This window comes from Pinus tabuliformis, chromosome 4_1 (assembly GCF_031772625.1).
Source record: "Pinus tabuliformis cultivar Carrire ecotype Pingquan chromosome 4_1, CPIR1, whole genome shotgun sequence".
Classification (NCBI taxonomy): domain Eukaryota; kingdom Viridiplantae; phylum Streptophyta; class Pinopsida; order Pinales; family Pinaceae; genus Pinus; species Pinus tabuliformis.
In genome coordinates this window covers 565,151,610-565,295,788 of record NC_142303.1, presented here as the reverse complement: position 1 = coordinate 565,295,788, position 144,179 = coordinate 565,151,610, and the positions used below count along the sequence as shown (strand labels likewise).

The window sequence follows — 144,179 nt, the reverse complement described above, 5'->3', positions numbered from 1 at the left end:
ATTGGGATGTGCACATATCAATTGTTATTTGGGCCTATAGAACTACATGTAAGAAGTTGACTGGACATACACCATTTCCACTGGTTTATGGACAAGAAGTGGTGATGCCAATGGAGTACATCGTGCATTAATGACGGAGATTTGGAGGGAATCAATGGATTTGAAATTGTTCTGGGAGAGAATTGATAAAATGACTACAACACCACCAGTCCCTACCACAACTCAGGTCATCGAGGCCAAAACCTACTACCTTAGCTATAGGTGAGAAAAAACAGAAGAAGCCACAACAAGCCCCAATTCAGAAATCGCATCACAAAAAACCAACTGAGATTCGACAAAAGGGGCGTATAGATATGAGCAAGTCGCCGACGGAACCCCTGGATCTGGATGAAGAAGCGCTGACTAGGGGGGTTGAAGATATCAACACAGAGGAAGTAGTGCCAATTACTCGGGTAGCTCCTTATGTACCCCCTAGGAAATCCACTACCAAGGTCACTAAGGACCCTGACTCATTGAAGTACAAAGTAATCATGCCATTTTTGTCTAAGGAAGTACTTGTTGAGGGTGACTTGTTGGCCCAGGTACTATTTCTAAAGATGGAGGACTGGGATTTGGGAAATCATGTGAAGTTTCCGCAGTTAGAACCCAACAAATTCTTGAAATCAGTCTACTATGAGGAAGCCAGAGTCACAAGGCTTGAGCCAATGAAGTGGGTGACCGGAATTGAGTGCGCAAGGTTTCTCAACATGCTATATGTTCTACATTTCAACTGAAAGATAATTAATAGCAATTGTGTGTGTCAAATGTTGGCGTTGGTTCATGATGGGTGCCTCTAGCTGGGAGAGCGCATTCCAATTGACAAGATGTTGGTCCACAAAATCACCGTGCTCCATTATCAAGGAGCGAACCCCACAGATCCTTTTGTGGGGAAGTCATAGGAAAAGAAGCTCACAGATCAGATGAAGAGTGACTTCGGGTTGGTGAAGAAGTCACGAGGCTATGCCATTAGCTCTATGTCAGATGGATCTGTGCCATTTTCTCCATACATTTTGGCAAGAAAAAGATGTGGCAGTGTCATGCCAATGAAGTGTCAGCACCAGTGGTATCTTTAGTTGCGTAGTGCAGCCAAGGGGTCCAATTCAATTGGGCTAGGTACCTTTTTCACGAGTTCCTAGAGGATTCTCATGAAGCCCAGGAGGATGAAAAGGCATTCCATTATGCATGGTTACTGCTATTGATTGTGTTGGTAGCCTAGAGGATACCTGAGGATAGCTAGTTACCAACAATGGGTCCAGACTTGTGCGAGGCTGCGAAATTCACCTCGCTATGGGCTACAAAGGACCTCGAACACATCATTGAAATCAAGATGTTTTGGGTCCTGTTCGAGTCAGAGTTACGGATGATGATCAACTAATGGCCATGGTCGTCACCTAGTCTACATGCGGAGTACACAAATATCACAGATTTCAAAGCAGATTTTCACAATCTGTCCATATGCGTGAAGAAGGATGTCACAGGAACATGGCACAAGTTGCCATATTTAGTCACATAGGATTACATTATGGGGGTCATCAGCATATGGTCAAACAATTGGCTCACCCCATTTGGAAAAGCTGTAGGAACAAGTAAGGTCGCAGAAGGAGATACTGGAAAAGCATCAACGGGCAAGAAAGACAAAGAGAAAGAAGCACATAAGGCTTCTAAGAAAGGAAAAAAGCACAGAAGCCTTCTAAGAAATACAAAGAACCAAAAAAGGCTTCTACGATAGAGAAGGCAGCATAGAAGGAAAAGGCTTCTATGAGAAAGAATGCGGTGCAGAAGGAAAAGGATACGCATACATCAATATCGCAGGACACCATTGACCTCGAGGAACCTGAGACAAAGTGAATTGATGGAGAGGTCAAAACCGTAGATGAAGAAGAAGAGGGCATAAATTCCTATCTCGGATCGGAGGACTTAGAGTCTACCTTTAGGATCAAGAAGAGGCAGAAGCGAAGTTCCACGGGATCTCACAAGAAGCATAAGTCTGATAAGTTTGTGAGTACAACACCATTTGTCCTCACGGAGGGGGATCTTGATGACATAGGTGATGTTGTCCACTCTGCCAATAAAACTATATGGGGACACATTGAGGACTAGTACCACTAGGTATTGGACAAAGTGCAACATGACCTAAAATATTTGTAGGTCCAAATAGGAGTGATCCAGACGAGCGTGGTGCAAGCGAGTGCAGATCAAGTGAGCATGCCGAAATTTAGTTCCACTGCAGAAATCACATATGAGCTCCAAGAAGTACAACTACCAGTGGGATCTCTCCATTTTGAGCTAGCTAAAGACCAGGAGCATGCACAGTACTGGAAAAATATAAGTATCAACCTTGCAACACTGCTTATCCAGACCTTGCACGAGCTGCACCAAGGAGTTTTAGATGTGTTCCACGTCTAGGGGAAACGAGCGTTGTTGACTATCAATGAGTTAAAAACTAACAATCAACAAATTTTTGTAGAGAAAGCATAGGCCTTTTAGTCTCGTGACGAGGTGATGTAGTGCAATCAACAGCTAGGGGCATCCCTTACCCAAGTATGTAGTGAGCTCCCTGAGCTCCAAATTCTAGTAGAGGCTGCCTCAGTAGAGAAAATTCACAAGTTAGCTACTGACGTGAAGAAATCCAAGGAAGAAATTAGAAAGGTATGGTTTGAGTTGCAATTTTAGATTTCAGAGCTTCAACTTAAGCTGTAGCCAACCACTCCTCCGGAAGTCGGAGAGGAGTGTAAGGCTACTATTAAATCATATATGACCACAATGGCGACTGCAGTCAAGGACTGCAACCAATTGTTTGAGAAGACCATGGAGATGTAGACCTCACTGTAGGAGGATCACCACTTGTAGACGATCGAAGAAAACACCTGCAAAAGGCAGTTGCGGTTTGATGAGATCAGGGTGACCACGTAGACCTTAGCACCTATGCATAGGTTCACCAGACTTCAAGAAGGGAAATTCATACATACCTATATTAATGAGCTGCGTTGGAAGGCCTCTATATTTCCTCAAGTACACAGCCATGGGCCAATGAAGCAAGCCAACTGCTGCAGCTCGCCCATAGCAAGTTAAACGATATGCAACAAAGACAGAGAACCATGGGCCTTGTAGTCGAAGGTCCCACAACGAAGTAGTTGGTTGAAGAAGTTCACCAGACCACCATGAGGGGAACAACAAATCTTTAAGTGTTGAGGATAGAATTCAACTGCCTACAAGCAAAGGTTGAGGCAACACCAGCAGAGTGACTCGGGACGAGTCACGACTTTGTGTTGGGGAACTGTTGGGATGGGGTCCCTTGGGTCAAATTTTTTTAAGTTTTGTTAAATATTGTAAAGTCTCTACATTTTGAGGAGCGAAGCACAAGTAGCACAGGTTGATATTTAGACCTGCCCATGGCTCATAGACCATGGTATTGTGATGAGAAATAATATAAAAGGAATTCATAGAAGAGTCTTAAGAAAGAGAAGGAAGAATACTACATGATTTGGGCCTGATTCTACCTATTCTGTACTTGGGCAAAGGGGAAGGCTCCTGCAATTATGTGCGCGGAGACCTTGGTAAGTCCGTAGCTAAGTGTGCAGGCTCCTGTAGCTGTGTGCGAAGGGTTAGGAAGAGCTATAATTGAATATATGAAGCATAATAAAGTCTTGTTTTGAAGAACTATCTGTGTATCTATATATCACTATTTTATCTCTGAATTTACTGTATTTTTGATCAGTGGAATGCATTTAATCAGGAAAAGTACTTAGTAGATTCACGAAGATATAGATATGTTTATTTATATGGTGATATGCATGTTTAGCACAATTTATGAAGGACATAAGTCTATTTACTGTCATTTACTGTAAGTTCCATATTTCAAGGGTTAGGGTTCACGAAGGTCAAGAAAAGCCATAAGTTTGGCAGAAACACATAATCCTCTATATGCATAAACCTGGTTCTATCATCCCCCAATATTGCCTTGGGTGAGACTATAACCTGCATTATGCGAGTTGTTGCCAGAAGGGCCGGTAGTGTAGGGTTTTGTTGGTTAGTGCAACTAACTCTGAACCTAGGTCCAAGCCCCTCAAGCCAACAGGTTCCATTCAACTCAACAGGGATAAAGGTTTACCCATTTCTATTTAATTGAATGTATGATCTCTGTTTGCCACTGTGTGGTTTTTGGCTATGGAAGGTATTTAGATTCCTATAACCCATTACTTTTCTCTATTTTGCTAGTTTGGCCCAAGGCCTACGTAATATTATGATTCTGTTTTATATTGATGTGCAACTAAGGGTTTTACCTCTGGGTTCTCGTCTCGAACTAAATGTGTATAAGACATAGCACACTATGTTATTTGTGGCTATCGTTAAAATTTTCCTTGGCCTTTACGAAATCTGTTAGGGTTTTCACAAAACTACTTATTCTTTAAGATTGTGTTGGTTCTTTGTTTCTACTGCATCCTTCAGAGTTCTTTTTAAGAGAAAGAGGTTTATTATTACGCCAGGGTTTCTTGTTGGTTTACTCCCACCTTCAGCCGAAGATTTTAATTTTTAAAGTCTGCTAAAGTTGGTATTTTTTTAGTTATTGCATGCTCTCATTACAGAATTAACTGTCTAGCATTTACACATTATATTTAACCATAAATACATATATTATTGTCCTGAACAATCACATTAATGCACCGCTTCTAGACTTTTAACCCTCAAGAAACAATGTATCGGTTCCATGTTATGAGAATATTATCTCCCAGATAATTTATAGCCCAAGAATTTTATTTCCATGCCATATTCATTGACAGAGAATTTCTGCAATTATATTTTTTATTAACCTAAATTGTCCTATTTTCTAGGAATTTACTAATTGTTCTTCTAAAATTACACTGTATGATTTACATAAGCAAAGGAATTATGTTTTGTTTGATAGTTTCATCATATACTATAGTGCTTGTCTCCATCCTGGCACTGTCGGTGAGGCTTCTGTAACCAGCTCGGCCTCAGGGCTAACCCAGGTAACAGACAGGCTCAATGATTTTGTTATACACAGAAAGAGAATCTAGAATAAATTATCAGTTCCATGCCCTTCATTAGATTTTCACAATTCGACTATGTCCCAAGCTATCTAAGGCCTTGATTTCTTCAACACTAACGTTAAATATTGAAACATCAAACTTCTAAAGATTAAGATTTATGCCTTTCATTAAGGGTTACATTACATGTGTCAGTTCCTTCTGGTTTCTAGTTAATCATTATGAACCATATCTCATTATTTGAAGGTTTTACTCCTCTCTTTTTTCAACAGTGGAAGTATACTAAGGGCTTAAACAATACTGATAGAATGACCCGCTCTAATGAGACCCACAGAAGTGTTGACTTTATGCTAGAATATGTTTCTCTAGCACAACTCTATCTTTTTAAGAAGTTACTCTTATTAATATCCTTCCTAATCTGGAAGAAAGTTTCCAACCATTGTTCTACTTCGCTATGAATTGTACATATCACTAAAACAGTTGCATCTCAACCACAACAATACTCTCAGGCTTTTTCTGCAATATCGCCCATTATTTATCATAAACCTTCAACTAACAGAATACACATTAAGCAACAAAAAATATTTTCAACAATAGGAATCTTTAAGAAATTAAGCAACAGAGACAGTTACCACTGCAAAATTTAATTCCTGTAAACGTTATACATTAAATAACATAAGTATATAGTCAAAATACTTTGGACACTAGAATACTCTACTTATCTGTGAATTATTTAGCTAGTTAGGAAAGTGTAATCAGGATGATACCATGCCTCCCTTCCAATGGAACTGGAAGTTATATCCAGGTTCCCTCCCTAGAACTCACTTTCCAGCACAATTGGATATTAACCTCTACAGGTTAAGTTCTTAGACCTCAATACCCCCTAAGTCCATCCTGTAACACTCAGATTTTCGTCCGACTGGAGAGTTTCCACTCCCTTAGAACCAACTTAGGACAATACTCCGACAACATTCACATTCCCTATCCCTCTTTACTCAGGCAGTTTTGCCTCCTTCTGGTGGCTAACCCCTTCTTGTCCCATAGGAGATCTTTTATCTCCAAGCCCATAATGAAAGGAATAATTTCCTTGAACTATCTTTTGTAATTTTTAATTAGTTAATGATTCTTCATCCTTATTCCACTTCTTAACAACTTTTTATAATTAACACATAATAAAATTCATTATTGTTTTTCATACCCTGTTTCCCTCCATTTACTCGCAACTAACCATATTAACAGTAAAAAAAAAGGGATAAAAATCTGTTTATAGATACAAAATACAATATAAGTATTGTATTATAAATTTATAAAACAATAAAAAAAAATTGTTTAGTTTTATATCTCGATGGTAAGTGATATATAAATTTTTATATAATTTTTTTATGAAAGGTAATGCTTTATGTCATAAAAAAATATAAATTATTTAAAATAAAATTTAAATTTTCCCGAGGGTTTATATGTGTGTGGGGGCGTGGGGGCGTGTGTGCATGTGGTGTCCCCCATAGATGTGAATATTTATTTACTGTATTTTAAACAAACTGAAATTAATTTAAGTTTATATAAATAGAAATTTTGTTTTAATTGTTAAAAGAAAGTGGAATGCCAGAACTTTGGCAAGTAATGATTTGATTTAATTAAATGAGAATGTATTTGTCAAAAGTGTGACAGTTGTATTTCTCAAGAAACAGTTAGGTTGGGTAGTTATCCAACCCTAACTACTCCTATGGAAGATTTATCCCAGAAGATCAAGAGGATGAGGGCATCTGCGATCTAGGGAGAAGGAGGAGTGAGTTGAGGAACACTTAAGAAAGAAAGAATTAATTGTGTTGGAAGGACAAACAGGGATGAGGTAGTTAAGTTTGGTCATGACCAGATATCTACTGTTGTTCAAGATTGAAGTTCTTGAAGAGAAACCTAGAAAAGGGTACCTCGATGGGAGACTAAGGGCGCTGTAGCGCGAGTCTCATGGTTGGGAGGCAAGATAAGATTAAAAGGTTATATTCAGTGCAGCTAGCCAGATAAGTACAATATGGAAACCCTGAATTAACTGTTAGCAGAGTATTCTGTTATTAATGTTAGACTGGGCATGTTTTTCTTTTAATCTAGAAAGTAAACGTTATTATCTACAGATTTTCAGTAATTCTGTGCATGATTACTTTAGTTAGAAATAGGTGAAGACTTCAACTGATAATAAATAGTAAAGAGTAATTATGTTATAAATAGAATAAAGCTCAGAACTAAGTAAATAATCCACCACTATTAAACAAGTAAAAGAGAAAGTTACAACTAGTAACATCACAAACCTTAATAGCAATTCCAGCAATAAGAAAACTTATAAAAGAGGACATGTGAATAAACTCAAGTAGTATAACTTTTTTTACATTATCCACAAAAGAAGTAGGTAATTATGGTCTCGGCCTATCCGATTCCAGAAAACCCAATAACGAAATTTGGAGAAAAAGCTCAGCCCATAATTAGATCAAGAAAAGCCCAATTTGGGAAATTGATAACCGGTTCATGAATTTTATCATTGTTGTAGGAAAAGTACACGGTAATAGCCATAACCTACAACTATGCGACTACATAGCTACAACTACCAAAAAAAACTTAAATCTCAATCTATCATATCAAGAGAACAAGTAAAAAGACAGAGACCAAATACCACCAACACAGTAAGGAAATGTATATATTTACAACTTAAAATACCTGAGAAAACTCTGTGGAACCACCGTGAGGTTCTATCAATAACCTAGTAGATACAGTAACAAAAATATGGTAGTCTTTTCCCAAGAAAGGGATGAAGTTAAACATTTTATACAGTAAAATTTAGAGAAGCTAGAGACCCTTAGGTCTTTTAAACAAAATTTACAATATTCAGAGAAACAGAGACCCATAGGTCAAATTTTAACAAGAAATACAGTCTTAGAGAAGTTAGAGACCTTGAGGTCTTCTTAAACAAAATACACAATATTCAGAGAAGCTAGAGACCCTTAGGTCAAACCTAAACGAGTAATATAGTACTCAGAGATGATAGAGACCCTTGGGTGGAAACTAAAAAAAATATATAGGACCAAAATATTGGCAGAAACACATTCAAATATTTTAGGTTAAGAATATTTTTTACATACCCGATGAAATATGTAAGAAGAATTTGGAAAGCTGACAACCAGAGCCAAGGCACTGAGTGTTGAACCTGCAATTCCTGTCAACGCATTTGATTAGAAAAGATATCACCAAAAAGGAGAAGAAAATTTACAAAGGAAATAAAATCATTATTATGAAGAGAATCTACCCGGACTAGTGAAGAGATCCTCAAAAATCCCTTCGGTAGCACACATAGCCATAGTAGAGAGCTGTAGGGCAAGCAAAGACACTCAGTTAATGGAGAAGCCACACCAAAACCTTTCTACATACAAATTCACAGTAGACAAGGGTAAGAGTTTACTCATAGGTGAAACCCCCAACCGAGGGCTGGAGCCAAACCAGCAACTGAAAAATGCAACAGGTAAAACCAATTACGCATCCAGCTAGTGCATAGAGTCACGGACAACAACCACCACTGTCCGATGAGTAGAATCGAGGAGATCCATTGATGTGGCACATTCAACCATGCAGTAAGGAGTCAGCGATCCACCACAGAGAAGACTCCAGAGGGAGCAACTTCGTATCCCTAGGTAGGCGGCCATCCCCCATTTAAGTCCACCATAAATGGATGGTACCAGCTCGTAGCCGACCTTAACTCAGTCAGATGGAATATAAATGCAGTTGACATTAAACTTAGGAAACCTTATAAAGGGTATAGGGTGAAGAGAAAACATCTTCGTCAGACTTATACTCAACACAGAGCTCTTATAAATTTCCTTGTACCTTTACCATGGTTGTATGTACAATGATTGACTCGTTATAAAATTCCAAATGCGTAAAGTTTTTCTGAGTTAGAACTATATTCAAATAATTTATTAATTATGAATTTTATCATGATCTACTAATTATATTGTATGTTAAATCTTCTTTTACATGGGTTCATCACATATGGTATCAAAGCGCTCAAGTTGCCAAGCTGAGACCTCTGGAACAAAGAAATAACAAATTTTGTAATATGCACGTAGGAAGCAGGGAGCAGTCAATATGAGGAGAATAGGGAATCTACCACCAAGATCCGTAATGGGGACAGGACCCACGTCATTTCAGGAAGGCAATCCTGAAGTGTGGGTACATTTGGGCGATGAGCCGTGGAATACCGACATAGATATCATGGTGACAGTACAAGAATTAAAGGATGAAATGGCCCAATTACAGGCAGATAACGAAAGACTAATGCAGGAACAAGAAAAAATTATGAAGATTCTATTTGATAGATAGAATAATCGACCACTAGCCCCCAACCCTGAACACAGAAATATAACATGGGAACAAGAGTTCCGGATAGAAGATGTGGAAACTGAGAGTGGTGAGGAAAATCGTGAAGAAGAATTAGATAATGTGTCCAATCATAGGACACAGAAGAGGCAAAAAGTGGAACTTCAGGGGGAGTTTCGAAAAATAAAGCCTCCTTTCTTTGATGGCGAGCAGGAAGAAGCGGTAGAAGCATGGATCATAAATATGAATAAATATTTCTAGCTGTATGAATATGACCATAATCTGAAGGCTCGCTTGGCTATTTTCCAGCTACAAGGAAAGGCCACACTATGGTGGGAGGAAGTAAAGATAGTTTGAGGAGTGAATGAACAAAGTATAACCTGGGAAAAATTCTAGAGATATTTTAAAGAAAAATATCTAACAAAGAGATTTTATGATGAAAAATCAAAAGAATTTCATGATCTCCAGCTAGGCCAAATGTCTATGGATGAATTCATAAAAAAGTTCACATTGTTACTTCAGTATGTTCCTTACATATGCAAAGAAAAATAAAAGGTGAAATGATTCATCAACAGCCTACCCCTGTTCATGAAAGAATGATTGGAATTTGACAACCCAAAAACCATGGACGAAGTTATTCATAAGGCACGGATCTGCTATCAGTAAAACAAACCAAAAGGAGACATGAGAAAGAAATGGATTGATAAAAAGGGAAGTAAATTTGTCCCCAGTCATAAAGGGAATAAGGGCCCAGGCAATAAGTATTGTACAAGGGACAAACTAACTAGAATTTTAATAAAAATCAGCCCAGATTTAAAGTACCAGGCGAAGCTAGAACTAATGAGCAAACTGGTAGAATTGAAGTAGAGTTAACTACAAGGCCCGCTATACAGTGTTGGGGATATGGAGGCCCATATTATGTCAAAAACTGCCCATACCATAAGGGCACTGACCAGATTTCACAAATACAAGAAGCTTCTACAATAGCAGAAATAACAAGAGCTTCCCTAAAATTAATGTCGCTCTGGAAGATCATCAGGCGGAATTTCAGCCAACGATGGTTGAATTTGAAGGTAAACTTTTTGACCAAACTGTATCTATTTTGATTGATCCTGAGGCTACTTTGAGTTATATTAGCCCCAAGATTTTGGAACAATGTAAACTGCAAGCAGTAAAGTTTAAAAATCCATGGTTAGTGCAACTAGCCACAGGAGCCAAAAGGAGAGTTTTGGCCAAAGTCAGTAATTTCCCTCTAGAACTAGCTAACCATTCCATCATGGCAGATTTGAATGTGTTACCCTTAGGATCATATGACATCCTTATAGGCATGGATTGGCTAGAAAAACATTGGTCCCTTATTAACTGCAAAACGAAAACCATTAATTCTCGGGATGAGAAGGGAGAAAGACAAGAAATGCAAGGTATTCAGAAGCCTCTGCAAATAAGACCTATAAAAACTTCCCAATTAGCAAAATGCATTAGAAAAGGCTACTAGATTTATGCCATACAAGTAGGTTATGCTGACTCTAAGGAGAAATCTACTGCTTTAGAAAATATACTAGTGATACAAAGTTTTCCAGATGTTTTCCCTAAAGAAATTCCAGGTCTACCCCTAAAAAGAGACATAGATTTTACCATTGAGCTAATTCTGGGAGCTGCTCCAGTCTCCTGAGCCCCTTTATTGTATGAGTATACCTGAACTATCGGAATTGAAAATGCAACTACAGAGCTTCTAGATCATAATTATATACGACCCAATGTATCCCCTTGGGGAGCTCCAGTATTATTCGTTAAGAAAAAATATGGAACATTGTGAATGTGCATGGATTACCGTCAATTAAACAAACTGACTATTAAGAATAAATACCCCTTACCCCGTATAGATGAGTTATTTGATCAGGTAAAGGGGGCAACTGTTTTCTCCAAGATTGACCTCCGATCAGGCTATCATCAGATCTAGATAAAGGAGGAGGATATAGCAAAAAAAACATTCAGAACTTGTTATGGACATTATGAGTTCATAGTGCTGCCCTTTGGGCTAACTAATGCCCCAGCGACCTTCATGTGTCTCATGAACAACATATTTCATCAATACTTAGACAAATTTGTGCTAATATTCATTGATGACATACTGATCTACTCATGGAGCATGGAAGAACATAAGGAGCATCTCTGTATTGTTCTTCAAGTCCTAAGAGAACACCAGTTGTATGCCAAATACAACAAATGTGATTTCTTTAAGGAACAAATCTAGTACTTGGGACATATTATCACCAAGGATGGAATCGTAGTAGATCCAGAGAAAATAAAAACTATCATGGAGTGGTCGGTATCGAAATATGTAGTGACATAAGATCATTCATGGGCCTAGCTGGATATTATAGGCGATTTGTGGAAGGTTTTTCTAGGGTGGCATACCCTATTACCTCTCTACAAAAGAAAGGAAAAGCCTTTAGATGGACCCCTAACTGTCAAAAGAGCTTTGACTAGCTTAAACATCTACTCACCACTGCCCCTATCTTGAGTATTGTTGATCCTAACAAAGAATATGTAGTTTGTACAGATGCTAGCAAGGAAGGTGTAGGTGTCGTATTAATGCAAGAAGGTAGGTCATAACCTATGAGTCAAGAAAGCTTAAGGAATACGAGCAAAAATATTCTTCATATGACTTAGAATTAATAGTAGTAATTCACGCCTTGAAGATGTGGTGACACTATTTATTGGGCAAGAAATTTTTGTTATTGACAGATCATCATAGTCTGACAAGCTATTTCAAACAACCCACTTTAAATGCTAGGCAAGCCCGTTGGGCTGACTTCCTAAGTGAATTTGATTTTGAGATTAAAAACTTGAAGGGAAAGGACCAAAGGGTTGGGGATGCTCTAAGTCGGAAGGTAAATTGCTTATATGAAATTTCTTTTAGTGAATCACGCAGAACCTTCTATGAGAAGATTCGTGAAACAACAATGCAAGATCTAGTATATAAACATTTATGGCAACAAGCAAAATTTGTAAGCAACCATGAAAAACAATTGGGATATGAGGTTAATCCTAATGAATTACTAATTTATAGAAAAAGGCTATATGTGCCTAACCAAAAACTGCTTAAAAATTTAATCTTAGATGAATATCATAAAATTCCTTATGCAGGGCACCCAGGATACCAGAAAATGATTTTTGCCCTTAGAAAGGAATTTTTCTGGCTTGGTATGAAGAAAGAAGTAGCAGAATATTTAGGACATTGTCTGGAATGCCAGCAGGTAAAGGTGGAGCACCAGCACCCAACAGGGTTGCTCCACCCACTGCCTATCCCTGAATGGAAGTGGGAGACCATATCTATTGATTTCATTACCGGACTGCCTAAATCAAAAAAGTTAAATGACTCTATCATGGTGATAGTAGATAAATTGAGCAAATTTGCTCATTTCATACTAGTTCAATCAACTTATAAAGTAGTACAAATTGCTAACATTTTTATGCAAAACATTTTTAAATTACATGGTCTACCCAAAATGATCATCTCTGACCGGGATGTGAAACTTACGTTAGCCTTTTGGAAGGCCCTTTTTGATGGATTGGGCACACAACTACACTTCGGTACTGCATATCATCCTCAAACAAATGGACAAACAAAAAGAGTAAATCAAGTAGTCGAAGACATGTTGTGAACTTATGTAATGCAACAACCATCTAAGTGGGAGGATTACTTGCACTTAGTAGAATTTACCTACAACAATGGGTACCATACATCCTTACAGATGAGTCATTTTGAAGTGTTATACTGACGTAAGTGTTGGACACCTTTGAGTTGGAGTGGTCCATAAGAAAAACTAATGCTGGGACCAGATATGCTAGAGGAGATGGAGAAGATGGTAAAATGTGTACGAAGAAACTAGCATCTTGATTCTGCGAGCCTTTCCAGATTTTAGCTCGAATCAGATCAGTGGCATACCATCTTGCTTTACCCAGCCATATTCGTGTGCACAATGAATTTCACGTTTCTTCACTTAAGAAATACATTTATGATGCTAATCACATAATAAAATGTTAGGACATTCAGGTGAGTTAGAAAGGTTGAAACTTTCAAATTAACCTTTTATATATATATATCTATGCTTTTACAGCCGAATGTGTTTTTATTTCATTCTGTGATTGAAGTTTCTTCTTATAATTGACATTCAGGTCGAACTGGAAGGAGAGTTCCTGGTAAAACCAATGGGTATACACGATCGAAGAGAAGTAATGCTACAGAGACGAGTTATCACCCAAGTTAAAATTCAGTGGCAGCACTTTGGGCCTGAAGAGGCCACCTGGGAAGATGAAAGGACCATGAGGGAGGTTTATCCATAGTTATTTCCAATAGAGGAACATCGGGACGATGTTCAATCTTGGGGGGGGGGGGGAGATGTGATGTCCCCCATAGATGTGAATATTTATTTACTTCATTTTAAACAAACTAAAACTAGTTTAAGTTTATATAAATATATATTTTGTTTTAATTGTTAAAAGAAAGTGGAATGCCAGAACTTTAGCAAGTAATGATTCGATTTATTTAAATGAGAATGTATTTTTCAAAAGTGTGATAGTTGTATTTCTTAAGAAACAATTAGGTTGGGCGGTTATCCAACCCTAACTACTCCTATGGAAGATTTATCCTAGAAGATCAAGAGGATGAGGGCATCTGTGATCTGGGGAGAAGAAGGAGTGATCTCAGGAACACTTACAAAAGAAAGAATTTATTGTGCTGGAAGGACAAACAAGGATGAGGTAGTTAATTCTGGTCATGACTAGATATCTACTGTTGTTCAAGACTAAAGTTCTTGATGAGAAACACAGGAAAGGGTATCTCGGGGGGAGAATAAGGGCGTTGTAGCGCGAGTATCATGGTTGGTAGGAAATATAAGATTAAAAGGTTATATTCAGTTCAACTAGCCAGATAATTACAATCTGGAAACCCTGAATTAACTGTTAGCAGAGTATTCTGTTATTAATGTTAGACTGGGCATGTTATTCTTTTAATCTAGAAGTAAACGTTATTATCTATAGATTTTCAATAATTATGTCATGATTACTTTTGTTAGAAATAGGTGAAGACTTCAACTGATAATAAATAGTAAAGAGTAATTCTATTATAAATAGAATAAAGCTCAGAACTAAGTAAATAATCCACGACTATTAAACAAGTAAAAGAGCAAGTTACAACTAGTAACATCACAAACCTCAACAACGATTCGAGCAATAAGAAAACTTATAAAATAGGTTCTGTGCATAAACTCAAGTAGTATAACTTCTTTTACATTATCCACATAAGAAGTAGGTAAGTATGGTCTCGGCCTATCCGATTCCAAAAAACCCAATAATGAAATTTGGAGAAAAAAACTCAGCCCATAATTGGATCAAGAAAAGCCCAATTTGGGAAATTGATAACCGGTTCATGAATTTTATCATTGTTGTAGGAAAAGTACATGGTAACAGCCAGAACCCACAACTATGCAACTACACAGCTATGGCTACCAAAAAACTTAAATCTTAGTCTATCATATCAAGAGAACAAGTAAAAATACAGATACCAAATACCACCAATACAGTAAGGAAATATATATATTTACAGCTTAAAATACCTGAGAAAACTCTGTGGAACCACTGTGAGGTTCTATCAAAAACCCAGTAGATACAGTAACAAAAAGTTGGAAGTCTTTTCCCAAGAAAGGGATGAAGTTAAACATTTTATATAGTAAAATTCAGAAAAGCTAGAGATCCTTAGGTCTTTTAAACAAAATTTACAATATTTAGAGAAACAGAGACCCATAGGTCAAATTTTAACAATAAATACAGTCTCGGAGAAGTTAAGACCCTGAGGTCTTCTTAAAAAAAATACACAATATTCCAAGAATCTAAAGACCCTTAGGTCAAACCTAAATGAGTAATATAGTACTCAGAGACACCAGAGACCCTTGGGTTGAAACTAAAAAAATTATATAGGACCAAAAGATTGGCAGAAACACATTCATCTCTTTCAGGTTAAGAATCCCGTTTGCATACCCGATGAAATATGTAAGAAAGATTTGGAAAGTTGACAGTCGGAGCCAAGCCACCGAGTGTTGAACCTGCAATTCTTGTCAACGCATTCAATTAGAAAAGCTATCACCAAAAAGGAGAAGAAAATCTACAAAAGAAATAAAATCATTATTACGAAGAGAATCTACCTGGACTGGCAAAGAGCTCCTCAGGAATCTGTTCTACAACATGCATATCGATAGCAGAGAGCTGTAGGGCAAGCGAAGACACTCAGTTAATGGAGAAGCCACACCAGAACCTTTCCACATACAAATCAACAATAGACAAGGGCAAGCGTTTACTCACAGGCGAAACCCCCAACATAGGGCTCGAGCCGAACGAGCAAGCAGAAAATGCAACAGGTAAAACCAATTACGCATCCAGCTAGTGCATAGAGTCACAGACAGCAACCACCACCGTCCGATGAGTAGAATTGAGGAGAGCCATTGATTTGGCACATTTAACCATGCAACAAGGATCCAATTGTCCACTGCAAAGAGGACTCCAGAGGGAGCAACTTCTATCCCTAGGCATGCGACCATAACCCCTTTAAGTCCACCATAAATGGATGGTACCAGCTCGTAGCAGACCTTAACTTAGTTAGATGGAATATAAATGCAATTGACAGTAAACTTAGGAAACCTTATAAAGGGTATAGGGTGAAGAGCAAATATCTCCGTCAGACTTATAATCAACACAAAACTTTTATAAATTCCCTTGTACCATGACCATGGTTGTATGTACAATGATTGACTTGTTATAAAATTCTGCATGAAAGTTTTTCTGAGTTATAACTATATTCAAATAATTTATTAATTATGAATTTTATAATGATCTGCTATGTTAAATCTTTTTTTACATGGATTCATGACTATATATATATATATATATATATATATATATATATATATATATATATAACCAATATAATTCACTTTAGGAGATTTGATCCCTCCTATCCATTAATAGATCCAGTGTTAAGATGAATCTATGCTAATTAGTTTTTTGTTTACAGTTTATTAGATTTAATCAATCAATGTCAATAAATAAAATTATGTGAAATTTCAAAACAACAAAAATAATTTAAATTTGCCGTGTGTAAATGAAATTGTTTTTTTTTTTTTGAACCTTTTTATATAAAATAAAATAAAATTTAATTTTTGTAGTGTAGTGTAGATATTTTTAAGAATAATAAGTTTAAGTCATTTAATCTGCAAAGTTCAAGTCACTCTAGGATTTTTACGATGATGAATTAATTTATGCATTCAATAGTGCATTTTAAATAATAGGAAATCACAACCTTGCATGAAATTATATTCCCAAATTCTCCCGAAAAAATTGTTTCATCTCTTAATTAGATTGTTCTTTTTAAGTCATCAACTATAAAAAAGAGAATCATTTACTTGTATTGCCCTTTATTATATGTAATCAATGTTAGTAAATAAAATTGTATGAAAATTTCAAGAAAACAAAAATAAAAATAAAATATTTTTATTATATTGATAGATGTGCTTATTTTGGAACAATGCTTTTAGAATTTTAATTAATTATCAACAATTATTAGGTAGATAGTAGGGATTTATTTTTGATAAAATATTATAGAATTTTCATATTAGTATACACAAATCAATGGTTAAAATTTATCTTCAAAGTAGTTATGGCCTTTTTACCTTTCTAATTAAATTTGTTAATTAAAAAATGTCATATGAATAAGTGTTGTATGGAGTGACTTAAGATTTTTTGGCTACGTAGTATTTGATAACTATGTTGTTGTAACAAAGCTTCTTGACAAATTTTAAAATATGTTTATTATATTGATAGATGTGTTTATTTTGAAACACTGTTTTTAGAATTTTCATAAAATATTCTAGAATTTTCGTAGTAGTATACACAAATCAATGGTTAAAATTTATCTTCAAAGTAGTTATGATTTTTTAACCTTTTTAATTAAATTGGTTAATTAAAAAATGCCATATGAATAAATGTCATATGGAGTGAATTATGCTTTTTTGGCTATGTAGTATTGATAACCTATGTTGTAACAAAGCTTCTTGACAGACTTTAAAATATTTTTATTATATTGGTAGATGTGTTTATTTTGGAACACTGCTTTTAGAATTTTAATTAGCTATCAACAATTATTAGGTAGATGGTAGGGATTTAATTTTCATAAAATATTCTAGAATTTTCATAGTAGTATACACAAATGGATGGTTAAAATTTATCTTCAAAGTAGTTATGGCCTTTTTGCCTGTTTAGTTAAATTAGTTAATTAAAAAAATGTCACATGAATAAGAGTCATATGGAGTGAATTATGATTTTTGGGTTGTGTAGTATTGATAACCTCTGTTGTTGTAACAAAGCTTCTTGATAGATTTTAAAATATTTTTATTATATAGATAGATGTGTTTATTTTGGAACAAAGAATTTAGAATTTTAATTAACTATCAACAATTATTAGGTAGATGGTAGGAATTTAATTTTTATAAAATATTCTAGAATTTTCATAGTAGTATATAGGAATCAACAGTTAAAATTTATCTTCAAAGTAGTTATGGTATTTTTACCTTTTTAATTAAATTGGTTAATTAAAAAAATGTCATATGTATAAATGTCAAATGGAGTGAATTATGATTTTTTGGCTATTTAGTATTGATAACCTATGTTGTTGTAACAAAGCTTCTTGACAAAATTTAAAATATTTTTATTATATTGATAGATGCGTTTATTTTCGAAATGCTTTTAGAATTATAATTAACTATCAACAATTATTAGGTAGATGGTAGGGATTTAATTTTCATAAAATATTCTAGAATTTTCATACTAGTATACACAAATCAATGGGTTAAAATTTATCTTCAAAGTAGTTATGGTATTTTTACTTTTTTAATTAAATTGGTTAATTAAATAAATGCCATATGAATAAGTGTCATATGGAGTGAATTATGATTTTTTGGCTATGTAGTATTGATAACCTATGTTGTTGTAACAAAGCTTCTTAAAACATTTTAAAATATTTTTATTATATTGATAGATGTGTTTATTTTGGAACACTGCTTTTAGAATTTTAATTAACTATCAACAATTGTTAGGTAGATGGTAGGGATTTAATTTTCATAAGATATCCTAGAATTTTCATAGTAGTATACACAAATCAATGGTTAAAATTTATCTTCAAAGTAGTTATGGTCTTTTTACCTTTTAAATTAAATTGGTTAATTAAAGAAATGGCATATGAATAAGTGTCATATGGAGTGAATTATGATTTTTTGGCTATGTAGTATCGATGACCTATGTTGTTGTAACAATGCTTCTTGACATATTTTAAAATATTTTTATTATATTGATAGATGTGTTTATTTTGGAACACTACTTTTAGAATTTTAATTAACTATCAACAATTATTAGATAGATGGTAGGCATTTAATTTTCATAAAATATGCTAGAATTTCCATAGTAGTATACACAAATCAATGGTTAAAATTTATCTTCAAAGTAGTTATGGTCTTTTTACCTTTTTAATTAAATTGGCTAATTAAAAAAATGTCATATAAATAAGTGTCATATGGAGTGAATTATGATTTTTTTGGCTATGTAGTATTGATAACCCACGTTGTTGTAACAAAGCTTCTTGACAAATTTTAAAATATTTTTATTATATTGATAGATGTGTTTATTTTGGAACACTGCTTTTAGAATTTTAATTAACTATCAACAATTATTAGGGAGATGGTAGGGATTTAATTTTCATAAAATATTCTAGAATTTTCATAGTAGTATAAACAAATCAATGGTTAAAACTTATCTTCAAAGTAGTTATGGTCTTTTTATCTTTTTAATTAAATTGGTTAATTAAAAAAATGCCATATGAATAAGTGTCATAACAAAGGTTTTTGACAAATTTCAAAATATTTTTATTATATTGATAGGTGTGTTTATTTTGGAATACTTCTTTTAGAATTTTAATTAAATATCAAAAATTATTAGATAGATGTAAGGGATTTAATTTTCATAAAATATTCTAAAATTTTCATAGTAATATACACAAATCAATGGTTAAAATTTATCTTCAAAGTAGTTATGGTCTTTTGACCTTTTAACTTAAATTGGTTAATTAAAAAAATGGCATATGAATAAGTGTCATATGGAGTGAATTATGATTTTTTGGCCATGTAGTATTGATAACCTATGTTGGTGTAACAAAGCTTCTTGACATATTAAGACACTTCATTATACTAAATAATGAAAAAATTAGTTTTTAAATTTTTAGTTAATAAATCTAATTATTGGTCCATAGTATTAAGAATCTTGTAACATGTCTTTTTTAAATGTGTATATGTTTAATTTATATATTATTTTATAATTAATAATAATAATATTTAAAATAGAGTTAGTTTCTAGTTAGTTTTTATAAAAAATTATTTGTATCAACGTGAAGGAAGTTTTTTGATACTTATTATCATGAAGTTAGTGCTTTTGATGCTTATTATGTATTAATACCTATTGGCTTTTAAGAGCGATTTAGATTATATGGCTATAATGGTTTAAATTCTAAGGAGAATAACAATAGTTATAGGTTAAATGGTTATGGAGTAAGATTTAAAGTTATTTTTTATTGTCTTTCTCTCTATGGACTATTAATAAGTAATTTGACAAGGTGTGGTTTTTTTTGAATAATAGTGATGAGTTAACTTACATTTCTATAGCAACCATTGATAGTTATCCCCACTCCCAGTTTGACAACTGAATTAGGATGGGTTTTCCCACCATTTTAAAAACCAATATAGATCCATCTTAACCAGGCCATCTACCAAGATCCTACAGGGATCAATTATGATGGGTTTTCCAACCATTTAAAAAACCAATATAGATCCATCTTAACCAAACCATCTACCAAGATCCTACAGGGATCAATTATGATGGGTTTTCCCACCATTTAAAAAACCAATATAGATCCATCTTAACCACACCATTTGAAAAACCAATATAGATTCATCTTAACCACACCATCTACCAAGATCCTAGTGGGATCAATTATGATGGGTTTTCCCACCATTTAAAAAACCAATATAGATCCATCTTAACCAAGTCATCTACCAAGATCCTACAGGGATCAAATCTTATTATATGCAAACCTCTTTTCAGAGTGAAAAACAAGGAAAAAGATTTACACGCCAAGAGATTTAATCATTTTTAGGGCTTGATAAATATGTGATTAAGATACACTTATAATGGTTTTCTGTTTTTCTCTATAGACCATGTATAATTTTTCATTGTTTAAATTGTATTTATGAATAATTTATTATTATTATTATTATTTTATATTAAAATTTGAATGAATTATACATTTTCCTCTTACTAAGATTTACTTACTTTTTCTTTTTGAACATTTAAATAATTATTAAAGTAAACATTAACACACATATTCAAACAATTTATTTTAAGATCTATATTGAAATATTTATAAAAATAAATAAATTTGAATATTTATATTGAAATATTTATAAAAAAAATAGATTTATATTTATGTTAATAGTTTGGTATTAAAAATGAAATATCAATAAACTAAGAGAATACAATTATTAGTGAATATAATTATTAATGTTTTATAATTTTCTAATTAAAACTAACTAAATATATACCATCATTTATGTTTTTATTCTATATAATAATGTTTTCTCATACTTCAAAATAATTTTTTAAGATATAGGTCTCTAACTCCAAATTGAACGCAAATAAAAATATACATCCCTCCTTCTGAACTATAAAATAAACTTCTCTGCTCAAAGATGCAATTTAAATCTTATGCATTTCAAACTATTTTTTCTCATCAATTTTAAATCACTTAAACTATTAATAATATAAATATTTTTAAAAACACGTTTTAAACCATTACAAAAACAATAATCCTATTAAAACTTATATCACAGAATTTATATCACGGCATTTATAAACATAAAATAGTTAACATGTACTTTTAAAAATTAAAATAAAATAGAAAAACCTTAAAAAAGGATTCCAAGGATACCAGGTCATGCTGAACTGTTGTTGGTACATACTCTTTATCTTACAGCTGGTAGATGAAAGAATCTCTAGGTTGTATGCTTTTATTGCCCATCGAGATTTTTCGACTGCAAAACCCATTCTCTGGCAGGCAGAGATGGAAACGCCTTACCTTTTTTCTCTGTCCTGAAGAACATGAGAATGCTCTCTTCTTCTTTTATTCCACTCACCTGTCTATCCGACGTCATCCTCATGGTTCATGTGTGCAATCTCAATCATTACCTACTACTTGGAAACCAAGTGTTTCATTCTGTGAGTGGACGGTATTAGATGCCATGGCACATAATAGTTTTTCTCATTGTTTTAGGAATGGGATTGGAGGATACAATCTCTTTTTGTCTTGGCGATCTCTCGCTTCTGTACACAACTTTCATACTTACATTTCCTATTAGTTGGGAATTATGTTTCACTTAAATTCACATTTTTTTTATCATAGTAATCTCAACACTGTATACAGATACTTCCCAGGGGTTGTATATGTCTACTTTTGGATAATGTACTTAAATCTAATAGTGGGATATAGAACCCCTTTGCATTTACTACCTAATGGCATGCCACTGATTTTCTACTCTAACTCTTAGTTACCGGCAATTTAACCTAATATGTTTGCGAATAATATGTGAGGAAACATTAGATAAAAACTATGTTCTCTCCCAATTACATGTTCTGGAATTCCAAGAAAAAAATGTGCACTAGACATTTTTATGTTTCAGTTGGGTCCACTAGAAGTTTTTATGTTGCAATTGGATGCAATCAAGTAGACCTTTACTTAGGTCTATTTCTTTCTCAGTTCTTTCGAGGTTCATCATTAAAATTTGGGAACCAAGGGGTAATGAAAACCCTGCATTTCCCCAAAACTATGGATATTCTTTCAATTCTCTCTCAACATCTTCCTAAGTATCGAAAATAAGCCTTCTAAGAAAGGTATATGTCGCAATTTTTTGTCCATGCTGTGAAAACCCACTCATGCAAAGCGTCAGATTAGGGCAAAACCCCATTGAATTTGCAAATCAATGTCCTGGATCTAATGGCAAAAAAAAATTGATTTACCTTTGTTATATTTACCTCCATGAATGACACTTGCTATTTTGGTTTAACAATGTAAGGTCCAGGATTGTATTGTGGCAAATCTGATGGATTAGATCCTTTTCCCCCCGCTGCATCCTTGTAGGAAACATAGCATCTTAGGTTTCTGGCTCCCAGAGCAGCCACTTGTAGCATTATAGTCAAGCCAATGGTGCAATTTCTTAAGATGTTGTAACCCTGCAACTCAAATTGATCCTATAGTTACTTCCCTTCATGAAGGAGATGTTGTGTATCTACATTATATCCTAATTATTTCTCTATATGTTGCTTGAGATTCGTGGGCATAATCCAAACCTGAAACCCAAAAAAGGAAGGATTTCCCATTATATCCTTAATAAAGCTTTAAAAATCCCCCCACCTCACCAAACCCTCTCGATTCAAACCTTCAAACCCTTCACCAAATCTAGATTGATTAGGGTATAAGTTTTATCTTACACATCTGCTACATTCTACGAGTTTCCCATATTGTGTGAGCTAAGATCTGGGCTTGCAACCCAATAAATCCTTAATAGTGTGCCAAAACCAGCCTAATTTGTAGTAACAATAGAAAGTGGGCCAAGAAAACTAGATCTAAAAAAAACGAGCCCTCGTTCTCATGAGTGGCATTGACCCTAGAAAGTAATGGAATGACATCGTTGGAGCATAATTGTGTGCCATTGCATATGAAATATTTGACTTGCTAAGTCAAGGAATTAGGGATAGCCTTCGTGGTGGCGACAACAACAAGAGGCCTTTGTTGATCACTTCCTACACCAGAAACCCTTACTCTCCAACAAAGTCATCCCTATTTGCAATATCCTTGTCCATTATTTTTAAGGTGAGATATGTAATCCCCTCAGCTACCCTGAAAACAAATTGCTCATTCCACTTGGGATTGCTTTACCGAAAATAACTCCACTTTTTTGTTTCTGAGTTTGGCATTGGATAATGACATAGGGATCCATGTTACTAAGGAAGTCAATATTCTTTAGCCCCTCGACATTGATGAGCGACACCAGTGAAGTGGTTTATTATACAATGATTATGACAAAATATTTTTCTATAGTCAAGCTTTCATATCATGTAAAAAGTGTAAAAACATGGACAAATTAGACTGCAAGATATAAAAACCTTGTACAGAAGAGATCAAGAAAATTGAAGAAAGAAGAAAATACTTCATTGCTTGAGGAAAAATGTTGTACATCAACCTAATTTATATTAGCGAAGATTCTAAGTATAACTAATAGATAATATTTACAAAGCAACAAATAAAGATGCTAGGTAAAATTAAAATTTCCAAGGGGCTTCTTTATTGGAACTCTAACACACAAGACTCTGGTCATGAATCCTATGGCAATTTCGGCCCATCAACAATATAAAGCTGTGGAGATCGGGCTAATGTAACCAAATTCTAGAACATGAAGAATCTACAGCATAATATACCCCATATCCAAACAAATAAGCAAAGACCCCTCCTAATTCAAAAAAATACTGAAATAAGGTAGGAAAGAAGAAATATGACCCAAAAATATCTTAGCTAATGGTAATATAAAGTCGCACTCGAAATCTAGTTTAATCATGTACTATTTTTGTTTATTGTTATGTAATCACTTAATAAGAATATATTCATGTTAGATCTTAGACTTTTGATAAGAATATATTTATGTTAGATCTTAGACTTTTGTGATCCATATTGTAAATAATCATTTCTTTAGGATTAATTCGAAAGATATTATTATTTACAGTGTATTCATGTCAAAAATATTAAAACCTAAATATTTAACAATCTAAGTTAGTCATATTTTTTTAACACATTAAAAATACATGAATATGAGTTAGACCTTCATTCCTTTGAATTTTGGTAATAGAGATTAATGATATACACAATTTCATTTGGAAATTTGTACTCAATATAAATTTTAAGTTATTATTAAATAAAATTGAACACCCATAAATAAAACTATACAGGAAATAAAAGTATAAAAAAATTACCAAAAATATAAAAAATAAAAGAAATTCCTCTTCTTTCTTTTTAAATGAGATGAATATATTTATATTTCCCAAACTATTAAATTATATACTTTAATTATATTTTTCTAATTATATAAAAACTGGAAAAACTCCAGCTAAATTATATAAATAAAAAAATAAAAATAGTTGACTACCCATTTAAAAAGGCTATACAAATATTATCATTTACCCTTTTTTTTTATAATTTACCTTTTTTTTAATTATATAAAAACAAGAGAAACTTTGCCTTAAATTATATAAATTAAAAAATAAAAATAATTGACTACCCATTTAAAAAGGCTATACAAATATTATCATTTACCATAGAAAATAGGTCTTTTCTTAAGCCAAAAGAGATTGGAAAAAATTATAAATATAAACAAGGCAAGCTGCGAGGCAGCAAGTCCCTGCATTGAGTGGGCTAGTTGCTCAAGGACCTTAGACAATTGATCCAGATTCTATTTTTTTTTTTACTGCAAGATAGAGGTTAGAATAAATTTATTGCAAATAGACCTGTATTTGATACACTAAAGGCAATCTTGAAGATGAATTGGAGCTAATTTCTCCAAACCAGACCTTAGAAAATTGATCCAGATTCTGATTTTTTTTACTGCAAGATAGAGTTTAGATTCAGATTCAGATTCTGATCTGGATACTCTATTAACCTAAATTGTAAGGTCTAATCCAACTTACATTCAACAAGAATGACAATTCTACTTCCAAAGGGGAAAGGAGGGATATCATGTTCTCCTTTTAAAGGAGGTAGGAATAGGCTTAGATGTTCAAAGTTCAAAGCCTGAAGAAGATACCTAGGATGACAGGTATGTTTTAAATCACCAAGGGAGGGTTTTTAAGCATGTATGCTATCCCAAAGTCTTGCATCACCATCCGAGGAAGGAAGCCCAAAATCTGTTAGCAAGAAACAAAAGCAAAATGAAGCAAAAGAAGGGACAAGGTATAACAAGAAACAACATAATCCACCTATCGTTTTTTCAAACTACATTTCCATGTGACTGTGAAACACTTCTCAGCAGGAAATCCATGACTAATGAGGCAGAGCATGTGTTTTGGGAACTTCACATTGATGGTTGACAAAGGTATCGAATCATAGCTCAAAATTGAGAAAAGTAATTCAAAAACATGACATTGTGCTTTCAAAGAGAAAGATGCAACACATGTGGCTTGTTGAGCCATGATGCAACAACTGTGAGAAAAATCAGAAATAGAGAGCGATTTGCAAATGAATATATGGTAAACTGCAAAAGGAACAATAGGTAAAAACCATTCAAATTTGAAAAACAATGTAAGATGATCATATTACAATATAAATGGATCTCAAATTACAGGAAGTAGATTAAAATAGGAAATTCAATATAATTGATTGCTTAATATTAAATAGAATATCATATTTCTTACAAAATGATGATTGAAAGGGATCTTAAAATACAAGCAGATTATATTTGAAGTAGCTAAACATCTTGTGTCTGTAGACTATGGGGCAAGAACTGATCGCATAGAGAGAGATAACTGAATATTAGCCCTTAGGAATTTCTTACTACAATGAATCCAATATTGCAGCTCAATACAGTAAGACTATAAATGAATAGATAAATTGAAATAAGTCTACAAGATAAATTCCTTACTAAAATTGAGTACTACAAATATGAAGTTGCTGCAGATATTTGTCGGTTCTCTCAAATTCATCTTCCATTGAGATTTCTTGTTCCTAATGAAAATAAATTAAGGCTTATAAGTTAGAACAGACATTAATTATTTTTATTTCTTGGCTTGTAGAGGGCTTTCTACCATTAAGACTGGAGTGTGATTAAATCTGCTCTAAATACTGCTTATAGATTTGATCAATATCAAGCAGCAAATTCTCAAAATGAGGTTGGATTTAGGAACACTGTTATCCATTTGCAATTTTGCATAGTTCATGATTGTTAAGATTAGAACTGTTAATGTCAAGCCCATTGATACAAAGGACTGGAAAGTGACAGAATAATAGAAATTACACCTTTTTTTATTGCCAGTGCTTCATTGAACAGACTTTCAAGTGTCGCCCATTGACCTAAAATTGAAATAGTTTTTGTTCTCTTTTCATTGCTTAGTCAAGCTACGCAGAATAGATAGACTCTAGAGTACAATTTTGGGCCCTGAAAATAGGTTGAAAACAAATTAACTCCCAACTACCAGCATGAAACACCAATAGGGAAATATTGAATGAAATCAAACTACTCCCAACTACCAGCATAAATTTTCAGTGTTTTAGCCTAACATGATAACAATGGTTAATTACGCCATGAAAATGGGTTTATCCTTCACACTGCCATGTTTAGGACAACCCACACTACCCAGTCACCAGAGTAGAGGCAACGACGAACCTGTTCCAGATTGTTAGGCTTTCAGTCGGATCGTCTATAGACTTTTCTAGATGGTACAACACAGAAACTGGGAGTGATGCCAGGAGAAACTAGTAGTCTAGAATGGGATAATCATTCTACTTTAGACAACTCAGTTGTATTAGGTTTGTATTACAAGATGAAGCTTTAAGCACAATATGTTAAATATATTGTCTCAATGTCTCTGCATATTATTCAGAGGAGGGGTAATATTGTTTTGTTCCTCGACAACAACTATTTCAAAATACCCACACGTTATCTATGTTTACTAGTTGGGTTGCCTTAACATCTTAGACTAGAACTTGATTTGGGCTATTGAACTCATCCATTATCATGGAAAATATTTCACATATGAAGTCATATCGATAAGATCATGACACTCTATATGGAGCTGTCCATGTCATACCAAGAAGCTTCTTAACGTATTAGAACCATACAAGTTACTAGGATGAGTTGCAGTGTAAAATCACTAGAAATCAGATACATGTGAAAGATCTTCCAAGCAACCTATATGAATTGATAACTTCAACTCTGCTGAATATTCTATTTGTCAAGAAGAAGGTGCAATATTCTACCCTATCAACAGTTTTTTGGGAATCATATTTTTTCCATGATGTTGCTAGCTTGGTTTGGACCACCACTGCACAACAAGTTTCAAGCAGTGTTGTGAGACCTCGTTAAGACCCCTGAGACTTTCTATGTGTCTCCAGCTCAATCCTGAAATGGGTAATCAGTATAAGCTTGGCCTGAAACTTGACTGAAAGTGGAAATTGCCAAAACCCATTGAATGGCTAAGCAAATTGAAGTTTCGATACTGTCACTTGTACGGATACTCTGTTAACCTGAATTGTAAGGTCTTAGTGACAACAGAAATCCAACTTACATTCAACAGGAATGACAATTCTGCTTCCAAAGGGGAAAGGAGGGATAGCATGTTCTCCTTCCAAAGGAGGCAGGAATAGGCTTAGATGCTCAAATTTTAAAAGCCTAAAGAAGATACCTAGGATGAGAGGTATGTCTTAAATCACCAAGGGAAGGTTTTTAAGCATGTATGCTATCCCAAAGTCTTGCATCATTGTCCAAGGAAGGAAGCCCAAATCTGTTACATCGTCATCCGAGGAAGGAAGCCTAGAATCTGTTAGCAAGAAACAGAAGCAAAATGAAGCAAAAGAAGGGACAAGCTATAACAAGAAACAACATAATCCACCTGTCTTTTTTTCAAACTACATTTCCATGTGACTGTGAAACACTTCTCGGCAGGAAATCCATGACTAAGGAGGCAGAGCATGTGTTTTGGGAACTTCACATTGATGGTTGACAAAGGTATCGAATCACAACTCAAAATTGAGAAAACTAATTCAACAACACGACATTGTGCTTTCAAAGAGAAAGATGCAACACATGTGGCTTGTTGAGCCATGATGCAGCAGCTGTGAGAAAAATCAGAAATAGAGAGCAATTTGCAAATGAATATATGGTAAACTGCAAAAAGAACAATAGGTAAAAACCATTCAACTTTGAAAAACAATGTAAGATGATCATATTACAATCTAAATGGATCTCAAATTACAAGAAGTAGATTAAAATAGGAAATTCAATATAACTGATTGCTCAATATTAAATAGAACATCATATTTCTTACAAAATGATGATTGAAAGGGATCTTAAAATGCAAGCAGATTATCTTTGAAGTAGCTAAATGTCCCGTGTCTGTAGCCTATGGGGCAAGAACTGATCGCATAGAGAGAGATAACTGAATATTAGCCCTTAGGAATTTCTTACTGCAATGAATCCAATATTGCAGCTGAATACAGTAAGACTGTAAATGAATAGATAAGTTGAAATAAGTCTACAAGATAAATTCCTTACTAAAATTGAGTACTACAAATATGAAGTTGCTGCAGATATCTGTCGGTTCTCTCAAATTCATCTTCCAGTGAGATTTCTTGTTCCTAATGAAAATAACTTAAGGCTTAGAAGTTAGAACAGACATTAATTATTTTTATTTCTTGGCTTGTAGAGGGCTTTCCGCCATTAAGACTGGAGCGTGATTAAATCTGCTCTAAATACTGCATATAGATTTGAGCAATATTAAGTAGCATATTCTCAAAATGAGGCACTCCACGTTGGATTCAGGAATGTTGTTATCCATTTGCAGTTTTGCACAGTTCATAATTGTTAAGAATAGAACTGTCAATTGATACAAAGGACTGGAAAGTGATAGAATAATAACAATTACACCTTTTTTTATTGCCAATGCTTCATTGAACAAACTTTCAAGTGTCTCTCGTTGACCTAAAATTGACACAGTTTTTGTTCTCTTGTCACTGCTTAGTCAAGCTACTCAGAATAGATAGACTCTAGAGTACACTTTTGGGCCATGAAAATAGGTTGAAAACAAATTAACTCCCAACAACGAGCATGAAACACCAACAGGGAAATATTGAATGAAATCAAACTACTCCCAACTACCAGCATAAATTTTCAGTCTTTTAGCCTAAAATGATAACAATGGTTACTGTTACAACTGTCAACTAATTCAACAACATGATATTGTGCTTTCAAAGAGAGATGTAACTTATGAAGCCAAAAATTTGAAATTTCAATGAATGATATCTCTGGAAAACAGATGCTAGACCTGGAAAAACATTTTAAATATAGAAACAAACATAAATTTTGACACTATTCATCGGGCAATAGAAGAACAAGAGGGATGGATGTATAAAAAATAGGTGAGAGATATGGCTTCAAGTTGGTTGGGTTTTGTTTGGTGAATTCATACTTAAAATCACAGATTAAGAAGCCATCTAGGGGATGAGCCACTCTATACATCGACTGGGTTTAAGAATCCATCTAGGAGATGAACCACTCCTTTTACATCCTCTATGACAGGAAAAACCTTTAAAATATAGAAACAAACATAAATTTTGACGCTATTCATCAGACAATAGAAAAACTGGATGGATGGATGTATTTTTGATGTTTTTTCATACTAATAAATTATTTTAACAAGCTTAAAGCATTCAAGCATTCATTGAAAAAAACAGGGGAGAGATATGGCTTCAACTTGGCTGGGTTTTATTTGGTGAATGCATACTTAAAAACATAGATTATTTCTTTAGTTGTAACCCTTAACTATGCATATGAAAGTCACTCTATACATCGATTGGGTTTAAGAAGCCATCTAGGAGATGAGCCACTGCTTTATGTACTTAAAATTAGAGAGGAATTACACCATGAAAACTAAAAAACTCAAACACTATAGAGGGTAAAATATGTCAATCTGTGTGCACAATGACATCTGAACTATCCAACAGAAAACTGCTTTGTACGTGGAAGTCTCATAAGTTGTATGTGACATCAACAATGTCATCTAGATATTTTTCATATGTCAGATATGTTAAATATGGACAAAGTTCTAGTAGCAAACTGTTTTTCAAAATGTAGTTGTACTGAATGTTTGCCTCTGTTTGGATAATGCAGTGCAATTGTAAACAGCATCGATTAACTCTTTACATGTGGAACAATTAAGTTGATCTGCGGAAACTGTTCCGAATGTATCTGCTGGAAGAGAGCAATTGTTGCAAATTGTTACAAAAGGTTCTACATGAATGTTTGATATCGTCAACATTCCTTTAACCTGGTTCATGTTCCAGTATAGTTTTAGCGTTAGATATTGTAATAGAAAATGCTAGGAGGACAATAAATAAAGGAGCATAATTTAGGAGAACAATAAATAAAGGACCAGAATTTATATTTTGTGAACTATGAAACAACCTTTGTTGTTGACACAATTAGTTTGCTCAGGTCTGCAAGTACTCTGTTCGAATTGACAGCTGTTATGAAGGTGGACTTGCACGTGCGTAGTGATCTGTGTTCTTTTCCTCTAACAACATTTCGAAACAACACCATTGGTGCTTCTTATTTCGAAATTTGTTTTTGCATGGATTTGGAAATTGGTTCAAATGTACTGAAGAGATAAACCTGAATTGCAAATTGTACTAGTGTTAAAAGTAATTTCTTTTAATTAAATGTAAAAAAGTATATATGATTGAATTTGTATATATCGTAGCTTTGTCTTTTTGAGAATGGCCATCCTTGATATTTAGCACATATTGACCGCCTATTTCTTTTGCAGATGTTACAAGACCAGCGATTGTGCCGATCGTGAATGCAGTTGTTGTGTTTGTGAGCTGGTTAATAGTTGTTGTTGGTACAAATTTGTACTAGTTACAGATGGCTGGGATTGTTTCTACGGTGCTTTTATCATGTAGAACTAATATGCAAGTGCAGTCTCCATGGTCATAAATTTTTTTTGGAGAGATCTTAAAATCTCTGATACAAATTCCCTGGCCGACTACAAGTTTGGCTTCAACAGTAGCAATGAGATTATGTGGCACATTCAGTGTAATTTCCATATTCCCTTTGCTATCAACTAGGTCAGCACGTAACAATTCAATTCCATGTATTTGATCGAGTATTGTTTTATATATTACAAGAATGTCACCGTGAAAGATTGTTCCAAGTTTCAGGCTCTTCAGTTCTTGTATTGTGATCAGATTGCATAGTTGATGGTTAGCCTTTATTTCAGATTCTTCTTCATGTTTCTGTCTGTAGAACAATATTAAAAGAATCTGAATTAACATAATGTTTGCATTATAAAACTTGTAAGAATAGATATAAAGCTTTTTTAGTTACTTTTTATCAGTTTTTGAGACGCTGCAAGTCTCTGGAGTAGTAATTTCTTCATGTTGTCTTTTCATGTTATTTACTTGTACAACACATGAGTACAAGCTATTAGGTTTACAAGAAAAATGTGTTCTATGTAATAGTAAATATGTGCATAATGTTATTCTATGTGTTGTTACATACCTAGATTAGTTTGCGCAAAGTAGTTGCAAGGAAGCTGCAAGACATTGACTCTTAGTATGTCGATTGGAGATTGATGTTGCTTGGATAGCATAGAATTTGTTCAAATATGATGTTTAGAAAATTTTACAGAAACTTGTATTTCAATGCTACATTGATTTTGCTGTGAGAAAACAAAATGTGCAAAAAAGTGGGAAACATAGATTTTGTGTTATGGCATGTTTAGCAGATTGCAAAGAAAAGTGTCGTTAGAGCTGTAGTAGTGCATAGAATATGCTATGATTGGACCAATATGCCCATGTTACATTTATTTCACACTGTTTTATAGGAAAAGTTGTTAAGATATGGTCTATTATTGTTTTTCATTGCGGAGATAGTTTGCTTGTTATTTCTTGTAAGTTTTCCATTTCCATAAACTGTACAAATATTTTTCTACGAGCTGTTTGTAGTTGGATGTCAATGTTGAGATCACCAATGACTAAGAAAACACAATTAGTATACGTAGTTTGCAATTTTTCTTCTTTAATTATTTGTATAATCGTGGATACTTGTTCAAATGGTGCTACATAAATGTTCATTAAGTAAATCGGCTGTTGAAAGTACATGTCAATTAGTGTAAGCTTTGTTTTGTTTTTGCAAAATGCCTTTGTTGCTTTAATAGATTTTTTTTTTTGTTTATGCAAGTAAGAATTCCATGTGTAGAATGTGCAATTGCAAAATTGAATGATAATAATTCATTGTCTATTGGCGGATTGTACGAATGAGTTTCTTGAAAACAGAGAATCATATTGTCCATTAAGGCATTATGATGAATCACGTCAGTAAGATGTGCACGTAGACTACGTGTGTTTAGACTTGAAATTGATAAAACATTCTTGTTATCAGATTTCTTCTTTGCGAATTCTAGTTTCCATGCACCAATTGTTTCTAGCCGTGCCATTTCATTGATTATCTTGTTTTTGACATCGAAGTTTTGTTGTGTCAATTTGCTAATCAAGTATAGTGAGTTGATAGTCCTAACATGTGATAGTGCAGTGTAGACTAGAGCATGTTTTGTGACACCAGTTGTGTCAAATGCAAGTTGACCTAATGTCAACCCTTGTGTTCGGTGTATTGTTTGTGCACAAGCCAATTGGATTGGAAATTGTTTTCAAATTGTAATTTGTAATTTGTTATGAGACATTGCTAGTGATTTTTCAATTTGAAAGATTGGTGCCTAATTTGGCAATATATTTATATCGTATAGTTGTTTGAATTTGTTTCTTTGTTGTTTCCTAATTCCTGTGTCTGAAAATTCTATCTAGACAATGTCAGGTCTGCTGTTATTAGATGAATATGATTTGAAAATACCTTCAGCACCATTAACCAATCCATCATTTGTATTGTAGTTTCTTGCATATAGTTCAACTAACATGTTTTGTTTAACTGTAATTGTTGATGGCAATGAGATTGCTTTATCAAAGGCAAAATAGCTCGATCTAGGAATCTCGTAGTTGTCAATTGCAGCGAGCATTATTTGTTCCCCCTTTGTTAGTGAAAGCATTTTTGCATTGTGATTATGGACATCTTTGTTTCGATAGAAAATGTATGGGAAAACTGGGCTTAAAGGTGCGAGCCTATAGCAATTATTGTTTATGTAAGCAATATCTTGATCTGTTTGCATGTTTAATCTCATCCTATTTAGTACATCGATGAACAATGGGTCTTTTTGACGCATTGGTGTGTGTAATTGATAACATTTTATTTTCTCTGCCCAGAAGTCATATGGAATTGTGTTTTTGTTGATTTTTGGGTTTTCAAAGATCAGAGAGTCTCTTACTGGGTTTTCCTGGTAAAGATCACCAGAGAATATCATGTCAACATTACCAAAGTATGAAGTTGGTGTGTGTAAGATTTGTCAGAGTCGCTTATCAATTTGATATAGTGTTGTTGCACCAACAAGTGATGCCTCATCTATGAGGAGTACACACAATTGTTGGAAGTGCTTTGATAATGTGTCTTGTTTTTCATTGTTTAGTGAGGGGCAATCTGCTTTGTTAAAGGGCAAACAAAATGCGGAATGCAATGTCACGCCACCGGCATTAAAGGTAGCTTTCCTTGTGTATGCAATGATTATTCCTATTAGTTGTGATGGGTTATAAGGCAATTCAACATTGTGTATGCGTACTAAGTATTGGAAGTTTTCCTTAGTTGTGTGTTCCTTTCCTATTCTTGCACCTCCTGTTAATAACAAATAGATTAGTTCATCTGGTCTGTATAATTTTCTTGTTATAACATCAGTGACTATGCTTGCTTGTTCTGTGTTTAATTGTTGCATAAACTCATAGTACTCTATGTCTTCAAGTATATGTGGTTGTTTGACGATTTCATATGGCCTTGTAGATCATAGAGCAAACTTCTTTGTATCTTGGAAATGTTCCAAGTCATTTTGGAAGTCATAGTTTTCGTATTTGTCATCTATCGATTTGTTAAATGTTATAGTTTATGTTTCATTTGATTTTAAACTATCTATGTTGAATATTTGTTCAGTTTTTGTTTCTACTGTGTGCATTGCATCATCTATGTCACCCCATGTAGTTGTTGTAACAAATTTGAACTTTTGTTCATTTTGCTTGACTATTTCTTCGAATGCAAGATATGTAGATTGCCAACTTGTGTGATGTTGCTTAATTGCAGTTTCACTTACTCGATAGGGATAGTATAACATTAATTGTTCTCTACAGTGATTTTCAATGTCCTTGTATTTTTTATATCTAGAAAATCAAATGACGTATGGTCTACTTGATTTTCTGTGTTTTTGTCCTTTCTTTGCATAACTAGATGAAAATTCTGCTAAGCATACAAGTTCAATAGCTATAGGTTGTAGAACATAGTAGTCAATAATTGATGCGCACATTATGTCTTCTAAGTCATCTGCTTCCTTTTGCAAGTCCTTTTTTATTTTAGGAACAAATGCACGATCATCGACAGGAGATGTGTTAATGAAAACACACTTTTGTGAACTATAGTTTAGTGGAAGTGATAACACAATATGCATTGCTTGTTGTGCAGACATTTGTTGCAAGTTGACCAAAGATTTCCCTAAAGAACTAATGGTATTTAGGATATCAGATTTTGTTTTGACATGATCTTCATGTATGTTTTTAAATGTTCTTGTGAGTGTTTTATCTTCTTTTGTCATATAGGAACTGCAATACATTGCAGTTGCATATGAGTCAAGTACAAATTGGGAATCAGTGTTTGCAATCCAAATTCCCGGAATGTGTTGTGCAAAGTTATTTGTCCAGGTGTCAACTGGTTTTCTTTGCAATAATAAAGTTGTTTGATTTAGTGTACATTGGATGGCATGTATGTATTCATTATATACTAGTCCAAGGTTAGCCAAGAAGCTATCAAATGTATCATTTTCATTGTATCTTGTACTGTTTATTGTTTCAAAGATTAGCTTTGCATGTGCTTTTGTTTTATCGCTATCGAATTCAAGAGGCTTAAGTATTTTTGTTACTTTCATCAGTGGTATTGGTAAATTAAATCTGCAATTAGAATTTCCATGCTTCCTACAAATTTTTGTGTGACAATGGTGTTGTAGAGCTCTAAGTTCCTTTGCAATTAGGAATGAATTAGTTGACAAGTATTTGTCAGCAAAATTTTGGACTTCAATGTTTGTATTTTGACCATAGGTTGGTGCAGATTTTATCCAAAGTAAACCATGTTCATGTTCACTGCCCCAGTTGATCTCTCCATAATACTTGTGATCATGAGATATCAATTGATGTAGTGCGTCCCTCCTAGATCTATAGTAATGTACACAAGTAACAGGGTCGTTTCTTATTAATGAGCTAGGCTCATTTTCATCGAGTTCATTTGTGTTTGGTTTTCTAGTGTTTTGTTTTATGTGTCTCAATGCATGCATTAAAGGATCCCAAAGATGCTCTGCACTGCTAAAGGACACAAAGAAAGTGGGTGGCCCTAGTTTTCGAATCATTGCATAAAGTTGTTCAGTATTTGCTGGTGGTAGTCAAGTGAGGTACGAATTGTTTTTAGGTCCATGTACCCAATTTCAGACTTTAAAATACGATCTAGGTTTGGTTTTGACTTAACGTCTTTTGCGACTAGTTTTCTACCTTTTAACTGCCCTTTTCTAATTCTAATCCACATTGTATTCAAGACTTGATTTATGATAATGTGAACTGCTTTATAAAACACGTTAGTAGTATGATAAGCAAAATTGTGGTTTTTATGAAGCACTTCCCAGTGACAAATCTTTTGATATGTAAAGTTTTTGGAGATGTCAGTTGGGCATTTGTTGCCATAGAAAAGCGATGGGAAACTCATTTCTTCTGAGTACTTATCTTTGAAGATTCCTAATGGCATGTATCCTGCAGCAGGTGCAATGTTAATTTATTTATTTACAAGGTCATCGATAGTATGAGCATTAATGAATCCATGGACCAATGTTTTTGTCGTTGGTTCATCATTTTCTTGGTTATCGTGTTCACTATCTTCAGTTTCACTTGAACTTTGATATGCCTCTTGGTTTTGTAGGAATGCCTCTTTCCAATTGTCATTTATGGTAGCATTCTCGAGCTTGTAAAGCATTTTTTTTCATAATTGTTTTAATGGTTTCATCACTTTGTGAACTCGAACTCAGTCAAATGGATAAACACTTTTGAATCTTAAACTCTTCTTGACAACAACGACAACTGTTTCAGTGTCTTTTACAGTTCGAGGCAATGCAGATTGAATTCTAGAAATGTTAGTGGGGACATTGATGACTCCTCCAGTGAAGCCTAATTGTGGCTTCTTATGTCGATGGCCCATTTCTTTTATTTGCAAGAAGGGCAACCTTAATGAAACTAGTCTCTCTTCTATTTCAGTGAGTTGTGTGAGTGTTCTAGTGGCATTGTTTCTTCTTATCTGTTCAGGAACTACATATTTATCGATTCTTTCATGTTCAATTGATTTTTTGCAATGTTTACAAATAGAGCCATTTTCAACACTAGATTTGACATTCTCGAAACTAGTTGATAGTTTCCTAATCTTATTTTGTCTTATTTGATTTGCTTGTTTCACGAAGCAAATGTATCCTTTTAAGAAATTTCTTTCACATGATGAACAATTGAAAATAGGTGTGTCAGTTATTTTTGTTTGATATATTTGTTCAAACTTTGATAATTCTGTTAATTTGTTCATTGATCTTGATTGAATCAATAGGCCAGATTTTCCTGATTTCTTTGATTGTGTTGAAAGATCCTTTGATCTTGTTGCAAATGGATTGCAGTCCAAGTTTTCTATGACTATTTCTTGTTTCATTGTTGTTGTGTTGAATGCAAGTTTTATTTTCTGTGTTTTCAATTTTTTCTGAATAATGCCTTTAAGCAAATGCAGAGATAACCTTTTCGTCTGTTTTCTTAATGGACAACAAGTTACAATTTTTGTTTGTAAGGTGTTTCTAATGTGTTTTTTCAAGTTTCTAAGTGACTGAATTATCAGTGTCTCACTAACATCTTCTATGTTTTCTAGAACTACTTCTTGTTTCATTGTAATTTTGTTATACTCAATGCCTATTTTTTGCCTTTTCAAATTTTTCTGAGCAATGTCCTTAAGCAGATGCAAAGATAAACTTCTCTTGTGCTTGTTTAAGTGACAAGATGGTTTTAATTTAGTTTGAACGTTTTGAAATTTTGTTTCAGGTTGTGTTTCAGTATTGTTCTTTGAGGAATGTGCTAAATGAAACATTACAACTTCCTCAGTATTTGTCGCAGTTGCTACATCAGATGTTCTAGCATTAGCACGAGATATCTTTATTTCACTTGTATCTTCTTTAATTGGAAGAAGACATGTTTCTATGTTATCTTGTTTACTACATAAGTTCATTTGTTCATATGAAGTGTTGGTTTTACGAACCAAAGGTTCGAAGTGCCCATTTAGAGGATCCTCGTCATGGAATAATATGTTGAATATTTGTTCTAACACTTGAATTGAAGTGCAAATAAATTCTCATATTTGTTTTGGACCAAAACCTAATTGGAATTTTCAGCCAATTTGAGAGCTAATGGATACAGAAAATATCTCCCCATAGACCTCTAAATCCTAGTGGTATATTGTTTGAGGCAGATCTAGCCATTTTGCCTAAATAGATTTCACGGTTGCTAATGTTATGCATTTCTTTAAGTGACTCTTCATGTAGTTCATGTTCATAAGACAAAATTGCCTCTTTATCCTATTTTTCAAGACAGTCTCTAAAATACTCTATTGTTCCTTTCCTTAGCTCTGCTGATGTGTATTGAAAATCTAGCAAAAGTTCTAAACTATCGAATAAACAGTCTCAAATTAGATATGAGAAATTGTTCACACAAAATAGCTGATGCTTTTGCAAGAATAATTGAAAATTGTGTTTCTCAAACATAGAAGACATGTTTCTAAGTGACCGAAATCTTAGTGTCTCACTAACATCTTCTATGTTTTCTAGAACTACTTGTTATTTCATTGTAATTTTGTTATACTCAATGCCTATTTTTTGCCTTTTCAAAATTTTTTGAGCAATTTCCTTATGCACATGCAGAGATAAACTTCTCTTGTGCTTGTTTAAGTGACAAGATGGTTTTAATTTAGTTTCAATAGATTGACATTTTGTTTCAAGTTGTGCTTCAATATTGTTCTTTGAGGAATGTGTTGAATGAAACATTACGACTTCCTCAGTATTTTTCACAGTTTCTACATCAGCTGTTCTAGTGTTAGCATGAGATATCTTTATTTGACTTGTATCTTCTTTACTTCGAAGAAGACATGTTTCTATGTTACGAGATATCTTTATTTCACTTGTATCTTCTTTAGTTGGAAGAAGACATGTTTCTATGTTATCTTGTTTACTGCATAAGTTCATTTGTTCATATGAGGTGTTGGTTTGTTGTTGGAAGGTACAATCAATTGTAGATTGCCTACGAACCAAAGGTTCAAAGTGTCCATTTAGAGGATCCTCGTCATGGAACAATATGTCATGAATATTTGTTCTAACACTTGAATTGAAGTGCAAATAAATTCTCATCTTTGTTTTGGACCAAACCCTAATTGGAATTTTCAACCAATTTGAGAGCAAATGGATATAGAAAATATCTCCCCATAGACCTCTAGATCCTAGGGGTATATTGTTTGAGGCAAATCTAGCCATTTTGTCTAAATAGATTTCATGGTTGCTAATGTTATGCATTTCTTTAAGTGATTCTTCATGCAGTTCATGTTCATAAGACAAAATTGCCTCTTTATCTTGTTTTTTGAGACAGTCTCTAAAGTACTCTATTGTTCCTTTCCTTAGCTCTACTGAAGTGTATTGAAAATCTAGCAAAAGTTCTAAACTATCAAATAAACAGTCTCCAATTAGATATGAGAAATTGTTCACATGAAATAAGTGATGCTTTTGCAAGACTAATTGAAAATTGTGTTTCTCAGACATAGCAGACACAATGACGACTAAGTGTTGGATGCAATATTATGTTTAATAGTACAATGCAATTACGAGTCATAGAATCATAATAGCAAGTTGAACAAAGAAACTGAATGTAGAACAGGAAGTGATTGTGTGTACCTTTGGGGCTACAAATGTCTACTGAGCTGCTGAGACTGCTTATGTTAGTTAACATCCAATGCATAGTTTTGATACTAGACTTCAAAATACCACTGCCAAGATAAAAAAGAACCTGCTGTACGTTAGGATCAGTCATTGTAAATGTATATCAATCCACAAATCAGTCACAGATAGCTTAAAATTAATCACTAAAATCAAGAGATTAGATACTTGTATGAGTTTTCTCATTATTATGTGTGACAAATTTTGTGCACTCAGGCTTGTTCTTATGATCTTAAGTATGGCTAGGTCATTGGTATATGATATGTAGTATTCCCATTATATCCATAATACAAGTAAAGTATAATGATTGATGAAATATGATATGTAGTTGGTATCTTATATGCCCTATTTGACCACTTGCGGGCCATGATTCATGTATGACCTATAACATAGGGAATAGAAGGAAGCAATGGTATAACATGTACTCAATAGGCATTAATAACCTATCCTTACCTTACCCAGGTAACCAGTAAGTTGTATGAACTCCAGCTTGGTTTAAATTACAACACATACCCTGTTATAGAGCTTAGTTTCACTAGTGTTCTCATTATTGGGTCTTGTATTTGATGGACGACCAAAGCGAGTATAAGAAAATCAATAGGACACATATAAGAGATAACACTACTAAGAGAATAGCCGATATTATCCATAGATATACTTCGAGTAGTGGGGAGAACTGTGGACTTAGACCATACAGGTGATAACAAGAGACCCCAATCATTTCAAGAACAAGAACAGTAAAAAGATGCTACCATATTTCCCTAATCGGTTGGTTTCTTACTTAGCAATCTCATATATGTAGCCTTAATTCATCTATATTGTATATACACTAATCTACGATGTCCATACAGGGTTGAGCCACTTTCAAAATCGAGAAAATGGTGACAAATGCACTATCGCTCATTCATATAATTTTGTGTGTTGTCACATCACATCTACACTTATGTTAGGTTCTGTCAATTGAAGAAATTGACTAGAATAATTCTGTTATAAAAAGAACCCTCAAAAACCATGGCAGACAATGGAGATTCATCTAATATGAAACAACAGTCATTGGGGAGAATTAACTGCATGAACACACTACTAGAGCAATTTAAGAGGATATCTAAATGAATTATTGGCATTGACTCTATCTATGCATTCCATTGTTAAATCAATGTCAAAGAGAATCAGTATAGATTCTATCAATAGGTGATAAAAGAAGTTGCCAGCTTGGTTTATATTACAACACATACCCTGTTATAGAGCTTAGTTTCACTAGTTTTCTCATTATTGGGTCATGTATTTAATGGACGGCCAAGGTGAGTATAAGCAAATCAATAGTAGATGGCACTACTAAGAGAATAACCCATATTATCCATATATATACTTCGAGTAGTGGGGAGAACTGTGGACTCAGACCATACAGGTGATAACAAGAGACCCTAATCATTATAAGAACAAGAACAATAAAAAGATGCTACCGTATTTCACTAATCAATTAGCTTCTATTCTTAGCAATATGATATACGTAGCCTTAATTCATCTATATTGTCTATACACTGATCTACGATGTCCATACAAGGTCGAGCCGCTCTCAAAATCAGGCAAATGGTGACAAATCCACTGACGCTCAGCCATACAATTTTGTGTGTTGTCACATCACATCTACACTTATGTCACGTTCTGTCAATTGAAGAAATTGACAGAAACCATGGCAGACAATGGAGATTCATCTAATATGCAACAACAGTCATTGGGGATAATTAACTACATCAACACACTACCAAAGAAATTCAAGAGGATATTTAAACGAATTATTGGCATTGACTCTATCTATGCATTCCATTGTTAAATTAATGTCAAAGAGAATCAGTGTAGATTCTGTCATTAGGTGATAAAACAGGTTGCTAGCTTGGTTTATATTACAACACATACCCTGTTATAGAGCTTAGTTTCACTAGTGTTCTCATTATTGGGTCCTGTATTTGATGGATGCCTAAGGTGAGTATACGAAAATCAATAGGACACATATTAGAGATGGCATTACTAAGAGAATAACCCATATTATCCATAGATATACTTAGATTAGTGGGGAGAACCGTGGACTCAGACCATACAGGTGATAACAAGAGACCCTAATCATTACAAGAACAAGAACAGTGAAAAGATGCTACCATATTTCCCTAATCAGTTGGTTTCTATACTTAGCAATCTGATATACGTAGCCTTAATTCATCTATATTGTCTATACACTAATCTACGATGTCCATACAGGGTCGAGCCACTTTCAAAATTGGGCAAATGGTGACAAATCCACTGTCTCTTAGTCATACAATTTTGTGTGTTGTCACATCACATCTACACTTATGTCAGTTCTGTCAATTGAAGAAATTGACTAAAACAATTCCGTTATAAAAAAACCCTCAGAAACCATCGCAGACAATGGAGATTCATCTAATATGCAACAACAGTATGTTCCACATGACATTAAAAAAATTCATAGGAATTGAGTCATTTTTAAATTGTTTTTTTTTTAAGTGCTTATTTGATGTGGTCATTATCAACTAATGAATAGGACGCAGCAAAATTCCAACCTCTGTTAAAGCGCATTATTGATTACAATGTTCAATTTTCATTTCTATGAATGTATCTAAATCTGTGAAATGGAACTTTGATTTCACTCTTCAGAATGCTTGTTCAAGAAAATGTTTAGCAGTAGCTATACTTTTTAGAAACATAAGGCACCGTATCTGAAACAAATGCCTCAAAGCTCAAACTGTCCCGGTCAATTCATTAAGGGTATGAGGGACCTGGTTTTACACATCATGCATTTCGAGACGTGAATTGTATTGAGAGTTAGTAGTTTGTGTACACAGTCTCGACTCAAGGTCATAGAGAATACCTTGGTGGCAGAAATATAATATTGAGGAAATAAACTGTTGAAAGGGAGTGTTATGAACTGAGGGTGAAGGGTTAGGAGGAATCCACAAACATGGGGCATGCATGGAGGAGGCCATGCTTTATTTTTAAATGAGGAATTTGCACGATGTAGCAATTTCGCACACACATAATTGCCAGTCTTGAACCAAATATAAGAATAGCATTTTATTTTCTATTGCATGTAAACTCATGATTACTTCTAAAGGTATGCTATTTTAAGAATGTGTGTTGAAGAACTAAGGATTAGCTTGATATCAGTGGATTTAAATGTGATAGAGCATTGTTTGTCGGCTTTATCAGATTGATTTCTCCAACATCTAGGGTGCTTCTGTGCAGTCCTAGAAGGCATTCATACCAGCAGTAGAACAACTTTGTTTTCATGATGATTTCTCAGTTGTGTCTCACCCAACATATTATGTGTATTGTTATAGCCTGGGAAGGGCTATCCTTGAAGGATATTTTAATTGTTAAGGCTGTCAAACATCCATGCCTAAACATTCCAACACACGTTAAGAGGTTGAGGATTTTGTGTTTTTCATGATAAATTGAAAGCTAAGTAGAGGGTTCTTTCACAAGCCATGAAATTCTACAATTACTGCAGATGAAGTCACATCCTAAGAACCACACAAGCCACAAACGCTTCAACAGATAAGGGGCCTTGTTAGCCCTCAAAATGTGCCTTCATTTTGAGGCATTCTTTCAATGCGGTGGTGTCATCTTAGAAAATTACAGAGCATTGAATTCATTTACATTTCCAAATAAAACAAGCTGCCAACCTCTCTTTCGTACATCCTCTATGACAAGAAAAACCTTTTAAATACAGAAACAAACATAAAATGATTTCAACAACACGACATTGTGATTTCAAAGAGAATTTTATAGGAGTAGTGACATGTGAATAGCGTATGACCTATAACATAGTGAATAGAAGGAAGCAATGGTAAGCTCTATGAACTCCAACTTGGTTTATATTACAACACATACCCTGTTATAGAGCTTAGTTTCACTAGTGTTCTCATTATTGGGTCCTATATTTGATGGACAACCAAGGTGAGTATAAGCTAATCAATAGGACACGTATTAGAGATGGCACTAAGAGAATAACCCATATTATCCATAGATATACTTCGAGTAGTGGGGAAAACTATGGACTTAGACCATACAGGTGATAACAAGAGACCCTAATCATTACAAGAACAAGAATAGTGAAAAGATGCTACCATATTTCCCTAATCAGTTGGTTTCTATACTTAGCAATCTGATATACGCAGCCTTAATTCATCTATATTGTCTATACACTGATCTACGATGTCCATACAGGGTCGAGCCACTTTCAAAATCAGGAAAATGGTGACAAATCCACTGTCGCTTAGTCATACAATTTTGTGTGTTGTCACATCACATCTACACTTATGTCAAGTTCTGTCAATTGAAGAAATTGACTAAAACAATTCTGTTATAAAAAGAACCCTCAGAAACCATGGCAAACAATGGAGATTCATCTAATATGCAGTAACAGTCATTGGGGAGAATTAACTGCATCAACAAACTATTAGAGCAATTCAAGAGGATATCTAAATGAATTATTAGCATTGACTCTATGTATGCATTCCATTGTTAAATCAATGTTAAAGAGAATTAGTATAGATTCTGTCATTAGGTGATAATCATTACAAGAACAAGAACAGTGAAAATATGCTACCATATTTCCCTAATCAGTTGGTTTCTATACTTAGCAATCTAATATGGGTAGCCTTAATTCATCTATATTGTTTATACACTGATCTATGATGTCCATATAGGGTCAAGCCACTTTCAAAATCAAGCAAATGGTGACAAATCCACTATCCCTTAGTCATACAATTTTGTATGTTGTCACATCACATCTACACTTATGTCAGGTTCTGTCAATTGAAGAAATTGACTAAAACAATTATGTTATAAAAAACCCTCAGAAACCATGGCACACAATGGAGATTCATCTAATATGCAACAAGCTACCATCCTCTCATCCATACATCCTCTATGACAGGGAAAACCTTTTAAATACAGAAACAAACATAAATTGATTGTTATTTATAAGTATTGTTGTGTGAGCTAATGGAGAATCACCTTGCCATCCATGACTAAGGAGGCAAAGCATGTGTTTTGGGTGCACATTGTGCTCATGGATAGGCTTCGATGGACAAGGAGATATCAGGCCACAATCAACAAGAAAGTCGTCAAAAGGCAAAAGTGAATGCACAGTTTTGATACCAGACTTCAAAATACCACCTCCAAGATAAAAAAGAATCTGCTGTGAAAACTAATTCAACAACACAAGTTTCCCGTAGCTCAAAAACTGAAATCGTACATAACGTAAAATATAAAAACCACCCAATATAAACACTCTAATAAAAACACAAGTTTCAACCATAACCATAACAACCTAGGTCAAAAACTCAAACCCTACAGAGGGTAAAATATGTCAATCCAATTTAATAACATAAATAGTACCTGATATAAACCAATGCAGTGGAGCTGAAGCAAAAATAAAAGTCGAAGTGAGGTCACCACGAAATCATTTTGAACTTTATTATATAACAACAAAAGTAACTTACACGTAGAGGATGCTACATGGATAATGTTGAATAGAATGAAATGTGTTTGTAATGAATGATTAGCAGCTAAAACGTACAAATGCCCTGATTTACGTTAACCTCCATTAAATCAACCTCACAGGTTAACCATCATAGATGTCATAGCTTCCCAAACAGATGTCATATTCTCTATTTAGAACCATTGCTCTTCTTGCTACCTTAGTTGCTAGCTCATATGTTTAAGCTGTTGGCTGTTTAACTATCTAAGATCCATGCCTGTTTAGCACTACTCGTTCAGATGGTAGTATGGACTACTGTTAATCTCCATCTCATCTCAGCCCAACAATCTCTAAGCTCTGTCCCATACATGAAAATCCCACTTTTGCGGGGACTGCCCTCTCCCGGGGGTCGAGCGATTTCATCCCTGATTTTCTCTCTCTGACAGCCTGAGCTCCGGTGCAGCGGCTTCAGCTCCCCTCTCAAGATCTAGCTTCCTGGATTTTCCCCTCCTCCGGGTGCTCCGGTGTCCTGCTTATAGGGGTTTGAAGGGGAGTTATTACCTCCCTGACTGTCAGCCCTTCCCTGCACTATTAAGGAGATCGGTTCTTCCAGCTCAAGATACCAGTAGACACATGGGACGGAGCTCTCTGCCAGAAGAGAAGCAGAAGAGGATATTTTGCGAAAAAGACTAGTATGGTACCTCCCTTTCCGTCTCGGTAAGCCTGCCATCGCTTAGGTTTCATTTTTTCTGCCCTTGCCAACGCCATGGCTTCTAGTCCCCACCACCTTCACCCTGCTTCACAATCATTTAGATCTTAGCAGAGAGTAGCTTCTTCCAGTGCCGATTCATTTCTTCTTCCAACCCACCTCCTCAAGCAGCCCATGGTGCCAAGGATGCCCCGCTAGCCCACGAGCATTATGGACTTCCTTCCAGTTGTGTCCGTAGACCTGCAAAATGTCTTAGCTGCCCTCAATCTATGTGTTATAAGTAAGCTCTAACCTCTAAGGTCCATAGATTAGGGATAGACTGTTTATGGCTGTCCATGTACCTTTATCTCTCTGACTAAGGGCGTAACGAAGGTACATAAACTTCTGTAAGTAAGCGTATCAGAAGACTGTGCATTTGTGCACCCCTTTCTCGTAAGAAGGTTGTGCACCCCTCTCGAAAGACGGCTGGCCACCACCTGAACTCCATCCAGTGTAGGGTGGGAGGAACAACATCCCTTTGAGTTACAGTCCCAAATAAAGAGCAAATATGAGTTCTGATTCCATTTGAGCAAGCATTCCTACCAATTCCATTTAGAAGGGTAGTAGCAGTTTCTACGCCCTTCCTGAAGCAAAGCATTCATCCGAGCCATCAGGGGCAAAGGTAGCAACAATAGCTATAGGTGGTCAATAAACCCTAAGAGCCCAAGCAGCCACTGGAACCCGTTGATTCCCTAGGTAGGATGGCCGATGGGCTCGTCCCTATTTCTTCTGTGTCGAAAGCATCCAGCCAGCCCATCTTCTGTGTACTGCTTGGGAACCTACTTGCTGATAGCCGCTAGTAGCCTGGACCTAACCGTAGTTGAATTGGAACTGAGCCCTTGGAATCCAGGAAGGGAGGGCAACAGAAAGAGGAAAGGAGGGCAGCAGAAACATCCACCTGCACCTGCATGCACACCTACACCTACACCTGCATGCACACATTGAATAACCCAACCTGCAAATACCAACCCAACTTGCAAATAAACCAATATGCTCAAACTAATGCTAGGCAAAGTAAACCAATATGCTCAAACTAATGCTAGGCAAAGTAGGCAAATTAATGCTAGCATTAACATCAATGGTTTGACAGGCACTAATTATGAACAGGGTAAAAGGAGAACAAACCTATGGTCTAGCCTCTTCTGCCTCGGGAAGAGGCCAAATAAGACCATCAATTGAATGAGATGGCTAAAAAAATAAAGAACCTCAAATAAAAATAAAAACATTCCAAAACTGACGACCAATTAATGTCAAGCCACTAAAAACTGATTACTATAGTCCCATGCCATTGCCAGATGGTAGGGACTAATAAGAATTCACTATGTAAATTTATGATATGATATGATGGTTGATTGATTTTTTACTTTTTTTTTTGTAAGTTTTGTTGGATTACATTTTTATTATGTTTAATATGTTACTTCTATTAAGTGGGGAATTGAGATTGATTGATTTATTTATTATTAAGCTTAAAAAAACCTTATATTGAGATTTATTGATTGATTTATTATTAAACTTAAAAGAATCGTATTGAGATTGATTGATTTATTTATTATTAAGCTTAAGTAAATTTTTCTCTTTTACTTAAACATTTTTTCTCCTTTACTTAAACTTGAACTAAAAAGATTTAAACTTTATATCTTTTAATATTTTCAAGACTTACATTACTTTGATCATCAATTAAATTGCTCCAAAAATATCGTATAATAAAATATTATTTTTAAAAATTTCCTTAATTCTAAATTAATGTAAATTATAAATACAATGAAAATTTAGAATTAATAATATTTCTAACTTTATCTATCTTCTTTTTTATATATATATATATATATATATATATATATATATATATATATATATATATATACCTTATTAAAATTGTTTAATTATTTTTGCTTTCTTTAAGAATTTAATGAAACTTATATTTTTATATATATAGATATATACCTTATTAAAATTGTTTAATTATTTTTGCTTTCTTTAAAAATTTAATGAAACTTATATTTTTCTTTTGATGAGCATAATTCTTTTAAATAAATAATTTATTAATAGCTTATGATTTTGAGCTACTTTGAAGATCAAAGATTATTACTCATACTTCATCTTATATCTTGCAAAATAGATATAACAAAGGCGGAGGAGATAAAAAATAATTTATAAAAATATAATTTTAATATTTAAAATTTTTTTTAAATTAATTTTATTTTTTCAAAGTATAAATTAATAGTAGAAGTAAAATAAAGTGTAATATGGAACTGTTATGTTTATGATATTTTAGATTATAGTAAATTAATAGAGATATTATGTTTATTATGTTGAGAGGTGTTTCAAGATTTAGTATAGGAAAAGTTAAAGTATAATCATTTGAATGGTAGTTGATGAGTTTAATTTTATTTTTATTCTATTAGGACTTTTGTCCCAACAAATTGAATAAGTTTAAAATTTTGACAAGTAATTTCTATAAGTTAATTTTTATAGGTCAGACGGAAATTTTAATATTGAGATATTGAAATAAATAGTGGGAGCCATTGTGATTCAATTCTAAGTCTGATTCGGACTACTCCGAAGTTATGGATTACATTGGAAAAAAAACTCTAAACACTTGAACCCACATATAAATAAATTGTTCATCAAATATTTAAGTTTAATTAATAAACTTATAAAAATTTAATATCTATAATAATCATGCTCGCCAAGCTTTGGATTGACGGTGAATAAATAAGTACTTACCTACCGAAAAAAATATCTATAATAATCTTTTCCTTTACCTTAATAAATTAAATTTAACATTTTTTAATGAAACATGTGAATATAAAATACTAAAAACATATATATAATTATATGTGTTATTGATGCACCCTTACGCAACCTGCAATTCTCCCATTTCTACACAAGACAAAGGAATGAGTCTATAATCGCCGGGAAATTATATTAATTAGTCATACACACTCTATGTTACCTTTTCATACACATGGCTGAGTTAAATAGAATGAAGAGACCATATCAATTGCACCACAAATGGAAAATTAGTTCCATTATTCTCTCAACCAATTCCCTCATTATTTCCGGTTTACAATATTCATCATTTATATATATTTTCTCATAAGAAAATACGATTTAAATGAATAATTAAATTTAATTCAGGGAACTAATTTGTGGTAAATAAAATTTCTTGTTCAAATGATTTGGAAGCGAGATGTTCTTGTATCAAGTATTAGAGTTTTAATAAAAATAAAAATAAGAATATTTTATATATAGATATTTGAAATTTATATAAATATAAATAATATTATTCAAAATTAATATAATTTTATTTTTATAAATTTACCATGTCTTAAGAAAAAATAAATCTTTAAGGTATAAATATTTTATCAAATTTTACATTTAAAAATAAATTTACATAGTGATAATCCAATCAAAATAAATAGTTATAATTTTAGAAATTAGTATAACCTGAATATTTCAATAATCTAAAAAACATAAATATTTCATTGAATAAATATAACATAATGTGTTTTCTGGCCTATCTTATTGTCAAATCTATTGTACTTTTCAAAATATCTGCCAAATTACCCATCTTCTTGATCTGTTAAACCTGCAAAATTATAGTTTGGTTTCCCAATAAAAAATCAATTTATAATTAATTCGTCAAGGAAGCAGAGCCTGACGAGTCAGACTGCTCGACCGGAGTCCCTATCCATCCATTGTTCATGCATAGCATTTCACCTACCATTGTTTGCACATTCAGTAGGTACCAACCTCTCCGAATTTAAAACAAGTGATCTGCACGTGAAAGATACGTTTGAGTTTACTATACCATCCCTTACCCATTGGTTTAACGAGGAGACTTTTCGATATTGTTTGGCATGAAGGCAAAAAGATCTCCTCGTTCCTCACCTACTCCTACGATGAAAACATCGGAAATATCATAATCTCAAAAAGCCCAAGAAAGCGCCTCGTTTCCTCACGTACTCCATGACAAGAATGAAATCCATTAATACTATCACTATCAATGTGAACATTATAGTGTGAGGTTAGATTTTCGTATGGTTAATTAATGCATTAATTTGACCCCACACTATAATGTTCACAGCTATGCATTAATTAACAATATGCAAATCTGATCCCACACTATAATGTTCACATTGATAGTATTAATGGATTTCATTGTTGTCAAGGAGTACGTGAGGAAACGAGGCACTTTCTTGGGCTTTTTGAGATTAAGATATTTGCTATTTTTTCAAACATTTACTTTAATTTTGCCCGAGCTCCTCACTAAATACTTTCAAGTTTTACCCATTATTGTTATTAAATTTTATTGATAACTGATGTGAAATTTTGTGAAATTAGATAATGTAATTTCTTAAATCTAATAATAAACATATACAACCAGACTCATTTACTCCCCCAATAACATACCAATTACTTTCTGGCTGGAAAGAAGGCTCTGCTCAGAAGAGAGGACCCTTGAATTTACTACTCACCCACTCGGGTCAGCAAACTCGAATCAGGAAAATTGTACCCCAAACGTTAATGTTATACGAATTTGAAGACCGCAGCGTTGTAATTCATGGCATCCATGTGCATTAAAAGTCACAATGAATGTTGCTACAGAACAATGCTGCTCACTACGAACATCCACTACCAATACGAACAATGACGCTGCTCACAATCAATGTTGAATAGCATTGCAATGTGGTCATCGATATCCACATAGCATTGAATGCTGCGTGAGCGTGTATATGCGTCGTAATTCTGGTAGTAGTGTCGATAATGTTGTCTTACAATGTGCAAGATTCTGTGGTCAGATTTTAATTAATGTATAGTTAAAGGATTACTTAAAATATTAATTGTTTTTTTTTTCTAAAAATTAGTGCTTTAATTTGAGTAAGACTATAAATTTTAATTATTTAAAAAACCTTAAATTTAATAATCAAATTAGGCCATAGTTAAATTTTTATGTAAACTTATTATTATGTTAAAAAGCTTTGTCATTTTCATATATTATCATACACTAAAAATTTTATATTTAAATATATATTTTTATTACTTTTAACAAATAGTATTTGCTGAATTTAGGCTTTTGTCATCTATATCAAGTTTATAGTGAAGAGTTTTCAATGAAAATTGCATCGTAATTCATTTGTCGACGCGTTTCAAACCAACAAGTGTGGTTCATTTCCCCCCTCAAAAATTGGGTGTTCTCAACACGCTAGCGACTCGTGCGTTGAGAATTTTGATGAAAAGAACCTTGAGAAAGAGAAAGCCCATCTCCTTAACGTTTTTATTAATAATGGTTATAGTAGGCACCAAGGTTTGGTAGCTTTCCTCAAAGCCAGCAAAGGTCCTAAGGAAAGATCGAGTCTCAGGGGTCCATTTTCCTTTAGAATCCTCAAGTGGCATAATGTTCCCTCAACCTTTAGACCCCTTAACACCATCCATAGCTCCCTTAGATCAATAAAAGACCCCATTGACCCTAAGGACATGAAAGGTGTTTATGTGATCCCTTGTTCCTGTGGGACCCCCTATGTAATGTCCTGTGGTTCTACCCGGGGTGCGACCGCATTTGGAAACGAGCGACCATGGGCGCACGTGCGGTTGGAGGGCGGGTTGCGATGTGTGATGGTCATGCGACGATTGTGCGACAGACTTGCGACGATATATGGAGAGCGATGAGTTTATACACACCTTGGAGCGTTGAATGATATGTGGGGAGGCCGACTTACAATGGGAAGCAAGCCGACACATGTTTGGGCATTTAAGGGGTGTGCACAAGGCGTTGGGCAAGTCGGCTGGGCGCCAGACTTAGCCCCAAGCCTTGATATATATTGTAATGGTGTGGAGTCATTTGCAACATCACATTCGATCAACACATCTTCGCACAAGGAGTAGTGCGCAGGTTCTAGTGCGCAGAAACAAGTGGTGAAGGCGCAAGTCTCATGCGCCGATTCTTGGTTTAGCCGCACGGTGGAGAGTCGCACTTGATGTTGGGTGAAGGTGCGGGCAAGGTGCGCCCAGTGGTTGGTTGAGGTGTGCACGGTGAACGTGTAGCGCCTGTTTGTGCTAAGTCTTGGCATGGGTGTCTTGGTGGCTCGGGTGAGCGTCCGCCCATCGTGCAAGTGCGCACGAAGGTAAAATTGGCTAAGTATGAAACTTGGTACTTCCAAGTATACTTGTAAAAGCTTGTAATATTGAAGATTGTATAATACATATATTTCGGGCAGACTCATTGTTCAGGGAGTTTCCCCTCCCTTTATACTGTGCAATTGTGTTATCGTTTATAATTGCTGTTGATAATGAATGTGTATGGGTGTTCATTGGTATAAAGGATAACATAATAATACTTGGTTCCGAAACACAAACTAAGTAGGAGTAAGTGGTTAGGCGTAGTCCACGAACATAAGTATTGGTGAAAAGAAAGTGTTCGGTGGTGCCGCACCTCGCTAAGAGTGGTTGAAAGACTACCGCCGACTTGGGGGCATGACAAGTGGTATCAGAGCAGCTGATTCTGGCATTGAAGGTTGAAGCTGCTACACACCTCCACTGAAGTGAAGGTGGTATCAGAGCTAGTCTGAAGATTTGGAGGAGTCTTGCAGGACGTTGAGTGAAGCAGGTGTGGAAACACTTGGAAGTTGAAGATAGTGGAACAGGTACTTGCAGGTGAAGGAAGCTGTTTTACACAAGTGGAACAAGGGCTGGTTCAAGTTGCAGACATCTTGGTGAGACTGTTGGATGGTCGAAACTAGATTGCAAAGAAGAAGAAAGCTGTTAGCAATGGCAGCTGAATCTCAGGCTGGGTCTAATTACGGTGTACAGGATGCTACTATAACACTTATGGAAAAGGTGTTGGTGAGGATGGAGGTTATGGAGACTTCATGGGAAAAGAAGATGGACTTGTTTGCTAAGGAGCAAGAGGCCAATTCGAAGATGAAGGAAGAGCTCGATGAACTTCGAACACAACACGAGTACACTGATCTTATGTGTACACAACTTGAAGTAAGGGTTAAGGAGGTTGAAGAAGCAAGGGACCAGGGTCTTGCAGAAATCATGGACTTAAAGAAATCTCTTGACGAAGCCAGAGATGAGATCGCGGTGTTGAAGAAGGCCGTGAGGCATAACTCAGGTGGAGGAGTGCCTCATGTGAAAGTCAAGGAACCGGAATCTTACGATGGTACAAGGAGTGCAAAGACTCTTGGCAACTTTCTATGGGACATGGAGCAATACTTGGAACGCTTGGGTCTATCCGATGATGAGACGAAGGTCAAGGTAGCTGCTCAGTTCTTAACAAAGGATGCTAAGATGTGGTGGCGAAGGAGGATGGATCAGATTGCCAATGGCAGTGCTGGTGACATTACTTCGTGGGATGACATGAAGAAAGCTTTGCAGACCCATTTCAATCCGCAGGATGAAACGTGGGAAGAGAGGATGAAGATTAAGTTCATAAAGCAAACCAGAAACCTACAAACATATCAGTAGGAGTTTGCAAGTGCGGTTCTGGAACTTCTTGACATGGCGGAGAGAGACAAGGTGTTCAATTTCATTATTGGGTTGAAGCCTTGGGCACGCAATGAAGTGAAGAGGCAGAGGATTAGAACACTTGAGGAAGCTTTTGCTATTGTTGACAAGTTGGTGGAGCATTATGATGAGACTTCTGATGATAGGAAGAAGAAGTCCGATACGCTGAAAGAGAAGAATAAGGATGATGCTTCGAAATCGGATGATAGTTCGAAGACGAAGAAAGCCTTGAAGTGTTGGATATGTGCTGGACCACATACGATGAAGAACTGTCCTTCTAGACCGAAAGTGGCTGCGATTGCACAATCTGATGTGAAGAATGAAGGAGCTTCTGTGGGGATGATGCAGATACTTGGTGCTGCTGCTACTACAGAGGTGATCCCTCGGAGGGATCCTGAGAGGAACAGGTTGGAGTATGTTCGGATGAAGGTTGGAGGTGCTGATATACTCACTATGGTGGATAATGGGGCTTCTCATAACTTCATGGGTGAAGATACTGCGAGAAGAATTGGGCTGAAATTTGTACCAGCGAGGGCACAAATGAAGACAGTCAATTCTCCTCTTATTGAAGTTTTTGGTATAGCTGAAAGGGTGGACACAACACTTGGTGAATGGACAGGGAAGGTCGACTTCACTATAGTGTGGATTGATGACTATGAGGCTGTGCTAGGGATGGAATTCATGAAACAATTTGATGCTATGATTGTTCCACATTTGAAGAAGTTGTACATTTACGATGGAAGGGAAGATGTACCCATTGGTGTGCCAACCATTGGAGTAACAAGGCCTGATTGTAAGTTGGCAGTGATGCAAACAGGGGATGAGAAGCGAATGGAGGACATGAGTAAGCGGTTGTCTACTGTTGAGGCAAAGCTTACCGAGCAGTCATTGGTCATCATGACACTTTCAGATAGCATCTTGGATTTGTCAAGAAGGCTAGAGGTGGTTGAAGATGATGATGATGATGATGATGATGAGGCATATGTGAGGTCGAATGTCCGAGAGGAGGATCAGATCACTTATCTACAGAGGATGGAGATAGAAGATCCTAACAGGTGGATTGAGTTGATTAGTGAGGGTGAGCCTTCAGGCTCCACTCCCTCCACATCTTCTTAGATGGAAAAGAAGATGGGGCTCATTGTTAGCTGCTCATGGCAGTGAGTCCTTAAAACATGTTGAGCAGGTATGACTAATGGTGCAGGGATGGATTGGCATCAAGCATCATGACATGTTGCAGATGAGATGAGGACTACTTCATGGACCTGAACATGGTTTACACTTGTATGGAGACAGATTCTTGATGAAAGTGTGACAAGATGTTTTGAGAAACGACTGATGGTGATATGAGGATGTGCATTCTCATGGTTTGAGCGTGATAGTTGGACTGATCACCCGACTAGTTCAAGACATGAGGGCTAGCAATGTACAGATATGTGTTAGCATTTGTTGGAGTATCATGGCAGCAGTTCACATGATGACACATGATGAGGTCGACATGAGATGTTGCTGTGAGCATGTAACTTAAATGGAGGGGCCAGCCTTCCATGATGGAGAGCAGCATGTGGAGATTGTGACATGGTAGTCGATGATCATGGATTGAGATGATCTCTGATGTATGACATACCGATGAGGTATATACCTTGGTATGGTTATCTTGGTGACAGATGGTTGCCGAGGCGAGACATGATGGAGACGGTGGCTCTACATATGTTGCAGGGATGTTTGCAGTGTGTGGAGGAGTTGACATCATGGATATTGTTGATCTTGGTGGATGGCTACCAGGATGATATGTTGTCGAGGACGACAATGACTTCAGGTGGAGGAGGATGTAACGTCCTGCGGTTCTACCTGGGGTGCGACCGCGTTTGGCAACGGGCGACCGTGGGCGCGCACGCGGTTGGAGGGCGAGTTGCGATGTGCGACAGTCATGCGACGGTTGTGCGACAGACTTGCGATGAAGGATGCGACGAACATATGTGACGATATATGGAGAGCGATGAGTTTATATACACCTTGGAGCGTTGAACGATATGTGCGGAGGCCAACTAACAATGGGAAGCAAGTCGACACATGTTTGGGCATTTAAGGGGTGTGCACAAGGCGTTGGGCAAGTCAGCTGAGCGCCAGACTTAGCCCCAAGCCTTGATATATATTGTAATGGTGTGGAGTCATTTGCAACATCACATTCAATCAACACATCTTTGCACAAGGAGTAGTGTGCAGGTTCTAATGCGCAAAAACAAGTGGTGAAGGCACAAGTCTCATCCGCCGATTCTTGGTTTAGCCGCACGGTGGAGAGTCACACTTGATGTTGGGTGAAGGTGCAGGCAAGGTGCACCCGATGGTCGGTTGAGGTGTGCACGGTGAACGTGTAGCGCTCGTTTGTGCTAAGTCTTGGCGTGGGTGTCTTGGTGGCTCGGGTGAGCGCCCGCCCATCGTGCAAGTGCGCACGAAGGTGAACGAAGGAAGGCAACCGAGTTTGCCTTGATTGTAAAATTGGCTAAGTATGAAACTTGGTACTTCCAAGTATACTTGTAAAAGCTTTAAATATTGAAGATTGTATATACATGTATTTCGGGCAGACTCATTGTTCAGGGAGTTGCCCCTCCCTTTATACTGTGCAATTGTGTTCTCGTTTATAATTGCTGTTGATAATGAATGTGTATGGGTGTTCATTGGAATAAAGGATAACATAATAATACTTGGTTGCGAAACACAAACTAAGTAGGAGTAAATGGTTAGGCATAGTCCACGAACATAAGTATTGGTGAAAAGAAAGTGTTCGGTGGTGTCGCACCTCGCTAAGAGCGGTTGAAAGACTACCGCTGGCTTGGGGGCGTGACACGCTATGTTGGTGAGACTGGGTGCTCTATTAATCAAAGGATTCATGAGCACTCAACAGACATAAAAAATGGGAGGACCCAGTCTTTCGCCCTGGCAGAACACGCAGAAAAGACTAAGCATCACATATGCATTGAGGAAAAAGACTAAGCATCACATATGCATTTAGGAGGCTCGTGTTATTGCCAAAATTGCACCGTTCCATCACCGAAAGTTTAGGGAGGCCATAGAAATTGAAAAAAGGCCAAGCAATCTCAATAGAGATGACATCTAGAAAATTAGCAGTTGTTGGATCCCTGCCCTTTCATCATAGCTGCCCCCCACTGCCCCCGCCCCTTGTGTTGTTCTCTTACTTTTCTTCTAGATTATAATAAATAATTTGATGTTTCTACATAAATAAGTACTATATTTATTCATTAATTAATTTTTTTTACGCCTTAATTAATTGACATAATGTATAGATAAATAAAGTTTTTATTTTTCCTAAACAATGATGAAGGTAGTAGAAAGATGAGAACTAATTGTCCTGTTTTATATATAAATAAATATAATTAATAAGGGAATTAACAAACTAAGTTGTAACAACTTTATTTTCTCCTTATTCTTCTATAACTTGAATTTTAAATTTCAAATACATAATTAATATAGTTGGACTCCTAAAAAAATAGTCATATATTTATCTTACTAATTAGGTGATCTCTTTAATAAACTTTTATGATTTTTTTTATTATTTCATATAATACTAATAATATTTCTTATTATTTCATATTATATTAATAATTACGTGGATAGATGTGACTCTCTATAATAATCCGCAAGTTAATCACTTTCTTAATTAATCTTTTTGATTGGATGGCTTAATTTTAAAGATGCCGATATATTCTTGTAGTCGTCAGTAAATTATGAAATTTAAGTAACTTTTTTGCATTTCTCAAACAAATAGACCATACTTAAATTAATTCTTTACAAAGCATGATTAAAACTTTATTGTGCTTATTATTTATGAACACATAAAAGATAAAGATTACGACCTATAAAATTTAAGAAAATAAATAATGCAAAATTTAAAAAAATAAATAATGAACACATGCATCATCATTTCATTTGGTTACATTAACCTAACGACGCGTGCATGGAAGATGAACTACGGAGCGACAGTTTTCCTCAGGTTTGTGCAATGTGCATCTTATACCTCTTCGTATTCTGAAACATAAGGCTATTCAACTGTTTGCCAAGTGTTTTCTCCATTAATTTAACAATTACACGACCCGTCACACTACTCAGAACGTCATGGCTTCAATCTGCGGGACCTGCTCAAGAATCAAACGTTTGAGAAAATAGTGCCATTGCTCTCTGCTCCAGCATTCTTTTCATTTGGTTACATTAACCTAACGACACCTGGATCAAAGATGAACAACCTAGCGATGGAGTCGGTGCGATGGGAGTTAAGGTTAAGCCAGGGATTTAAATTTTAAATTTATGTTGGGAGGTCGAAAAAGAATGGGTGGGAAATATGCTGCCACCGATGATTTTACAAGTTCATACGTTTGCGAATAGCTGGTTATCTGAGCAGGCCTTCCTGGTTAAAACGGTCATCATGAATGCATCTGTTATATATGGAACATAACAAAGAAACTACATCTTCATGTTCCTTCATTCTGCTCCTACTGTTATCGATCTCAGCTTATCTATTATTTTTTTGAGTGACCAGCTCCAGACCGCGATCTCAAGGTTTATAGGTAATTTGTCTTAGCTTATTTGATTTACATATAGTGCCATTGCGTTTATGGTATATACATTTCTATATCTTCATCAGTGCGTCTGATAACATAATAGGTTTTGTCTGATAACAGGGCATCAAACCCTGTTCAATAAGTAGCAGCAGCATAATCTTTACACGGAGAGAGATTGATAGATGTATTTAATCGTCTCCTCATGCCCTCTTCTCCTCAGGGATGAATTAATTTAGGTATATTTCTCCTAACCGGATAGATTTGCTGGTTTGGACAGATTTATTTGTTTACTTAAATTCTATGCATGAGATCTACCTTTGTAAATTTATATTTCATCGGCTCAACTTCATGTTCGACTCGCTATTCTTGAATGAATTAAGTCCGAAGCGATTATCGCTAATCGCTATAGCCGATCGCAATATGCCACTTTATAATATGCTGCCTCCACTCCAAAATCCTGATGCGATATGTCGCAATCGGCAATCGTAAAAAGTTGGGTCTGGGCCTTTTGTCATTCACCGCTAATCGCTATAGCCGACCGCAATATGCCACTTTATAATATGCTGCCTCCACTCCAAAACCCTGATGCGATATGTCGCAATCGGCAATCGCAAAAGGTTGGGTCTAGGCCTTTTGTCATACACCGCTCCGATGGTGCGATGCGATTATGAGTCCGGACCCGATATAACCCAAAACTTTCGTGCATAAATTTTCAAGTCTGTTATATCGATCAGCTTAATGGTTTTGCGTAGTTTCTCTGTGTAAGAGGCTTTCGGCGATACAACAGATAATATACATAGGGCTCAGGACTCATGCTGTGGTGGAGCCATTTATCATTTCTGCCCATAGACATTTGAGCAAACTGCACCCACTTCACAAGTTGCTCATCCCTCACTTTCGCAATACTTTTTCGCATTTGATTTCAGTTGTGGTATGCCAAATTTGTTGAATTGCCTTTCCTGCAGGAATGCAAGAAGCTTTTCCTTGTTCATCTACCGGAGAAAGAATATTTTGCAGTCCCCAGAAATCTGAATCTGGTCGCTGTTCACTGTTTGGGCTCGATGATAATGTGCAGGTACATCGCTTGGTCATAATAGGTGCCCAAATATGAATGCTTACAAGGTCTACAATTCTTACAGTGTGTTCATTGTTCTGGAATTAAACAAAATTGGGTTACTTGCAAGTTGCCTATTTAAAGTTACATTTTCTGTCTTTTAGTCCATAATACATATACTAATGCTACAGTACTTTCTTGCAGAATTACGGTCCGCTTATCTCAGCTATTTCGCTGCAGCTGTCAAGGTTCACGTTTAACATGGTTAAGGATGAACTCCAATGAGTGTTGGTTCTGTCAATAAATTTTTGAGGACTGCTTTGTTCAGGGATAACACACTTTGTAATATGGTTGAATGCAGTCGCCGACTAAAATAATTGATTCATTAATTTTTTTCAAGTCTTCTTGCATCTTGAATATCTGGCTTTAATTATTGAAGCTTTTATCACAGGTCGGGATTTTCGTAACCCTATCTGAGTTCGTTCCATGGATCTTGGAATGGACGTTTATATTTCAGAAGACTATGTACAAAGTCGCTACAAGAGAAAAATATCGATGCAGAATCGAGATGGGCGGAACGATATTAATGTCATGGACGAGAAAAAAGTGTTGCCACCGGCCGATAAGAATATCGCTGGTAGTAGCCGTAACAGCATTGGAGATTGCAGCAAATTCAAGGAGGACATACTTTTCAATCTTTTCATTCCATAAACTCTTGCCCCAAAAATAGCAATCTCAGTTATACCTGCTGCTATGAGAAGTCAAGAAAACTTCCTACGTTTCAATGACTCTCAACGAGTGATGGCATCTCTTTTATTGCTTTCGTTTAGATTCTGTTATATTGCATTAGTTTCAATCGTTTTTTAGTTTACAGTGTATAAGCAGCACTGTTGCATTGCAGCAGTTTCAATTGTTTCTTAGTTTACACTGTAAAGCAGTATTGATTCGTTTAGATTAGATAGACTAGGAAACCTTAACTATTATATTGTTTATGCTATTAGGTAAGCTGACTTGTGTAATAAATTAATTGGCATGATCCTGTAAAGCTACAATCGCCTGCAAATTCTACAACATTTATTAATACGAAGTTTCCAGAATATTTCTTTATGATTTTTGCTGATGCTAGAGATGGTTTTTGAATTTGGGCAATTTGGTTCTCAAGGCTCATAAGGGGTGTTTTTGTTGGTTTGTTTTTTTTTTCCCCTTGGGATGAATTTTTTTTACTAAATTAAAACTTATTTTAAGTTTATTTATTAATTTGAAAACAACTCTTTAATACAAGGTTAAATTATAAGAACTATTTAAAATTGAAGTTTCATATGTTTGATGAAAGATAAAATGGTTTTATATATCATACTATTTTAGATCCATTTTAATTCTTGTTGGGATCAAGTTTTTTGATGTGTAAACTTTTTTTGAATGAAAAGTTTGAGTACAAGTTTGCATCTAAAGAGATTTGATCCCTGTGAGTGCTTGATAATAGGTCCCTCTCAAGAGCTTGATAGGTAAGGAGTTAAGATGGATCTAAGATGGTTTAATTATTAATTATTAATAACTATAATTAATAATTTTATTTTAATTTTTATATAACTTGACCTAGTCCACTTCAAACCGTCATAAAATTAAATTAAAAAATATATTTATAACATATTTTGATTGTGAAATGAGAGATGGTTTTTGGGCATGTGATATTGATGAGCCATGTTATTGGCCCATGGTATTGTAAAAAAGTTAATAATATCCATGCTAATGTGGTGGTGAATATCCATGGTAAAAATTATTTTTATATTGTAAGTATTAAGATTTTATGTGTTTATTAATGGAATTTAAATATAGTTATTTTTATATTGTAAGTATTAAGTTTTTATGTGTCTATTAGTGGAATTTAAATATGGTTACAATATTATTATTTTATTTTATATGGTAAAACTGATTTATAACAACTATTTATATTTTATATATCTTAATGTGACATAGGGTTTAGATATATCTCAAATTTAATTATAATCTTTTTTCTTTTAGATTTAATTAAAAATATATTATAAATCAAATTCAAATAAAATATTTTAATTGTAAAATGATAGATGGTTTTTGGGCATGTGGTATTGATGAGCCATGGTATTGTAACAAAGCCTATTTACAAGTAATAATATCTATGGTCAAGTTGGGGTGAATATCCATGGTTAAAAATATTGTTATATGGTAATTTTATCTAAAAAATAAATATAAAAAGGTTGATCCTTTCTAACTATTTTAAAATTAATCTTTAGTTATCCATGTTCATTGTGAAACAACAAATTTTGAAATGTAATTGTAAAACTTATTTTTATTAAACATAGAAATTTTAAAATGTCAAGTGGAAAATAAAAATAAAACATCAATTTAGTTTTAAAATATGAAGTGCATCTTAAAATTAATTATAAAAAAAATGGGTGTGCATCAAATTATCCATATTCATTGTGAGGTACCAAATTTTGAAATGTAATTGTAAAGTTTATTTTCATTAAATATAGACATTTTAAAATGTCAAGTGGAAAATAACAACAAGGCATCAATTAATAAATGATAAGTATTTATTTTTGAAAAATAATAAAGATTGAAATATAATTCTAAAATTTATCTTTGTTGAACATTAAATTCTTAAAATGTAAAGTAGATTAAAGTTAATTTGAAAAATTATAAAAATCAATAATGATGAAACAGTGAACTTTAAAATATATTTGTTGAATAATAATATTTGAAATGCAATTCTAAAAAAAAATCAAAATATGAAATAGATTAAAAAAATAAATTGAAATAGATGATGAATATAATTAGAAGAATAAATTATGCATTCAATTATAGATGTCCAATAAACCTTGAAATGTAATTAAAAAAAAATCATATTTATTAAACACACACACATATATTTAAATTTAATAAGGGAAAAAAGAATATTAATATATAAATACAAAATTGTTTATCCCCATATTTATGAAATTATAAATGTTGAAAATGTATCTTTATAATAAAATTATCATATCAGGCCATAGAATATAAAATTAATTAAAGATCTTGTGTATCTATTAAATTATACATGTCTATATTTGTGAAATAGTAATTTTGAAACTTACTTTTAAAAATTTATAGTTTCACTAAACATAAATTTTACAATGTAAAGTGTAAAAGAAAAATACAACATTATAAATATCAAAAATAGAATGTAAATTGGAAAATAAGAACACATCATAAATATATAGATTCCCAATTGTAATTAGAACACATAAAATTTTGAAATACTATATTAATTTTGTATTTATTAAAGATATAAATGTTAAAATATGAAGTGTATATTAAAATTAATAAAAAAAAAAATGGATATGTATCAAATTATCCATGTTCATTGTGAAACAACAAATTTTGAAATGTAATTGTAAAACTTATTTTTATTAAACATAGAAATTTTAAAATGTCAAGTGGAAAATAACAACAAAACATCAATTAATAAATGATAAGTATCTATTTTTGAAAAATATTAAATATTGAAATATAATTCTAAAATTTATCTTTGTTGAACATTAAATTCTTAAAATGTAAAGTAGATTAAATTTAATTTGAAAAATTATAGATATCAATACTAGTGAATGAGTAAGCTTTGAAATATATTTGTTAAATAATAATTTTTGAAATGCAATTCTAAAAAAAAAATCAAAATATGAAATAGATTAAAAGAATAAATTGAAATAGATGATGAATATAATTAGAAGAATAAATTATGCATTCAATTATAGATCTCCAATATTAATATTCATAACATTTAATTAACAATATTAAAATTATTAATGACATTAACATTATTATTATAAATAATATCATTAGCATTTAATATTAAAAATAACATTAATTTTTTTTAATTTACAATCTTATCTATTATTATTATTTTAATTTATTAATATGATATTAATTAATTAATTAATATAATATAACATCAACATTAATAACATTAAATAATAATAAAATTTTAATATTATTTATAAATGTTAGATATTTGGCTTTTGTGATCCATATTGTAAATGAGAGTGTCTTTTGGATTCATCACATTATTAGGATTTGGTCAGCATTTTGAACCAACTAATGTGGATGAACCACATTAGTTGGTTCGAAATATCGACCAAATCCCAATAATGTGATTAATTCGAAAGGTACTTTCATTTATTTATAAATATTAATTTTAATATTAATTATTCATATTAATATTAATATTAATTGATATGAATACGAATATTAATATTACTTTTAATACTATTAATATTACTTTTAATATTATTAATATTTATAAATATTAATTTTAACGTTAATTATTAATATTAATAGCATTAAATAATATTATCATGGTCAACCATGGTCCAATGTTGCATTGTGACAAAGATTGTCTCTATATGAAAATCAACCATGGTCCTACGTCGCATTGTGACAAATATTGTCTCAATATGAAAATAAATCATGGCCAGCCATGGTCCAACGTCATATTGTGACAAAGATTATGGGAATATGAAAATCAACCATGTTTATTTTAGGGTTTATAATATTTATTCAAACGTCGCATTGTCACATAGATTGTATATAAAAATCAATCACGGTCAATTATGCTAAACCATGGTCAATCATGGTCAACCATGGTCAATATGAAAATCAACCATCATCAATCATAGTTAGCCATGGTCCAATATCACATTGTGAAAGAACTGACTCAACATGAAAATAAACCATGGTCGACCATTGTCGACCATGGTCAACCATGTTTCAATGTCACATTTTGATGAAGATTGTCTCAATGTGAAAATCAACCATGGTCAATCATTATCAACTATGGTCAACCATGATCAATAATCATGTTCACATTGTGACGGAGATTGTCTCTTTGTCCAACATCACATTGTGATAAAGATTGTCTCAATATGATAATCAACCATGGTCAATCATTGTCAGGCATGGCCATTCGTGGTCAAACATGGTCCAACATCACATTATAAGAATTATTGTCTCAATATGAAAATCAGTCGTGTCAACCATCTTCAATCGTGGTCTACCATGGTCAAATGCCACACTGTGACAAATATTGTCTCAAATGAAAATCAATCATGGTCAATCATAGTCAACCATGATCAATATGAAAATCAACCATGGTCCAACATCCCATTGTCACAAAGATGTCTCAATGTGAAAATCAACCATTCTTAATCATGGTCAACCATGGTCAATAATCATGGTCACATTGTGACCAAGATGGTCTCTTGGTCCAATGTCACATTATGAAAACCATGATCATCCATGGTCAAGCATGGTACAACGTCACATTGGGACAAAGATTGTCTCAATATGAAAATCAAACATGGTCATCCATGGTCCAACATCACATTGCAACAAATATTTTCTCAATATGAAAATCAATCATGTTCAATCATGGTCCAACATCGCATTGACAAAAATTGTCTCAATATGTAAATCAATGATGGTCGATCATGTTTATTTTAATGTTTATAATATTTTTCTTAGGGTTTATATACATTGGGTTTATAATATCAGTCTCTTGGATTTAATATTATACGTTGGGTTTATAATGTCAGTCTCTTGGATTTAATATTGTTCCCTTGGGTTCATAATCCCTTGGGCTTCGCTTTATTATTCATTTGAGTTTATAATATCAAAATTTGGGGTTTTTTATCCCCTTAGGTTTATAATATAAATCGTGGCCAAACATGGTGAACCATGTTTGAATGTTGCATTGTGACAAGGATTGTCTCACCATCAAAATAAACTATGTTTATTTTAGTGTTTGTAGTATTGATATTTACCTTTACTCAATGTGAAGTTTATAATATTAGTCCCATGGGTTTAATATTATTCCCTTGGCTTCATAATCCCTTGGGTTTTAGTATTTATCCCTTGGGTTTATAATATCAATCCCTTGGGTTTATTATTCCCTTTGGTTGATAATATAAATCATGGTAAACCATTGTCAATCATAGCCAAACATCGTCAACCATGGTTGGGTTTATTATTAACTTGGGTTTATAATATCAATCATGGTCATCTTTATTAATCTCTTGTATTTGTAAAATCAACCCCTTGCGCTTCTTGATCCCTTAGGTTTTTAATATTTATTTGTTGGTTTCACTAATTCCTTGGGTTTATAATATTAAACCATTGGGTTTATTAGTTCCTTGGGTTTATAATATTAGTCCCATGGGTTTAATATTATTCCCTTCAGTTCGTATTCCCTTGGAGTTTTATTATTAATCCCTTCGTTTTATTATTGCTTTGTGTTTAGATTATCAATCATGTTCAACCATTGTCAATCATAGAAAACCATGGTCAACCATGTTTGAATGTCACATTGTGACAATGATTGTCTCGCTATCAAAATAAACCATGTTTATTTTAGTGTTTGTATTGTTTATATTTGGGTTTAATATTAGTCCAATGGGTTTAATATTATTTCCTTGGGTTCATAATTCCTTGGGATTTTAGTATTGATCCCTTAGTTTTATTATTCCTTTAGGTTTATAATATCAATCCCTTGGGTTTATTATTCCCTTAGATTTAATATTATTCCCTTGGGTTCACAATCCCTTGGGGTTTTAGTATTAATCCCTTGGGTTTATTATCCATTTAGGTTTATAATATCAATCCCTTGCATTTATTATTCCCATAGGTTTATATTATCAATCATGGTCAACCATGGTCGAATGTCGCATTGTGACAAGGATTGTCTCACCACCAAACTAAATCATGTTTAATTTAGTGTTTGTAGCATTTATATTTGGGTATACCAATGTTGGGTTTATAATATTAGTCCAATGGTTGAATGTCCCATTTTGACAAAGATTGTCTCACCATGAAAATAAACCATGTTTATTTTAGTGTTTGTAATATTTATATTTGGGTTTACCATATTTTTCCAATGGTTGGATGTCCCATTTTGACAAATATTGTCTCACCATGAAAATAAATCATGTTTATTTTGGTCTTTGTAATATTTACATTTGGGTTTACAAATGTTGGGTCTATAATATTAGTCCCTTGGGTTTAATATTATTCCCTTGGGTTCATAGTCCCTTGGGGTTTTAGTATTAATCCCTTGGGTTTATTATTCATTTGGGTTTTAATATCAATCCCTTGGGTTTATTATTCCCTTAGGTTTATAATATCAATTATGGTCAACCATGGTTAACCGTGGTTGAATGTCACATTGTGACAAGGATTGTCTCACCATGAAAATAAATCATGTTTATTTTAGTCTTTGTAATATTTATATTTGGGTTTACGAATGTTGGGTTTATAATATTAGTCCCTTGGGTTTAATATTATTCCCTTGGGTTCATAGTCCTTTGGGGTTTTAGTTTTACTCCCTTCAGTTTATTATTCATTTGGGTTTTAATATCAATCCCTTGGGTTTATTATTCCCTTAGGTTTATAATATTAATCATGGTCAACCATGGTCAACCATGGTTGAATGTCACATTGTGACAAGGATTGTCTCACCATGAAAATAAATCATGTTTATTTTAGTCTTTGTAATATTTATATTTGGGTTTACGAATATTGGGTTTATAATATTAGTCCCTTGGGTTTAATATTATTCCCTTGGGTCCATAATTCCTCGGGTTTTAGTATTAATCCCTTGGGCTTATTATTCATTTGGGTTTATAATATCAATCCCTTGGGTTTATTACTCCCTTAGGTTTATAATATCAATCATGGTAAACCATTGTCAATCATAGCCAAACATGGTCAACCATGGGTTTATTATTAACTTGGGTTTATAATATCAATCATGGTCATCTTTATTAATCTCTTGTATTTGTAATATCAATCCCTTGCACTTCTTGATCCCTTAGGTTTTTAATATTTATCTGTTGGGTTCACTAATTCCTTGGGTTTATAATATTAAACCATTGGGTTTATTAGTTCCTTGGGTTTATAATATTAGTCCCATGGGTTTAATATTATTCCCTTTGGTTCATAATCCCTTGGGGTTTTAGTATTAATCCCTTCGTTTTATTATTTCTTTGTGTTTATAATATCAATCATGGTCAACCATTATCAATCATAGCAAACCATGGTCAACCATGTTTGAATGTTGCATTGTGACAACGATTGTCTCACCATCAAAATAAACCATGTTTATTTTAGTGTTTGTAGTGTTTATATTTCGGTTTAACAATGTTGGGTTTATAATCTTAGTCCCATGGGTTTAATATTATTTCCTTGGGTTCATAATCCCTTGGGGTTTTAGTATTGATCCCTTAGTTTTATTATTCCTTTAGGTTTATAATATCAATCCCTTGGGTTTATTATTCCCTTAGGTTTATAATATCGATCATGGTCAACCATTGTCAATCATAGACAACCATGGTCAACCATGGTTGAATGCCACATCGTGACAAGGATTGTCTCACCATGAAAATAAACCATGTTTATTTTAGTCTTTCTAATATTTATATTAGGGTTTACCAATGTTGGGTTTATAATATTAGTCCCTTGTGTTTAATATTATTTCCTTGGGTTCATAATCCCTTGGGGTTTTAGTATTAATCCTTTGGGTTTATTATTAACTTGGGTTTATAATATCAATCATGGTCATCTTTATTAATCTCTTGTATTTGTAATATCAATCCCTTGCACTTCTTGATCCCTTAGGTTTTCAATATTTATCCATTGGGTTTAATAATTCTTTGGGCTTATAATATTAAACCATTGGATTTATTAGTTCCTTGTGTTTATAATATTAGTCCCTTTTGTTTATCTTAGGTTTTATATACCTTGGGTTATACTATTAATCCTTTTGGTTTTTTAGGTTTTTAGTATTAATCCCTTGTTGTTATTAGTTCCTTAGGTTTATATTATCAATCCCTTGGGTTTATTCATCTAAGGGTTCATATTCCTATCATATAATATTCCTATCATATAAGGGTTCATCTAGGGCTTATAATATTAATCATAGGGTTTAATATCAAACCCAAGGGACTAATATTATAAACCCAACATTGGTAAACCCTAATATAAATATTAGAAAGACTAAAATAAACATGGTTTATTTTCATGGTGAGACAATCCTTGTCACAATGTGACATTCAACCATGGTTGACCATGGTTGTCTAATATTAGTTCCTTGGGTATATAATATTATTCCCTTTGGTTCATAATCCCTTGGGTTTTTAGTATTAATCCCTTGGGTAATAATAAACACAAGGGACTAATATTATAAACCCAATGTATACAAACTCTAAGATAAATATTAAAAATACTAAAATAAACATGGTTGAATTAATAAAACCTAATAATAATTATAATTATAATTATTATTATTAATTAATATTAATAATATTATTATGAGCTTATAATATTATAATAATTTTAATATAATAATCACAAATATATAAATATATGAGAATATCATTGTTATTAATTATATATTTATTAATTATCATAAATGGTTGGTCTTTAAAAAAATTACACATAATAATTCACTTATCACAATTCAAATTATTATTGGATCATGATTATTATTATGAGCTATTATAATAATAATGATAATAATAATTCAATATAATTGTGATTATTATTATTATTTTATATTATTGTCATAATAATATAATAATAATAATAATATATTATTATAATAATAAAAAAATAATATAATAGTAATTATTATTATTAATTATATTTGTATATTATTATAATAATAATTGAAACAGGTCATTGGGCAGTTCCTAAAACACCATGGATGGAAAGGCTCTGCCATCTATGTGAGAATAGAAACATCGAGAATAAAAACCACTTCCTCTTAGAGTGCCTCACGTACAACCACATTAGATCTCAGTTTCATAATCTTTGTCGCAATACTGACCTTCCTAGCCTTTTACAATGTCAAAATTATAGTGAGCTCGAGAGGCTTCTCTCCAAGCTTTTTTAGCATAGGAATAAAATCTTAAATCAAACTAAATAATTTGTTTCTTTAGGTCCGATAGACCAAAGTTTGGTCTCAGTGAATGTTAACCATCATCATCATCAACATTATTATTATTATAAATATATTTTATTATAATAATAATAATACAATATAATTGTTATTATTATTTTTATAATTTTATATTATTATTATAATAATATTTATTAATAATATAATGATAATCTAATTAATTAATATTAATAATATTATTATGAGTTTATATTATTATTATAATATTAATATAATATTCATATAATAATATATATAAATAATATGGTTGTTAATATTTATATAGTTATTAATAATCAGTTGGCCTATCGACGTATATCAACCACATTGGAAAATGTGGTTGATATATATGCTTGATATACGTTTATTGGCGTATATCAACCATATTTACCTTGGTAAATATGGCTGTGCTAGTATAAGTTTTTATTATATTAAATGGAATTAATTGAAACTAATTATCTCGATATATCTTTAAAAATATAAATAAATTAGATTAATAAAGGATTTAACAAACTAATTGACTAGCTAATTATGTTATCCACTTATTAAACATTTATTAACTTTTTCTTGTTATTTCATTTAATAGTAATGATATAGGTTTATATAGTCTATATAGTTCTTAAAAAAAATTATTGATTTATAGGTTACATTTAATCCAATAATGAAAATAAATATAACAATAATCAATTAATTAACTAATTAATTTTCCCTGTCCTTATCTCCTGGTCTAGTCCAGTTACCCAGTCCAATATAGTCATAGTTGTTTCCTTGTCAAATATAGTCATTAGTCGTTTCCTCGTCAAATATAGTCATCGTTTCCTTGTCAAATATAGCCATTAGTCGTTTCCTCGTCAAATATAGCCGTTGAATGATCTTCTCTCTCTATTTAACATGTAGCCATGATCTGGTTCTTCAACTTGTCCTGAACATGAACCACATTTGTCTCTATTTAACATGTAGCCATGATGGTTCTTCAACTTGTCCTGAAGATGAACCACATTTAGCCGTCAAATATAGCCGTTGAATGATCTTCTCTCTCTATTTAACATGTAGCCATGATCTGGTTCTTCAACTTGTCCTGAAGATGAACCACATTTGTCTCTATTTAACATGTAGCCATGATGGTTCTTCAACTTGTCCTGAAAATGAACCACATTTGTTGGTTCGAAACGCATCGACAAATGAATTACGATGTGATTTTCATTAGTACTTACTCTTTATGAAAAAAGTAATTGATGTGTAATATCCAATTTTAAGGTCACAACCAAGCCAAACACCAAATTGGTGTAGCCATGATCTGGTTCTTCAACTTGTCTTGAAGATGAACCACATTTGTCTCTATTTAACATGTAGCCATGATGGTTCTTCAACATTAGTACTTACTCTTTATGAAAAAAGTAAATGATGTGTAATATCCAATTTTAAGGTCACAACCAAGCCAAACACCAAATTGGTGTTGCTATTTGAGTGCTAAATCTACGAAGACATAGATACTCTACCTTCGTCTGGTTTTGAACCTGTGACCTCTAGTAGGAAACACATGCTCTTAACCATTAGAACCACTCAAGCTGTATAAATGAGAAGCTCTTAATGGAATGAGAAGCAAATCGATTTTTATATTGATCCTATGCATACAACTATTTTTATAGAGGTAGATAAATAAATAAAATGTTAAAATCTATAGGTTATAAATAAATTAAGTTGAAGTAGTAGAACATTTTTAAATTAATTTTGTAATTATGAATATTATTATAAAATTTGTTTAAAATATATCATAATTAAGCATATTTCCATCAGAAATAATGAGGTCATTTTTTCTGGACTACTTCTAAGTTAAGCTCGGATTAGTTGGCGAATAAGATGTGATCTCTTTGAGTGGATATGTATCTTTGTTTCTTTGAAAAATAATAATATTATAATTCATATTTTTAAAATTTGAAACATAATTTGTATACCTAAAAAAGCATAAAAGTAAGAATTGATTATTTAAACTTATGAATTATGTTATTATAAAATTTAAAAATTACTTTATCAAATTTAAAAATTATTATAATTTAATTAATTTTTAGAAGATGTAAAGAGAAGTATAATATTTCTATATTGAGTTTTTTTATCTTCCATTATAAAATAAAATTAATAAATTTCATTAATTTATAATTTTAATCAAATTTTATTAATACAAAATAATTTAGAAATATAAATTTATTTTTATAGTGAATTTCTTATGTTTCATTTTAAAATAGAAATAATAAATTTCATTAATTTATAATTTTAATCAAAATTTATTAATATAAAATAGTTTAGAAATATAAATTGATTTAAAATTAGTTTGTGATTTTTTAAATTTGAAAACAATAATAACATATTTGAAATATAAATTTATTTATATAAAATAGTTTAGAAATATAAATTGAGTTAAATTTATTTTTTTATTTTTATTTTTTATTTTTTATTTTTTATTTTTATATTTTTTTTTATATTTTTTTTAAGAATAATAAAATATTTGAAATCTTAATCACACATTAAATTTTGATTAATTTATAGCTTTAATTAAATTTTATTAATATAAATTAATATATAAATATAAATTGATTTAAAATTGTTTTTTGATTTTTATTAAATTTAAAATTAAATAATAAAATATTTGAAATTTTAATCATATAAGAAAGTTCTATTTAATTTTTTATCTTAAATATAATTGGAAAAAGCATTATTAAACTAGATGTTTATTGCTTACCATGTAAAATGACTCTCCAACAAAGATGTTCTAACACATAAATTTGTTGAATTTCATATAGTATAATTTAAAATTACTTAATGTAATATGACTTCAAGGCATTAAAAAATCTAAAACAATAGCTTGATGCTTATTTCTCACAATATAAAATGACTTATCAATTAAGTTTCCTTACCTATAGAATTTAAAGTTAATTAATGTAATGGTATAAAAGTCAATAACCAATTGCCTATTGCTCCTTATATAAAATGACTTATCAATTAAGATGCTTCAACACATAAATTTACTTTTATTAATACATTTAAACTCTATAAGCAACCTAAATCCTTCTTAATCTCGGATCTATGAGGGACAGAGAGGAATCAAATCTTTTGAGATACAAACCTCTTTTAAAGTGACAAGATATTTTATCCCTCTCGTAGGCTAGTTTTTATATACACACATACCATATTTATGCTAGTTTTTATATACACACATACCATATCTAGGTTGGATCCATCTCTCTCTCTTTCTTCCCTCCTGCTCTACTCTCTCCCTCCCTCTCTCCTTCTCTCTCTCAATTCCTCTTTCCCCCTTTCTGTCCCACCTCCCTTTGTCTCTCCCCCCATATCTCTCTCTCTTTCTACCCTCCAGCTCTATCACTATCTCCCTCCCTCTCTCCTTCTCTCTCTCCCCCCTCCATCTCTATATCTCCCTCTCTCTCTTCCCATTCTATCTGTCTCTGTCTCCTCTCCTTCTCTCTATATTCCCTCCTCTCCTCTCTTCCTCTCACTCCATCTCTCCCTTGTCACTCCCTATCCCTCTATGTATTTATTCTTCCCTCCTCTCTCCCCCTCCAACTACATCTCTCTCTCTCCCTCATCTCCTACCCCTCCCCTCCTCTCTCTCTTCATTCCTCTATCTCCCTCTCTCTTACACTTCTCTCTCTCTCTCCTTCCCATCACTCTCTCTCTCTCTCCACCCTCCAACTTTACTGCTATCTCCCTCCCTCTCTCCTTCTCTCCTTGCTCTATCTCTCTCTCTCTCTCCATCCATATGATGGAGAATTTTCACTCTATGTAATCAATGCTCTATGTAATGCCTAAAATATTTTACATTTTAATTTTTTATTGTGAAATGAGTTATGGTATTTTGGCATGTGGTATTGATAAGCCATGGTATTGGCCTAACTAAACCTATGTACAAGTTAATAATATCCATGGTAAAGTGGGGGTGGATATCCATGGTTAATAAACTTGTTACATTGTAAGTACTAAGTTTTTATGTGTTTTTTAATTAAATTTAAATATGGTTATGTTATCATTATTAGTCCCTACAAGGGAGGACGCTAAAAATCAATTTCTCTGCTAATCACTATTAGTTTAGTATTGACCAATGCAAATTATAACGTTTAACTTTGAAAAATAAATATTTATTTTTCAATACTATTAAAAAAATAAAATCAAACATTTGATTGGGCCATAACTTGAAAGTCTTATTGTGGCCTTTGAACAATATAATGCCATGTGGATAATTTCCTTACATATTTTATGTCATAATTTATGGATATGGCTGCAATATTCATGCATGGTTTTTAGATATTTGTATAGTGATTTTTTTATATTAAAGTTTGTAGGAAAACCATCGAAAAATTAAATAATTGAAAATAACTTATACTCAAGTAAATAACATATCTACCATCCATCACTTCCCACCATAATTTAAGCAAGACTTTGCATAAAAATTCGATAGGAATAAGATGTAAAAAAATATACTTACAAAAGTTACTTCCCACTATTATTTATGTTTTCTTGAGCACCTATGTATGAGTAAAATTGTAAATGTGTAGACTTACTAGTGGTTACTACCCACCAAAATTTATGCAACTTCTTATGCTTGAGCAATCAATTTACTTATCCACTTCATATTTCAATTTATTAGTTACTACCAAAGCAAGACTATATCATGATGTTTCAATCAATCATTATTAATTTAGCATTGACCTTATTTATGCAATTTTTTTCCATAGCATAATTTCTAACATGAGTTGGAGGGGCTAACATGCCTGCAAAACAAAATTACAATATAGCAAATTGAATTTTATTATTTTTAACCTTTTATTATTAATTGAGCCAAAATTTAAATGTTTACACTACAACATCTCCACCATACTAGGCTCTATATTATTTTTTAATTGAGCCAACATATAAATGTTAAACGTTAAACATTTACCCCTATACGGGCCAGTATAGGGGTAGATGTGGACCCCTATACAGGTCAGTATAGGGGTAGATGTATACCCCTATACTAAGGGCCTCTCTGCGCAATTATAACTAATTGCTTATTGTTTACCATATAAAATGATTTGTTAACTAAAATACTCTAACATATCAATTAATTTGATCACACCATTATTATATATCATTTGGTGAATATGTATTGGATTACATATTAGTTAATTTTAATTAAAGATTTATGTATATATTTAAAAATAATTTCAACGACCAAACTAGCAAGACCTAACCCCAAAATCATCAAGGAGAATTGACCATGTGACCTCCCAATAGACGAAATACTTAACCACAAAAACTAGTCTAAATGAACTAACCCTTAAAGATTTATAACAATAAGTATTATTGCTCACCATGTAAAATAATTTACTAACCAAAATATTCTAACATATAATTTTTTTTTTAATACTATTATTATATAACATTAAAATATTATAACATATAAATTAAATTATTTTTTAATACATTTATTCAAAAATATTATAAGAAACTTGACCTTTTTATTAAATATTTAAAATATTCATTTGACATTTCATTAATTAATTGTGAAGGTTATGAATAATGTGAAAGAGGAAACAACAATGTGCCACCTAAATGGTGGGCCATGAAATATGCGGTAGACTGAAAATGCGAAGAACAGTAGGCCTTGAAGTTCAAGGCAGAATAAACATGTTTATGAGGCAACATTAAGGTTTCAACTTTCAGTCACTTTCCCAATGCGATGAGTAAGGAAAAAATGGATAGTGAGTACTCTTTTCATGATATATTAAAAGAATATAATCAGTTTAGATCCATTTAACACTGGATCTATCATACGCCGAGAGGGATGAAATCCCTCGAGGTGCAAACCTTATTTTTGGAGTGTACAAATCGAGGAAAGATTTTCACCTCGAGGGATTTGATCCCTCTCAACGCATGATAGATATAGTGTTAGTCACATTTTTAGTTTATCATTATTATGTATATGTTTGAGATTAACTTCAAAATTCACATGATGTTATCATTCTCTTCTTTAATTTAGTCTCTGTTGCTTGCCTTGAATGGTTTGTACATCTTTGTTTGGATGTTTTGAGTGGTTTGTGTGTTTATGTGTTTGGATTTTGATGATAATTTTTTTTGAATGTTACAGTTGTTGTGTTATATTTTTATATGTGTATGTAATTGTGTTAGAAATATGAAAGAGAGCGAGAGAGATCTATTAAACACAACACCAAACACACAATATCTTATTGATCTCACGGGAATTACATATATAGGAATACATGATCTTTCTAGATCCAAGAATGGTGGATCTAGATTACTAAAAATAGCTAGTACACCTATTAACCTAGGAACTCACACAATACAACTCAGGACAAATTGGAAGTCATGGAAGCATTACTTCCAACACCCTCCCTTAATGCTTACATGTAGAAAATATAAAAACACATATTACAACAATAAATAAATCTTTATCAGATTTATCTGATATGGTCTTCATCAGCACCCACATCCACTCTGGAATCTTGCAAACATGCTCTTTCACAACCACATCTTTGAGCTATCACTTGACCTCCATTTAAAACGTAACCGCCTCTGACCATCGTTGATAAACTTTGCAGAATTGACGTTTCTCAACTTCTCGGAGTGCAACGGGTCAGTCTTGATACTGAACCATCCTATGGAATTACCACCATCTATGAATTTTCAACCCTCCACAACCTTCATCAGTTATCTAGGATAGCATTCTGGATAGAAAATGTCTTCAGCAGACAATTCTACAACTTGACCTTATAAAATAACCTGTATTGACACTCCTGGAGCATGATAGGTCACACTAGCTTGACCTTATTAAGAACTATCTATGAATAATGCTCCTGGAGCACGATGGGTCACATTACTCTGTTGAATAGTTGGCATGTTCTTTGTGGTTATGCATCATTTGATTCTTAGCAACAACTCCTTTTCACATTAAAATTTCTACCCACCATTACTCTTTTTTCCATATAAATTAAAACTCCTCACACCAATCAAATATATCTCAAACCAATTATTAAAATAATCTTAAAATAAAGGTAAAAAAATAAGTAACGTTTTCACAAATCAAAAGAAATGTGCCCAATTCATGCGTTTGTCTTTAAAACAATATCTAAGGAATAAAGTTTTTAAATCAATCTTGTCGTATTCCACACCACCCTTGGCTCGACGAAATAAATCAAATGATCCACAACTATATGCTGCAAGAATCAAGGGGCTAATCACCACTCTGCATGCACAATCTGAGACTGATCGGCCTGTTGTCCACATGAAATGGAGGAAGAGGAACTCTGGCTCAAATACATTCCAATATCTTTGACAGTGTCCATTCTAGCATCTAGACCAAATGTTAAAAATTCTATGAAGATAATCACTCAATTTGCTGAAATGGTTGATCTTTAAGCGATTTCACATCCCACGCTCGACAACATTACAGATTTGGAGAAAGAGTTGGAGCGCTGAAACCTTGATCTTATCAGATCCTAATGTGTAGTCAGTGACGACTGTCATTCTCCATCACAACATGTTGAAATTGCACACTGAGATTCCAGCGAATCAGTGTGAGTGAAATCTCTCGCTTCGACGAATCACGCAGAAATTTGCTAAGTAATGGTCACTTCCACGACTTTCACAACATCCTTCGACTCAAAAAACACTAGGAATGACAACCCAATACTCTACATGCAAGGTCCTGATCTACAAAATATCAGTGAATTCACAGATCTTCTGTAGGGACACGTCCTGGCCAAATCTATAACAAGCAACCGTAATTTTTGCTTTTCATATATAGTAGACGTTCTAATTGCAACACCACTTATAAACATAAATAAAATAAAATAAAACTATAGATCTACACCCAAGAACACAAAAGACAACTATTTTTTCTACCACATCATAAATTGGCACACTCCTATACTAATATGTACAGAAATAATAACATTGAGGGTCTCTCACATCTTCCTGGCCCTCTTGTGAAGGAGTCAGGCCATAATAGGCTCTGATACCATGTTAGAAATATGAAAGAGAGCAAGAGAGATCGATTAAACACAACACCAAACACACAATATCTTATTGATCTCACGAACATTACATATATAGGAATACATGATCTTTCTAGATCCAAGAATGGTGGATCTAGATTACTAAAAATATCTAGTACACATATTAACCTAGGAACTCACACAATACAACTCAGGACAAATTGGAAGTCCTGGAAGCCTTACTTCCAACGAATTGCCTATTAGTAATTAGTTGGTGATGAAGAAGGGAGACAATTGTGTCAATAGTTTGCAGGAAGATTGATATTGCACATCTATTTCATTTAATTTTAGGTATCAGGACTTATGGAAACTAATTAATTATCAATAGTGTCCCTCAGGTGTTACTAAATATATCTTGAAGATTAGTTTTAATAATTTATTGTGTGAAGGTTACTCTTGAAATATTTTTTTCTTTGTTAATCTTTGAAATAATTTATTTCCTTCAAGAATATTTTGATGATTTAGCAAAGTCAATAAATAATGTATTTTTGAATTTTTTTTAATGAGTGGCTAGAATTATAAAATCTTTACATTATTTGTTTCTCCAAACAATTATCACATCTACTTCAAGAATATTTTGATTTGTTTTGAATCTTTATAAATATATATTTTCCTATTATAAATATTATGAATACATTATTATATGCAATTGTCTATTAGTAATTTTAAATAAATGTAATTTTGAATATATGTAATTTCCTATTAATAATTAGTTGGTGATGTAGAAGGGGGACGATTATCAAAGATAAATTTTCACTTTGTAGGAGGATTGATTATGCACATATATTTCATTTTAATTCTAGGTATGACAACTTTTGACATCTAATTAATTTTTAATAGTGTCATTTTAGGTATTAATATATATCTTGAAAATATTTTTTCTTAGTAAACTACAAAGTCAAGGTTAACAACATCTAATGCAAGCAATCAAATAAGATTAGAAAACAACATCTATAGTGAAATCCATGCATTTAATGCAAGAAATTAAATGAGATTAGAAATCAACATCTATACTAAAATTAATGCATCCAATGAAATAAATCAAATAGGATTAGAAATCCAGCCCTACACTGAAATAAATGCATGTAATAAAAAAGGATCAGAAATCATCATATACACTAAAACAAATGCATCTAGAGCAAGCAATCAAATAGGATTAGAAATCAACATCTACACTGAAATCAATGCATCTAGTGCAAGAAATTGAATACAATTATAAGAAAACATCATCTACATTGAAATCAATGCATCTAGTGCAAGAAATTGAATAAAATTATAAGAAAACATCATCTACACTGAATTCAATGCATCTAGTGCAAGAAATAGTCTTCCCTCTCTCTCCCCTCCATCTAATCTTGAAAAATATTTTTAATAATTTATGTTGGGTACCAAATTGGCCTATCTTTTCCTGTCATTCCCACTCCTCTTTTCATTCCTTTTTGTATTCATTCGCATACATTTACCATGCAAAACTATGAGGTAATTCCCTTTCATCGTCTCTTGGGATATTTTAATTAATGAAGTAAAGCCATGAGGGTTTTGCCTATGCGAGCTACTAAAATGTATTATGACCGTAGATTATGGAGCGTAGGTGTTGACCTCATGGCATATCGTAGCAGTTCTGCGATTCATAGCAGCTGATCGACCACAACGAAACAACATAACTGATTTGCAGCTGTTCTCAGCCCGTTTTGGATCATTGTTGTTCTTTCTTTCTCGGCACTAGTGTTGTGGTTGAACTAATGTATATCTTTGGGCATATAGTTGCCAGGTTTTGGGGGAGAGAGGTTATTCCTCTTTGTACTATATAAAAGATGGGGTCGTTCCCGTATCGAAGAGTAGACCCTGTGTTGGCTTATTGGGCCCTGACCTAGGTTCAAAGGAGTTGTTAGCCAAACAAATCCTGCATCTACTGGCCCTTTTGGCAACAGGCCGCGGAGCATGGACTGAGATCTCACCCGAGGTAGTAGGGGAGGGTGTTGGAACCAGGTTTCTGCACCCTTGGGATGTGTTGATGTGGTTTGGAGGGGTCATGAACCATTCTCTGGCCTCGTGCCACTCTGGACTAGTATCAGGCTTCCGTGTAGATCTGCCAGGTGTACGTTCTTATTAATGAAATTATTATAGATTTGATCTCCTTATACATTCTTTAAGCAACCATTTAACTATAAACCCAGTGTGCGCAATCATAAAAAGATATAAATTCATATAACAAATGCATAAACCAGAATACAACAGATCCGCGATATTTCAAAAACAACTTATCTTTATTAATATCTTCTTTCCAGTACAACCTTCTTTCTGCCCCACACACACAACTGAAGGGGTCCACGCACACAACTGCAGACTCTATCAGGCCTTCGTGCACACCGTTGTAGAGCCTCTATCTACCTACTAACACTCTCGACTCACACTTACAGATGCAGAACTCTGATTACCTTCACCAACCCATAATACATCATATTGAAATCTAGAACAAAAACTGCCTTCTACCCTTAGAGCCTCGCTCTAATTATACATTCCCCATGGTTCGCGGACCATGGGTAGGTCGACGTACTTCCTATTATTCTATATTATTTTTGGGTGGACAACCCCTTGACTCAACCTATTACATTTCGCGTTCTGTGTATTTCAGAGATTTATAATATTATTTCCCAAAATTCTAGGCTTTAAGCCCCAAAACAGTTACACGAGGCCTCCGCTACCCAACAGGCCCCCAACACAATCATCATGACTCATCCCGATTCACTCGTCAGTGCGGCGATACGTGCTGCCTAGGCTTCATAGTCCACCATCCTTTTGAGTGACACACTTCGCTTTGCTTCTCCGTCTTTATCTCCTACAACTCTTCTGCTAGTTCCCACTCCATTTCCTTCACTAATTCACGCAACTGATGATGCTCATTCTACTCTACTTGGTTAACACAGAGCACCCCCTCATAGGATTTTACCTCTAGCTGGGGTGCCATGTACGAGAATTCTTCGTGCCAACACAGCAAGTCTCCAATTTCTGGTCGCCTATTATGCACTGACTTCTGCCGCCCGTGTTGTAATTTTGCAAGATAATTGTTGCTATTCGCGAGATCCCAATCTTCAAGGTGTCTAAGAAATGAACTATTAAGTGCAATTCCGTCATTTGGCTCTATATTTACAGGCTTTCCCTTATCTTGGATGGTTCACTGGCCAACCCATGGGTTAGGCAGCAACATCTGGACTAGTTCTGCTTCGTGTCTAAGAATTTCCGGCACATCTCCTACCGTTGGTGTTGAACTTTGCGCGGTGCCCACGATTGTTGACACCATACTATTCAAAAAGTCTTGTATCGCCATTGGCCATATCACAACCCTTGGGCTTACTCCTTGAGTGTAAATAGTGAACAACTCCATCTCGGTGGGGAGGCACAATAGCTTACTTTCCACAAAATCACAGATCGTTTAGCAGATGCCCCCTGTGATTTATAAGTGTTTCAAAATTCAAAATCATCGGTTCCCTCCTTTTTTTGTGTCGTAACGTTAAGCCTACAAGAGATCGTTCCAGATCTGGCTCGTACCACGTCTCTCTTAATTACTCACCACCCGCTCCCTTTTGCCATAACTTAGACATCTTGTCATGAATAGTGTCAGCAATGGTCACCTTATTGTTGTTCCACGTAGCAGCGCAGCCCCTTCTACGCAACTGCGACCTTGGTGACATACCAATTCTACGCGTCCCTTTATTGTCGCGCAAATTCCCCACAAACTGCTTTAACATCTCGCGCTCTCTTTCAACTGCCTGGAGCGGTGAGACTGTCCTTTGGTCTGTTAGTCATGCAGTCACCCCACTCATGTAGAGCTTCATGCGACTGCCATTTACTCTGCCTGGGAAAGGTTCTCCATTCAGCTTGGCGAGCTATACCACTCCCCCTTCTGTGACTTCTTGTACTACATATGGCCCCAACCAATGCATTCAGAGTTTTCTAGGGAATTTCTCGAACTTGCTATCGTAGAGTAATACTAGATCATTTTCTTTGAACGTGAACATCTTGATATGGTGATCATGACAAGATTTTTCCCGTTGCTTTTGTACTTGCTGATGGAATCCTGCCAGAAACTGTTCCTCCTCAAGTTCTTCTAGTTGTGCGATCTCCTCTTCCAAAGCCACGCGGTCTACCATGCCTGTCATCGCTGTTATTCACAAAATGGGTACAATGTATTCCATTGGCATGGCGAATTCATTTCCATAGACTAACCGTAATGGTGTCTGTCCCATCAACTTCTTGCACGTTGTTCGATATGCCCATAGCATAATAGGTATGCGCAAATCCTGATCATTCCACTACGCATTACATACCTTTGTCAACGCAGTCTCCAAGATTTTGTTGAAAGCTTCAACAACCCTGTTTGCCTATGGTTGGTATGGTGTGCTTTGTTGATGATATATCTGGAACTCTTTAGTGAGCGCACTAATGGCCTGATTCAGGAAGTTCATTCCACAGTCGCTCATTAGAATTTTTGGACATCCAAACCATGTTAACACATTCTCAAAAAAAAAATCGCAGTTGTAGAGGCTGTACAGTCGTTAACCGGCTGTGCTTCCGCCCATCGGGTCAAGTACTCTGTCACAGTGATGATATAGCACACCCTCGTCTTTCCTGGAGGTATGATAGGCCCTACAAAGTTGATTGCCCATTTCTCGAATGGTTCCAGCATCATCTGTGGCATGAGTGGCATCTCATCCCTCCGCGATGGTTTCCCCGTCCATTGGCATACGTCACAGGACTGACAATATGCTTTTGAGTCTTGATGTAGGGTTGGCCACTAGAGCCCTGTGCGAAGAATCTTTTGTGCTATAGCGCGCCTTGCGTAATGTCCTCCTACAACCCCCCCATGCGCTTCGGCAAGGATCTGTCCTCGCTCAAATTCTAGCACATATCTGTGTAATATTTCATCATTGCCCATTTTGTAGAGGTGCCCTGCAATAACAGTAAATTCTACTGCGCGTATCACCAGTTCCTTCTTCTGCTGCACCGAATATCCCTGTGGTGCAGTTCTTGTGGTTAAGAAGTGGATTATATCCTCAAAGTGGCCATCCGCGACGCGCAATGCATAGACCTGTGCATCAAGTAGTCCCTCCTCCAGATTCATAAGTTCTTCACCATTCTCAATTCGGGATAGGTAGTCTGGGCCTGCGTTTAGACGCCTCAGCTTTACGATGACTTCAAAATCATATTCCTGAAACAATAATAACCTTATACAAATGCGCCCCCCAACACAGGCTTATTCACTAGGTATTTTAGCGCAAAATGATCAGTATACATCTTAAAGTGTCCTCCAAATAGGTAGTGGCGGTATTTCTGGAGCGCGTATACAATCACCAATCCCTCACACTCAGTATTGGAGTAGTTCTTCTTATCTTTGGACAATCGTCGACTTGCGAACGCGATTGGGTGATCAATTCCTTCCGCTCCTTCCTATGTGAGTACCACTCCCAGCGCGATACACAACGTATCAACATGCACATGAAATTCAATGTCCCATTTTGGAAAGACCAATATAGGAGCTGATGCCATATTTTCCTTGAGCGTTTCCAAACTTTTTTTACACTCATTCCAACAATAAGTAGCATCCTTTTCCAACATTTGTTCCATTGGTGCAGTAATCTGTGCGTAGCTCCTGATGAACTTGCGGCAGTAACCAGTGTGTCCTAGCGTGGCGCGTAGCTGTTTGACACTTCGCGACGCTTGCACATTGAGTATGAAAACAATCTTCACCGAGTCTACCATCAGGCCTTACTTGCAGATCACATGGCCGAGCAAGTTCCCGAAGGGGACAAAGAAAGTGCACTTCTTTATATTTGGTGCAATCTAGTGCCATCGGTAGGTATCCAACATTAACCATAAACTCGTGGTATGTTTCTTAACTAGCCCAAATACGGTCCAATCATAAAGATATACCTCTAAGAACTTATGTATAAATTCCTTGAATGCAGCTACCACAACACTCGAGAATATCGCCGGTGCGTTCTTTATTCCAAAGGGCATCACCATATACTGAAAACAACCCCATTTGATAGCGAAAGTTGTTTTACTCCTATCCTCCAACGCAATCTTGATCTGGTGGTACCCTGAGAAACCATCCGTAAAGGAGTAGGCTTCCTGTCCCACAACATTTTCTAGGACTTCATCTGTAAATGGAGTTGGGAATGGATCATTAAAACATGCATCGTTGAGCTTCCTGAGATCCACACAAATGCGTATTTCTCCCTTCTGTTTTTTCTCTTGTATAACCATAGGAGTTACCGAGTCAGATTCCTCTACTGGTTCAATTATTCCTGCGGCAAGCATTTTATCCAATTCTTCGCGTACCTTGCTTTATATTTTGGATTCAACCGGTAGGGTCGCTGCTTGTTTGGCTTTGCATCCGGCTTCAGATTTATCTTCATCATCCCCAGGTTCGCGCTCTCTTTCAACTGCCTGGAGCAGTGAGACTGTCCTTTGGTCTGTTAGTCATGCAGTCACCCCACTCATGTAGAGCTTCATGCGACTGCCATTTACTCTGCCTGGGAAAGGTTCTCCATTCAGCTTGGCGAGCTATACCACTCCCCCATCTGTGACTTCTTGTACTACATATGGCCCCAACCAATGCATTCGGAGTTTTCTAGGGAATTTCTCGAACTTGCTATCGTAGAGTAATACTAGATCATTTTCTTTGAACGTGAACATCTTGATATGGTGATCATGACAAGCTTTTTCCCGTTGCTTTTGTACTTGCTGATGGAATCCTGCCAGAAACTGTTCCTCCTCAAGTTCTTCTAGTTGCGCGATCTCCTCTTCCAAAGCCACGCGGTCTACCATGCCTGTCATCGCTGTTACTCACAAAATGGGTACAATGTATTCCATTGGCATGGCGAATTCATTTCCATAGACTAACCGTAATGGTGTCTGTCCCATCAACTTCTTGCACGTTGTTCGATATGCCCATAGCATAATAGGTATGCGCAAATCCTGATCATTCCACTACGCATTACATACCTTTGTCAACGCAGTCTCCAAGATTTTGTTGAAAGCTTCAACAACCCTGTTTGCCTATGGTTGGTATGGTGTGCTTTGTTGATGATATATCTGGAACTCTTTAGTGAGCGCACTAATGGCCTGATTCAGGAAGTTCATTCCACAGTCGCTCATTAGAATTTTTGGACATCCAAACCATGTTAACACATTCTCAAAAAAAAAAATCGCAGTTGTAGAGGCTGTACAGTCGTTAACCGGCTGTGCTTCCGCCCATCGGGTCAAGTACTCTGTCACAGTGATGATATAGCACACCCTCGTCTTTCCTGGAGGTATGATAGGCCCTACAAAGTCGATTGCCCATTTCTCGAACGGTTCCAGCATCATCTGTGGCATGAGTGGCATCTCATCCCTCCGCGATGGTTTCCCCGTCCATTGGCATACGTCACAGGACTGACAATATGCTTTTGAGTCTTGAAGTAGGGTTGGCCACCAGAGCCCTGTGCGAGGAATCTTTTGTGCTATAGCGCGCCTTGCGTAATGTCCTCCTGCAACACCCCCATGCGCTTCGGCAAGGATCTGTCCTCGCTCAAATTCTAGCACATATCTGTGTAATATTTCATCATTGCCCATTTTGTAGAGGTGCCCTGCAATAACAGTAAATTATACTGCGTGTATCACCATTTCCTTCTTCTGCTGCACCGAATATCCCTGTGGTGCAGTTCTTGTGGTTAAGAAGTGGATTATATCCTCAAAGTGGCCATCCGCGACGCGCAATGCATAGACCTGTGCATCAAGTAGTCCCTCCTCCAGATTCATAAGTTCTTCACCATTCTCAATTCGGGATAGGTAGTCTGGGCCTGCGTTTAGACGCCTCAGCTTTACGATGACTTCAAAATCATATTCCTGAAACAATAATAACCTTATACAAATGCGCCCCCCAACACAGGCTTATTCACTAGGTATTTTAGCGCAGAATGATCAGTATACATCTTAAAGTGTCCTCCAAATAGGTAGTGGCGGTATTTCTGGAGTGCGTATACAATCACCAATCCCTCACACTCAGTATTGGAGTAGTTCTTCTTATCTTTGGACAATCGTCGACTTGCGAACGCGATTGGGTGATCAATTCCTTCCGCTCCTTCCTATGTGAGTACCACTCCCAGCGCGATACACAACGTATCAACATGCACATGAAATTCAATGTCCCATTTTGGAAAGACCAATATAGGAGCTGATGCCATATTTTCCTTGAGCGTTTCCAAACTTTTTTTACACTCCTCATTCCAACAATAAGTAGCATCCTTTTCCAACATTTGTTCCATTGGTGCAGTAATCTGTGCGTAGCTCCTGATGAACTTGCGGCAGTAACCAGTGTGTCCTAGCGTGGCGCGTAGCTGTTTGACACTTCGCGACACTTGCACATTGAGTATGAAAACAATCTTCGCCGAGTCTACCATCAGGCCTTACTTGCAGACCACATGGCCGAGCAAGTTCCCGAAGGGGACAAGGAAAGTGCACTTCTTTATATTTAGTGCAATCTAGTGCCATCGGCAGGTATCCAACATTAACCATAAACTCGTGGTATGTTTCTTAACTAGCCCAAATACGGTCCAATCATCAAGATATACCTCTAAGAACTTATGTATAAATTCCTTGAATGCAGCTACCACAACACGCGAGAATATCGCCGGTGCGTTCTTTAGTCCAAAGGGCATCACCATATACTGAAAACAACCCCATTTGATAGCGAAAGTTGTTTTACTCCTATCCTCCAACGCAATCTTGATCTGGTGGTACCCTGAGAAACCGTCCGTAAAGGAGTAGGCTTCCTGTCCCCCAACATTTTCTAGGACTTCATCTGTAAATGGCGTTGGGAATGGATCATTAACACATGCATCGTTGAGCTTCCTGAGATCCACACAAATGCGTATTTCTCCCTTCTGTTTTTTCTCTTGTACAACCATAGGAGTTACCGAGTCAGATTCCTCTACTGGTTCAATTATTCCTGCGGCAAGCATTTTATCCAATTCTTCGCGTACCTTGCTTTATATTTTGGATTCAACCGATAGGGTCGCTGCTTGTTTGGCTTTGCATCCGGCTTCAGATTTATCTTCATCATCCCCAGGTTGCCGAGGATTTATTTTAGCTTTATGATTTTGGTCGGGAATAAATCATGATATTCGCGAAGTAACTCAACAACCTTATCCACCATGCATCATTCCAATAGTCCCCAAGTGTTGCATACTTCGGTTCCTCTTCCGTACCAATGTTCACTTATTTCATTTTCAATGGTGCGATGATGTCGGGGTGCTCGATCGCTAAATCGCGCACCGCGTGACTCCCCTCTATTTCTGGAATATTGATGTTTCTAGGATCATCCTCATCATCTTCGATCTGTACGTTGTAACATTCAAGGGCCTGGCTCAGCTAGTGCGACCAATCTAGCTGCACTATTTCTTCCAGTTCCACTGGTACTTTGAAAATAGCGGCCTTTACTACTTGCAGTGCATCGTCAATAGTGTCCATCCATTGGTCCTCAAATAAGAATGTTAATAAAAACCCTTCGCGCAAGATATCCCATTCGCCTGTACCATGTCAGAGCTCTGTTTCAGTGTACCAGTTCCTTGGGATGACATCCAGGGAATGATAAAACAAGTGTACCCACTCCGATTGAGGCTCTTCTCCATAGGCTTGGACCCATCTGGTAAGGTGCATGCGCGGGTCATCACGTCCATCATATTTCTTAGTTATTCATAATTCCGGCTTCCCAAATCTTATTTGCATCATGCGCCTACAGTCGCGCCAATCTTCGAAGGTTCCTTCATGTGTTCCCCACCAACGCACAGGCATTGCGTGCAATGCCCATCTCAATGCATCGAACCGTTGGTGCTCTGGTACTGCGCTTTCAAACTTGGTCAGGAATTCATCTACTGCTGTCAGCCCATCATACATTGGTAGTTCGTGATCTTGAGCTCTCACGCAATACAACAACTTGGTCAGCACATTGCAGTTTAACGTTGTTACTCCGTTCAACTGATTATGCCACCGCTCATCTTCTTCATCTGAATCTTCGGTGCAGGACTCTGCATGTCCCCACGATATTCTTCCTTCCGCAGTTGGATTGACCCAATCTTGATTTCGGGTAGTAATCTTGTAGATACAATCCAGTTCATCATCGCTTCCTTCATCGCGCATGGGTTTAGTGTAACACGGTCCTTCAGCCGGGTCTAGTGGAATGACTACGCGGAGTGAATTCTTCTCAAATATCATCTTCCACTTCTTTAAATAATAACCCCATTCATATCGGTGGCCCAGTCTATCCGCAACAACGCAGGGTAAGGGCTACTTTCATCCACAATTTCTATTACCTTAAAGTCCATTTGGGTGCTCGCACCTTCGATATCTATTGTGATTCCTTGCAGTCTTCCCATGGGCAGGATCTTTTGTTGGTTCGCTATCCACAATTGAATAGGAGACCATTGTAGTGAGGACTTGCCCATGTACTCCCAAGTCTGTTTAGGTAATACATTTGCATCTGAGCCTAAGTCCAAAATGATCTGATCCATCTCATAGTCACCAATTTGCGCCGTCAATCGCATTTTCTGTCCTGTACGCAAAGCATGTTTCCCAAATTTTCTGAACATGCGAGGTTCACCCGACCCTGCGCACCTAGTTATCAGCTCTTGTAATCCTTTAACCACCCTATTGTCGCTAAGCAATTTCATGCATGTCTCTAAAATGGTAGTTAGCATCAATGGATCCCTTTTCGGCTTGGGTTGATCCTTACTACTTGGGGTAGAGACCTCCGCGAAGCTCTTCCTAACTTCCAGACATGTCTCCTTACAAACCCCTACGTCTTCCTTGGTTAGTTTCCCCTTATCCTCCCCTATGGCTGTGCCACTTCTAAGCATCAGGTTTATGTTAGAGTCTTCCTCGCGCGGTTCGGACCTCATCATCTAGATGTTTTGTGTCGTCGTAGGTTGTGCTACCCTTTTCTCACAAATGTGTGCTATAAGTGTGGGGAAATCTATCATTTGATGATCGAACTACTCGTAGTAAGGGCATGCTATTCTGGTTGGGATGGTACAATCTCGTGTGTAGTGCCTTGGTCCTCTATAGTTGTAATAGATTAGCTGCTCGCAGCCCCTTCCTGGCCCCATTCCCCGTCCTCGTCCTCGCCCTTGGAACCCACCGCGCACTATCACCATGGCTGGATCCTGACCTCGCGCCTCTGTCTACATCCTGTAGGCAGGAGTGCGATCCATCAGTAATTCATAACTACGGTAGTCTCATTCATCGTGGCCCACCGATCTGCAAAAATTGCAAAATAGCTGCTGGGGGTTCTGGGTAAACTTTTGCAGTAGATGACAGTTGTCTGTGTTGTGCTTTCCACCCCCCTGACAGATTGCGCACCAGAGCGAGGGTGCCGCGCTTGGCCCCACTTGTGCCTCTGGTCGCAACGGCCTTGGTCCCCCCGGTGTCAAGTAGTTTGTGAATATCGGATAATGATCCTTATTGTGGCCTTGGACTTTACACTTTACGCACCACGCCTCCTCGCGTACCTCTGGCCTAGGCACCTTTTCCTATTTCAAACTCTGCATTTCCAAGCATAGACTTTGTATTTGTGCATGGATCTGTTGAACTCCCAACCCAGGATCTTGTATTGGAGTCTCATGTAACCTCATCGTTATTTCTAATGCTTCAGCCTGGGTCGAGATCTTCTACTGTGACAGCACTGTCCTCAGGTGTGGCGTTAAAGATGCCACAAACCACGCGTGGTGTTGTGCATTTGTTAGTGTCATGTTAGCCTCTCGAATCATGCTCTTCAATCTCTGATCCAGATCCCAAGGGGTTTCTCCTGGCAGCGTTTCAATCTCCTTGAATCTTATAATCGACTGCGTGTCTGATTTTGGCTGACTAAACTCCTTTTTTAGCACATCCCAGATCTCTGCTATTCGAGCATTGGGGTGATCCCTACAGTGCTTAATATACCAAGTCAGTGTGTGATCTTGTAGTGCACTTACCTTGGTAGCCTTTTTAATATTATCGTCCGTAACTCCGCGTGCTTCCCACACTGCCCTTACTACAAACCAAAACTGTTATGGATCTTCACTTCCTACTCCTTTGAATACGGGCAACTTGATTGTGTTTGCCATGCTAAACTTCTGGCTTGCACGCAGGTTTACTAAGTTCACCAACGAACTCATACCACTTTTCATCCAATCAATCTTCAATCTCTTTCTTTGTAGGGTTCCAGACTCCTGACATCAACCATCCCTTAAGCAGATCCCGATCCCAGCAACGGACCCATTTGTTGGTGTATCGGGCCCTGACCTAGGTTCAGAAGAGTTTTTAGCCAAACAAATCCTGCAGCTACCGGCCCTTTCGGCAACAGCCTGTGGATCGTGCATTGAGGTCTCACCTGAGGTAGTAGGGGAGGGTGCTAGAACCAGGTTTTCACATCCTTGGGATGTCTTGATCTGGTTTGGAGGGGTCGAGAACCGTTCTGTGGCCTCGTGCCACTCTGGACTAGTATCAGGCTTCCGCGTAGATCCGCGTAGGTGTACGTTCTTATTAATGAAATTATTATAGATTTGATCTCCTTATACAGTCTTTAAGCAAGCATTTAGCTATAAACCCAGTGTGCGCAATCATAAAAAGATATAAATTCATATAAAAAATGCATAAACCATAATATAACAGATCTGCGATATTTCAGAAACAACTTATCTTTATTAATATCTTCTTTCCAGTACAACCTTCTTTCTACCCCATGCACACAGCTGCAGGGGTCTGCGCACATAGCTGCAGACTCTATCATGCCTCCACGCACACAGTTGCGAAGCCTCTATCTACCTACTGACACTCTCAACTTGTACTTACAAATGTAGAACTCTGATTACCTTCACCAACCCATAATACATCAGATCGAAATCTAGAACAAAAGCTACCTTCTACCCTTAGAGCCTCACTCTATTTATACATTCCCGATGGTCTGCGAACCATGGGCAGACCGACCTACTTCCTATTATTCTATATTATTTTTGGGTGGAAAACCCCTTGACTCGACCTATTACATTTCGCGCTCCACGTATTTCGGAGATTTACAATATTATTTCCCAAACTTCTAGGCTTTAAGCCCCAAAACCATTATGCGGGGCCTCCGCTACCCAACACCCTATATTGTATTGTAACAACATTGTTCAGATTAATAAAACACAAACCTTCTTGCTGATCCATCTTTAGCTGTGAGTAATGCAACCTTGATCAGAGAGTTGGACCCACTCTTCTAATCAAGTGCTGCATATTTCTTTGTTGTGTGTGTATTGTTTATTGTTGAGTTAGTTCTTGCTTGCTATTGTAGATTCTTTAGATAACTGTGAATGCCTTTTTAAATTCTGCAGTTGAGTTTCTATTTCTGTTTTAGCAATGCTTTGATTCAGTAATCACAAACCCTTGGTCAATGATAGATTGTAACCTTGCCCCTGCATATACTTTGTGTGTTGCCTTGAAAAGAATACACACCCGGATTGATACATTAATGTAGGAAAAGGGGTGGATAAATTGTTCATACCTGGACACCAACATTTTGGTGTCGTTGCCTTGAAAAGAATACTCACCTGGATTGATACATTAATGTAGGAAAAGGGGTGGATAAATTGCTCATACTTGGACACCAACATTTTGGCGCCGTTGCCAGGGAGGCTAACAAGGTGCAAGACACGATCTGTATCAACCAGAGGATCAATTTCTCATCTTGGGGAGAGAACAAGTTTTCTCACTCTGCTCTAGGTTGTGAGCGTAGGTATTTTTTTTTTTTGCATTTTTATTGCTTTCCTATTTATTAGGGCCAATCTCTTGCCCTGGGGAGGGAGGAGTCCTTTGACACCCTGCTCCAGGTCCTGAGCTTAGATTTCCCTAGCATTGTTTTTGTTTTTTGATTTTGACAAACCCAATCTGTCGCCCTGGGGAGGGAGGGGTCTTTTGATGCCCTACTTCAGGTCTTGAAGTGTTAGGTTTTCTCACGTGTGTATTATTTTTTTATTGGTTTCTTGTCCTGGGGAGGGAGGAGCCCTTGGACGCCCTATTCCAGGCCCTGAACCCTAGGCCCCTGTTTTCTTTTCTTTTCTTTTCTGTTAACTGCTCTCTTTTTAACGGAATCTCTCACCCTGGGGAGGGAGGGGTCTTTTGACGCCCTACTCCAGGTCTTGAGTACTATGATTTGGTAACACATCTTTCATCACACCAACTTGTATGAACATAGAGCCAAATAAAAGGGGCAAGGAGAGAACCCCAAAGAAGGGAGGACAGGATTTTTGGAAGGAATACTTATATCCAGAAAATCTTTGCAAAAGTTGAATTAGAGGCATCTTCCCGTGCAGCCGTGAGACCAAGTGCATGAACAAGATCTAAGGGACAATCTGTAGATCAACCAGTGAGGACCTCAACACCCTTTGCTAATTTTATTCAACATGCCCTTCCAGTAGCCGGAGAGACAAGCAATAGTACGCCTGATAAAGGGATCCCGTTGTTGGTAACAGAAGAAGAAGAAGTTGCAAGTAAAGCGTCCAAAGGAATGGTCCATCCTAGTAGGGAAGAAGAAGTTGCAGAGAGGAGATCCAAAGGGTCAAGCCACTGTGACAGGGAGGAAGAGATTGCAGAGACATTTCTATCACCAAAGGATAGAGGGAGCATTGTTAAGGCAACTCGAATCCCTGTGATAAAAGCCCTTCCTATAGAGCCTGCTGAAATTCCTAGTGAGTATTGGAGGATATTCATGGCACCTACAACCTCTACTATTGACTTCCCAATTGGGGATCTTGGGGCTGGTGCACCAACAAAGCCCATTCCTTTAACAACTTTACCTAGTTTCCATGGGCTCACGTCAGAAGACCCCGACACATTTTTGTTTGAATTTGACATTGTGTGTCGAGGATATGATTATATAATAGATGCTCAGAAATTGAAAATCTTCCCTGCTACGCTCAAAGGGAAAACCCCGCGGTGGTTTATGCATCTTGGGGGAAGGACTATTACCACATGGGAAGAGATGAGAACTGCTTTCTTGGAGAAATACTAGGATTACTGTAAATCACAGGATATTAAGGAAGAGCTTTTCAAATTTTCATAGAAAGAGGATGAAAATATGGAGGACTGTGTGGAATGCTTTAAATACACATTGCAGAGATCAGGTCACTTTGACCTGGATAAGGATATTTTGAAAATTATCCTTCTTCGGGCCTTTCGAGAAGACTCTTTGGAATTATTGAATATTGTCGGAAAGGGAGATATATCAAATGAGAAATTTGACACCATTTGGGAGTTGTGTATCTAGTGCTCAAGAGGAGTTGCAAGGAATAAACAAGGGATCCGATCAACAAAAATATCTGGTGGAGGTGTTACAAAAGCAGAAATTGGGAATCTATTGGACAATCTGAGGATTGATATCCTGAGTACCTTGTCTGAACAAATATACACGCTACAGGTAAAACAAAAATAGCTAGAATTGGAAAAAACTATGGCCATATTTTTCCCAACATGCAGAAAAAAAACACCCACAGAGGGAATGTCCATTAAACTCTGTAGAGGAGTGTGCAATCTGTGAATTGAATCATGTGACAAGTTCATGCCCATCCTTGCCAGGACCGAAAGTTGTTTTTCAAGGAACAGGCGAAGAGATGGAGCAGCTGTACTTTATGGGACCTAAGAAGCCATGGCAACCTCGGTCGTCAATGGGAATTAAGGTATGTTTCCAGATCCATCTCAATATTTTAGCAATTTTAATATGGGTCCTCAGTCCATGCCTTATCCGCCCATGTGGCCCCAATACTAGTTTCCACCTTGGCAGCAGTGGGTTCCTCAAGCTAGTTCGAGTTCCTCATGGGCTCCAAACTGGCGGGGGCCTCCTCCTCCTCCTGGTCAGTTTCCCTAGTCAATGCCACAACAACAACTTCAGCTACCCTCTAATGTGCCTCCTGGTAATCAGCCTGTTCATCCCCAACTTCCCATCCAACCCAATCCGAACCCTAACAATAAAGGAGCTCATCAAGCTGACACCCTCAACCTACCTTCATACAACATCTCTACTGTAGAATTCTATGAGATGAATTTACGATCTGGGCGGAAAATCACCAGTTATTATTGAACAAATTGACAGTGAGGAAAAAGAAGCAGAAATGGTTGAAGAGGAACCAAACCGAATTAACAAAAATCATACACTTCCTCAAATGCCAGGGACTCAAAAACACTAAACTGAACCACCCTATCCTGAAAGGTTGGCCTTGAGTAAACCAACCCCTTAAGCTGAGTTTGACCTGTTAGGGGAGTTGCAAAATTTATTCGTCAAGATTTCCTGTTGCAAGCCATGAGAGATGTACCTATATATGCAAAAACTCTTAGGGAATATTGTGCTAAGAAGCCTAAAAAGAAATCAAGAGACCTTCTCACCATTAACGTAATGGGAAAGTTATCAGATTTCATGATGGGAAGGTCCATGCCTGTAAAGTATGGGGATCCTGGGAACCCAATTTTAACTGTGCAAATCAATGGGGTAGAAATTTCAAATGTACTAGTAGATTTGGGTGCTGCCATAAATGTCATCACTGCTGAAACCATGCATACATTAGGTCTTCATAACTTGAAACACACACCTACAGTGTTAGAGCTGGCAGAATGATCTACAGTGAAACCGGTAGGAAAATTAGAAGACATCACAATTTCAGTTGATTCATGGCACTACCCTGTGGACTTCCTAGTACTCCAAACGCAATCTCCAGCTGGAGGACACCCCCTGATTCTAGGAAGACCATGGCTAGCAACCGCAAACACTTATATTGGGTGTTGGTCTGGACATATGATTATTTCAAATGGATAGATTACTAAGAATCTACTATTATATTCTCCCACAGAACCTAACTCGTCAGCAAAGTTAGTAGGCCATAAGAAATCTTCATACAGGAAAGAGTCTGAATCAGAAAATGAGGAGTTAAGACCAATTCTTACTATCGGACAGGCCCTCCAATTGAAAACCGAAATGAAAGATGATGCAATTACTACCTTTATCAGTGATCCTTGTTCTGTTTTAGATTTGAATCAGCAAATCCTAGAGTCCATCTTGAGTTGTGAAACTCAAGAAAGTATTGGAATAGCAGATGGATTTGATGAGCTACCTACAGTTGTGCCCCATGACAGTATTTCCATGGAATTAGAACCAGGAAAAGCCCTAAATATCAATCCAGATCTGTCGGATTCCCAGATAAAGCAACTCTTGGATGTTCTTCGGAAACACAAAGAAGCTTTCGCCTGGGACTACTCAGATATGAAAGGGATTCCTGCTAATTTATGCACTCATCACATATACATTAAAGAGGATTGTCATCCTGTGAGGCAACCCCAGAGAAGAATGAACCCTGCCCTGAAAAACATTGTTAAAGAAGAGCTCCAAAAGCTGCTGGATGTGGGATTTATCTACCCCATCTCAGACAGACAATGGGTTTCCCCATTGGTACTGGTCCCTAAGAAAAATGGTAAATGGTGAATATTTGTGGACTACAGAGAACAAAATAAGGAAAATTAGAAATACCATTTTCCGTTACCATTCATCGACCAAGTCTTGGATACATTAGCTTGGAAGAAGTTTTTCTCCTTCCAGGATGGATTTAGTGGGTACAATTAGATCCAGATAGCTCCTGAAGATCACGATAAGACTACGTTTACATGCCCTTGGGGAATGTTCACATACAGAGTCCTCCCATTTGGTCTCTGTAATGCACCTGCAACATTCCAGAGGGAAATTTTAGGGATTTTCTCTGATCTGATGGATGATAGTGTTGAGATTTATATGGATGATTTCACAAAATATGGTGACTCATTCGAAGAAGCACTAGGGAAGTTAGAAAAAGTTCTTGAAATATGTAAGCGGGCGCATGTCTCTTTAATTACGAAGAAATTCCATATGATGATGAACGAAGGAATAGTCTTGGGACACTTGCTTTCGGTTGCCAGAATCCCGATAGATCCAGCTAAAATAAAGGTAATACAACATTTTCCAATACCCAAAATGCCCACTCAAGTACGTAGCTTTATCGATTGTGCTAGTTATTACAGGCGCTTTATAGAAAATTTTGCTAAAACAACACATTCACTTTTCCAATTACTAACAAAAGATGCAGACTTTGTGTGGACAGATGACTGTGATGTAGCCCTTGTGAAGATCAAGAAATTAGTCTGTAGTGCCTTGATTCTTAGAGGGCTAGACTGGGCATTACCATTCCATACTCATGCTAATGCTTTCCAGATAACAGTTGGGGCAGTTTTGGGGCAGCAAGTGGATAAGGTACCATATGCAGTTCACTATGTTAGTAAGAACTTGGCTCCTGCTGAGTTAAACTACACGGTGACTGAAAAATAATTCCTTACTGTCATCTATGCCATCAACAAGTTCTAACACTACATCACTGGTTACCCCACCTTTGTACAGACTGATCATGCAGCCGTCAAGTATCTAATGAATAAACCCGTTACTCTTGGTCGCATTGCAAGATGGATTTTGCTACTTCAATAATTTGATATTACCATAGTAGATAAACTAGGAAAGGACAACGTGGTTGTTGATTTTTTGTCTAGATTAGAAAATAATGCCAAAGGTACACCTATCAAAGATAGCTTTCCAGATGAATATCTCTTTGTAATTTCCGCTAACACTCTGTGGTATGCAGATATTGCTAAAAATCTTGCTACAGGGAAGGTACCTCGTCATTTGTCATATAAGGATCAATGAAAAATTATCCATCATAGTACCCGATACTCATGGATGGCAGGATACCTCTTTCATACAGGGGTTGATCAACAGATTCGACGTTGTGTATCGGAGGATGATATCTATAAGATATTGAAGGCCGCCCATGGTGGACCTTGTGGAGGACATTTTGTAGATAAGGGAACAGGCCACAAGGTGTTGCAAATGGGATACTACTAGCCTTCTATCTTTCATGATGCTAGAGATTATGTCTGACGATGTGATAGTTGTCAACGGATGCGACAACCTAGGAAAATGGATGAAATGCCATTACAGCCCCAAATAGTCCTTGAACCTTTCAAGAAGTGAGATATCGATTAAGTTCTACCCATCAACCCACCTTCTCACCAGAAAGTCTACATCCTGGTCTGTACTGATTATGTGACTAAGTGGGTGGAAGCCAGAGCGATTGCGAAAGCAATAGAACAGGTGGTGGCAGATTTCCTTTTTGAAGAGATTTTTCCTCGATATGGTACCCCGAGAGAAATTGTTTCAGATGGAGGAGCACAGTTCACATCCCACATGATAGAGAGGCTTATGCTGAAATACGAGATTAAACATAGAGTGACAATTCCTTACCATCCCCAAGCGAATGGATAGGTAGAAAGCACAAACAAGGTATTGGAAAATATTTTGACAAAAATTGTAGCAAGTCATTGCCGGAATTGGTCACAGAAACTTCCAGAAGCTCTTTGGGCGTATAGGACAACATGGAGGAATACAACCAGGTTTTCACCATTTGAGCTAGTCTATGGGAAATCCCCCTTGTTCCCAGTAGAGTTTGAGGTTAGTACGCTCAGAACAACTTTGGAAGTGGGGTTAGACTTATCAGAGGCCCAGAAACAACGGCTGGAACAACTCAATGAGTTAGACGAGATCAGTTTAGTAGCTGTCCGGAGAACCACTGCTACCCAATAGCAGAGAATGAAATGGCATGATAAATTTATCAAGAAAAAGGTGTTTCATATAGGAGACTAGGCATTGCTCTATGACTCCCGGTTTAAAGATTTTAAAGGAAAGCTTTGCACTTTTTCGATGGGACCCTATGAAGTGGATGTTGTATTTGACAATGGAACAGTGAGATTGGTTACAATAGATGAAAATCGTACTTCCTTATACTACCGTCCAACTTCTAAGGATGCCTTCATCAAACATCTTTTTGATACATCTGGTTTGATGGTTGTTGGTGCAGAGAATACTCCCTTTGCCTTTTGATCCAATATATATATATATATATATATATATATATATATATATATATATATATATATATATATATATATATATATATATATATTCTATTACCACTTACTTGTTGTCTTTTTGCAGGAATAAGAACCGAATTATGGCAAGGGGAAATTTTTCAAGTAACAGTTGTTGTTGTTACTCCACTGCTGTTGTTACTCCATCGGTGATGTTACTCTATAGTTGTTATTACTCTGCAGTTGCTATTACTCCGGTTGTTGTTACTCCACCATTGTTGTTACTCCACCGGTGTTGTTACTCCACCATTGCTGTTACTCCTTCAGTGCTATTACTTTGTCGTTGCTATTACTTTGTCATTGATGTTACTCCACCATTGCTGTTACTCCACTGGTGTTGTTACTCCGTTGGTGATGTTACTCAACTATTGTTGTTACTCCATCGGTGTTGTTACTCCACAATTTCTATTACTCCGCTGTTATTGTTACTCCATAGGTGTTGTTACTCCGCAGTTGCTGTTACTTTACCGGTGTTGTTACTCCATAGTTGTTGTTACTCCATTGTTGCTATTACTCCATAGGTGTTGTTACTACGCAATTGTTGTTACTCTGTCGTTGTTTTTACTTCGTCGTTGCCGTTACTTCACCGATTATTTTTTGTTGTTACTCCACCGCTAGGTAGGTTGCTAGGTATGCCTTCATTGACTCTTACTGACTTAATTAAAATATTCCAAAAAGAGACTACTACGTGCCGCGGACAACCGCATTTAAGTTGGGGGGGTAGGGGTCTCGTTACAAATAAATGACGACGTACCTAAAATCATATTCATATTTCATCATTGCCAAATCCAACGTGAACGGAAACTAGAATCGTGCGATTTTATAATCATGATTCCTACGCATTGGAATTCGAAATCATACGCCAAGAAATTTACTGGTCATTTCTCTAGTACGATGTATTCAATCACCATAATTATTCACCTGTACTGTCATATCTTGCCATTATTTGTTGTGTTTTTCTTATTGACTTAATTAAAATATTCCAAAAAGAGACTACTACGTGCCGCGGACAACCGCATTTAAGTTGGGGAGGCAGGGGTCCCGTTACAGATAAATGACGACGTACCTAAAATCGTAATCATATTTAATCATTGGCAAATCCAATGTGAACGGAAACCAGAATCATGCGATTTTACAATCATGATTCCTACGCATTGGAATTTGAAATCATACGCCAAGAAATTTATTGGTCATTTCCCTAGTATGCTGTATTCAATCACCATAATTATTCACCTGTACTGTCATATCTTGCCATTATTTGTTGTGTTTTTCGAGGTGTACGAGCCATTATTACTATCATTTTACCCTGCGGCCACCATGCTAACATTATTATCATCGTTAGTTGGGTTGTTGTTACTCTCTCCCTACCAGCCAACTATATCCATTGTGCTGAGCCAATTCCTACAACGATGGGTGGGTTGGCTGTGTGCCATGAGCCGGAGAGCGCAAAAATGATCTGAAATAACTAGGAAGTATGGCAAGTTTTTGAAAATGTAGGGTGGAATGTCTATTTCGACAGATTGCAGGGGTTTAACGAGGTAATTGTAATTAAATTTGCACTCAATTTAGAGGAAGGGAGCTCTTATGTCTGGGGGATAGAAATCCCTGTTACAAAAGAAACCATTGCATAGGTCAGTGGGCTACCCCAGCAGGGGCAGAAATGGTTTTCACAGAGAACCGCCCTCCCAGAGTTCCATGAGGCATTTATGCAAGCCAGAGAAAATGTTATTAAAAAAGGCCGGGGGTATGACCGGAATTCATTACCACACCCATGGGGTGAGGTAGCAGGTTTTGTAATGAGATACATAACCTACGAAGGGAGGTATACCACTGTGTTTAAATATCATCTCAGAATATTGGCTCACCTCCAGTTCCCACAGTCAGAAGCCTTCTCATTGAATATGCCTTTCTTCTTGTTGAAGAGTCTCCATCTGATGGCGTACTCTGCTTGACGTTCGCGACAAGTGGCAGCAGTCATTACCAACCATGGTCTGGTCTAGCTGATAGTCATGCATGCAATTGACCGACTTCAAATTCCGTGGGAAACATTTCGGGATTCTACGGAGGAAGAGATAGCAGCTATTGGAGCCACTAGAGGAGAGGAGTTGGAAGAACCAATGGAGGAAGGAATCGGAGCAGAGGATGAATACATAGATCAAGAAGAACTGGAGGAAATGGAGATGGAACCCGAGGGGCTGGAACAAAACTAGGAGAATGAACCAGAGAGGATAGTCGAGGATATTCAACAAGAACTAGCCTCGACTGCAGAACCAATGGAAGAAGAAGTGCTGCAGCAAGGGGCCAATAAAGAAAGGGTCACCACCATGGAGCAAGTGGAGCAATTTGGAAATACTATAATAAGCGAAGAGGGACTACATCAGGTTGAGGTGGAGGAATTCATTAATATTGTAGCCAAGGGGTGTCCCACAAGAACCACCCTCGATCGAAGAACCAATGGAGGAAGATGAACCAGGACAAGAGGGGCCCGAAGCTGGAAGGATCGTGGGGTTGACAACAGGAGAGGCTATGGGAATAATGGATGGAATTGACATAAGGATGCAAGAACCCATTTTTATCAATGATGTGCTGGGAGAAACAGTGCCAGCATCATCTGTTCAAAGACTGCGGGATACAGAAGGTGGTGTTACACAAGAACCACCATCAACCTGTCTAACCCAGGAGATTGCAGAAAAAATAAATAGTGAGACTGACGCTGCTCCACAAGAACCGACGTCAACCTCAAAATAAGGGACTACAGTGATAGAAGTTTCAAACCAGAATAGAGATGCTACAAATAGAGGGAAAGAACCCAGAACCACAAATGGGGCCGAGACAGACCAGGTAGGAAAATTCTTTCAATTTTCCTCTTACTTCTCCATTCCAAAAGGGGCAAGGGTATCTCGCTCTTCCTGACACGCAGAGGAGGATGTGGTCGTTCCATTAATTTTGAAGTTTGCTGGGTCAAATAAAGAACCAGCTGTCACAGGTTTGCTGGCCGTAGACCTCCACGGAGACCTTTCCCAGGAACCATGAATAAAGGAAGAGACAAATGTTTTTGAAACCAGGGAACCCGGAAGGGAAATTTTGGCTGAACCACTAATGGACACCCATCAAGTGAACTCACCGCCTGTCGATATGGCTTCACAACAGAATGAGGCAGGGGTCAGTAAGGAAGCAACGGTTATCCAGGAAGAGAGGCCAAGCAAAATAGTCTCGTCAATTAACCCTATGGATACTCCCTTGAGTAATCCACCACCTTTCGAACCGACTGCAGCACCAGATGAGGTGGTGGTCAAGCAAGAATGGGTAGAATTGTGCGAACAATGAAGGCTACCTATGAAGAAGAAATACCAGCCACAATTCAAAGAAACAATGCGGCTTAAAACAAAGATTAAGAAGCTAAGAAAGCAGATGTACCGGATGAAGAAACAAGTGAAGAGATATAAGCGTTGGGCTAAGAGGCCCACAGTCACGATGGTCAAAGCAGGGACACAGGTAGATGGAGTGGAAACAACCTCAGTTGCCACTCAGACAGACCCTATAGAATATTTGTTTGAAGGCCATGAGTTTTCTTTGGCGGCTGAATTACAAACCTGGAAATCTACTACAGTGCGATATCAGAATGAGGCAAAGAGAGCCCAAGAACGAGCATCCGCGACAATCTTCGAATATGTGGAGCGCATTGATATAATGCGATTAAGGTATTCCAAGTAGCAACTCAAGGTGGAGCAGCTGGAAAGACAAGTGGCAGAGTTGAAAACTAACAAGGAGCAGATGCTCCATTTAGCACAAGAGGTGATGGCATGTCGCCCTCCCGCTTCCAATTATTCTTTATTTTTGCATGATCATTTTCTTTTCTTCTGTTTGGAAAGTATCCAAAAAGAAATTAGTCATGAGATTGAGGATGGTGTACAGTTCCTCCAGATAATGAGAGCCCATGACGTGCCAACTCAGCATTTGATGTGTGAGCTTTACATGCATAGGGTATCTCCTACAGGTTGAGAGAGAATTTAATCCGGTTCCATATGTGGGGGACATTCATTTAAGGGCCATCACTTCTTACACTTTTAATCAAATAAGATGGCAGGAGGCTTCTAACACTTTCAAGTCAAATTAGGCCACAAAGCCTTTTATTGTAAGAGGATAACCCAAGAGATTAGTGACTATGTATAATAATCACACTACATTTTTAGAAATTATCGGAAATAGGGAACAGATGCTGAGGACACAAAAGTGGTACATCGATCCCTGTGTCAAACAATTGGTCACGTTTCAAGCTAGGGCCCTAGATAGTTGTCAGAAAAGGCACCCACATCCGTCCGGAACAGAGAACCGTTTGGAGCACCAAATTTTGCACGAGCACTCAGTAGGGTGCCAAGATATGTGGCATGCATACAAACATGTGGGGTCCGGTGGATGGGGATTCGATTTCAGTACCCTGTCCTATGGTTGCCAGTAGAGAGCTACACCCCAACCTATAATGTACCAGATGATTGGTGGAAGGGAGTTCTTCTTTAGAAGGGGTTTAAGGTCCCATGAACAAAGATGGCCGAGTAAAATGATCTCCCCTGGCTTCATGAAGCACACAACTCATACAACTCATACCTGCAGAGACGACGATCTGCACGAGGGCATGCAGAAGGGTAGTTTGGGGGAGATGTTGGGTACCAAATTGGCCTATATTTTACCATCATTCCCACTCCTCTTTTCATTCCTTTTTGTATTCATTCGCATACATTTACCATGCAAAACTATGAGGTAATTCCCTTTCATCATCTCATGGGATATTTTAATTAATGAAGTAAAGTCATGAGGGTTTTGCCTATGCGAGCTACTAAAATGTGTTATGACCACAGATTATGGAGCGCAGGTTTTGACCTCACGGCATATCATATCAGTTCCAAGATTCACAACAACTGATTGACCACGATAAAACAACATAACTGATTTGCAGTTGTTCTCAGCCTGTTTTTTATCGTTGTTGTTCTTGCTCTCTGGGCACTAGTGCCGTGGTTGAACTAATATATATCTTTGGGCACATAGTTGCCAAGTTTTGGGGGGAGAGAGGTTATTCCTCTTTGTACTGTATAAAAGATGGGGTCATTCTTGTATCGAAGAGCAGACCCTGTATTGTATCGTAACAACATTGTTCAGATTAATAAAACACAAACCTTCTTGCTGATCCATCTTTAGTTGTGAGTAACGCAGCCCTGATCAGAGAGTTGGGCCCGCTCTTTTGATCAGGTGTTGCATATTTCTTTGTTGTGTGTGTATTTTTTATTGTTGATTTAGTTATTGCTTGCTACTGCAAATTCTTTAGATAACTGTGAATGCCTCTTTACATTCTGCAGTTGAGTTTCTATTTCTGTTTCAACAATGCTTTGATTCAGTAATCACGAATCCTTGGTCGATGATAGATTGTAACCTTGCCCCTGCATATACTTTGCATGTTTCCTTGAAAAGAATACACACCCAGATTGATACATTAATGTAGGAAAAGGGGTGGATAAATTGTTCATACCTAGACACCAACAATTTACAATCTCAAGATTAACAACATCCAATCCATCTAATGCAAGAAATCAAATAGGATTAGAAAAAAACATCTACACTGAAATTAATGTGTCTAATGCAAGCATTAAAATAAGATTAGAAATCAACATCTACATTGTCAATGCATCTAATGCAAGCAATCAAATATAATTAGAAATCAACATCTACACTGAAATCAATGCATTTAGTGCAAGCAATCAAATACGATTAGAAATCACCATCTACATTGAAATCAATGCATCTAGAGCAAGAAATCAAATATAATTAGAAATAAACATCTACACTAAAATCCATGCATCTAGTGCAAACAATCAAATATAATAAAAATCAACATCTACACTGAAATCAATGCATCTAGTGTAAGCAATCAAATAGGATTATCAATAATCATCTACATTGAAATCAATGCATCTTGTGCAAGAAATCTTCTTCCCTCTCTCCCCCCTCCATCTATGTCTATATCTCCCTTCATCTCTCCTTTGTCTCTCTGTCTCACCCCCCAAACACACACGCTCTCTCTCTCAATATATATCTATCTCTCCCTCCCTCTCTCTATCTCTCTCTTCTTCCCTCCCTTCACCTCCCATCTATATCTCTATCTTCCTCTGCCTCTCCTTTGTCTCTCTATATCACCTGCAAAGCGTACACACTCTTTATCCATATCTATCTATCTCTCCCTCCCTCTTACTCTCCCTCTCCCTATCTCCTCATTCTATTTCTCTTCCCCTACTCTCCTCTCCCCCCTCTCTCTGCCTTATCACACCCTCTCTCTCTCTCTCCACATTTCTCTCTTTATGTATTTCTTCTTACCTACCTCTCTCTCCCTCCCTCTCTCTTCTCTGTCATGTATTTTCTCTCTTCCTTCCTCTCTTTCCCTTTCTCTCCCACCTCACTCTATCTCCCTCCCCATCTCTCTCTTCACCCTCCAACTCTGTCACTATCTCCCTCCCTCTCTCCTCTCTCCTTCTCTCCCCTTCCTTCCATCTCTCTTTCTTTGTCTCTCTATCTCACCCCAAAACATACACACTCTCTCTCCATCTCTCCCTTGTCACTCCCTCTCTCTCTCTCTCTCTCCACTTTTATCTCTCAATGTATTTCTTCTTCACTCCCTCTCTTCCCCTCCAACTCCATCTCTTTGTCCCTCCCTTTCTCCTCCACTCTCTGGTCCTTCCCCTCTCCCCCTTTCTCTCCTACCTCCCTCTCTCTCCCTCTCTATCTTCCCTCCAACCTTATTACTATCTCTCCCCCCTCCATCTTTGTGTCTCCCCCCCCTCTCTTACCCTTCTCTCCCTCTCTCACTCCCTTTATCTCTCCACCTCTATCACTCTATGTCTTTGTTCTTCCCTCCATATATATCTAGAGTTAATATCTATCATGCGATATATTATAATATAGTAAATTTAATATTATATTATATTGAATTTAATACTACATTAATCCAAAATTATTAAATTTAATGACACTAATATTATAATATAATAATATTAATATTAATATTATAATATTAATATTATAATATCTATATTATGTTTAATGATGTTTTTTACATGGCATGATAACAAAATTTATAATAAAACTACAACAAATTAATATTTTCAAATAATGCAATTTTGATGTGGAAATGTTTATGTCTTTAAAGATTTTAATATATCCCTAGGATATGACTTTTCCTTTTAAAGATTCATTTTACAAATGTTTACTTAAAAGAACTATTAAAAGATTATGGATCAAGATTTTGGATTCTTTGTGTTGAATTAACCTTTTTCCTTTGATTTAAGAAATGACATTGACTTTAGTAAAGAGTAAAAATGTTTAAAATTTTACTTAATTTGAAATTTTAATGTGGTAAAAAAATTGTTAAAGGTAAATTTATGATTCATTCAAATTCACATATATGATAAAGGAACTATTAAAAGCATGAGATAATTTACTATGAATTAAAATACATAGTTATGTTTTAATAGTTAATCTTAGTCCATTAATAAGATTAAAAAGTTATATATAATTTAAGTTTGGCTGACATTAGTGAAAATTATTTTTATTATTTTTTGAGGACATGACATACTTACACATTGGGTGCGTCTGTGAGCGCAATCAGCAAATTAATACTCACAATATAGAAAGACTTACTAATAAATATAATAAAACACATAAATTAATTTTTATTAATATCTCATTATTTTAATGTAAGTGTGCATAAATCAAGTTGTATAATTTATTTCAGCTTTTATTAGTGAAAAATAAATTTCAAATCTCATAATCATATTAATATTTTTAACCAATCATAACTAATATATATATATATATATATATATATATATATATATATATTTCAGTTTTTATAAGTGAAAAATAAATTTCAATCCTCATAATCATAAAATTAATCATATTAATATTTTTAACCAATTAAATTATATATATATATATATATATATATATATATATATATATAATATTTAATTTAATATTTAAATATTTAACAATTATTATAAAACTTTTAAAAACTTATTTTTATTAAAACAATTAATTGAAAATCAAAAATTAATTTAATGAATTAATTATAATTAGGCCGATAGGCCTTTCCTATGCATCAACAATTGTCAACACTTTTACTCTCCTCCGTTCGATCAAGTGAGACACTTTCAACCATTGATTTGAAGTGTCATGCTTTTTCCAAATATCGGTTGAGTTGCCTTCTTGGCATGGCAAGATATTTTTACTGCTTTTTCCATCTTTCCTGGCTTTTGGCAAGCACTGGCCTGCTGCGATTCCACTTTTTGGACTTGTAAAAGCAGCTTCTTGGGCTGGTAAAAGCAGCGGTGCGATTGATTTATTGGGAGATCAATTCGCACAGAGATGAGTTTTATGACTAAGTTTGTTACATGTTTGGATTGTTTTGTTCCACAGCAAGAAAGGATTCCAGATGGATGGTATTGTGAAGACAAGCTATGAGATGGGGTACCGTTTTGTTCAGAGTAATTGTTATTAATTTTATTTGATGGTTTTAGAGCGAAATTTTTTCCATATATTTGAATTCGCTGTAAACAAATCTGGTGCAGATGTATCTCTGGAAAATGGTTGCAAGTGCGGGCCCAACTGCCAGTGTGGTACTTGTACCTGCCACACCTGATTTAGTCTCTTCAATAGTACGAGTCTCTCCAGCTGGTGTCTGATAAGTCCAGTATATCATATGATATGTATATTTCATCAGACCCAAAGTATGGTCCTGTAGTGTCATAGAGACTACTGTACATGGTACTTCTAAATAAAGGTTATAGTTTTTACTGACTTGGGGTTTGCAGTATGGTTTGTATTGTTCATGGCATGTTAATTACTATGCTGCTCTGCAGCTTAAGCTATTTCTTATTTCTATAGACTTTAGACATTTTGCTTTGAGTAGTTTCTTTAATTTTGTTAAAAATTAGATCTGCCATTTTTAGATCTGAAGATCTAATCATCACAACGATCCCAAGATTTGATCACCAATTTACAGTTTTAACAATCAATGGATTAGCCATCACACTTAAATTTAGAATTTAATCTCCACTATAAACCTTGTAACTTTCAGCTGCATATAATCGATCCACTATAAACCTTGTAAGCTGCATATAATCGATCTCACGAACCTGCAACTCATCGTTATAAAAGAAATGGCGTTCATGGAGATATTTACTTAAATGTCTATCTGCAAGATAGCGATCCTATTATAAAGAAGAAAACCTTGCTCTAAGCCAAGATCATACATGTGTATTAGGGAGGAATTAGATTATGTTGTTTGGGAATCTATATCGCAGTTTTATTGTTTGACTTGAACTTATTATATTGACTTGAACTTATTATATTGGATCTCTTCAAAGAACACTGAATAATATGTGAGTTTTATTGTTTAACTTGAACTTATTATATTTTCCTCTCACACCGAAGATCAGTGGGACCAGAAAAGGAAATTGAAGTGGAAATTGATCATCACATTAAATGTTTTTTGAATTTCCTTTTTCTGTTAATGTGTTTTTCGTAGTCTCATATGCAAGTAAGTCTCATATGTTATGTTTTTAGAATTTGTTTTTCGTAGTCTCATATGCAAGTAACTCTCATATGTTTGCAAATTTTTTTTTAATAGGTTGAAATCGGTTAGAGATTTGTTTTAATTGTGATAAATATTATTTAAATAATTTTATTTTTTTGAGTATTGAATTCATATATATAATCTAAAAATTATTTTTAATATTTTTAATTTATATAATAAAATTTATAATAATTTTAAGAATAACTAATTTATGTAATTAACTCTTTTATGATAAGTAAATAGAATATATTTATACTTTGTTTAAATAAACATTAATCATAAGTGTTCATTACTAAAAACAAAAAGTTTGTGGCAATTGTGGTTTTACATTGATTTGGTAAATATCGCTATGAATCGAGATGAGTTTAATGTCACAGTTTATTATGTAATTCTTTTATGAGGTGTTTCTAATGTAAACGAAATAATATGTCAGTTTAGTTTTATTATTGTTGTAAATTTTTAAAGTATAAAAAGGTCCTACTAGACTACATGCTAGCTTCATGCCACTCACAACTTCCCGGCTCACTCCTGCTCCCCGGTTTTCTATTGGATTCAAACCGAGAATCTCGACGAGCATCAAGAAGATGGGCATCGCCTTCGTTTCAAATATGCCGTCAGAGAATAGACAGAGTATCAAATAAACCAAGAAATTAGGCAAAATTGGCATCAAGAAGCGAGGATGGCATTGCCGGCGCAAGCCAAGCTCAACACTCTCTTGAATTTCAAATGAATCACTATCACGATGTGAGTTTAATTAACAGCGAGTGTTCAGACATTTTAGAGTTTTAAAATCAAATATCAATTTCATTCTATTTAGTTTTTTTTCGTGATTTTTTTAAATAAAACATAAAAATAATATATTCTTGATTTTTGTTATTATTATTATTTTAAAATCTATTATACAATAATTTCGGAAATATAACCCATTGCAATTCACAATACTAATAGTGTGATTTCGGAATTATAACACCCATTGCAATTAGCAATACTAATAGTGTGGTGACATGCATTAATAATAGTGTGATGACAGAATTTAGCAATACCCACCACTATAACCCCCATTTAAATGTCACCACACTATTATTAAATTCTATGATTAATGGAAGAAGATATATACTGTTTGGCTATTTCCCTGCTGCAATTTTTTGGATGAATGCATGTTTGCTGCTCTTTTACCTTTGTTGTTATGGATGCGTGTTTTATATTGTTAGTTCCTTTTATGTTGTCATGGGGCAATCTGTGAAGGCCTTGCATATGGCAATTAAAACACTGTTATCTTTTGCCTTTTCTATTCATAAGGCATGCTTTCCTGCATAGTATCCTAATCCGTATACTACAACTCTTATTTGGAGTGGAGTAAGGATTATGCTTGTCCCAAGCAGGTCTAAGCCTTTCAACATTTTCGGCTTATTTTCTTATATCAAACATTTGTGCAGGGTTTCAACCATTTAACATTTCATTGAGTATGTATTTACAAATCAATGATTTTGGGATCAAATCCCACAAAGCAATTCTATACGTGCTCTTCAAATTCCTTCAAGCTTTTGAAAGTAAAACCAATGAATTATCAATATAATTTTACCATATTAAAAAACAATTATAAAGCCTTTAGCCAGCTCAAATTGCTCATCTGTTAGGCTTGAACCAACATCTCTTCTAGAGAAATTCAACAATTCCAAATTAATTATCCTATCGGCCTCTCTTTGTACCTTACTTCATTAGCTGATCTGAATAGTGTTCGATGTGTTGTTCCTCCTTTCAAGCGTGCGTGTTCATGTTTAGATGGTAGTCTTCAGGCAGGTTGTCTTCAAGGGAGTGTGCGTGTTCATGTTTAGATGGTTGTCTTCAGGCATGCTCGTCTTCAGGCGAGCGTGAGATCACAATCAGGAAGGCATCCATGGGGAAGAAGTGCTTCTTTTATTCTTTCTACATGTAATGTTAGCAATGATTTGGTATTTTCTTATTTTTGTTTTTGCCTTCCGGCCTCCTAATTTGGCATTGACCATGGTTTTTTAACGTCTCTATAGACATGGTCTTCGGAATGGCTGTGGTCATTTAATTTCCAACATCTAAGTTCTCCCTTTGACATTTAAGGTTTGTAATGTCATATTTAGCATGGTTTCGAATATTATATTTTGACTTTCTAATCGCAATATATAATTATGGTTTTCAATGTAGTATCATTCTATATATGTATATTATTCTTTATAAAATATAATAATAATATCATGGTTTCTAATGGAATTAACTTTTTAATAGCAATATATCAACATGTTTTTTAATATTATGTTTTGAGTTTCTAAATGCAACATACAATTATGGTTTTCAATGAAATATATTGGCAGGGGATAGTCATGGTGGTTATTGCCTTGGTCACTAGCAAGCGTCGTATATGCTTGGCCATCTATAGAGGTTTCTTGATTTTGGGTAATTAACTTAATCTCTTGATTTTGGGTAATTAACTTACTCTAAAATGAAATAATACATTCAATGTGTTCCTTGTAATATATATATATATATATATATATATATATATATATATATATATATATATATATATATAGATATAAACAAAACATCTAAAGAAAAGTAATTGCACAATGATCCAGTCCAAGGAAACAAGGTTTTCCACAAACCAATTAACTCTTCTACAAAAATTCAACAATTCCAATTTAATAATCCTATCGGCCTCTCTTTGTACCTTTTGGGACAATTGCTAGTATACTCTACCGAATACTACCACTCAATGTTGACAAGACAACAATTCTACTCGCAATCAGTGTTGCCATTACTAATCATAATATTGTAAATCAATGTATAACAACACAATCACTGTGAAATAAAACGTTTTCAATAAATAGTTATGTATCAATCAATGTAATGTAAAGGTTGTCAATAAATAATGTTGATCACAATCAATGTGATGGAAACATTTTCAATGAATATTTTTGTATCAATAAAAGTAATGAAAACAATCTGACTAAATTAATAAATAATTCTGATCACGGTCCATATTATTGCATTACAATATTGTCAATAATTAATGTTGTCAAAAATTATTATTAAAATAATAAATATTAGATAGTAAAATAATTAATATTAAATATGTCAAAATGCATGGTTAAATTTAATATTATATATATTAATATATTTTAAAGTAGGGGAAAGAGATGCAAAAGTGAATAGAGGATGGATATACTATAAAAGGTAAGTATAGTGTAGTTTTTATGATAATGATTTAATTTGTTTTATGGAAAATATAAAATTTGTTAAAGATCATAAGAAAGATGTTTACATACCACAAGAAGAGACATATTTCACACCTCATTCTAATACCAAACATCTTGTGATTTTATGAAAAGAGATAACTCCTGCCGAGCTGCCGAGTCCTTAGTGATCATTTCGAGCGCCATGGTTGGGCTGTCGTGATGGCCAATAGAACCTGCGGATTCATTGAGGGGACGCCTGTAGGGGGATACGTTCCAATGTCTTCGGCGTGACACCTATTACCTCTTCGCTTATCTTGTTTTTTCCTGAAGTTTCTCCGGCGGACATCCGTCTGGCTACGTGTTGGTTTTCTATCCATCCTCCTTCTACTTCTTTTGGTATAATGCAGGGAGTGTTTCTATTTACCAGTTTATTCTTCTTCACTTCCCTGCGTGTTTTTGCGCTGGGAAGGGGATAGCCCAGGGTCACGGCTCATCCATTTCCTGAACTTCCATTACTGAACCATTCTATCATTTCTGGTATTATCTCCCATTTTAAGCTGATTATCCGTTTGTCTGTCTATGAACCCATGCGTTTAGTCTTTGCAGCTGTACATCGATATGTGGTCTTATTTCAAGTTATCCTTTCTGATTACGCTGGTTATCTGTTAGTCTATCTATGGACTCAGGTACCATTGACTTCTTCCTGGTTTTTTGTGTTCATATTGTGTTGGAACTTAGCCATTTGTATTTTCCTCCGTCTGACTAAGCTATTAGCTTCTGTTCTGGCTTCTGTGTCGACTTACGTTCCCTGACCTTTTCCTCTCACAATCTGTCTTGTGTTTTGTCTCGACATCTCTGGTGTTTCTCGGCATATGAAGGAGTTTTCGGTTCGAGGCGGCTTTGGTCTGGTGATGTTTCTTCTCAGCGGCGGCATGTTATTTTGCTCATTCCTTTGAAGGTTAGTTTCTTCGTTCAAATCTTATCGTATTGTTTTTTTCCTGAACATAAATCAGATGATAAATCTTGGTCTGTAGTGTAGATTCTATGGTTTCCATGTTGCCAGTCTCGTAGTATAAGGATAGAATTCCGTTCATGTCTCTGTGTATGGTTCACAAAGTTTTATCAGGAATAAAGGTCATTCTTAATAAAATTACATGGTTTCAGAACATATGTGTCATATCTAAGCCGTGCCTAGATTTTAGTTTCAGTATAGGACAATGGTGGTGTAAGTGTAAGTATTATTACTGCCGCTGCTATTTTTTACCCGGCTCTTCATGAATCCTATCAGTAGATATTATCCGGCCATTTCTCTCCCTCTGGTTTTGCTGGAGATGGAAATGTCTTGAGTTGTTATTTTTCCGAGATCTGGGAGGGTTTGGATGTAAGATGGTACAAGTGAGTAAATGGTTCCTGCTAAGGTACGTCGTCGCTGCTTCCGGTTTCTTTACTTTCTCTAGAAAGTAAGTCACCTTTTCTATTATTTGTTAGTAGCTAGTATTCCCTAGGTGTTTTTAGGTGCAGAAAGATTTTGGAATAATCTTTCGATCCATTCGTCCTGTCAGACCTTTTATTCTGGGAATGTTCCGTATGTCAGAACCATTCCTATTTTACCTGGAATGTACTGATATTGTCTTTTCCCTTTATTTTTCTTGATTTGCTCCCCATCTATTTGCTCTTTTGGCATGCCTATCCTATCCTAATTGCTTGTCTGTCGATTATTGGAATTATCCTGAGCTTTATGGAGATATTATCCATTGAGTCTGACACGTGAGCTATGGTGCGGGCTGCCATGGAGGCGGAAGCAAACTATTGTAGACCTATCAACCCGATGAACTGGTAGTCCTCTCTGGCTGATCATTTGATTCCACAGCCTTCTCAGTCGTTACATGAACAAAAAGGTGGCAGACATGTCCATCTGCGGCGTAAGCTGAACCATCGTCCTGCAAAGATCGTTCCCGCCTCCATCGACTATTAATCTGGATAGCGTCTTTCTCATGGACAGAATAGCCAGTCTCCATTCCCGTGCCTTGGTTGGTCGATGGCATTTTCCTGATATGGAAGATGCTCAGATGAGAATTTGGCTTGGTTCCAAATGGAATTCTCTATTGGGGTACATCCCCACGATTGTTAGGCTCATGAAGGATTGGTACAACTTCCATTTCTTAAATGTGAAGGATCTGGATGCTATATGGGCTCTACCTTGGGTCCATGGGAAAAGCTTTCTGGCCCTCCATAAATGGTATATTGGTTTTAATCCATTGCGAAATACCCCTTCAAACAATCTCATCTGGGTCAAATTACCAGGCCTCCCTATCGAATTATGGACAAAGGAGATGCTTACTGATATAGGGAATGCCATTGGGAAATGTGTTTTTGTGGATCCCTAATGCATAGGGGCTAAGGATAAAAGGGTTGCATGGATTCTTATTGAGAAAGAATACAGAGGCGGTTTTCCTTAGCACATTGACCTTAACTAGGGTGATTTACAGATTCAACAGAGACTTGATTACTGGGGTGTTCCCTTTCGATGCTCGGTTTGTCATAAAACTGGGCATTTAAAATGGAACTATCCTCGGCATCCGGGAGGAAGAGCAAAAAGGAAGGAATCTTATGTGAAATATTTCACCTACTTGTTGGATAATGAGTACAATGAACGGCCGTTGTTGCAAATAAAATTTCACTGGATTTGTCTAGAAGACTTTCTATGACAACTAGACTGTCCTGCGAGTATTCTCACCGAAACTCTTTTTCCCCAAAAGAGAATCTAGTTGCTCCTATATCCATTCAGAGATCCCAGTCTCAGAGTATCTTCAACCATACTCTTAATAATGCTCCGTGTTCGTTTCCTCCAATGGGTAGACAGGAGGTCTTTCACTCTCATCCTTTTCCTTTGGAACCTTCCTCGGGGAATGCTATTAGGTCTCCTCTTCCATTTCCGCACCCTTATCTAGACATCAATTCTTCATCCCACATCACTCTCATTCCATCTTCTTCCCGATATCCTATCAAAGACAGACCCGAATCTATAGGTAAAGCTCCATGCTTATCCGTCTCTCCTCCAATCTTGCATGGTTCCTCTCAGGATAAATACAAGACTGATTTAAAAGGAAAAGCTTCGGCTTTCTCTGCCACTCCTCTAAATTCTCTTGTATCTTCCCCTACTAATTCAATTGGAAGCGATCTTGATATGATTTTGAGAAGAGAATCCCTTCATCTTCATCCTCTCACCATTCACAAACCTCAGAAAACCTCCTCTCCTATTATTAGTCCTACCTCGGCGGGAAATATCACTGTTAGAAGGAAGCAGAACAGAGGTAGCAGGCATTTTCGAGGCAAGAGGGATAAGTCCAGGAATGATCATCATGATCCATCCCTGATTGATATTCCTATTATAGATCTTGTGGTAAGTGGGCCTCTTAGAGCAAGTAAGCCTGGAGAAAAGACCTCATGATTAAAATTCTCTCTATGAATATAAGAGGTCTTGGAGTGGACCCAAAATTCTTGGCTCTTAAGAATATTTTTCAATCATCTTCATCAAAAATAATCCTAATACAAGAAACTATGCATGGCAGTCCTGAAACAATAGCCTACTTCAAGCGCATGTTTCCTACTTGGCATATTGCTGCGACGAGGGCTATCGGTCTTTCCGGGGGTCTAGCTGTTCTATGGGACCCGTCTTGGATATCAGCCAGGGCTTTTAGATGTTTTGATGGCATCCTGCTTCTTGCTAAATTCTGGGGCATGGCTAGTATTGTTCATATTCTGAATGTTTACGCCCCATATAAGGATCGCCTTTCATACTGGAATCGATTCTTATCTTCTAAGATTATGGAAATTGACTCTTTACTGATAGCAGGTGATTTGAACTGCACTTTGAGTAATGATGAAGTATGGGGCAGAGGTAGGAAAAATGATCTAGTGGGAGGGATCATAAGGGAGGCCATCCTCCAGAACAACTTTGTGGATATTTGTCCCTCCAAGATGGCTCCTACTTGGGATAATGGGAGATCTGAGAATGCATATCTTGCAAAAAGACTTGATCGCTTCCTAATCCATGACAGGTTGATGGACCGTCTTGGGTTACCTTCCTCAAATATTTTATCATGTTTCATCTCTGATCACAGACCTATTTCCCTGCAATGGAATGCTCAGAGCCATAGGAAGGGTTTTCCTTTCAAGTTCAACAGAATATGGTTGGAGGATGTTGAGTTTAATAAAATTGTTTAGGATTCTTGGCATTCGTCCTCTCCTCTTGTCCCATCCTCTCATGCCCATTCCTTACTGTGCCATCTGGTTTCACTCAGGAAATGTGTTAAAGAATGGCAATTCAGAAAGAAGTGTACTAACAGATTAGCTCTTCAAGATATAAATAGGGAGCTTGACAGGATCACGGGGAGTTTAACTGATAACAAAATTTCTTTGGAACTGCGGTCCCGGATAAGGGAGATGGAGAGAAGTAGGCATAACCTTCTGGCCATAGAAGAAGCAACCTAGAGACTGAAAAGCAGAGCGATTTGGTTAAAAGAGGGTGACAGGAACACAAAATTTTTTCACAGATATGCAAACAAAAGATGAGAAACAAATACAATATGGGAGATAAAAGATGAGGAGGGCAACCTGGTGCAGACTCAGGATGAAATTACAAAAGAAGCAGTCAAGTTTTTTCAGAAATCATACAAAAGGAACCAGGACATCAGGATTGAGGATATCCTCTAGGGTATCGACCCCTTTCCATCCATGTTTGACGAGGAACAAAATGTTCTGTTATTTGCCAAGGTCACAGAGGAGGAGCTCTTGGCAGTCATGAAGTCATTTAAAAAAGATAAAAGTCTGGGCCCTGACGGCTGGACGATAGACTTTTTCATTCATTTCTTTGACCTAATAAAGCATGACCTTTTGGGTATGGTAGAGGAATCCAGGATTACGGGAAAAATTAACCATATTATTTCCTCTACCTTCATTACCTTAATCCAAAAAAAAAAGGATTCTCTCACTTTTTCAGACTTCAGACCCATTTCTCTATGCAATACATGGCTTCTTAATCAGAAGGAATATCCTGGAAGCCATTGCTATCACTCGAGAATGCCTGCACTCATTGCACACAAAAAATATTGAAGCGACCATCCTGAAAATAGACCTCAAGAAGGTTTATGATTGTCTCGGTTGGGGATTTCTTAGGTGCCTTCTTATCAAAATTGGCCTTAATAATCAATGCACTAATTGGATTATGGCTTGTGTGGAAAATGTCAACTATGCCATTCTTATCAATGGTATTCCATCTACCTTTTTCTATGCTACCAGAGGTCTACGTCAGGGGTGCTCTCTTTCCCCCCTTCTGTTCATTCTTGTAATGGACTCTTTAAGCCTCCATATTAAAAGAGTTGTCAGGGAGAGGAGATGTCGCCCACTAAAAATCAGCAGGGGAAACTATTTTTCTCATAACTTATTTGTGGATGACATTTTGATTTTTGCAATGCTCTGCCGACAATCCTGGAACTGTCTGCACGAAATTTTAGAAAATTTTCAAAGAGCTACAGGTCTACTTATAAATGACGACAAATATTCCTTTCATCATGGGGATGTGAATATGGAAATTATAGAATATTTGGTCCAGCTCTACAATATTGAAGCGAAACCACTAAAAGAGGGCATGAAATACTTGGGGTATCATCTGAAACCATTGGGATATACAAGTGCTGACTGGATGTGGATCCACAACAGGTACTTTAAGAGGATAGCAGGATGGGAATATAAATGCCTTTCAATGGCTGGGAGGATGATTTTAACATAATCTGTGCTGGCCCAGCTAATGGTATATTGGGCCCATTTATTTTATATACCGGCAAGTGTTATCCACAATCTGAATAGATTAACAACAAATTTTATATGGGGGGGAAATAAGGAAAGAAGGAAATTACACCTCTCTAAACTATCAAACCTTACCCTTCCAAAGAAGATGGGGGGATGGGGTATCATGGATCTCCAAAAGTTTGGTCTGGCTTTGCTGTGTAAATCTTTATGGAGAGGTGTTTTAGGGGACAGTATATGGAGTAAGTCCATAAGAATGAAATACATGGGCAATAGAGATATTACTTATTGGTACAGGAAAAGATCGATAGGATCAGCCCAGGGATCAGCCATTTGGAGGAGCTTCCGTAAGATCGAACAATTTTTCTCAAAAACCTAGTGTGGAGTTTTCAAACAGGGAACAATATAATTATTGGACATGATCCCATTGTGGGCGGAGAAGAAGATATATCCTTTTCTCCACAGTTATTACAGTTCCTCCACCAAAAGGGGATTTTTTACTGGGAGCAGGTTATAGATGAATGGCAGGGTACCCTACCCATCTGGAAAAGTGCCTCAGCACTGGGCCTAAATGGTTTATTAGCCCTACAGTGGAATCAGATTATTTGGATAATGAAAAACAGGGGGATATGTAGATCTGAAGCTGAGGATGGTATTATCTGGAAGGGGAATAGAGGGAAGCTGAATGTTTATGTAAAAGATATATATCTATCTCTTCTAAAGGACCACACTCCTCTTTCTGAAAACATCTTCCCCTTCACGTTTTGGAAATCTGGGAGCCCCTATAAGATTATCATATTCTCATGGCTTGTTTTTCACAATAAAAATCTGACTTGGGACAATTTGCAAAAGAGGAACTGGTATGGCCCTGCTATCTGCTTAATTTGCAAATCAGAGGAAGAAAACAATATGCACATTTTCTTAAAATGTATTCATACCCAGGAGCTCTGGAAGAATCTGGCCACTTATTTTGGTTTCAATTATATTTCACATTCCTCAATAAAAGAAGCATTTGTTTGGTGGAGTAAACAGAAAGCGATTTGGAGACCTATCCCTCTATTAGTCTTATGGTCAATCTGGAAATGGAGGAATAAGGCTTTATTTCAAAACAGAAAGGAAAGTTTTAAATCTATTTTTGAATTCATCGTTTCCCAGTACAATGCATTTTCACTCCCCATCCCTCAGTAAAAAATGAAAAGTCAAAGGCAATATTACCTTGCCAGATGAGTTTTCCTAGGGCTCATTTCGATGGGGCTGCTCAAAATGGTATATGTGCTTGTGGAGTCTACATAAGTATAAAGGAGGATCAGCATTTTGCCATCTATTGGAATGGGGGAGAAGGAACTAATAACAAAGCAGAAGCTATGGCTCTATCAGGACTACTTTTGTTCTGTATCTTCCTAAATATAGAATCCTTGCAGATCTATGGAGACTCCAAACTCATAATAGACCATGTAAATGCCAAGCTTTCCATAAAAAATCAAATGGATGAACATAATCGTTTCTCTCTGGAGAACTACAAAGGATTACTCCATTAACCATGTGGACAGATCCCAAAATATACATGCAGATGATCTATCTAAGAAAGGGCTCCATACACAGATTGGAAATTGGAAAATGAACATTACAGTGGGGAACGAAACACACCAAATCCAGGATTTTTCACTACCGAGTTCATAGTGATCACACAACAGGCCCTGGTATGTTCCATGAACCTGTTTTTTTGGATTTTCTCATAAAGCACATGCTTCTCAATTATTGCAAGTATTGCCTGTTTTGGGTATTGTCTCCTATCCCCAGAATCTATCTATGGTATGGTTTACTAGAGCATTGTTTTGTATCCTGCATCTTTGCAGTATAGATTTCTTATCGGGCTACAAGTTTTGCTTCTCTATCTTTCTGTTTTGTATTGGATCAATGATTTATAATACTATCAAGCTTTTTTCGCACTGAAAAAAGAAAGATGTTTACATAAAATTAATAGTGTGGCATCAATTATAAGAAATATGGTTAAATGTATTGTATTTAGTTGTCAAAACAATAAAATAAATATGTGATTGGTGTTTCTAATTATTCTAAATCAACACTCGTCAACTTTCTTGTTTGTTGAATCTACCAATGGATCACATTATCTAATAGTGAAAGGGCTATATTTGGGTGGGGCATATTTTCCATTTTACCAGAATTATATAGATGGTCACATGGAGATAAAGATAGAATATTGCATGAAAATTGATGTCGTTCACACAAAGGGTGTTTTTGGGAAGAAATGTATGGATGCCCACGTGCTAGTGGAGTTTGAAGTGGTCATAGTGGGAATTATAATCATCGGTTTTCCTCATTATTGATTACCTTACTAATTTATAATGCTACATGGGGAGGAGAGATGCATTGACTTCTAATTAGTGAAATGAAAATGGTTGATTCTAACATATTGCAAGTCACATTTTGTCATGCAAAAAATGACAATTGTAAAGGAGAATAACATTTGTGTCAATTCCATATGCTCATATAACATGTTCTCACACCATCAATGCAAATTCCACAATGTTTATGTAAAATATTGTCACACCACCAATGCCAACTCTAATAGAGAATAGTATTTATGTAGAATATTAAGACAAAGCTCTTGAGTTATTCTCATGGTTGTGCACATTTTCCTCTTTGCTAACCAGAGTCTTTATCGTCTTCCCAATAAGTGTTTTGTTGACCTTGTTTCTTCATCAAAGTTTACATAATCAAGTGTTGTTTCCTCACAATCATCTGCCTCCATCTCTATTTGTTGGCAAGGCTACTTCCAACGCCTTACATTATTTAGGAGTGGACGAGTCCGGAAGATCTACAGACAAAATGAATGTACACAATTTTGAAAGTTTATCTCTACATAATTTTTTTCACATGTGGTTCACAGACCCCAAAGATCGGTGACTGTTACATCCACATAATAATTTTACTAGGCAGATCCACCAAAAGTATTACTTCCTGCCAACTCAACCACAAAGTCTAACCCTGAGAGTGTTGAGAGAATTGAACTTGTGACCTCTCAATAGAAAAGGCGCTTTAACAACTGAGACTCAACCAATTGAGCTAACCCTCAAAGTTTTTATATATACATAATCTTGTGATAGTACATTGAAGTTTAAAAGTTATTAAGAAAATAATAAATAACTAAATATTATATACTTTTTCGATATTAAGTATTTATGTTTTTAATTAGTATATTTGTGCCTTTGAACCTATTATAACTCTATTTGATCATTGGAACCATAATTTGAATTTGAAAATGGGCTTATATCTATATGTGTGTGTGTGTGCGTGCGCGTGTGTGTGAAAATTGTACTGTAGAGATAATTGATGAGAGATCATGTCATTTCTTTGATAACTACCATTTTATTTGGTACTAGGATCATGCAATTTATTTGGTAATGACAGGATAACCACCATTTTTTGTGATACTAAGATCATGCAATTTCTTTGGTACTGAAAGTTTTGAATGACAAATACTGAAAACTATCAACCATAGCCATGGTGTGCAAGATGTCTACTAAGTGAATAAATAAATGCAAAGAGACATATATACGTCCATTGTCACTTCTTTTCCTTTCTTTTCACTGAGTATAAATTGAAGTTAGTGTACCTATGTCCAATATATCAAACTCTAGTAACCTGTGATTTTATTTTCACGTGATGGGTTCAACCTGCACGCAATTATTTGTATGTTCATGGGTGACATTGCATATATCCATGATCTCCATGATCTGAGCAGTTTGAGTCATGGAAAGATTATGCTAGTATTATGTCTTGTCTATGATTGGATTTTTATAGTAAAGAAAGGAAGAGTAAGTACCAACACCAATAGTAGGTGGTATGTATGGTGGTTGGTATGTTGTCACCTCAGAGCATTGAAGAATAAAACAGTCATGGTTTTGAACCTATGACCTTCGCAAAACCTAATGATGAATCCAAGAGACAAAACTATGTGACAAGTGGTTCATTGCTGACACATAGATAACATATGTTAGCAAACATGTGGCCTTTCTACATAGGCTATGGAGAGACAAAAAATGGCTCTTAAGTAACGTCCCTTAAAGAACGCCTTAGGCATAAAAAGAAAGAAAAAATTAAGGACATAGATTAAGAAATATAATAGTATTTTATTAAATAAAAGATAAAGATCATGTCCAAACAAAAGCAATGCATAAAATACAATACCTCATTGGAATACATGAGAAACCCATGTCCAACCTAAGAATATCATCTAAGGTTTCATAACCTTTTCCAAATTTCAAGTTTTGATTCGGCTACACATTTTCCTTTTCTAGTTCCTTTCTTAAGGAAATAATTTATGCTTCTAGCATCTCACAAATTTATTCCTTTTCTTTCAGTTAGCTTCTCACTACTTCTACCCTCTTTGCCTCTTCTAGTTGTTTCTTCAACATGGAAACTATTGTTTCATCCCGATCATGATCATTTTTCTTCTCATTTGTCTACAATATCTCCTTTTTCTTTTTTATCTTGCCTCTAAGTTGTCTTTTTCTTCTAGGGAACTAACAAGTTCTGCTTCAAGGTTTACTTCCCCATCAATATGTTCATCCTCTAAATATGTTTTCTCTTTTTTATTGTCTTCATTTTATTGATTAGAAGCCCAGATATCCATGGCTATGATATGAATTATTATGTGTCAACATTAGATTCACGTCCATTACTTTCATTTGAAGAGTTACTATCTTCTCTAGAGTAGAATATTTTATTTTTGTTATATCTTCCTTTTTTGTGTCTATGGGATTTTCTTCTATTTTTATGTTCTCCTTCATCATCACTATTATCTATCTTTTCATATGGACATTTAGTAGAAAATGATCTACTCTACCACAATTAAAACATTTGAATGGTAGCTTACCTTTGTATTTTCTAGATCATATTTTCAGCTTTCTCATGAACTGTGTTTTTTTTGCATCTGATTCATTGCTAGACTAACCACCAGTTTTAAGTTCTTTTGTCTTCTTTGGAACTTTCAAAGCTAATTCCTCCATATTTGACTTTCTGTTTCCTATCCTTATTTCATATGCATTAAGAATCCCATGTAGCTCACCTGTCTTTATTTTTTCCAGGTCCTTCATTTGTTCAATAGCTTAGGGGAGAGTTCTCAAAATGTTTTGTACAATAATTGATTCCTTAAATTCTTTACCAAGTTCTTTGATAGGACTGACAATCTCATCCACACAAAGGAAGTAGGTTGCAATATCTTCTTAATCATTCATCTTCAAGCTCTCAAATTGTCTTCTATGGGTTTGAAGTTTTTCCCTCTTCACCTTGTCATCTCCTTCATAGTTCTTTTAAAGTTTGTCTCAAATGTCTTTTGTGTGTGTGTGTGTCTATATATATATATATATATATATATATATATATATATACACATATGTATATAGATATGTATATATATAGATATATATATATATATATATATATATATATCAAAGGTCGAGATTTATCTCAAAAGTAGTTATGCATTTTCAGTCATTTTCATTAAATTGAGTAATTTAAAATAATGTCATATAAACATGTGTTATGGTTTTTTGAGCATGCCGTATTAGTGAGCCACAATATTATAACAAAGCTTATTTATAGGTTTAAAATCTGCATAATAAAGTGAACACAAATCTTTATGGTTAATAATCTCATTATTGTTATTTTAAATATATATGTTTAACACATTATTTTTTTTTTATAATTAATGATATAGTAATAATTCAAAATAAAAATAAAATTTAGTTAATTTTATGAGTTTTTAAGTTTTTTAAATACATATATTATTATTTTTAATTAATGATTTAATAATAATTCAAAATAAAAATAAAATTTAGTTAATTTTTATCAGTTTTAAAATATTTTAATATAAAAAGTGCCATGAGATAAATATTTTAATATTTAGAGATATTTAACAACTATTTTATTTACATCACTCTATTAATCATTAAGCTCTGAAATATAAATATATACAAAGCTCTCATCAAGAGGAAGAAGAGGTCATATATTAATAAAAGGCAAGAACATCTTCTCCACCTTTCTAAACTCGCACCCATCAAGTTTTGGCAAAATGTGCTTGTTTGTAAAACCAAATATAATCATTCTATCCCCTTAGAAAATTGGGACAACTATCTTAAGAAGTTGTATGACTCTTCGGACGTTATGGGCACCACCTTAAACACTCTTGTTAAGGAGGATGTATTTTCTCTGGAAGACATTGAGTCTGGGATTAATAAGCTCGCTAATGGAAAAGTTAAATATATTGAAGGATACCAAGCTGAGATCTTTAAAATGGGAAGATCTATCCTCATTCCTCATATCCACAAGCTTCTCAATTTGGTTGTAAAGCATGGCTTCCCTCATCTTTGGACGCAAAGCCTTATTGTGCCTATCATTAAAAATGGGGACAAAAGTGTTCCCTCTAACTATAGGACCATTATGATTAGCCACATCCTAGCCAAGCTATATGGGCTCATTTTGGAAAAGAAGCTTAGCCTTTGGCTTGAAAGCCAGGGTAAAAAATTTAAAGGGCAAGGTGGTTTTAGGAGACATCACTCGACTATCAACCATCGTGTCACTCTCAGGATCATTGCAGAAGAATGTTGCAACCCTAAAACCGATCTCTTTTGTTGTTTTGTGGACTTTAGAAAATCTTTTGACACAGTTCCTCACTAGAAGCTTTGGGATAGACTTGAAGAGATCATGGTTCCTTCTGAACCGAGGATTGTGGTGATCTGCCTCTACGAGACTGCCATTGCCAAGCTTAAGACCAACGAAGGGTGGTCTAAAGACATTAAATGCAATATCGAAGTTAAGCAAGGGTGTCCACTATCTGTAATATCCCTCCCCTTAATAATAAATAATAAATAATAAAAATAATAATATAATAATAAATAAATCACTTAATAATAAATAATAAAAATAATAAATCATAAATGTTAAATAATAAATGATATTAAAAACATATACAAAGAAAATAAATAAAAATAATAAAAATAAAAATAGTAATAACCATACTAAAGCTCTAAATAAGAATAAATAGAAATAAAACAAGAAAACTATCAAAAAGAAGAAAATAAAACAAGAAAGCTAAAAATCAAAAGAAAAGTAAAGAAATAAAACAAGAAAGCTAAAAATCAAAAAAAAGTTGCATGTAGACACATGGAGTGTGTGCATGTGGTTCCCCTTCCAATGTTTGTTCTATTTAATAGATGGTGAGGAAGATGAGAGGCATTCCTGCATTCCATCTTTCTGAGTTTCTATCTTTCATTCTCTTGGAAGAATGGTGTTCTAAGACTTAGGAGTCACTGGCAGTAGTACGTTGATTGAGGGCTCGGGGGTGGCCAGTTGTAGCAGATCCTTGCATAATTGAGCCTACAGTTGGGTGGAGAGTCGTCCCCAAAACCTTGTTGTCATATGGCATACTTCGATTGTTGAAAATAATATTGAGAGGGGGGGGGGGTGAATCAATATTATTAAGTCAAATTCTTTTTCAATTTATACAAAGATTTGTATACGCTACTTCAGTTAATGAAAACGGTGTGTATACGCAACTCTGACTAATGAAACTTGCGTATAACTTCCAGACTTATAATTTAATTTATTCTTCATATGTTGATCATTAATCTGTGTGTTAGAACCATAGAACAGTAAGCAGGAACAGAAAAAGTAGAGCAGACAGTCACACAAAGGAACAGAAGATATAAGGTGGAAACCCAATGTGGGTGAAAACCACCTGCTGCAATATGTCTCTATATTCTTTCAATTAGAAACTTCTTTTTACAATGATTCTGTATTGGTGTAGTCTTATACCAACACGCAGGCTTCAACCTGTAGAAGGCTAAAACCTTCTCTCGTTCTCCAACTTCTCCTAGAAGGGAGCTACAACCCCCTTAGCTCTTGTACTAGCTGAGGTACTAGTACGTAGGTGCTGACCTACAGAAGGCTTCAACCTTCTCTTTTCTTCCAGGGACCACGTTTCATAAATTTTCAGACTGGACCCATGAATATCAATCAAACATCGAGTAGATCTGCAACCACCAATCTCCTTTGTACAAATACTGAATCAACCAATAACTTCTCAGAACACTGTGACTAGAAAATAGTACCAGTAACCAGACACCAATTCTGAACCCAGAACACTGCAGCAATAAACAGAAGCAGCTAAAACATATTTCAAAAGACGTACGCTACTTCACCAATAGAAACCTGTGTACATACGCAGCTAGCCAACCAGCGTATATGTAGTCTTCACTTGCTTAACCTGCATGTATACGTGCCTCCGTTGTGTCGAACCTACGTACAGATCTATAAAAGATAATTTATCCTTTTACTTAATCAGACATCAGTTATACCCAGATTATCAAATTTATAGATCTAATCATGCACCAAATATAATAGATCAAAATCACAGAATGATACTACTATTCAAGCCTTGAGATCTCGACCCATCAATAGATCTTAACCATTGAGTAATGCTAAGGTTCCTCCTTGATTTAGATCCAGTTGTAGCTCACCAACCAATCACCAGTATTCCAGATCTTGCTCCTCTCAAGATATTCAACACATAAGTCCATACCCTTGCCAAATGATCTCCTTCCCTTTTTATAGTCTTAGGCCTTACTCAAACCATGGTCCAAAACCATTGAGAACTAATACTAGGGACCCAATACTTGGGTTCAACACTTTAAATGCAATACCAAGGACCAAAACCATAGGTTCAAATATGTTGGACTAAATACCATGGACCAACCATAAGTTTTCCCACATGTACGCGCTTTTCTTTGCATGAAAGTGCGTGCATACGTATACGCACCTTCTGATCAGTACACCCACGTGTATACGCGACTTTGTTACAAGGAACCTGCGTATACCTCATTTTCTTTCATTCTGAGAGCCTGAACTGTGATCTGCCATTTGAGTGAGTTGCCATCAAGGACAACACTTATGTCATAGAGCCAAACCTGTTCCAAACCTGTGTCATAATGCCAACATCGATCACAAGTAATATAGGTATGAGCTTACTTGTTTTTTTATGATTTTAATTAGGAAATTAACTTTATATTTACTTTGTACTATTACATATGGTATCAGAGCAGGTTTCAACCCTTAGGGCTGATGGGCATCTAAAAAAATAAATTATTTTGTCGGAATATTTAACTTGACTTGTTTTTGAAAGTTATAGGATGCTTACTTTCCTACGAGTAATTTCCACGGCAACTGAACTTTGGAATCAGGGTTCTAGATTTCCGCAATTCTGATTTGTTTTCATTAATTCATTAGCCATTTCTAACAATTGTTTGCAGGCTCTGCCACAAACTGAGTGGTGTGTATTATGATAGGCATAAGATAAAGCTCGTTTATCATAAATTTATATATTGTGGTTCTGAAGGATAATTTGGTTCTGCGATCATTTTGTCCAGGAATTTTTTTTATTTGTTGTTTATTTAAATTTGGTATCAATATTTGAGTTGTCTCTAGCCCACATACGTCTTCCATGGCCTCTGGCATATCAAATTGGCTTCGATCGAAATTTCAAAATCTAATCTAAAATCAGACAAAGTTTAAATCTGTAGCTGTAACTTTTTCTTACTAGATCGTCTTGATTTAAGGGTTAACAAAGTTGTTTATTGTTACTCTAAAGACAAGCAACATATTAAGAGAGGTGCTTCTGGATTTGAAGCAGCGGACTACCTGTTTAACCCTTTGATTATTAAATATGAACCTAATGCCATCTAGACGCACGGATCCCTTCCTGCTAGCCAAACTGCTTGGCTTTGATATTCCATCAGCAAGACGATATTCATGCATAATCCAGTCTGTTTTGATGCCCTTGGGTGGCCTGCCTCTATAAAAAACCAGAGCTTTCTTTACTACAATCTTTTGTCTACTAGAAGATGTTAGAATTGGCTTGTCAATCCCAATAGCTTTCCAATATCTAGAAGCTGTAGCTCTATTTGGCTGAGCACCATTAGGGTACTTGTGATCTCTTGGACTGAAAAAATACCACTCATGCTCCCCATATGTTGTCTTTCCAGGCAAATCCCACGGATAAAACTTGTACAGATCAAGTTCTGCAATAATCGATATAGGAAACGAACTAGACATAGCCTTCTTCTTCAAGTAATGAACCATCAGCTCCTCGTTCGTAGGATGAAATCTGAATCTTGGAGGTAATTCCATGACACCAATCACAAAATCCCACCCTAGAGCGTTCCCAGAAAGAACCTAGAAGGCGCTCGAAACATCCAAACTTAAGCATCTTGGGTGACGATTATACTTTGTACTGTTACATATGGTCACTTTGTATGTAAACTAACTTGATACATTAGGGATTCGAGTTTCAGGAAAAATATAGTAAATTGGCCGACGGGTTTAATGCCAAAAGAAGAAGCAATGCCCAAATTCCGTCAATCGCCTTGACTTAAAATATAGTAGAGCGCTTATCAGTCTGCCTCAGATTGCGGGCACGCGTGAGCTTGCAATTCACGATGTTCACACACGTCCAGCCAGCAAATAGGCTCTGGTTATTCAAGCTTATCTCCGCTAAAACCATCGCCATCAATGGCGATCGGTACCTGTACTTCCTATAACTGCGGGCTTTCGCCATCACCCACCCAATTCCTTCCCAATTAATATCCATGGGAAATCCCAACAATATTCACATAGCAAAAGAAGAACCCACTGTATGTTATGGGCCCTTACCTTAATTACAGCGTTGAGCTTTCAAAGTGATAGAAATTCCTTCTGTAAGCAGAATTCATCATTATATTTCTATATAAAAGATAATCTCGTTTATGCATTTAGAATCATCCAATGTGAGCAATAACAACCTAGCTACATAATATTTAATGTGTGCTTTTATCCTTAATATGTATGGCTGCCAATCACGCTAACTCTGTTTATTCAAGTGATTCTACCATTTTCTACTGTTTTACGCATATAATCTTGCATATGTGTCTAGTCAATCTTGCATATAGAAAATCTGGTTAGTCTTGTTTGCTGTTTAAAAGAGTTTTCTGGCAATCTCATACAAAGGAGGAGCCAACATTGAGGAACGAAACGAATGAGAAAAAAGTATTGATGAACCTTGGGACCTTCGCTGCCAAATACGAAGCCAATCGATTAACTTTCACGAGGTGGCACGATGCATAATGTGAAATGTTGATTGGGGGTTGGGTTTCTGTACACATGCAGGCAATTTTATGTCTTATCTAGGAAATCATTATGGCTAAGACGTATTGTAATTTAAGGGATTTGATATGGTGTAGCCTTAGTGGGTGTGCTTGTAGGAAGGCCATATAATTAATAAAATGATTTTATTTTGTGTTGGGGAGGAATAACCTTCCCAGTCATCCGATCCGATTCTGGGTCAGGTGGCGGTGTCTCTTCTTTATGGTGTGGAATATTTCTTTGATGGTTTGATTTCATAAATTTTCTTAGAATAGTCATAAGAATCTCAAGATACACTTGTTTAACAATTTATTTTAAAACAGTCCATTTTTTCTTACATAAGTAATGATTGCATAAATGGATACTTAACACAACATTTCAATTTATCTTTATCCTTAAAGTCATGAATCTGTAGAATTAATATGACATATAATGTTTCTTTCCAAAATTCAAAACCTTCTTAACACAATAATGCCACCAATATTCTTAAGCTTTACTCATTCGAATTTTGTTTTACATTGATCCAATTCTCTAAGTTTTATGGTTTTATACTACAAAATTTGTGATTGTTGATAATTTATGGTTTAATTATTGAAAAATATGGTTTAAGTATTGTGATTATTGATAATTTATGAAACTCATAAACTCCATGTTTGTATACCACGAAATTTGTAATAATTTATGGTTTAAGTATTGTAATTCAATTGAGTAACTAAATGTATATTTTAAATTTGGACATATTCTAAATTTATTGTAGATTTTGGCATATGAGTAAGAAAGTAATTTATAATTTAACTGAATATCACAGGGTAGATCATGGCTCCTAAACGTTGAAGACAAACTCGAAACAACCCTGAGGTAGAAACACCACCTCCCGCCACTTCAGAGATAGGAACCCCAGCTGAGCAAGCTATATTACATTCCCTTGGGGAAATGACCAATATTTTTAAGGATTGGATCTCAAGCCAAGGACGAGATCAAGGAAATGTGCAAAAGGAATTGGAACAAAAACAGAGACAAGACCTACATTATCAATTCAATGCCAAAGATGGACAAACAACACTTGATATTATGAAAGAAGTCCAAAAATCCAAATTACTAGAGTTTACGGGTCTAGAAGGGGGTTCAAAAGCAGAAGCATGGGTAATGGGTGTCAAAAGAGCACTTAGTTTTAAGGCATACACTTCTAGGGAAAAGGCCCAGATATCAATGAGTCTACTAAAAGGAGATGCCTTATTATGGTGGGTAAATGAAGAAATGAAGATGCAAGTCACCCTAGTGCAAGTTACTTGGGAAATGTTTGAGGAAGCCTTTTGAACTAGGTACCTATCAGAAGAGTACAAACACCAACAAGTAGGCGCTTTCCATGAAGTATGACAGAATGGTAGATCTATCGAGGACTATGAAGCTGAATTTTATTCATTGGTCCATCACGTGGACTATATGGCTGATGATAAACGTCAAGCTGAAAGATTCTTGCATGGACTCGACCCCTTAGTCCGAGCAGAAGTCGCCATGTGGAAACCCACCACTATGGCAACAACCACTAGTTTAGCCAAACAAGTCCTGAGGAAGATAAATATGAAGAAACAAATGGTGGTTGATGAAAATTCAGGAAAGGAACATTCCACAATGAGGCTAAATAAACTTGTGGGGCAGCCATATAGATTCCAAGCAAGAAAAAACACTATTTCTCAGATCGCCAGTGCAACTTCTCAACCACCTCCAGGAGGACGTAAGGGTCAGCCTTACTTGAATAGTGGGTGGGGTAGAAGATTTGGTGGCCAAGGACAAGTACAACGTAAGAAGCAGGAACAAGTAGAATGTTGGCAATGTAAAGGTCCACATTATAGAAAAGATTGTCCAAGCTATCAAACAGGGATTAAACAACAAGAATACAAAGCAAAAGGAGGAAGACCACAAAACCCACATCGAATTCATGCAGCCACAAACCATCGCCAGGCTGAGCACCAAGCCACTGTAGTAGAGTCTGCAGGTATGATCAATAACATCCCTCTATCTGTGTTAATTGATCCAGGTGCCACTGATAGTTTTATTTCACCTTCAACAATACTTAGATGTGGATTGACAGCTCATGAGCAAAGTAACTTTAGAATGGTAGAAATGGCATCAGGCTCTCAGCAATCAGTAGGGTCAATGGTAAGAGATTGTAGTGTTAACATTGGGGGGTGTGATACCAAGATGAACCTATATAGTACGACTCTAGGGACATATGACTTAATTTTCATAATGGATTGCCTTGAATCCCATCAAGCTATACTAGATTGCTATAATAAGACAGTTCTCATAAAAAATGACCAAGGAGAAACCAAAGTAATAAAAGGGATTAGACATGATGTTACATTGCGCCTCATATCAGCCAAGAAAGTTAATAAGTGTATGAGGAAAGGGTGCAAGATTTATGTAGTAGAAATGGTTCCTACCAATGAGAAGTCCGCGAATAAGTTGCACCCACTACTTTCCAAATTTGTAGATGTATTCCTTTTTGGATAGGAATGAAAAAGGACATAACAAAGTTTGTGGCCCGATGTTTAGAATGCCAACAGGTTAAAGCTGAACATCATCACCTGGCAGGGCTTTTACAACCCCATGATATACCAGAAACTAAGTGGGAAGTTGTTTCGATGGATTTTGTTGGAGGCTTACCTATGACATCCCAAAGACATGACTATATTATGGTTGTGGTTGATAAATTAACTAAGAGTGCTCACTTCATTCTAGTCAAGACCACCTTTGAATCATCAGTTATCGCTCAAATTTTCCTAAAAGAAATAATTCGCCTTCATGGAATACCACGAAAGATAATATTTGACAGAGACGCACATTTTACTTCTAGATTTTGGAAAAGTCTATTACAATCTATGGGAACACAACTAAATTTCAGTGCAGCATATCACCCAGAGACAGATGGTCAAAAAGCAAGAGTGAACCAACTGTTGGAGGACATGCTAAGAATGTATGTCATGGATCAACAAAACCAATGGGAGAAATACCTTCCCTTAGTGGAGTTTGCATACAACAATAGTTACCATAGTTCAATACAGGCAGCTCCCTTCAAAATCTTGTATGGAAGACCATGTTGTACTCCATTAAGTTGGGATCGATTAGAGGATTGAGTCATGTTGGGACCTGAAATGCTCCAAGAAATGGAAGAACAAATGGCCACAATTAAACAGAGACTAAAAGAAGCCAGGGATCGCCAAAAAAGTTATGCTCATGCAAAGAGAATTGATAGAAACTTTGAGGAAGGAAGCCAAGTTTTTATTAGAATCAAACCCTTTAAAAGTCCCTTTAGGATGGGTAAGGGAACAAAGCTTTCGCCTAGATTTGTTGGGCCATTCATGGTCCTAGAGAGGATTGGACCAGTTGCTTACAAGCTCGAGCTGCCATTCCATCTAAGAAAGATGCATAATGTGTTTCATGTTTCTATGCTTAGAAAATGTGTACCCAACCCGTCCCATGTTTTGAAAATTTAAAAATTGCAAGTTTCCGAGGAAGGAGTCCTTCAGGTAGAGCCATTCTGTATACTGGACCGCCGAGTTCGTCGACTCAGGAACCGTGATTTTGAGCAATTCAAGGTCCAATGGGACTAATATAGCCCAGGGTCAGCTACCTGAGAAGATGTAGATGTTATTTTTCAAGACTTTCCTTATTTACTTGATTAAAATGTGTGGAAATGTTTACTTAGTTAAGACCGATACTTGACTGATATGACATATTGATGCACATGTGGTTCTTATAGTGATAATGTATCCTTATGATTTGCATAGGATTTATGATGTTACAATATGAGGTTTATTGACATATGGTTCATCTATTATGTAAATTCATGATATATCTTTGATGCAATATGTTCATATCATAATTTAAAACGGTGAAGCATGTAATAGTTGCATACAAATGACATGCATGAGCACGCAGTTTGTTATTTTGTGATTAACAATGATGAATATTCTCATGATGACATGAAAGACTTGGCATGTGGATTATTTTTTATGATACTATGATGGTATAGCAAATGAATTGTTGCATGTTGAGCTGTAATGACTGACAGGACTACACATTGGGTCACGAGGTCTGGTTTATTTGATGATCTCGTGCGAGCCCATATGCATGAGGGAGAATAAGTAATACCATATGGGCTGGGGACAAAACTCAATCAACACTACATATGCCATTGATTCCTTTGTCTTGTGTATAGCTCTTGAAGAGCTATGGAACCATCTTGAGGAGGCCAAGTGCCTGATGTTCTAGGCTAGGTGCCTGTTATTGGATTGGGATGCCGAAGTCTGGAAGGGATGTAAAGGACTTTGACACCTGGGCCTGTGTGACTTAGTAGTTGTGGAGGGAGTGGGCCAGCCTTGCGAGATGCCCGGGGTCATTGAGTACCGGACCGGATGCCTGCCTTGGGGCAGAAGAGGTTCGAGTCAGGCACGAGCCTTGGGGCTAGCCTTGGACTAGGATACAGACCAGGTCAGGCTTATGCCTGGTGCCGAAAGTGGGAAAAAGGACAGAGATTCCTTGAGATTTCTCGGGTGTTGGGGACTTTCAATGCCTGCTGATTATACTAGTTCAGTAGAGGGTGTTGGCAACATGAAGTAAATAAAATAATAAATAATAATAAATAATTCAACTTAACTTTGGGACGAAGTTCCTTAAAGTGGGAGAGTATGTAATATCCCTCCCCTTAATAATAAATAATAAATAATAAATAATAAAAATAATAAATAATAATATAATAATAAATAATAAAAAATAAAAATAATAAATCATAAATGTTAAATAATAAATGATATTAAAAATATATACAAAGAAAATAAATAAAAATAATAAAAATAAAAATAGTAATAGCCATACTAAAGCTCTAAATAAGAATAAATAGAAATAAAACAAGAAAACTATCAAAAAGAAGAAAATAAAACAAGAAAGCTAAAAATAAAAAAAAAGTTGCATGTAGACACATGGAGTGTGTGCATGTGGTTCCCCTTCCAATGTTTGTTCTATTTAATAGATGGTGAGGAAGATGAAAGGCATTCCTGCATTCCATCTTTTCGAGTTTCTATCTTTCATTCTCTTGGAAGAATGGTGTTCTAAGACTTAGGAGTCATTGGCAGTAGTATGTTGATTGAGGGCTCGGGGGTGGCCAGTTGTAGCAGATCCTTGCACAATTGAGCCTATGGTTGGGTGGAGAGTCGTCCCCAAAACCTTGTTGTCATCTGGCAGACTTCGATCACAGGTAATATAGGTATGAGATTATTTGTTTGTTTATGATTTTAATTAGGAAATTAACTTTATATTTACTTTGTACTGTTACACTATCCCCTACCCTTTTTGGCATTTACATCGATAAGCTAGAGGAGTGTCTAGAAACTGCAAGTTTCAAGGGCACCGAGCTTGTAGGTGTAATCATTACTCTTCTCCTTTATTTTGATGATATCATTCTTCTTGCAAAAAGCTATGATGACCTAGACAAATAGCTTAAGACTCTTCATATCTACTGCTCCAAGATGGGTATGACAATTAATACTGACAAGACTAAATTCATGATCATTAAATCCAAAAATATCACCCATGGTAGTTTCGTTTATAATAACCATTGCTTAGAGTAGGTTTCTTCTTATAAATATCTGGGTGTTGACTTTCCTCATCAACTCAAATGGAATTATAGCATCGAGAAAAGGATTATTCGAGGCTGGAAAGCTTATTATGAGCTTGAAAACAATTGTAAATCGGTCGATCTTTGCATTTGGAGTAAAAAGAGGTTCCTCTTTGAGACTCTCGTCACCCCTGTTGTCTTATACAGATGTGAAGTTTGGGGTTGTTTTATTTTAAGAGAGTCTTGGAGAAAGATTGAGATGATTCAAAAGCAATTCATAACCTACAACCTAAAGATCAAAGGAAATACTCCCATTCATATCCTCTTGGTCAAAGATGGTTTGTCCCCCATTGAAAGTATGGCTATATTTAGATATTTGATGTATAAGAAGAAGCCTTACAACATGGAATCCAAGAGGCTCCCAAAAATTTCTTCTAACTTTAGTCAAAACCCCCACTTGAATATTTAAGCAATTAAGCAACATAGACAGTTACCACTCCAAAATTTAATTCTTGTAATGACTATACATTAAATAACAGAAGTATATAGTCAAAAAATACTTTGGACACTAAAACACTCTACTTATCTATGAATTCTTCAGCTAGTTACGAAAGTGTAATCAGGATGACAACACGCCTACCTTCCAATGGAACTGAAAATTACGTCTAGGTTCCCCCCTAGAACTCACTTTCCAACACAATTGGATATTAACCTCAACAGGTTAAGTTCTCAAACCTCAGGACCCCCCTCATTCCAGCCTAGAACACTTAGATTTTCATCTTACTGGAGAGTTTCCACTGGCCCAGAACCAGCTTAGGACAACACTTCGGCAGCATTCACATTCTTTATCTCTTTGTTAGAAAATTATATATTACAGAGCAATGGAACACATAAAATATTGCAGAAATATAAACACAGAAAACACATAAAACAAGAGAGACAGATATACGTGGTTCACCCAGTTTGGGCTACGTCCACGGAGAAACAACCAGTCCTTCTTTTTATATTATCCAGCAAACTTAAGAGATACAACCTACAACAGATCCGCTGTAACTCCCTCTTCGCTCTCAATCTCCTATCTCTTCCTCACTCAAAATACAGATCTTCAGATATATATAGACGCAATACAATTCCCTCATATATAGTGAGGGGTTGCCTTCTAGGGCAAAAAACCCTAAATTAAACATAACTTCTACCATCAGATCATCCACCTAATGAACGACCCAGATTGACTAGAAATTACTATACTTTTACAAGGAAATTTTAAATATATTCTTAGCTTTAGGGGCGCTGCCCCTGAAACCCCCCGCCAAGGGGGGCTCCCAAAAGGTCGCAACTGCCCCCCTGGACCCCCCTTGTAGCGAATATTTTACAGGCGGCATTGCCACCCCATTTCGAACTGGGGTCCAATGCAGCGATACCTTTGAATACAGAAGATAATCAGGCTCCACACCCAACACTCTTTACTCAAGCAGTTCTGCCTCCTTCTAGTGGCTAACCCCTTCTCGTCCCTCATGAGATATTTTATCTCCTGGCCCAAAATGAAAGGAATAACTACCCCCAACTGTCTTTTGGAAGTTTTAATTAGTTAATGAGTCTTCCTCCTTATTCCACTTCTTAACAAATTTTTAGAATTAACACATAATAAAATTCAATATTGTTTTTCATAAAACTATTTTCCTCCTTTTACTCGCAACTAACAGTAATAACAGTATTAGCAGTAATCCTAAAATTTACTTCAGCATGTGAGGGTGTTACAAAAAGGGATAAAAATATGTTTATAGTTACAAAAATCAATATAAGTATTGTATTACAAATTTATAAAACAATAAAACCAAAATATAAAAATAAATATAAATAAATAAAATAAAATAATTTAGTTTTTTATTTTGATGGTAAGTGATATATAAATTTATATATTTAATTTTTATGAAAGATAAGAAAAAAATTAAAATGATTTAAAATGAAATTTAAATTTGCTCCAACATGTGTGTGTGTGTGTGTATATATATATATTTCACCTTAAGAGATTTGATCCCTCCTAACTCTTGATAGATCTAGAGTGAAGATGAATCTATGCTAATTAGTTATCAATTATGTTTAAATTATAAATTATACAAAAGACACAATCCCTCATTTTTGTTTACAGAGTATTAGATGTAATCAATCAATGTCAATAAATAAAATTGTGTGAAATTTCAAAACAATAAAAATAATTTTAATTTTCCTAGTGTAAATGAAATTGTTTTTTTCCGGACCTTTTAAAAAAAGACAAAATAAAATTTAATTTTGTAGTGTAGATATTTTTAAGAATAAAGCAAATTTCAAGTGGCTCTGGGCTTTTTTAAGATGTTGAATCTATTTATGCATTCAATAGTGCATTTTAAACAAGAAGAAATCACAACCTTGTAGGAAATTATATTGCCAAATTCTGGCCAAAAAGGTTGTCTCGTCTATTAATTAGATTGTTCTTTTAAATCATCAACTATACAAAAGAGACAACCCCTTACATTTATTGCCCTTTATTATATGTAATCAATGTTAGTAAATAAAATTGTATGAAAATTTCAAGAAAATAAAATTAAAATATTTTTATTATATTGATAGGTGTGTTTATTTTGGAACACTGCTTTTAGAATTTTAATTCAAATATCAACAATTATTAGATAGATGGTAGGGATTTAATTGTCATAAAATATTCTAGAATTTTCATAGTAGTATACACAAATCAATGGTTAAAATTTATCTTCAAAGTAGTTATTGTCTTTTTACCTTTTTAATTAAAATGGTTAATTAAAAAAATGTCATATGAATAAGTATCATATGGAGTGAATTATGATTTTTTGGCTATGTAATATTGATAACCTATGTTATTGTAACAAAGCTTCTTAACATATTAAGAATCTCCACGCTTCATTATACTAAATAATGAAAAAAATAGTTTTTAAATTTGTAATTAATAAATCAAGTTATTGACCCATGGTATTAAGAATATTGTAACATGTCTTTTTTAAATGTGTATATGCTTAATTTATATATTAATTTTTGTTTGTAATTAATAATAATAAATATTGAAAATAGTGTTATAACCTAGTTAGTTTTTATAAAAAAATTAATTTTATCAACATGATACGTATCATGAAGGAGGGGTTTTAATACTTATTATGGATTGATGCCTCATATATCATGAAGTTAGTGTTTTTGATGCTTATTATGTATTGATACCTATTGGTGTTTAAGAGCGATTTAATTTATATGGTTATGATGGTTTAAATTATAAAGAGAATAACAATAGTTATAGGTTAAATGGTCATGGAGTATGATTTAAAGTTATTTTTTGTTGTCTTTCTCTTTATGGACTATCAATAAGTAATTCCACAAGGTGTGGTTTTCTTTGAATAACATTGATGAGTTAACTTATATTTCTATAACAACCATTGCTAGTTATCCCCACTGCCACTTTGACAACTGAATTATGATGGGTTTTCCTACCATTTAAAAAACCAATATAGATCCATCTTAACCAAAAATCTACCAAGATCCTAAAGGGATCAAATCTTATTATATGCAAACCACTTTTCATAATGCAAAATAGGAAAAAAACAATTGCACGTCAAGAGATTTAATCATTTTTAGGGCTTGATAAATATGTGATTAAGATACACCTATAATGGTTTTCTCTCTCTCTATAGACCATGTATAATTTTTCATTGTTTAAATTGTTTTTTTGAATAATTTATTATTAGTATTATTATTATTTTATATTAAAAATTGAATGAATTACACATTTTCATCTTATTAAGTTTTACTTACTTTTTTCTTTTGAGCATTTAAATAGTTTATTAAAGTAAACATTAACGCGCGCACACACACATATATTCAAACCGTTTATTTAAACATTTATATTGAAATATTTATAAGAAAAATAGATTTATATTTATATTAATAGTTTAATAATGAAAATGAAATATCAATAAATCAAGTGAGCACAATGAAATGCAATTATTAATGTTTTACAATGTTTTTAATTAAAACTCACCAAATATGTACAATCATTTATGTTTTTATTATAGGTGATAATGTTTTCTCACACTTCAAAATAATTTTTTAAAAGATAGGTATCAATTCCAAGTTAAGCACAAATGAAATTACACATCCCCTCATTCTCATTCTAAATTATAAAATAAGCTTCTCTGCTGAAAAAATGTAATCTAAATCTTATGCATTTAAACTTATTTTTTCTCATCAATTTTAAATCATTTACACTATTAATAATATAAATATTATTAAAAAAACAATAATCCTATTAAAACTTATATCACGGAATTTATATCACAGCATCTCTAAACATAAAATAGTTAAAATGTACTTTTAAAAATTAAAATCAAATAGAAAAACCCTAAAAAAGGATTCCAGGTCATACTGAACTGCTACTTGTCACTGGACTTAACCCCGACATGCTTGTCATCTTACATCTGGTAGATAAAAGAATCTCTAAGTTGTACGCTTTTATTGCCCATCAAGATTTTTCTATTGCAAAACCCATTCTCTAGCAGGCAGAGATGGAGACGTCCTACCTTATTTCTCTCTCCTAAAGAATATGAGAATGCTTTCTCCTCTTCTTTTATTCCAGTCTCCTGTCTAATCGACGTCATCCTCATGGTTCATGTGTGCAATCTCAATCATTACCAACTGCTTGGAAACCGAGTGTTTCGTTCTGTGAATGGACAGGTATTAGATGCAATGAACCCAGGCACATAATAGTTTTTCTCATTGTTTTAGGGATGGGATTGGAGGGTACAATCTCTTTTTGTCTCGACGATCTCTCGCTTATGTACACAATTTTCATGGTCACATTTCCTATCAATTGGGAATTATGTTTCACTTAAATTCACGTTCTTTCGTTAGTTTGTTGGGTTTTGTTTTGTTTTTTATTTTGATTTTTATTTTATTCTTGGCAACAAATAACTGGCATGTTATTGGGCAGTTAATGCAGAGGGGTGGTATATTCTATCATTGAATAATGTATTTGTTTAAATCCAACAGTAGGTATATATAACCCCTGCGTATTTATTACCCAATGGCATGTCAGTTATTTTATGTCAGTTTAACCTAATATGTTTGCTAATAATTTGTGCGGAAATATTCTCTTAGAACTATGTTCTCTGCCAGTTACAAGTTATGGAATCCCAAAAAAATAGTGTCCATTAGACATTTTTATGTTTCAGTTGGGTCCACCAAAAGTTATGTTTCAGTTGGATGCAATCATGTAGACCTTTACTTGGGTCTATTTCTTTCTCAGTTCTTTCGAGGTCCATTATTAAAATTTGGGGACCAAGGGGTAATGAGAAACCTACATTTCTGCAAAACTATGGCTCTTCTTTCAATGCTCTCTCAACATCTTCCTGAGTATTGAAAAGAAACCTTCTAAGAAAAGGCATATGTCGCAATTTTTTCTCCATGTTGTGAAAAGTCATTGATGCAAAGCATTAGATCTCGACAACCCCATTGAATATGCAAATTAATTCCCTCGATTGAATGGCAAAAAAAAAGTTGGTTTACCTTTGTTATATTTAGCTCCATGGTTGACACTTGTTATTTGGGTTTAACAATGTAAGGTCGAGGATTGTATTGTGGTAAATCTAATGGATTAGAGCCTTTGCCCCACACCGCATCCTTGTATGAAACATAGCCCCCTAGGTTTCTGGCTCCCAAAGCACCCCCTCACAACCTTATAGTCAAGCCAATGGTAGAATTTCTTGAGATGTTGTAACCCTACAACTGAAAAATGATCCTATAGTTTCTTCCCTTCATGAAGGAGATGTTGTGTATCTACAGGATATCCTAAGTATTTCTCTCTATGTTGCTTGAGATTCGTTGACATAATCCAAACCTGAAAACCAAAAAAGAAAGGATTTCCCATTAATATCCTTAATAAAGTTATGAAAATCCTGCACCCCCGCCCAACCCCTTGATTCAAACCTTCAAACCCTTCACCAAATCCAGATCGATTAGGGTAGAGGTTTTATGTTATACATCTGCTACATTCTACGGGTTTCCCATATTGTGTGAGCTAAGACCTGGGCTTGCAACCCAATAAATCCTTAGCAGTGGGCCAAAACCAACCTTATTTGTAGCAACAATAGAAAGTGGGCCAAGAAAACCAGATCTCAAAAAATAGCGAGCCCTCATTGTCATGAGTGGCATTGACCTTGGAAAGTAATGGAATGACATCGTTGGAGCATAATTGTGTGCCACTGCATATGAAATCTTTGACTTGCTGGGTCGAGGAATTAGGGATAGCCTTCGTGGTGGGGACAACAACAAGAGACCTTTCTTGATCACTTCCTACATCAAAACCCTTATTCTCCAACAAAGTCATCCCTATTTGCACTATCATTGTCCATTATTTTTAAGGTGAGATATGTAACCCCCTTGGCTACAGTGAAAACAAATTTCTCATTCCACTTGGTATTGCTTTACTGAACATAACTCTACTTTTCAATTTTTGAGTTTGGCACTGGATAATGACATAGGGATCCATGTTACTAAGGAAATCGATATTCTTTAGCCCCTCGACATTGATGAGAAACATCGATGAAGTGATTTATTATACAATGATTATGAAAAAATAATTTGCTGCAGTAAAGTTTTCATACCATGTAAAAAGTGTAAAAACACCGACGAATTAGACTGCAAGATATAAAAACCTTCTACATAAGAGATCAAGAAAATTGAAGAATGAAGAAAATACTTCATTGCTTCAGGAAAAATGTTGTACATCAACCTAATTTATATGAGCAATAGAAGCTTCTAACAATAACTAATAGATAAGATTTACAACGCAACAAATAAAGATGCTAGGTAAACTTACATGTTCCAAGGCTTCTTTATTGGAACTCTAACACACAAGACTTGGGTCATGAATCCTATGGTAAGTTCGGCCCTTCAACAACATAAAGTTGCGCAGATGAGGCTAATGAAACCAAATTCCAGAACATGAATAATCTACAACATAATATACCTCATATCCAAACAAATAAGAAAACACTCATAATTCAAAAGAATACAGAAATAAGGTAGGAAAGAAGAAAAATGACCTAGAAATATCTTAGTCAATGGTAATATAAAGTCGTCGCACTGGAAAACTAGTTTAATCATGTACTTTTTTTTTTTATTGTTATATAATGAGTTCATAAGGATATATTCATGTTAGGTCTTAGACTTTTGTGATCCATATTGTAAATAATAATGTCTTTCAGATTAATCTAGAAAACATTATTATTTACAATATATTTATGTGAAAAATGTTGGAACCTAAGTATTTTAAGTATTTAGCAATCTAAGTTAGTCATATTTTTTTGGCGCATTAAAAATATATGAATATGAGTTAGACCTTCATTCCTTTGAATTTTAATAATAGAGATTAATGATGTACATAATTGCATTTTGGAAATTTTTACTCAATATAAATTTTAAGTTATTACTAAATAAAATTAAACACCCATAAATAAAATTATGCAAGAAATAAAAATATAAAAGAATTACCAAAAATATAAAAAATAAAAGAAATTCCTCTTATTTCTTCTTAGATGAGATGAATATATTTATATTTTTTAAAAAACTATTAAATTATATGTGTGTGTAAGAGAAACTCCATCTTAAATTATATAAATTAAAAAATAACAATAATTGAGTATCCACTTGAAAAACTATACAAATATTATCATTTACCATAGAAAATAGGTCTTTTCTTAAGCCAAAAGAGTTTAGAAAAAATTATAAATAAAAATAAAAATTCACGATATAAATAATAATATGTCTTTTTTAAGCCAAAAGAGTTTAGAAAAAATTATTAAAAAGAAAAAAGTTGTTGTGATGATTGATTGATTTTTATTTTTTGTAAGTTTGGTGAGATTACATTTTTATCATATTCAATTTGTATAATGACTTATTCTCCTTTACTTATACCAAAACTAAAAGATTTAAACTTTATATCTTTCAATATTTTCAAAACTTAGATTACTTTCATCATCAATTAAATTGCCCCCTAAAACTTCATAGGATGAAATATTATTTTTAAAATTTTCCTCAATTTTAAATTAATCTAAATTATAATTAAAAAAAAATAAGGTTAATGAGATTTATAACTTTATCTATCTTCTAATTAAAAAAACCATAAATATAAATTAAGTTACATTTATATATATTTTAATTTATTATTTATTAAATTTTTATAAAATAAAAATAAAATTATATATATATATATATATATATATATATATATAATATTTACTTTATTTATTTTTGCTATCTTTAAGAATTTAATGAAACCTATAAGCGATTGATGAGCATAATTCTTTTAAAATAAATGATCTATTAATAGCCTATGATTTTGAGCTACTTTGAAGATCAAAGATTATTATTAATAATTTACAAAATAATCTTACAAAATAGATACGACAAAGGCAAAGGAGATAAGAAAAAAATTATAAAAAATATAACAACAATATTATAAAAAAATTATAAATTAATTTTGTTTTTTAAGTATAAATTAATAGTAAATAAAGTGTAATATGAAAAAATTAATAGTTAATAAAGTGTAATATGAAATTGTTATGTTTATGATATTTTATATTATAATAAATTAATAGAGATATTATGTTTATTGTGTTGAGAGGTGTTTCCTAATTTAGCATGGGGAAAGTTAAAGTACAATTATTTGAGTGGTAGTTAGTGATTTTAATTCTCATTTTATTAGGTTTTATTTTCTTTGGACATGTTAGCCTGTGTGGCAACAAGTTGAACAAGTTTTAAATATTGAAAAGTAATTTCTATAAGCTAATTCTTATAGGCCCAATGAAAATTTTAATATTTTGATATTGAGATAAATTTTGGGAGCCATTGTTGTTGAAATGTGACAACATGTAAATGATGTAAATATGGGTAAATCTTATTTTTATTGCCAAATAGTTTTATAACGAGATTTGTGAGGAATAGGAGTTATGTAACAGAGTAGCCCACATTAAGTGGTGAATGCTCGAGAGGTTGTATCATGGAGAATCATATTTGATTAATAAAGATTTCCAATCCCTTGCCCTGTGGAGGTTTCCTTGAGACATTATCAAGGTTTTACCACGTAAATTCATTGTGTTTACTTGTGTATGTTTATTTCAGTTTCCTATTCAGTTTCTCTATATTTATTTATTTTTTAATGAACACCTGAGACCAATAAGTGGCATAAGAGCAAGGTGAAGACGCGATCACGTTGAGAAGAGGGAAACGCCTTAGTTTGAAAATCATGGTGTATTGAGCCACTGCCATTGGAAAGGATCAAGACGTTAGAGAAAACCTTAGTTTAAAGAGCCTATGAGCCTATCGTGAAGCATGACCACCGATGAAGAGAAGGGGTTGTCGTTTGGAAAACCCTACACAAAGTCATTAAAGTCAAGATCCTAAAAGGAACTCATTGATGTTGTAGCCGAGACTCTGTTTGTCATCGTGGATGAAGAGGAAGATCCGCCAGTAAATGGGCTAAGAGAAAACTAATAATCTGCCACCAATAATGTCTATTTTTCGAGCCACGATCTGAGCCACGTCTCTGTCGGCGAAGGCCCTGTCGCTGGAGAAAGTTAGCCTCAGTTTAGAACCGAGGTGTCATGAAACTTGTATAGAAGTCATGAAAACTTTGTGAGCCACAGTTTGAGGGAGAAGCTGACACATCCATGTCGAGTTGTCATCAATGGAAGAAAAGAAGCTGACATAGTGAGTAAGATCCGTTGAATGTTCATAGAAACAAGCTCGCTGCTAACCCAGTTGAGGTAACTTTATTGTTTAAAAAGAATACATTTAAATTGCATGTTTCTGAACTGTTAAAAGAGAAGAAATTGATTTCTTGCATAATAGATAAACAATTCATTTTTTTGGGATTTGATAAGCAGATTTAAAGAGCTCAGATTTTTCAATAAAGGAAATCTAGTAAAATAGAAAAGGGAAATTTTGTTTATTTTTTTTAATGGAAATTATTTCTGAAATTATGAATTAAAAAGAATACAGAAGAAATTGGAAGTTTATTCTGAAATTCTGAACTGAAAGGGATACAGAAATATTGGAATAGGGTTTAATTCTGGAAAGTTTAAAGAAGAAAACCATTATCTTTTTGTTTTCTTGTTTTACCGAGAAATCATAATTTTCTTTTGAAACCCTAGCTAACTAAAAGGTGGGGAAATAAAACCCTAGTTGGAAATTAAGAAAGAAGAGAAACCAAGAAACCATAGTAGGAGGATTTGTAGGAAGAAATGGAAAAAATGATGAATGCAAAGTTCGAGGTGGAGAAGTTCGCCGGCAAAAATAATTCTACTTTATGGAAACTGAAAGTTATGGATTTATTGATGAATAAGGGTTGCACAAAGCATTAGATGGGGTGAAGATGAAACCTGCTGGCATGACAGATTTGGACTGGGAGGACTTGGATGCGCAAGCTCCAAATACCATCAAGTTATGCCTGGCAGATGAAGCTCTCTTCAATATTGTTGAAGAAACTTCAGCTGCAGGTTTGTGGGGAAAATTGGAAACTTGTATATGACCAAGTCTTTAACCAACAAAATTGATCTACAAATGAAATTATACAATCTTTAGATGAAGGAGGGTAAACAATTGTAGAACATGTAAATGTTTTTAATACACTTATTTGCCAATTGTCAGATATGGAAGTTAAATTTCAGGAAGAAGACAAAGCTATCACTTTGTTGTGTTCTCTGCCCGAGTCATGGGACCACTTCATAACTTCTATCAATTTGAGCACAACTGAGTCTTTGGAATTTGATTCAGTTGTGGGAGCTTTCTTAGCTGAAGAAGTGAGGAAGAAGTCCAATAATGAAACCTCTGCATCAGAAGCCATGGTAGCCAAGGGAAGAGTGGAGAAAGCAAGGGGCTCATCTGGGTCAAAATCAAAGGGAAAAAAGTGTGAAGCCAAATATTGGTATTGCAACAAAATTGGACACCTCAAGAAAGACTGTTGGAAACAAAAGGAGTCTGAAAACCCAAATAAAGACGCAAATCAAGTTGATTCGAGTATGATTGATGAAGCTTTATATGTTGAATTGAATATGGTAGATGAAGCTTTACCTGTTTGTAATGTCTCTCAGAATTATGATAATTGGTTGTTATATTCCGGTGCTTCTCATCACATGAGTCTGCATAGAAATTGTTTCGCATCATATGAAGCTTTGAATGGTAGTTCTATGTTTATGGGTAATAATGTATCCTGATAAACTGTTGGGATGGGAAATATCAAAATTAAAATGTATGATAATACAGTTAGAACATTCACTGATGTTAAACATGTACCTGAATTAAGGAAAAAATTGATTTCTTTGGGAGAGTTGGACTCAGATGGTTACAAGTTTACAAGTCAGAATGGAGTGCCGAAAGTCTCAAAAGGCGCTCTGGTGGTTATGAAGCCATAAAATGTTAGAAATCTTTACAGACTCAAAGAAGTACTTAATTAAGTGAGGCAACGATTGTGTCAGAGAAGTGAAAAGAAGGTACTCGCATATGGCATTAGTGATTGGGTCACATGAGCGAGAAAGGTCTTCAAGTACTGATGAACCACAAATTTCTTCCTGATTTGAAATCCTTGAAGTTGGATTTCTGTAAACATTTTGTGTATGGAAAACAATGTAAACAAAGATTTAACACTCGAAGTCATAATAGTAAAAAAAAATG

The 144,179-nt window shown here is 35.3% G+C and overlaps 1 protein-coding gene across 5 annotated transcripts; it reads left to right on the top strand.

Annotated features, from left to right (window-relative positions):
• The first annotated feature begins 57,232 nt into the window (after positions 1-57,232).
• On the top strand, positions 57,233-59,995 carry LOC149177130 (uncharacterized). 5 transcript variants are annotated; one of them, XM_089423303.1, is made up of 5 exons: positions 57,233-57,832; positions 57,955-58,070; positions 58,800-58,909; positions 59,093-59,152; positions 59,340-59,995. In XM_089423303.1, the coding sequence occupies exons 3-5, from the start codon at positions 58,802-58,804 to the stop codon at positions 59,616-59,618; spliced, it is 447 nt and encodes a 148-aa protein (XP_089279429.1). In that variant the 5' UTR covers positions 57,233-57,832; positions 57,955-58,070; positions 58,800-58,801; the 3' UTR covers positions 59,619-59,995. The 5 variants fall into 5 exon arrangements, with proteins under 5 accessions (XP_089279429.1, XP_089279428.1, XP_089279430.1 ...); XM_089423302.1 differs by having other exon boundaries at positions 57,233-57,840; XM_089423304.1 differs by lacking the exon at positions 57,955-58,070 and having other exon boundaries at positions 57,233-57,840; positions 59,093-59,136.
• The last annotated feature ends 84,184 nt before the right edge of the window (positions 59,996-144,179 follow it).

Bases quoted from the DNA above. Each gene is read 5' to 3' on its own strand.
- LOC149177130 (XM_089423300.1), top strand. From the start codon at position 57,747: ATGTTCCTTCATTCTGCTCCTACTGTTATCGATCTCAGCTTATCTATT. The intron at 57,841-58,799 runs GTAATTTGTCTT...CCTTTCCTGCAG, and splicing joins CGCGATCTCAAGGTTTATAG to GAATGCAAGAAGCTTTTCCT. The intron at 59,153-59,339 runs GTTAAGGATGAA...CTTTTATCACAG, and splicing joins CAAGGTTCACGTTTAACATG to GTCGGGATTTTCGTAACCCT.